A 144,179-nucleotide genomic window follows, 5' to 3' on the forward strand; every position below is an offset into this window, starting at 1 on the left:
TATGTTAAATGTTTTTTAATGACAACCAAGTTTATTCCTCTGGGACAATTTTCCAAATGACTGGCTTAAATACATTGTATTGTATACCAGATTCTGTCTATTAGAATTCTGTAATATACAAAAGAAACAGTAACCTTTCTTTCAATTATTTGGAGTATCTTTCAACTCTAAGAAGACATTTTTATTCATTTGATTAATGTCAGATTGAATAGTATGTTTCTGACTATCATTTGTTATGTGAGTAAATTTTAAAATGCAGATTGACTATATACATTTTTCTAGGTAAATGTTAAACTGTATTCTTTAAAGAACACAATTCACTTTGAATACTCAATTTGATTTTTGAACATTAAACTGAAGGCATGATCACGATGGGAAAATACAGACTAGAAGCTGAAATATCACCATCAACAACAATAACAACCATCATAAGCTAACTTGCATAGAAAGGTTGGAAGTCGATCTCTATCTGGAATTCACATAATGAACGGAACAGGCATGGGGAAGTCCAATATACAAACTTGGGAGAGCTAAGTGTTGTGTAAATGTCCAGTGAAGGGCATACATCTGTGGCCAATGCCTGGTTTCTTCCCTCAGCTGTCCCACCCACTGCCATTCTTGGTTGTATTTTCTATTTTAATAAACTGTCTATATTTCTAATCACATGTTTCTGGTGCAATCCTTTGTCTTGGGGCAAAAGGGGCTTGCCTGGACCTGTGGTAGTTTTTCTTTTTCTCTAATTTTGCCCTCCTGGATGCTCACCCAAAAGTCAGAGTGCTTTCCTTTGACACGTGTGGCTTTCTTTGTTTCTATGACTTTCTCCCATGCATGACTTTCTCCCTCCCCAACTCAATCTCCCACCTCCAGCGGCTATTCAGAACTATAGATTGCCCAACCCATTGCTTGTCTTTCAGACTCTACTAAAAATTGTTCTCAACCTTTCCCTTGAGTCTGTTTTTAATCTTTATATTGCTGTTGCTATCATTTTTGTTTATTAGGAGAGTAAGCAGTCAAATGGGAGCTCTTGACTATCTGGTAACAATGTATAGAGAACAACTCCAATTCAAGGTCACCTTGCTATGAGAGGGTGGGTGGGAGGGGGAGAGAGAGAGAGAGAGAGAGAGAGAGAGAGAGAGAGAGAGAGAGAGAGAGAGAGAGAGAACTGAATTAAACCTTTAATCTGATGCTAAAAATGGAGCTGAAGACAGGGGTCAGAACTTCTGGCCCTGATCATATTACATTTTTATAAAATGTCAACATTGACTTCCTCAAGATTATTCTGAGTGGATGCAGTGCGTAGACGTGGGTTTCGTGGTGTTTACTGTATCCTACTTACTTGACATGTCGGAGGCATTATTTTCCTTGCCTGCAATTGTTGAAAATCAGAATGCCCAGTTTCCTCACATTTCTCAAAACAAAGATGTCCCTAGCTATTTATACCAATATCATTGTTAATAAAGTTAAGTTTTCTTCATGTCATAGCATTGTTGTTTCAGGGAGGGAGAATTTGATTGGGTCACTGTTACTTTTCACAAGAAGTTCCAAAATAAAATTTTTAATGGGAAGGGTTTTATTATGTACAGAATCAGTTATTTTAAAAGTATCAAATTGTGTCTATGCCTCTGTGTTTGGATAACAACACTTTTCTAGAAGTTATCCTTCAGAGGTGTTCTCTTCTCAAGTGAGAACAACTTACACACTACACACTACACACTACACACTTACACACTACACACTACATTCAAAGATGGGACTCATCTGATGTAATTCCTATTCATTGGTTGCTTCCAGAAGCTTGGCAACTTATTATATATCACAGTGCTTTAAAAGACTTAGGATTTTGCAAGTCAGTATTTAGCCTCTCTGGTAAAACCTGTAAATCGACTTGACCAAGAAGAAGCCAATAAGTGAATCCCATTACTCACGTTATGGAATTTATTTGGGGGCCACTATGAAATATGTATTTAGATTTAAGTCCTCTTAAAATTATTCATTGCAACTTGTTTCTGTTGAGATAAAGTTTCAGTATTGAATTGACAAACATGTCAGAAACCCTGAAAAGCTCTCAATAATAAACTCTCAATAATAAACTCTCAATCCCTGTGTCACTAACACTAGATAGGCTACAGAGTGCGTTAGGAAACGAAGTGTGAGTGACGTGTCATTCACCAACATGTTAGGACACAACGCCATTGCGACCCAGAAGCACGGAGATTAGATTCTTAGTGATTCAATAAATTAACTGAAATCGACAGTCAGTGGTGAGGGCTACTGCCATTATTAAGAGACCCGAAGGTTCGATCGTATGGACTGCTCCTCGGATGAAGTAATAGTTCACAAGACTGCTTTTAACTAGTCTTTATTTTGACAAACTTCTCGGTAGATAATGTAGCAGGGTGTTACAAAACTCATGTGAACTTCTATGAATACAAATGTCGAATCAAATACAGGTTTTCTTTTGTTGTGTAAATTTTTACCCGCCAATAGTTAAAAAAAAGAAAAAAAAGAAAAACAAAAAACCTCAGTCCAACAAATGAGATACAGTAAAAAAAAAAAACAACCAAAAAACAACAAAATATTTATTCTTTTGGCTCAATAATGAAGTAGCTCACCATTCTTTTAGTAGTAGCAATTCCCTGCATGCAGTTTGTCAGTACACTACAGTAAATAGTTTTGTAAAAGGAATGAACTTTAAACTTTCAGTTTGTGAAAAAAACAAAAAGGAAAGAAGTAAAAGAAGAAAAGAATTGTATCATGTTAGGTAATTGCACAACTTTCCCACTTTGTTCCTGGTTAAAAAGGCCAGAGCCCATGTTATAGCCGTGATAACTTTAGTGCAGCAGGATTTAAAAAAATAAACCTAGTCTGCGTCTGCAAATGCTACAAAAGCTGAGTTAAAAAAAACCAAACTTCCATGAGTGAAGGATTCTCTGCAGGCAACCAGAGTTGGTAGAAAATGGTCAGGGTTTGAGATTTTTGACCAACGTATCTCTTATTAGAATGGTAGAAAATATATTATAACAAAGAAATCCATAAAACCCATTGTCTAACTTTTATTTTAGGAAATTATCTGCTGAAAAGTCTTTTTTTGGATGCAAAAGTTTGGAGTTTCGATTTAAAAATAAGAAGCAAAAGGATAAGGTAAAATAAAGTGCCATGTCATTAACCTGAAAATAATTTTCTTATGTACAAATGCTGACAAAGAAAAACGGATTATATTTTACATTATTTATATTTAAACAAATCTTGATCTTTTTTTGTTTTTGTTTTTTAGCAAACCATGATGTGTAGGATTTGGTAATAGGCCCTGTACAGTGTGTCTCCTTGAAATTAATAAAGACACATTGTGATACTCGAGTTAAACTAACGATGCAAAAAAAATTATTTTAAAGTAATATCGATGAGAATTTCTTGACATGGAGACAGAGAGCAGGTTGAATTCATTCTGCCACCAACATGTGACTCTTCTTACCGAAACGTGTGATAAATGGATTGGTTAAAATAGAGCAGCTTAGGCAATATTAGCATGCATTAGTGATAGCCTCCCCAACTATTTCTGTGTAATGAATGGTACAGGATACCTCCCTGTTGGAAGCTTGCAAAAGACACATACACTGTGGTACACATTCGATTTAATAGAATTTGTGTATTAGGCTATATATACGTTTATATATATATTTGCCCAAACATGCACCACAGGATAAAATAACTATTTACATAACAGAGGGTATTTAATTGATATAAATTGTCAGTTTTGCTGAGAGCAGAAGATGGCAAAGAAATACTCGACATGAAGTGGAACAACTATTCTAAAGTGATACTTTGGAGAGTTTTTTTTTTAAATAACAGAAATGTTAGATAAATTTTTTGGAGGGAGGATGCTTAACTAAAATCAAATATAGAACTCTGAAACAGAATAAAATTTGCACTTGCTGAAACAAAATATTTTGCATAAAAATAATCCTTTAAATATTAGAGGAGTCTTTACAGGCACATAACTGCTCAGATATAAACAAACATAATAGACCAAAATACTTGTAAGCTAACGCCATCCAGAAAGTGGAAGCATTTGAAACTGTTAACATTAGAATTTATTTTTTTTTTGTTTTGAGCAATAATTTCATCTCTCAGGCAAAATATTTTTTTATGATTACTGGAGAAACTTGTGGACTTAGCAACATGGGATTCTTATATATATATTTTCCCTTAACGTAAACTTCATTTACAAAAATAGTGACATAGTATTATGAACAGACTATGAAGTGGGGACCAGGAAGATACACTGGGACAGATTTTGTAAAAATATGGCAAATGTGAATGTTAAAAATAGATGACAGGAGCGTTGTACTAATGGAGTTTGGGGGCGTGATGACGGGTCACTTGCACAATGGAGTTCTCCTCAGCAGTGTCAGCTGGTAATGGAAGCAGCAACCTCTTGTCAATGTTGATACCCTGTCTCACAGAGTGGCAGTGACAGAGGTCACTGTCTGGTATAGGCACTGACCTTGAGTATTTGTTGAAACAGTCAGTTTGGCATGGACCTCTCCTTAGAGTCCAGTTGACACGGATACTTTACCTTCAGAGGCTGTAAACAATTGATTACAAAGACATTTCTTTGTCTCTTTTTACTTTTGATTCTCTCTGACCTCTTTCCCTTTGATTTCTTTTTCTGGTTTGTCTTTCTCAAACTTTTCCTTATCTGGTTTTGTTACACTGTCATAGGAAGGAGGAGAGGTTGTGGAGGAACTCCCATCCGTCTTTTCTGGGGTGGAATTCCCATTCAATTTGTCAATAACCATATCTCCTTTTATAGGCAAGTCAATCCTTCCCTTGATTGTCTCTTTGTCGTATTTACTCGATATGTTTTTTAACCGTTGCTTTAAAAGATAACATCTATAATTACGCTGAATGATAGCAGCAGACACCTCCTCTTGTTTCCGTTTCAGGGTGGTGGTAATGGGCTCATAAGAGACCTTGGAGGGGTTGGAAGCCATGAAGCGATCTTCCATCTGGATTCGAAGAGCGTCCATCTCTCCACTCTCGCCCAGGACCCGCTTTGTAAAAGCAAACAAGATGTCCAGGCAGTGGATGCGGTCTCCACTCACCATGGGCAGGTCCATGGCAATGAGCTGGACTTTGTTTGGCTTTGCGATGAGGAGGGGAGGATCCAGGGCAGCTGCAAAGTCAGAAAGCTTGCAGAACTCTATGAACTGAGTGGCGTCAGGGTCGAACTTCTCCCAGACCTCGTAGAACATCTCAAAGTCGTCCTCACTCAGAGGCTCTGCACTTTCTTCGGTGGCGACGCTGAAGTTCTCCAGGATGACAGCGATGTACATGTTCACCACCACCAGGAAGGATATGATGATGTAGCTGACAAAAAAGAAAATCCCCACGGATGGGTTCCCACAGTCCCCCTTCACCGAGCTTCCAGGGTGAATTGCATCGGGGTCACAGTCGGGAGGTGCGCTGTTGAGGATGGGGGCCAGCAGTCCGTCCCAGCCGGCAGAGGTGGTGATTTGGAACAAGCAGATCATGCTGTTGCCAAAAGTCTCAAAGTTGAACATGTCATCAATTCCAGCCTCTTTTTTAACGTAGGCAAAGTTGGACATCCCAAAGATGGCGTAGATGAACATGACCAGGAAAAGCAGGAGGCCGATGTTGAACAGCGCAGGAAGGGACATCATCAAAGCAAAGAGCAGAGTGCGGATCCCTTTGGCGCCTTTGATCAGGCGTAGGATTCGTCCAATCCTGGCCAGGCGGATGACTCGGAACAGGGTAGGGGACACGAAATACTTCTCTATCAGCTCTGCGAGAAACATTCCTATGGAAAATTATAGAAGCCAGATGGACAGTGAGTATATCGATGTTATAGGAGTGCCGTATGTCTATTCCTCCTTTTAAAAAATAAAATAACAAAAAACTGAACCTCACATTTGAATCTACTCTAATATTGAGATTTAAATGTTTAAGAGTTTTAATAAAATGATTCTATGACATGGTTTTATAAAGGAATGTGATTTTTTTTAAAATCCAAAGTAATCTAAAATATTACTGTGACAATTCAAGTTTACCCTTATATACTTCACCACTCTACATAAAATATGGCAATGAAAGTAAAGATTATTTCTGAAATAAGTTAATTCGTTGTTCTCAATGAGAGTGACGTTCTTTAGTTTGAGAAAGTGGACCACATCTGAACTAGTTTCTACATTTGGAGCTTTGTAATAGTCTCATTTTTCTTTTCCTCTTGTTAAAAACCCCATCCTTCTTACAAGACTCATGTCAAATGCCTTTGCTCTTTGTTATGAAAGACTGTTTAATGCTTTGTGCAGTGCTGGCTATCTCCTCTTGATTTTTCTCTTTCTTGTTCTGTGTCTGTGTCTGTGTCTGTATCTGTATCTGTGTCTGTGTCTGTGTGTGTGTCTGTCTGTCTGTCTCTCTCTCTCTGTGTCTCTCTCTGTCTCTCTCTGTCTCTGTCTCTCTCTGTCTCTGTCTCTCTCTGTCTCGCTGTCTCTCTCTGTCTCTCTCTCTGAGTTATATATAGAACTGTTTGAATGAGAATGGTTCTCATTGGCTCATAAGCTTGAATGCTTGGTCTCCTGTTAGTGGAACCGTTTTGGGAGGGTTAGGAGGTAGGGCCTTGTCGGAGTAGTGTTGCTTTGTTGGACATGTAGCTTTGTTGAGTGGGTGTGGCTTTGTTGGAGTGGGTGTGGCTTTTGGAGTAGATATAGCTTTTTTAGATTTAGTATGTTGCTGAGAGTAGGCTTTGAGGTTTCTTTTTTTTAAAAAAAGTAGATAATTTATTCTTCTCTCACATCTTACATGTCAATCACAGCTTCCCTTCCTCCCAGCTCCTTTCCCCTACCTACCCTGTCCCCCAGACTCAACTACTCCTCTGTTTCCCTTCAGAAAAGAGCAGGGATATCAACCTATCATTCCACAACAAGTTACAATAAAGCTACCTGCATACCCTCATGTCAAGGCAGGATGAGGATCTGTAGGAGGATACAGATCCTCAAAGCAGGCAAAGGAGTGAAAGACAGCCCCCTGTCACAGTGTTAGGAGTCCCACAAGAATACTACAAAACCATCACATATGTGTGTAGGACCTAGTTCAGACTCATGCATGCTCCCTGATTGTTGTTCCAGTCTCTTTGAGCCCCTATGTGCCCTGGTTAGTTAATTCTGAGGATAGTATTTTTGTGCTGTCCTTGAACCCTTGGGCTTCTATAATCCTTCCTCCTCCTCTTCCACAGGATCCCTAGTGCTCTGCACAATGTGTGACTGCGTGTCTCTATATCTGCTCCTATCAGTTGCTGGATAAAGTGTCTCTGATGGGAATGGTAGAGGTGGGTCAGCAGTTAAGAGCACTGACTGTTCTTCCAGAGGACCAGAGTTCAATTCCTAGCACCCACATGGCAGTTAACAATGGTCTCTAATTCCAAGATCTGACACCCTCATACATACAGACAGACATGGAGGCAAAGAAACAATGTACATAAAATAAAAATAAATAATTATTATTTTTTTTTGGTTCTTTTTTTCGGAGCTGGGGACCGAACCCAGGGCCTTGCGCTTCCTAGGTAAGCGCTCTACCACTGAGCTAAATCCCCAGCCCCTTAAATAATTATTTTTAAAAAGACTCTCTGATGATGATTGTGCTAGGGTTCCAGTCTAGACGTATAGTAGAATATTATCAGGAATCATTTAATTGACTGTTTTTGCCAGTCCTATCTAAGGCTTTGAGGTTTCTAAAAGCCCATACAAGGCCCAATATTGCACCCCTTTCCTGTTGCCTGTGGATCAGGATTTAAAGCCCTCAGCTGCTGTTCCAGTGCTGTGCCTCTCTTCTTCCCACCATGATGATCATGAGCTAACCCTCTAAAACTGTAAGCAAATCCCTAATTAAATGCTTTCTTTCTCTTATAAGCATAGGGTCTTCACAACAGTAAGACCATGACCAAGAAAAGTACTAACACCACTGTGTCATCATGATGTATTTTAAAAACATACACCTTGTCCCTAACCTGGCTCTGTTTACCACTAGCAGAATGTTGTGGCTTGAGTAGAAGCCATTCCCATGGGCTCTCTTGAAGAACATGTCTCTGTAACTGAACTGTTCTTACCTACAATCGAGAGAATCACCACCACAAAGTCAAAGATGTTCCACCCTATCGTGAAGTAGTAGTATCTGAGGGAGATGAGCTTCAGCAGAAACTCCCCAGTGAAGAGGACAATGAACACTAGGTTGATTCGGGACAAAACCAGGGTCATGTATTTGCTCTGGTCATCCGTTTCCACCATCATGGTCACCATGTTGAGGCAGATGAGGATCATGATGCTGATGTCAAACACTTGTCTGGTTACAAAATCAAAGACCATCCCTTGAAATTTGTTCTAGAAAGAGAAGAGATAGGGTTAGTGGACAACTAATAATCAGTGTTCTGGTTACATTGCAAATAAGATCTTTACACATGTGGCCCTGGGGTATGCGCCCTCCTTACCGTTCACTAAATAATATCTCAGCTCTATTTCACTTCCTTTTCTTTTTAAATGAGAGGTATCATACCACATGCCTATAACAAACATATTCTGTTTACCTGGGTCTCATAGGAAAAGAGAGCAAAATAATCCAGAAACTGGTGGCAACTAGTTGAAAATATTTAGAAGTTGTTTTGATTAATTATGATTATTTCTCTAAAAATGATCTCAATTAGTAGTGAAGATTCGAGAAAATGTAAATATAGACCTTTAGATGAATAATTTATTTCATTTATCATTATTTTAAGACTTTTCTGAAGTTCCTTACTTTACCCCTCAGCTTTCCAGATATCAGTGACCTTTGATGAAGCAGATTCATTCATTCCTTTCTATGTGAGGTGCCTTCCTATCCTTCCTCCCTATCTTACGTCTCCCAGTTTCAATTACTTTAAATATATGGTAAAGTGAACTTACTGATGGGATTCATGAACGTTTTAATTATGAATTTTGCTGATCATGGGCTTTGTGAACAGGGGTAGAGTTATGTTGTGGACTTCAGTTGCCTTACTTTTTTCCCTATCTGAGAAGGTAGGTGAGTTAGGGTGCAGTTCTGTGAACGTGACCCACCGTCATCATGCCAGTCTTAGGATGTCAAACAGTTGAGGGCAGGTACAGGATAGAACGAGGCCTGTCATTGGACTAGAAGGAAGGATGGGTGGGAGAAAAGTTTGAGGGAAGAGGAGGAGACTGGAACGGAAAGGACGGGAGATTGGAGGAGACAGCAGAGAAGCCACCGAGAACATGGAGGCTGACGTTAAGATTCCACTGTGTGTATTTACAGGTTGTTATGAATATTCTTAAGGGATGGATGTGTACAGGGCTTTGTATGTTGAGGTGGACAATTATATCTTATCAATTGGATCAGAGGTTATTGTGTTGTGTGTTCTTTCATGTGGCGATTTAAGATTAAGAGAGTGTGTGGCTGCTAGAGACGCTAAGCCGCCACAGAATTGGGTTGTGTGTTTCTGGCAAGGTATCTACCAGATATCTTGGGGCACTGCAGTGCTGAACCTAGCGGGGTAAAAGACAGCCATTTTTTATAATTTTACAATAACACCGGTCCATGTTAGGAAGCGTTACAGACTATGCATTTGCATGATCTTTATTCTGTTTCAGTGAAACAAAATTCTTGAGACAGTTTTCCTTTCCAAGCAAATTGGGAATATTTTCCAGCCTCAAGAATAAGAAAACCCAGAAAGTCAGATGGTTTTCTCATGTGTAGAACCTAAACTTAATATATATTAAGTTATAGATAATACAAAGAGAAAGAAGGTCATGAATCTAGATAGACAGTAGAACATGAAAATGGAAAGGGTGTAAGGGATTGTGGAGAGCGCTATGGAGTATATGTGATATGAGGTGAAGACAGGACGTTACTAGTTACAGGGAGGAAGGCACCTGGACTGAAGCATACGGAGAGCATAAGAGAGGGCAGAAGGAGATGGAGGTTATAACAGTCTAATGATACATATTTATTATGAAAATGCTATAAAATGTTGTTTACTTCGTATGATACCATAAAGGGTAATAAAAGAAGGAAAAGCTAAAATGAGCTTTATAACAGGGAAGGGCAGAAAGGAAAGGAAGAAGCCAGAAAGTGGAGGCAAGATATAGAGATGGAAAGGGTCATCTGGAAGCCTGCATCCACTTAAAAAGGACACATCAATATGGTCAGAAGGGCAGCAACCACACATGTTGGCAGCAGGAGGGTGACTCTTGACTTGGTGCCAGTTCTTTGGACTCTGAGTTGGAGGTCTCATCTCACCAACTCGCAAGAAGGTCCTAGTATTTTAGGAACTTGACACCTGCTACCTAGCATTGCAGCAGCTGCAGGGTCTGCTGCCCTATTAATATGGGATTCATGATTAGATTGGTGTGATAGATTAGTGACATCATGCAATATGCTCTGATCCAAACATTAAAACTGAAACATCGTCTTAGAGTTTTAATGAGTACAAGATAGCTTTCTTACTGCAGGCCGAGGGATGGGCTTCTGAGGTTTCTTTGAGCCGAGCTTCTTCATTGCATTGTAGTATTTCTTCTGTTCTTCTGTCATAAAGATGTCTTGACCTCCAAAGTAAATACACAGAGTAGCCTGGTTACAATCCCAACCTGTGTTACAATAGTATTTAAACTGAAGTATTACTAAGCCTTCCTTTAGTCTTGTCTCTAGTTTAAATGGATATTATCTTGCTAAATATAGATTTATTTTTCTGCTTCTCCCATTTATGTGAAATGCCGAAGACTTTAATATTATGCAAAGCCCATAAGCCCATAAAATTCTGATTAGTCCAGCACCCTAATTGGATTATATTATATTCGCAATGAATTTTAAAGTCCTTAAATATGTTTTCAGGGAGTCAAATATGTTTTCTTCCTCTCTTGCTGTTTAACGTTTTTCTGCTGTATTTAACCTTGGCATAAGAATTACATTGGTATATTGCATGGTATCATGTTCCTTCAGTGGGCCCATGGAAAAAAATGTTCAATGCTGTGCAAAATGGGGGTAGGTTAAAAAATAAAACAAAGATCAAGCGAATGAACAGGAGGAAGGAAGGAAAGTCATTGTAGACACAGCAAAAATCGAGAGAGCCAGACTTAAGCTTAAGGCTTTAATGTACAATATAGAGTTTGCTCGGCAACGCATCTCAGGAAGAGAAAATATCACTTCTAAAGCCACGGGCAAGCCATTGTGTGGCTGAGTTCAGAAAAGGTCAGGAAGACTTGTGTAGCTGCCGTGTAGCAAGTGCTGCTGGTGATGTGGGTGCCTGCGGGAATGAGCACATACAGGGGTAGAAGACGAAAATGAGGTGTGGGAGAAGATGAGACTGAGAAACTGGTAAGGGTCATTCCTGCAAGACCCCATGCACCATGCGAAGAACTGCATAATCGTTGATGTCCTGAAGTAATGGGGAATATTACTGAGTCAGAAAGGACAGCTGTAACCATGGATGAAAGGAGAGAGGCCACTAAGGACGGCCACGTAGTGAGACTGAAAAGCATGTAAACACCATCTAAGTTATGTCCTGACTGGTTGGCTGTACGGCGGACTGATGCCCTGAGTAGGGAAGGGTAGGGGATGAGAAATACTCATCTTCTTCTTCTGCTGGTTGAAGTTGTCTATGATGACACCGATGAATAGATTTAGAGTGAAGAACGAGCCGAAGATGATGAAGATGACAAAGTACAGGTACATGTACAGGTTTTCTTCATATATGGGCTGCAGTTTGACCTAAACAATCATGAAAATATGTAACATGATTAGCGAAGAGGACCCTTGGACTAAATAATGGAGTGAGTGCTGCTACGTAATAGGAACTCATCATGCCTTCACATATCATTTTATTATCATTCCAAAAATAGTTATTTTCTCAAACTAGCATGACATTTGAAACTTGGACTTTTGGAATCTAATATGTTTTTCCATCGTAGCCTGCCTGACAAGTATTCCTCAGGATACAAATTCAGCCAACAGTTTGGGCTTACTAATTTATTATCACCATCACCATTATTATTCCGGCATTTTTGGCAATATCTTCAATTTGTCTTTGGAAAAGCTTTAATAGAAGAAAAGCAACTAAGAGAAAAATTCAGGATAAGCTGACAGGTTTTAACCAGTTCTTCGTATCTCTGAGTTTGAGTTTCCTTGAAGTCTGCAGGCTTGTCTGTGCTCTGAGTTCCTAGAAGTTGCTGCATGGGACTTGATCATGCTCTCTAAGGAAACAGAAAAGCGAGTGACTCCAGCACACTGAGTTATCTTCCTACTCTGAACAGTTCTATTTGCAGGGCTAATCTGATGTCTTACACTCTGTGTAATTTGAGAATTTTGTTTTTACAGTAGACATGTTATCTATTACATATTATACCCACAGCAATCAAACTATTGTCCACACTGTGAGCACTCTGCCAATCATTTCTGCTCTTGGTAAATGCTTATGCCATGAAGATTCCAAGTCTCTCAGTTCAGCTCTCACCAGGGTTTACCATGGGCAATCTAGTAGCTGTGCATAGCATCCGAGAGCTACTTACGTCCCGCGAATCAACAGCTGCATACATGATGTCCATCCAGCCTTTGAATGTGGCCTGTGTTCAATACATATTAAAAATATTTATGAATATCTCATTCAAACTCCTTGCACTTACCAGACGTCAATACAAGGGCATTTTTATAAGTATCTCTTCACATAATACCATGACATTTTCTATGACATTCAAATGAGTTGAATGGGGTGACATCAAGTACCTTCCTACTACTAAGTAACAAAATTTATATTAGGAATTTAGGATTTCTTCACTTCTCTTGGGAGCTATTCTATGCTATTTTTTTCTGTAGTAAAACACAATGGAGACTTGATTAATGAAAATCCCATCTTAATCTTATCTTAAAACCTTCCACTAAGAAGATAAAGTCTGTGGATGAAAGCAATAGTTGTATTCAAGCACAACTCATTTCCACTAATAACTGATTAGCAAATAAGCTTTCGTGACATTAAAAACATTAACCATTACCTATTTTGAAAAGTATCCTTTGAGATTTGTATTTCTGCACACAATAGCATCCCATTATTTTAGACACTATGGAAAGTTTCTGGCTAAGAATTCATACATTTAAATCATCGATATAGTATATGCACTTTTTTTTTTTACAGAAAATTAAACACTGAAACAATGGCAACAATATAACAAGAAAGATATAGGAAGAAGAAAGAAATTCTGTGAAAATATTCAAAACTGCACTCCTAGGGAAACAAAATAACTGCAGTGTTTTCCTCAGAACCAAAGAACTAACTTGAGGTGTCATCAACTACCTACCTTCCTACTTTAAATAGGAATGATTCAGAGCATGCCGCAGAGGGGGGTCTTGGGTAGCATGGTTTGAACTGTTTTCAGGTTCAAACATACTCACCACTTGCAGCAATGCCAGGTAGCCAGCCCCAACGTTGTCAAAGTTGACTTTCACATTCTTCCACCGGGCTTGCTTGCCAAGAGCCTGACAGTCACTGAAATTGTTCACTTCTTTTATTTCAAACATGTTGCCTGTTGTCGTGTTAACACAGTGATAGAACTTTCCAGCAAACAGATTCACACCCATGATGCTAAAAATCAGCCAGAAGATGAGACACACCAATAACACATTCATGATGGAGGGAATTGCACCAACAAGAGCATTCACAACCACCTGTGGAGGACAGGAGAGCAATCGCTGGTTAAAGTGGAAGCCGTTGAAGATGCATTTGGCCCGAAGACACATTTAGATAGGGTTAAATGGGTATCTCCGTAGATTTCTAACCTTAGAATGTTTCTTTTAGTGTTTTATAGTACATATTAATGGGGACAGACAAACAACAGCACAGCTAAAGAGTTAAGCAAGAAAGGAAAGCAAAAAATACACGAAACATTGAAAAGAAACGAATAAAACCTGAAATAGTAAGATGAAGTTGGAAAGTGTACATGGTGGGGGGTGGAAGTGGTAAGGTTAAAACTCTGTATAAATATACACAGAAATAATTGCTTGCTATAACTCATATTAAGCTTTGTGAACATGTGTGAATTATTGATAATCTGAAAGAGGAATTATGCAGCCCCTTCACAAACAAAGCATGAAAATTGCAGCAAATTTGTATCCTCAGGTCAGGTATATTTATGACGATGAAGGTCAGGATTAAGGGTTTCCAAGTTCTTCGTTTCATATTGGAAAAAAAAAAACCTCAATCTTCTAGACATAGAATATATTACCATAAGATTTATCTTCAGGTGTATGAGTATCAAATATATCCCATTATTATTAGTTGGCAATCCTCCCGTTGTTCTCCTTGAGCCTATGCTATTTGTTTTTATAAGGCTGACCTGCTTAGTGGGGGAAAATCTCCATCACCTTTTGTTTCTTTCTGAATCCAGGAAAGATGAAGATGTGCTTTCAGATCTCAAGGACAGCAAAAGTAGCTTTTCCAGCACCACTATTCTAATCCACAGTGGACGGCATGGTTAAGGGCTTATAGTCAATGAAAACTATTGTTTTATTTAGAAATACAATAAATGTTCTTGTAGAAATAGACAAGAAAAAATATAAACCAGCATGAAAATGTGAAATCCAAAATTCTAGTGCTTTCCTATGTTAATTGAGTTTTCTTTCCTTTAGAAATTAAGTCACGTTTGTTACACTTGTTAGTTTCCTTTTTGGATTAAAATTACGTACGATGACCGTTTCCATACCTCTACCATTTTTTTTTAATTTTCAAATAGATGTTGGCCATGGGAGCCCTCAAACAATCCAGTCTATTACCAAGACTTTAGGTTGCTCTCAAACTCCTGCCAAGGTCTGATTGCCAAAGACAACACCTACACAACTCACTGAACATGGAGAAGTCAAGATGTTGCCTACAAAGAGCCTTTACAACCATGTGCTAGTATCATTGGTACAGGAGGGTGCTCTGCAGGATTCCAAAAATGAAACGTAAACCAACCTAGCTACAAACACGTTGAATGTACAATGGTGTTCTGCCTGCAAGTTATGAGGAAACTTTATGGGAGTATCAGACCAAAATCTGATGTGTCTTAAGGCCCACTTTACAAGATGGAACCCACACCTGATATTGCTTGTGTGACCTAGAACCTGTAACTTAGTCCAGGGTAAAACCAAATAGTATTGTTCTAAACTGACAAACAACAACAGAAAAACCAAACAAACAAAAACATAGCAATAAAACGACATTCTGCTGTACTCATAGATCAGTGTCTTGCTCAGTCATCGTCAGAGAAGCTGCTCCCTGAGGTAAATGGGGATAAAAACAGAGACCTACAGCTGCACATTATCCATGTAGTAAGACCTTGGAAAACATGCTCAGCTTTAAACGGGATGTCTCCATCAACTCGCTCCCCTCCCGGTTCAGGGAGCTTTGCAGAAGAGTAGGCAGAAAGAGGGTTTACACCAAGTCAACAAGGCCCTCGGAGTCAACAGGATCAATGTCCTTGTGAACTCACGGAGACCGGGGCAGCATGTGTGGGGTCTGCACAGGTCTGCAGGAGGTGCGATCTTAGAGATGAAATAAGTGGATGTGTTCCCTCATTTCTAGCCCCAAAACTATCTCCAATTGATAATTACTTGAAAATTAAAATGTTGTTAGATTCAAAGTGAGTTTCACTGGGGAAACGAATCATCTTAAGGGTAGACTGCCTGCCCAGAAGTCAATGGTCAACATAAAATAAAATCAGTATTGTCTTTGGAGACTCCTTGTCTCACAATGTCATGTCATGGACTTATTTTCTTTAAGCTTTATTTTTATTTTCATATACATTAGAATATATAACACGCCTAATGATATATATTCTTTCTCTTGTTTTTACTGTATGGGTCATTTGTATCTCTATCGTGGCTTCCTGTTTAGTGTCATTATGGTTTCCTGAGTATACCAATGAGTGGATCTCTGTATCTACATCTGTTCCTTGAGCTTTTTTCCCTATTGTTTGTTTTACCCTATTTCAGTATTTTAGGTTTTTTTTCCCCATCTTATATTATTATTGTCCCTTAGAAGCCTGTTTGTTTTCTAATGAGAGACAGAAAGGGAGGGTTGGCAGGGAGGAACTGGGAGGAGGAGAGAGAGGGGAAACTGTAATCAGGATATAGTATATGAGAAAAACAATCTCTCTTTGATAAAAAGTAAAATTAAATAAACAATTTCTATGAAGTCACGAAGCATAGCGTAGGCTCAGATGATGTCAGCACTGAAAGAAGATTGTTATTTCCAACAGTTTTTTTTTTATGAATTTGTTAACATAGGCAATCAGATAGAATTCACACTGGGCAAGCCAAGCGTGTCTCTCTGCTCAGTGCTGCAAGAGCAGCTGGAGGGTGGCTTCATTTTCCACGATGAGTAAATTCTGCAGTCAAGGCTGATGGGGTTTATTGCCCCAAACAAACCACCTCCTAATATAAAAACCCCGTGGCCTTGAAGAAATTCAATATCCGTGTGCATTTGCAAAGTAGATGAAACCAAGCTGGCCTCTGTGCAAAGCAGCTCTGAAGGCGTGGCAGTGTGCATTTCATATTGTGAGACAAGATACACTTGCTAAAGGAGAGAGCAGGGGAGGACAAGGCTGGGGCTGTGGAAAAAGCAAAGCTCACTGGGAACGGTGCTTAAAAGATCCATGAAGTGAAGTCAGGCTTGTGGGAAATAATGTAGCTAATTCTCCTAGCAACTCGATTTGGATGTGAGGGATGTGCTGGTTCTGCTGAATTCTATGATTTGCTTTAATTCAAGAAATAAAGCCTTCTGAAATCACTTTGCCTTTAAAATTAACCTGATAGCCTTTGAGGACCTCAAACTTAGCTACTGAAGGCCTTGGTAGGATGAGTGCTGTTATCAGTCATTCCTGAGTACCCAAACAATAAATAGAATAGCACGAGGAAGGTGTGTGTGTGTGTGTGTGTGTGTGTGTGTGTGTGTGTGTGTGTGTGTGTAGCTCTGTCTCAATTCCTGGGTGTGTATTTAAATAAACTGCCGTTTCCACAAGGCTTGCTGCTCTCTTTGACTTTAGCCCTGAATTATCTAATTTTGTGAGGAGACTACCACGGTTCTGAGTCACTAGCAGCATGTAACTGAGACTTGAGTTTTAGGAAGCATCATTGAATCTTCTTACCCTCATGCCTTCAAAGCGGGATAAGGCTCGGAGCGGCCTCAGAGCTCTCAGTGTCCGTAGGGATTTGATGGCACCAAGTTCTGAGTAACCAAGAGCATTGGCTACCAGGCTAACCAAAGAAACCTATAGATGGAAAATAAACCATTAATCCACTACAAAATAAACCTTTAGAAAGAGACCCAGCATGCACTGGCCACTCTTTTGTGAGAGCCAGTGACATATGAATATAACCCTTCCACATTTGTGTTCCTCACAGTTGCACCATCTGATGCTGCCTGCCTTGTTCTGCGCTGTCCCTTCCCTACCTTCAAATGTGATAGTTGATCATACGTACTAACAGCTATAGGTATACCAGGCCACAGAACTCTTTGCAAAGTATATGTATTTTTTTTTACCACAGGTAACTCATGGTTTAATTCAAAACCCTGATTCCCTCATTGACCTTTGCTTAACATTGCCAAATGAAATTTAGACTGCTCTCCTGAATTTCATGATATTAAGGTTATGAATCCTAGAGATATTTGCCAGGTAGCAGCAGATATCCTTCTGTATCATATAAGCGTTTTATTACCTGAGGTGAAACTCTGTTGTTAACATACCTATTATGGTCTGGTTAGATATACATAAGTGGTACCATTGTCTCCTCACTGAATCATTTAGCGTATCACTTACAAAATTCAGAACTACAATGCATTCGACTAATAAGAAGACATTATCCAAAAACATTGTATCTGCAGTGGACTTTTAATAAGAATACAGTGCTTCACAGTGATCATGATCACTCCTCTTTCTGATGCTTGTAATTATGTTGAATTTTAGTTAAACATACACGACATTAAATAACACATATCTTTTTGGGGGTTAGAGGAGCTACTTTGCATTGATTTTCCTTCAATACATTTCGATGCTACAGGCACAAGTCTGAAGACATCTGAACTGCTGTTGTCTCCTCTGCGTTGATGAGGAAACTGAGCATCACACCGAACACACAAAAGAGTCAGAAGTAAAATACAGGAAGAAAGAAAGGATGGAACAAAGAAGGGAAGGAGAAGAGAAAGAAAAGGGGGAAGGATGGGCTGGAGAGATGGCTCAGCAGTCCAGAGCGCTGGCTGTTCTTCCAAAGGACTGGGTTCAGTTCCCAGCACCCACGTTGAGTGTTGGAGTTCAGAACCCAGTTCCTCCTACTGTGGCAAGCAGCCCCCCCCCCAACTCTGCCCAAGCCAGTTCTTTCACCCCTTATGTCTATAATATGAAAGTTTCAGGGCAGATCATCAAAAGTTAGCTGACCTTGTGGGGAATCGATAATGAATTTGATTTACTTTGGAAAATAAATTTAAAATTGGGAGGGGTTGGTTGTAGGTTTGTTTCGTCAAGCAACTTAAAATTTAAAATAATTATTTTCGTGCAAGCGTCTCTAAGATTGTCACAATTTTAATTGAGCTTTACATTTGACAAATTAAAGCAGGTCCCCTGATAGGGCAGTGCTGCGACAATGTCCTAGAATGATGGCCCAAGCCCAACCAGGCCTGATTCTTAGTGGGCCGACAGGAGAACTGTTAGCAGGTAAACACAAACACACACACAGCATTCCTTGGAAACCTTAAATGACGGTTGCAAGACAGAAAGTAGAGCTCTTCCGCTGCCTCTGCACTGGCATCAGCTCCTGCCTCCAGCTTTCTGCCTTAAGCTCCTACCTTGGCCTCCCTCGTTAGCCAAACAATAACACATGCAGATTCTTTCTGAACTCAAATTTTAACCTATCTCTTTGAGTAAATATTTACTTCTGCTCCCCGTTTGAATGAGACTTGCTAAAGAAGAGGAAGGTAGAGGGATACAGAAAAAGGAACTGGAGAGAAAAATGAACAGATTAATTTTAGAACATGGAGGATCCTGGGAAGCCCAGAGATGATGGGTTTCTCTTTAAAGGAAAAGCGAGGGAGACCCACACATCTACAGGAGTGAGGAAGCAGCTTAACGAACATGCAAAAGGCCCTGGACCTGTAGCCACCAGACTGCTTGAAAACAGACTGGAACAACACAGAAAGTGATTGCTGGATGTCACGGTGCCTCCATCTGCTCTGTGGAGGCTACCTGTGGAGCTGTGGCTCAAGCTCCAGTCCAGACAGACATTAATTCCCTCTGGCAAACAATCTGGGATCAATATCTGAATCTTCATGTTAAAAATGTATGTATATATAGGGCTGGGGATTTAGCTCAGTGGTAGAGCACTTGCCTAGGAAGCCCAAGGCCCTGGGTTCGGTCCCCATCTCTGAAAAAAAAAGAACCAAAAAAAAATAAATGTATGTATATATATATATGCATTTATATATACATACATATATAAATATATACTCACATGCAATTATATATATTTATATTTTATTGTATACACCAAATTATATATTTTTATATTTTATAATATGTAGAAAACTATGCTTTATTGTTTATATGATATATAATATAGTTTTATATATATGACATACATATATATGATATATATTTGCCCATCTCATAAATTACTTTAGGGCCCACACTCCTTTTTTAATGTTAAAAAGTTTAATTTTTAATTCTTGTTTGTCCCTCTTTTCCCCATCCCAGAGTTTAAATGAGTTAATTGAAAATAAAAGTTTTTAATTTTTTTTAATGGAACTTTTCCCGTGTTACTTTGAGTAAAGAGGGAAACATGCCCAAATTTTATGTTTTGGTCAGAAAAATAGCAAATGTAGAAGGATAGTAAGCAGTCTGTGAACCTTGAGATCCAGATATATACCCTGGTCTAATTAGTGTCTCCAGTCTTGAAGAGGAGAGTGCTACAGTGATTTTGGAGGCCGCTGAGGGTGGGCAGCAGGGTCTTGTTGAAGCCCATTAAGTGCAGCGATTGGCACCCAGTCAAAGGAATGGACCATCACTCTGGTCCTGGTAGAGACCTATCACTATGCTCCAAAGACTAGAACATTGTGTGCTATTGTCTCTTCCCTTAAGAGTTAATCCAGCTAGGACTGTCAATCACCTGGCTGGGTGAATACCTCTCATGAAGACTGATTCACCTCAAACCATACCAAGGAGATGAGAAGAACAATTATTCTTGTAATGAGATAGTATATGTATCTCCCCCAGAAACCTTTGCCCCACTCTGCCACTTGAACTTCTGTCAGGCTATGTGGCTCCTCTGTCATGTGGCCTGTCTCCTTTATTGAGTCTCAATTTTAAAAAAAATATAGCTTTTTCTTCTCTTCTCTTCTCTTCTCTTCTCTTCTCTTCTCTTCTCTTCTCTTCTCTTCTCTTCTCTTCTCTTCTCTTCTTCCTTTTCCCTTTCTTAGATGCTGGTCAAAAATCAAGGCATGCTTTCCCTGGCATTCAGGGCAATCTCTTTGTTTTTGCAAAGTCTTCCCCATGTCCCTTATATCACATGGCTTCTTACAAATGGCATGGCGTTCTCTTGTCCTCTTCTTTTATCTCCTTGTCCTGAGAAGGTGGCAGGACTTAGAGTTAGTTGCCTGCCATATTCTATTATTCTGAGACAGCAAGAGATTTGTCCTTGAGCATTATTTTAAGTTTTTCTTTTAGTTTTTTATTATCATTAATGAGACTGAAAAAGGTTCCTCAGTTTATCCTGTGACAATTAGGATTAATAAAAATAACAATAATTTTCAAAAGCTAGCTGAGTTCTTACCAAAGATTGATGGAACTGTAGAATCTCAGAGCTGAATTAGAGCAAAAGAGCACAAGGCATTGAAGAAGGGATTGTGGGTTCCAGGGACCATCTAGAAGCCTGAAACCCCACTAACCTCACTGTTCTTTGTATCATTATAATAAATCCTTCATGTCATTAGCCTTGCAAAGCTATCTATTCTCTCCATTCATATTATGTTATCAGAAAACATGTAAGAGCAGAAATAGGATGTTGTGTGGTATGGTGCTTTCTCTTCTGGGTACAGCATGGCACTGTTGGACTCCAGCCCAGGTAACCATGGCGATAGTGGACAAGTCTAAGGAAATGGTAGTGACACTCCCCAGGAAGAAGAAAAAGTGAGGATCAGACTCTCACCTGAGATTCCAAATACTGTTTCTCTGTTTCTTCCCTCAGCTGGAAGGGATTTGGTGGTTATGGGAAAAGCAAAAGATTAATTTCAATTGGACTACGCCACACAATTTCCAAGATGTCACCACCCATGAAGGGTGGGACTTTGCTGTGGTGTCTGTGTGCCTACTTAAAGCCACTCACCTCCAATAAACTCAGTAGTACTAAGTTGGGCTTTCAGCCTTCAGGGCCCCAGAAGGAAGGTGAAATGTGTCTGTGTCTCCCTCAAAAAATTTAAGGCACAAAGGAGTAACATTTTTGTGGGAAATTCCCAACACATTCCTAGAATTCCATGTCTTCTCCTTGCTTTAACTGATACCTCTTTCCCATTACAGTTTGTCTAAAGGAGCTGTCCAAATCTGTGACTTCTCCCTCTGACTGAATGTGAGGCCTCATTGCTGAACGGTGCTGAGCTAATTTAGCTCAGCCCCAGTCTTGCTTTACCCACAATCCCTTCTTCAATGCCTTTCCATTCAATCCCTTCAAATACCCACAATCCCTTCTTCAATGCCTTTCCATTCAATCCCTTCAAATACCCACAATCCCTTCTTAAGTGTGCACTGTGTCCTATAGTAAATTGTCTTGCCATTCTTTGATTGTTTGCTCGTTTCATTACTGGTGGCTTGAACTGGGAAACACTGGGTGGAAGTCTCAGTTTGCTCTCTGAACTTGAGAGCATTCCTGAGTACACACATGTGTGCGCACGTGCAAACACACACACACACACACACACACACACACACACACACACACACCGCTCACCACCAGTAACAATGGGGATCTATAGTGCAGGACATTTGAAATTATTTGCTTCTTTACTCTTAGGCTTTTATAGCATATGTGTTGGTCTTGATTAGAAAAATCCCAAGGCTCTGAAGTTATGGAAACACAAGTATCCTGGTCATTGCAGTTTTGTTTTTGGTAGTGAGAAGATGACCTAAAAGCTCATCTCAGGGTAAAGGGTAAGTCCAGTGTGGTAGACACATCACTGGAGAGTACTATGTGATACTTACAAGTCATGGCTTACACAGATATTTTCCATAAACATTCTAAACACTATTTTTGTTTGTTTAAAAAAATGCATATTTTGAAACATGTGGTTCCTCCGTATTTACTTCTTTGATCCTTTAAGGTGATTACAACAAAATCACACTGCATGTTATTTATGCTAAAAAAACCAATCACAGTGTCTTTGTTAATGGATATATCATCTTTAATCAAGTGTGAGCCCGAATTTGAAGTGTTGATTTGACTGTGAAAATGATTACGTCTGTTTATGATGTCTATAATTACAAGTGATGAGGATCAGTTTGCTAATGGATGGTGCTATGCTTGTATTAAAAACTCACAAGGACCATACGGATTCTGGTTGTCTTCAAGAAATGTCAAGTCAATATTAATTAGGTTATGCGTTTAATCTACCAGCATTGGTAAAAAATGGTTTCTCTAGTTCTGGGAATATTACAGCATAGTATGCAATTTATGAGGATGATATGTTTTGATAATAAAAAGTTACGCAAAGGGAAAAGGTGATCTGTCTAGTACAATCTTGCTGTAGACAGAGACATAGAGAAGGATGGCCTTCTTGATTCTAAGTGGAAGCATCATGTTTGCGGGGACTTCTTCATCTCCATTCCTTACTCGTTCCTTTCATTCAGAGCTTTATCCCATCACCTCCATGTGATACCCACATCACCACTGACCTCTGCTCTCTGTACCCAAGTCTCTCTTTTGTGCTTACACTTCTAAATCCAACTGAAACCGTAGGGTGGAAAACGCCTTCTTTTGAAAAATCTCTATGCACGTTCTGTCTATTCTGGGATTTTGTTTATGTATTTGTCAGTGGTGTTTTCTTTTGCCCACCTTCTTAATGTTAAAGTCCAGACTTTCCTTCTGCAGACTTTACTTCTGGGCTCCTTCATTAATTTTTATTCTCCGCCTAGGAGTTAAAGCATGTTTGCAGGTTCAAAAAGCCCGATAACCCCTAAATTCACTCATGGAGTTCTGGCTTCTGTCTTGAGCACGAGACTTGTATAAAACTCACCATCTACTCCTGACGTCCGATACGTACACCTCCTTCTCTCCTTCACCCACTGTGGCAAACTTGTTTTCTCACAGCGCACATCACAGCTGTGGTTCTGCCTGATGCTCTTGTGTTCAAGGTAGAAGAAAACCCATGTGCTGGGTCCACTCTTTCTTCATTCCGTATGCACTGCTCATCAGGAAATCCTAGCCTTGGTCTGAGCCAAAATCTCCTTCACTGGATGACTAAAACAACTTCCTCATCCATCTCCCCACTTCCATGATTTACCTTCCTTCCTCCAAATGTCGTCACTTAAGCACGTTAGTTACACCTCGCATGGCTTGACTCCCCAAGTCTTCCTTTCATTCTGTATCACTTGCAGCATGTTCTGCATATATAATTACAGTGTCTGGTGATGTCTTGGCCCATTTCGGACTCCGTCTCCATCTTTCCCCCTGTGTTTCATCCTAGGCTAGCAGAGCAATTTTCTTCCTTGTTTATTGCATTTCTACTTCTCATCCTCATGTTAGAGCCAAGTGTGAGAGCCACAGGACTCTTTCTCTCTTCCCTCCATTCTCTCAATGGAGGCTGTGCACCTCTGAGCACCTCTTCAGGACACCTACTGGACAACAGCTGACAGTGACTTCCTGCCCCCAACCCAGAGTCACATCCTGTCCTATGACTCTTTGTTATTGCACAGCGGTGATCCTACATTTAGATTTAGTGGTTTTAATAATTGAAGCTGATTTGGCGACTTCTTCCCATCTGTTGGAGTATAGTCTCTGCAGGATGCTTGCCTATCCCCCACCCATCTCCTTGGTCTGTAGTAGTCTGAGTCTGAAAACAGTAAGGTTTCCAAATAGATTTGCTGAGTAAATGGATTCATTTTAGGAGGGTAAAAAGACCACCATGTTTACATTTTGTTGGATTTGAAGAAAAGCAACATTTTAAAAAACATAGCTACGTGCCTCACATATATGATTGCATTTTTCAAAGATAAATATTCCTTGTTGCAAGTCTGACCTTTCTGTGGCAGTTTGGGACAGGATCAGTGATGTGTTTATAAGAATATAAAGGGATGGGGGATATGTTCTATGGAGTTGTAGTCAGGTATTGGGGAATGGGGGTACCTCAGCAGGCACCCCTTCCCCCTGAGGGACCAGTCACTCGATGGTATAGTATAGAATAGAGTTTATTCAGGGCATGGGGAGGGGAGTCAAGAGGGTAGTAGAGGCAGAGGAAGGCTGGGAGAGATGGGGGGGGAGAGAGAGAAGAGGAGAGGAGAGATAGAGGAGTAGAGGCCAGCCAAGAGCACATGGAGTGGGTGAGGAAGGGAATGGGGAGAGAACAGGAACAGCAACCCCTTTTATAGTGAGTCAGGCACACCTGGCTGTTGCCAGGTAACTGTGGGACAGTGCATACCTGGCTGTTGGTGGGGCAGAGCTTAGACAAAATGCTAACAGTCAGCAATGTGCTTCTGAGGTATTTTATTTAGGTTGCGGAGAAATGGCTCAGAGGTTAAGAGCAGTGACTACTTTTCCAGAGGAGCTGGGTTTGATGCCCAGCACCCACATGGCAGCCTATAACCATCTCTAACTCTAGTTTCAGTGGATCTGATTTCTTTTTCTGGACTGTGTGGATACCTGGCACATATGTGGCACACAGACATAGATGCCACCAATGTACCCTCACACATAAAAATGAAAATAATGGGAAATAAGAGAATAACTTTTGTACTTTGAAAAATGATATTAATTTGGTATATATTGTAATTTAACTCAGTCAGTCCAGTTCTTTGAAGTTAAGCTGTTATCATCTGTTGACATGAATTTATATATTTCAGATCTTATTTGGAGTCAGAAGATAAAAATCTAATATAAAACAACTTGCCTAGAAGTAGAAGGGTTTCATTAATCAGTACAGCAATATTTTTACTCACTGAAAGACAAAATATTTTGGCATAATTGACTTGCTCCTTTAAAATTATTTGACAGAAGACATGAAAATATCTATATTATATAGTTTAAGTATAATATGCTGTATGAATTATAGTATGTAAAATAATATATATGTAAAACCCTGTAGATTACCTCATTAGTAAATTGTTAGCATACATAACAAAAACAAAACATCAACAGTTAAATATGAACAGTGTCAACTTTGTGATTAGTAGTTATTTCAGGAAAATTATTTAAACTTCAGCTTCCTAATGTCTAGATTACAGTGAAGGTCATCTTTAAAGACCCATTCCAGCTCATAGTCACGAACATTAAACCTTCCTTTATGAAGAGCTTTTTCAGGACAACCTAAGATTAATCATTATTATTCATGAAAGACCAGCCACAAAGATTGGAAGTCGTTTATGGTGTATTAAATGAAACTTAGCAGACTTCTGGTGAACTTAGAGGGCTGAACACATTTTGGCTGTAGAACAATGAGTGGGTGTACATGAGAAGGACAGTAGTAGTTGAACAGACCCAGGCTTACTTTAAAAAATGCTAAAATGAATGGACGTGTTTATTCAGCAGTCACTGTTTCATACTCAAATGTTATGGCTAGAAATAGAGTGATTTTGACTGCCTTGAAGGCAGGGCATGGAGAGCCTTGTTTCATTCAGGATACTGTGTGGCCTTTTACAGGGAGACACCTCAGACTCCAGGGCACCAGATGGCTGTTCTTTTCCTAGTGTGTCTTTATTATTTATATTAAAAAGCTAAAATAGCCCCAAAGCCAAACAGATTCCATGTTATGAGGCTCCTCTTGACACTCCCCTCAGGTCAGTCAAAACAGACCTTTTCCTTACTCTTTGCAAGGTAAATATCTCACTAGCTATGGGGATTCCTAACTACCTACTGTAAAATAGAGAAGTACTTTATTGTCTCTGCAGATACGTGACTGAAGGAATACAGAAAACAAGTCAATTTGTTATTAGTTAGTAACAAGTAATTTAGTTGGGCCTTAAAGTGAAAATCTCACAATTCCTGGCCCCCAATCAATCCCGACTGAGTCTCCTGAAGACTTTTAAATGATCCGTTAATAAGCTGAATGCTTAGATCTTATCCATCTGCAAATAGGCTTGCTTACTTTACGTGTGGCAAAACCTCAATACCTGCCTGTGGTACAGAGAGGCCTCTGTGTGTTTTCTCTTACCACTTCGACCTTTGGGGCACTTCCTCTCTTCTTACACGAGAGCTAGGTCTCACTGTGGAGTTGGCTGCAGGCTTTGTTGACGTTGTCCGTTTTTGTTTGTTTTGTTTTAATTTCCACAGTTACATTAGCACGAATGAACCAAGGTTCTCGGCGCTCAGGTCTCAATCACAGACGTACATGGAAACTCATTCTAAAGAAGTAATTCCTAGGTATCAGCTCTGATACTCACATCAACGATCAGGAAGTCCAACCAGCACCAGGCATTGGTGAAATAGGTTTGAAATCCATAGGCCACCCATTTGAGGAGCATCTCCAGGATGAAGATGTACGTGAAGACCTTGTCTGCATACTCCAGCATGGTCTTGATCGTCTTTCGTTGCTCAATGTATATATCCTCAAAGGCCTGTGAATCAAGGAAACTTTACTTACTTTAATGGCTTCCCAAAACATTTATGAATATTTCTAGTCTAAGAACCAACCTACTTAAATCACTCAAATATTTTCTATCAGGCTGAAGCTAAAGACCAAAGCTAGCTGAGGGAATATTGGCACAGGACTGTTGACATCTATATTGATTTTATATGTGCTGACATCTTTACGTCTCCCCGAAAAGTATCTACGTCAATCACTACCAAAAGGCATGCTTCCACTCATGGAAGATGAACTAAAGACATCCAGTTCATAAGAGCTAGAACCGGCTCCTTCCAACAGTATCTTCTGTGATTCCATCTCTTATTTTCAAAGAATAAGTTCACGGTATTTAAAGAAAGCAAGATCCACAGATAATCCGGAAACGCAATTATTAAGGTAGACCGGGTGACATTTGACAGGCATGCTAGCACAGCCAGAGGAATGTCTGCAGATGGCTTGTCAAGTGAGGAAAACACCTGGTGGGCAATCAGTCACCAGACGTGAAATTCAGCCTGTTCCTGACTTGCTTTGAACAAAAATTTGCAGAGTTCTCAGCTCTGCACGGCACAGATACACCTATTCTTTTGATTTCTAAACTGAGTGGGCACTCCTAGTGTCACCAGAGAGTTGGCTTCTTCGGCAGAACTTGGTTCATGCCAGGACACAATCACTTACCAAAGCGCCACTACTGAGGAGAATCATGAACACAATGAACGTTTCAAACCAGTTGTGCTCCACAATGCTGTAGCATGTCTTCCTAAGATTCCACCATATTTTTCCTTTACCTTCTTCTGTACTTACTTGACAGAAGGGGAATTTTTTAATGCACCCTAAAAGGCAATATTAATAAAATAAATTAGGAAAAATAGACTTTGAACAGTAATATGAAGAGAAATAACATTTTTCCTTCTTCCTTACCCTAACCCCAGTTCATGTCATAGTTAACTGGCTGCTTTACTGCCCAGTTTTGTTGCAATACTCTCCTATATAATGAGTCCCACTTAAACTTATAGATTTAGCATATAATGAGTCCCACTTAAACTTACAGATTTAGCATCGATGGAATTTCCATACATTTGCTTGAGTTAAAAAAATGGCTTATTTTTTTTCAATGCAAGTTAAAATCTCTCTGCCTTGAGGACACTAAGGAAAATAAAGTCCCTTTTCATCTCACTGGTTTGGGAGCAAAGACAGATATGTAAGTTGTTTACTCATCTTCCCATGTGACCCTGGGTACTCTCTCCCTTCTTTTCAAGCATAGAAAACCCCACTGTCTCCCTAGGTGTCAGCCACTGTCAGTTTTCTCAAGCTAATTTCTATTCAGCCTTGCTTCTTTTCTTAGTCACACCTATGACTCATTTTGCAGTCCCTGCCTCTTATTCTGCTCTCTTCCCCTCTGCCTCCTAGACGTCATATGACTTCCAATTTCTGTCTAATCTGTTGCTCTCTCCCAGCTACTACCTGTCACATCGAATCCAACCGCAATGAACCAATAAATCTTTATTGATTTCTGTGCAAGATGAGTTGGTCACTGGGAGAATCACATGGCGGCATGCCAACACTCTACAGCACAGCGCCATTTCCAAACAGCTCTGGCTAGAGCACACATTAGACAAAATTGCAACTGGGAAGAGTGGGTATAATTGCTATAGCTTATATAAGTCCAGTTATCTCACTCCTCATGCATTTTGAAGGAACTGCCACGTCCATGATGTGACAGTCCATTATGCTGTGCATCTCAAATGATACTACATTCTGGAGGATACGGACAACAAGAGCAAAAGGAAGAAACAGCAAAAAGAACGTGTGTGTTTAGCACACTTTCTCATTTGTCCAGACACAGCCTCGGCTGTAGTCTAATCTGGAAATTTTAAGATCTGAGGCTGGACGAAATGGGGAAAACAAAATAAACATGCCCTCCCCATTTTTTTTTTTTACATCTCTTTTAAACGAGGCTTATTCAGGTTCTGTAGGGATGGAGATTTCAATAAGTTAGAGTTTCTTTACCTTCAGTAAAACAAGCTTCTGGCTTAAGGTCCTCCTCAGGTTCAATTTCTGCTTGTTCACCTTCTCGGGGTGGAGCAACATCAACTGTGCTTCCTTCAGAAGAGCTGGTTGCATTTAATTTCTGGAAACAAAGCCCATGTCAAAGACGTGAATCTCTCCCCCTTTCCTCAAGTGACCGGGAAACACTCTGTCATGTGTGGGAAAACGTGGGAGAATGGCACTAAAAGTGACGCCTTTGATTCTAGAGAGGATGATATACTAGTAACACGGGCAAGGTCTACTCTTCAGCCAGAAAGGACAGTGGTTAGTGTGGATGCTTGGAAAGACAGACAAACGTGCTTTAGCATCTTCATTTGTACATGAATGCCATGTGCAAACAACTATGCCACATCAAAAAGGGTTGAGGAAAGTTCAGGATGCTCTCATCTAACTAATTATTATTTTAATTAAATGCATCAAATCAGATCATGACTTCCACCTCTTCAGATGGAATTTTTCCATAGGGCAAAGAACACCGTCAGTTGCTTCTAAGTGCTGTCCACGTTTCTGTAATTTTAGCAAGGCAGGGCTACAGGTTAACATCAATCACACTCATTATGTCTCAGCTTTGAGCTATATCTTTCTCTAGCTTACATAATTTTCTCCTTACTTTACTAGCAGAAAATGATGGATCACCTCCCCTCATTCCTTTTTGAACATCATAAATAAATTCAACACTTGCAAAGAATTCTAAATGAAATGGAAATTTCTCCATAAATGACATTGTCTGGAATCTTTATTAGGAGCTCATTCTGAATGCAGCGTATGATCAGGCTGCAAATCTTTCCTTTAAATAAATCATTGTGACACAGTATGCGGCAAGAATAGCCACCTTAATGTTGCCAGAATAAATATCTAATACAATTTCTGGCATCATGTGGGAAGACATCATGGGTGAGCAGTGTTTTATGGAAACCGAGGGAAAGACATGACATATAACAAGGCTTACTCTTTTATGATGCAAGAATAGCTCATGGACAAACCAATGGCTTCAGAGCTCCATTAATTTCAGCAGCCAAGTGTTTGGGTCACACTGTTCTAGCCGTTGTAAAGAGTAGATGCGCTATTCTAAAAAGACCTAAATGGTTCCCCAAACAGAAGTTCTATTGGGAGAAATATGGCTCATAATTGCTGACTTATCTTAAATCTCAATGCCGGTAGGGCTTTAATATTTTTGAAATGTGAACTAAAACTGAAGAGTAATTTTAGGATAGGGCTTGCTTCCTGCATTGTTATTTGAGTTAAGCCTGGCAAGCTAAGTATATAATAAAATAGTTATTTATTAATATATGTTTAATATTTCATCCCTCCTAGTGAGGAGAATGCTGGAGAGGGGAGCCATTTTATCATTTTGAGCTGATGCGTCTTAGGACGGTCATACAATATGAATTTAAACCTCAAATCCCTTTACTTTGGGAAATGTAGAAAAGCTGAGACAGAGTTTCTTCTCCCAAGCTTTTGGGTTCTTTCAGCCAGGATATTTTTATTCTTAAAAAAAAAAAAGCCTGGGAAAGCTGTGACTGAGTATAATTGTAGCAGCTTCTGTGGTAACCCAGGGCATACTGGGTAATTGCTACCAGCACTCAACTTCACCAGTGGCTGAGTCTATGGGTTTTGATGAGTGGACACTGCATAAATAGCACTGATAAGAAACAGAAGTATTCAGAGATTAGTCATAAAGAAAAAGGTTCATGTTCATCTTCATCTTCTTGGCCTGCTATGCTCAACTATGTCTTCTGGGCGTGGTCATGATCTACCTTCTCCATGAGTTCTGCTTCATATGATTGCCTCAGGTCCATTTAGCTCACTATACTTGTTGCTTTGGCCAAATATGCTCTTTATACACGTGCATGCATGTTTATGTATTGAAGAGTGAACACATACACATGTATGTGTATGCAAACATATGCTTACACATACATGCCAAGTGCACAGTACACGTACACATTATGTATTAAAACATCAACTATAAAATGAGATATGGAATAGACATTAGATCTTTATTGTTTTCATGAAGAGGGAATAGATGATTGTATTTTTATGTGACTCTTATAGAGAGAATTACATTTAGATCATTTCATCTCTACTTTTTGATAAATTATAAGAATGCATCAATTTGAATAAAATCTAGCAACATTAGAAAATGTTTTTAATGAATAATAAAGAATTTAATGTTAGAAGCATACAGTTCCAAATGTTTTCCTATAATACCAGACATTCCATATAGAAATTCGAGGGGAGAATGTTATTAGCATCATATAAAAATACGTGTATATATGCTTTCTCATATGAATATTTTTAGAAAATATACTTACCCTTTACTTCTCCTTAACCAAAGGTATTATGTTTAATTTTCAATCAAATTTATCTTTTAAATGCTTACTTGTGTCTTATACTTAAATATAAATACTTACTAATGCATCATGCTTCATAGTACAATTAATACTAGCTACTAACCTGGATGACTAATGCCCAGTGTGAACCACTGGATATAATTTTGCTATTGTGTTGCCTTATGATGATAAATGTAGGACTATAGGTAACAGGTTTGGGCAACATTATATCCATTTCTAATTGCCTCTGGAGATAATGCATATATACCTTAAATAAAGAGGAAACTGTTCTGTTTTCCCCTTTCTATCTGCCCAGGGCTCTGGCATTCAGCATGTCTTAGCAGTAGGTAGGGGAAAGACTTTGTCTTCTTCCTACTCCTGTCTAATGAGCAGAACCTGCTTATGTGGAGATCTACTTTGTAGCCATCCAAGAGGTTTCCTGGTTGTTAAGCATTTTAAGCTTCAGCCCTGGGAAGCTTCCCAAAGAATGTTCAGAGTCACTCTTATAAGTCCTTAGGACCTTCATGAACCAAAACTGAAAGATAGTATACTAGCTTCTGTCTCATAAGTGTTTTACAGGAGGCTTCTCCTCTCCAAGGGTTTAGAGCGAGCTTCCATAAGTCAGAGCTCTAGTCCTACTGAGGTCTCTTCGGTGAGCAAGGCCAGAACACTGTTTGAAACCCTCAGGTCATATTTTGGTTATAGGAAAGTGTGAATAATTTATTCTATGAAAATTTGAAAATCTTGTTAAACTATGGGAAGACATCAAAGGTAGCAATTTTACTTACATTAGTAAATGAAACCATGAGTTGAGCTCAGATTAAGTGACATTAACTGCCCAATATACTACCTGGTGTTCTTGAGTCACTGGATACATGAAGAGATTCATATCTGCATTTTAAAATCACTATTTTACTTTCTAGAAAAATAAGCACTTATACTCTAGACATTGGTATAAGAACAATTTATACTAATTCTATATGTTGTTATAATATAAATAACTACATGCTAAACATTAGAAAATCCATACTCTAGCAGAGGGTAAAATTCTTATCACTATGCCAAAATGATTACCAGATTGATCGAAAAGCATATGACTTATTTAAAAGCAGTGGCTGATGATAAATACAAAGGAAAAAAAACTTACTTTCATTTATATTGCCAGAGTTGTGATACTACAATGATATCAAAAGAGCAAAGAAACCAGAAATGAAATTTACCATATTAAATTACATAAATACACTAAGTTCCGAGAAAGTTAGAACAAACAAACATATCTGGGAATATAGGCATAACCGCTGAAGGCTTCCAGATAAGACCACATAGTACAAGTTCAGTCTTGGTCCCTTGTACTATTTTCTCCTTAACCTGTCCAATATTACATGGCCCTTAAAAGTTAGAGACTTCCATCCCTTGTAGAGACTGCTGAATCTACAGAAGGATGATGGCTTATGCTCTATGGATGCACGCCGGAAGCAGGATTTAAGATGCAACATTCTCCAGGCCGAACTCAGCCATAGAAAACATGCCTGGCTACAGCAGAAGCCTGGCGCAATGCTGTGGAAGCGCTTGCTGATCCAAGAACCATGCTCTCAAACATGGTACCTGATTACGATGCTTTCAAGGTCAACTACAACTACCACTCACTCAGAGGAATGGCTTATCACCACAGAGGAATGACAGAATTAGCAACCAAACAGGCCACGAGGACATTCCCCCCAGATCACGTGACCTTATAGAGAACGTCCTCTCTAGAGGAAGAGCGTGAAGAATAGCGCTCTTGGTATTTTGTCCAATTAAATAATAAAATTTAACTTTCAGAGGTAGAAGAGAATGTTAGCAACTGGCCTACTTCCACTGAAATGCGCTCACATTTCATTCATTATTTTTTTTTTCAATCAGCGCTCACATTTTTTTTTTTGACTCTTACAAACTGCTGTATGGTTCAAGAGACAAAGTAAAAGATTCAGCCATTACAGATTGCCTCAAAAATCGAGACATTACTCTCAAGGAATCCTCGATTTTATCATACAGGTAGACAAAGAAAGTCTTTTGAGGACCTCGGTCTGACAACTTGGATATGAAAATTCATATCCTGCTTTAAAACATTTTGGGTGAACAACAAGTAGCCATCTACTGGGGCCATTTGTTGCTTGTCCAAGGCAAAAAGACGTGACTAAAGCCAATAACGTTCTTTTCAACCACTTACTGAGTGGTTAAAAAATATAAACTGCCACCATCTGGCTCCTCCTTGACATATGTTAAATGTATAATACCCTGAGTGCTCCTTTTATGTAAAAATAGCCATGTTCATAAAAGCATGGTATGGAAAATGGAAGGTAATTATGTCGTAGTTGAAGAGTGAGGCAAAGGGCATTAGGAAAGCAGGAGAGAAAGGCCACTTATCTTGAGAAGGGAGACAAACATTTCCATCAAAACCAGACTTAATGGGGGTTTTCTCTGCAGAAGAACACCGAAACAGTTCTCTACAGGTTGAGATGGGTCAGAGTGGCTATTTACATACCATCTCTGCCTCCTGAAAAGTTATTTGAAAGACACAGTCGAGAAATCAAAAGCTAAAGTCACTTCCCCATCCTTCATCAGAGTCCGAAAAAAACACAGTCCTTTTTCTAGTCAGTTGTGGGCTTAAGAACTCAGTCAAACACCTACTGTTTAAAACTTCCACAAAAGCTCCAGAAACGAGTTCCCCTGAGAGGAACATGATGAGACCTACAACTATCCAACACTATTTCATTCTATTCAGCTAAATCAACAGCAAGAGTATTTTTTCCGCCTTTCACTAAAAAGTATTTTTGAGTTGGTTGAACTCAACAATTAAGTCTCAATGCTCCTACAGAAGAATGCATGTATCAATAAAACTCACAGACAAATCTAAATTAAAAGTAGATTTTAGTCCAGCAAATATCCAACATGTAGCAATGTTTGATTTCTGGTTAATTTCCCCCCTAAACCTTGCACTTTGAAATCAGTAAGTAATGACACCAACAGCAGACAATTAAGTCCATAGAGTCACAACTCAGCTAAGACAGACTACCACAGCACTTGCAGAAGATGACTCTACTCCTCATAAAACTATAGCCAACCGTCAGAACCAGAAAATGTTCCAAGTGCCATTTTTGCATACTCAGTCTGAGGTAGAACATTTAGGGGAGAAATTAATGCACAGAGGGAAATACCAAGTCAAATACTTAAAATCAAACGAAACTCCCAAACAAGTACTTTAGAGCAATGATTTGGTGACATGTGTGTCCCATGTCGCATGCTTACAGCATGGAGTCTCACTTTGGACTACTTTATGATGATCACTGTGTTTTTTCAGGCGCTTGACTGAAAATTTTCCAAACTCTTCAAAGTCCAAGACACCTAGTGCCCAAACGCATATTCAGACTAATACCTGGCTTCTTTAAGATCTCAAGATTCTCCTATTGTTTTTTACAGAGCCTTTCTGAATGCATGAAAGCATATATTTCCATATGGAGCACAGGAATTGGTTCAGTTGAAAGTGATATTCATTGATCTGAATATAATGACTTGAAAATGGCAGTACTTACAGACCTACAAACACATGCATGCACGCACACACACATGAACACATCCTCTCTCTCTTTGTCTCTGTCTGTCTGTCTGTCTGTCTGTCTGTCTGTCTCTCTCTCTCTCTCTCTCTCTCTCTCTCTCACACACACACACACACAGGTACACACACACAAACCCCTTGAGGCTTATTTTGGTGGCACAGTTTACATATAAGGGCTGAATCATCAATAACAACAAAAAAAAAGCTATGATCTTATTTTAATGAAATAAAAACAAATTAAAAATATGCATGCTCGCTTAAGTCTTTGATTATATCCAATTGTAAGCATTTCTAGTATGTTTAAAATTGATATTGTGGTAAATCTTATCGGGCATGCAATTTTTGAGACCTAAAAGACTAACGTGGAAAGCCCATCAGAAGAATCAAATATGGTGTTGGGACTGCCCGTCTCGCCTGACCATGCCGTGATGTATCACACACTTCAGCAGAGAGCAGCTGGGCCAGCCTCGCACTTCCTTGCCACGGCAGGGGAAGGAATATAGCTGCGGAACATGCAGGCCAGTCAAAATTCATCTAGGAAGTGACAACTTGCATGGGTAACCTGGGTAAAAGTGGTGGCTCGAGCCTCTGGCTGCTTAAAAAACACCAGAGCGGCTTTCTTGATGGCTCCAGCTTGGTCTCACCCCTGTGAGAAGTAAGAATGGTCACAAGTGAAGGTCATTGTAGGCTATTGCTAGACTGAATTTGGAAATCAGCTAAGAACATGGTCATTAAAAGCATTTATCCTAAATCTTCTCTTTTGGGAAGATAAGCCAGTAATCCTTTAAACACTAAATTAGAAAGATTTATAGTTATCATGATTATGTGAACATTAAAACCATAAAAAATAAAAAACCAGAACAGTGCATTAGAGATTGCTACACTATTTGCCGAATTTTGAGTTTTCTTAAATTAAAGAAAATAAGTATTTTGAAATTCATGCCTTCAATTTTTTTTCATACAAAGCTTTGAGTTCGTTTCCATATCAGCCTGTTTATATAAGTGGCATGTATATACACATGTAATTAACATATCTATAAGTACACATTGTATAATGCATAAAATACTAGAGTTTACACCTATACCCAGGGATTATCTCTGGCATAGTTATATTCAATTACAGAAATGGCAGAAATACTTGAGTAACTCAGGTTTTCAAATCATCCAAGCTGTTTGCTTCAGATGTTTAGAAATGGTTTTTAGTTTTAAGGATAAGTGTAATAAACTCTGTGTTACTTCTGTGTGCTCACTCTGTAAGCAAAACCAAAGGCTATCACATCCTCTCAAAAGTAGAACTCAATGTTTAGTTCAGTTGCGGTCAAGAAACTAGCAACAAAGACAAATCAAAATATCATGTGTGTGTGTGTGTGTGTGTGTGTGTGTGTGTGTGTGCGCGCGCGCGCATGCCTGTGCAGGGTGGTACATAGGTGAAGTATACTTAAGTGGGAGTTAGATAAACCAGTCCTGTACTGTTAGAGTATACCAATATACCAATATTCCCTATTATTTTTTTAAATTCTATGTTATGTGATGTCTCTGAGCATATATGAGAATTTTCCTATTGCTTTTATATAAGTTTTTGTGGTACCAACTTAAATATATCATCCACATAAAGTTTAATGTTGAATAAATGAAAAAAATGTATAAACAGAATGTATCAAGAAACTTACATAATAATGTTTTGATTGTTCTTTGAAAACTTAATGCTTTGAATTTTGATCCTATTCCTTCTCCTATCCCAGGTCCTCTCTCACCTCCCTACCACTAATCTTCATAACGATTTATATAGTGTTAAAATTTTCCTGGACTTACAGTGTGAACCATGCAATGCCTTTGGAATCAAGAGCACTGTCAGATCCCTTGTAACTGGAGTTACAGACAGATGATAACTATCATGTGGGTGGATGCTGGGAAACAAATGTAAGTTTTCTGCAAGAGCAGCAAGTGCTCTTAGTCTCTGAGGCATCTCATCAGAGTAAAGCATATTTAATATTGATTTTTTATGACCATTTCAAAAATTAATGAAGCATATATATGCTATGTATGTATATATTTATGTATATATGTATATGATATGTACATATGCTTATGTTTACTTTGGTGATGTTCCTACTAGCATTATATATTAAAAATGTAATTATCTTCTTTCTGTAACTGGATTTCATCTCTTCAAAATTAGGTTCAAAGGGTATAGAATTGTATAAATTACCCAATAATAAGTTTTTGTTGAGGAAACAAATGTTTTCCAGGAATTGATAATGAATGACAAATTACATCTTAATATTCCACGGTTATGATGGTTAAGCCATTAAAAAGAAATATCTGTGGAGCTTAGGGAGGCTTTAAAATATATTAAGAGCAATTGTTTTCAGCAGAAACCAATGGAGGTACTTCTTCATAGGCCACTGTCATCAGTCTCTGTTACTAATGCAATAGAAGTTCCTTTGTTTTGGCTTTTCTGACTTTTCTTGACCTTACACTAGTCAGGCAATTCTGCCCTTAGGTTTACCCTATTTTTGCCTTATAATTATTTTTTGACCTCTCCTATTTTCAGGGAACCAAATAATTTTAAGTCTTGCATCATTTAGTCTACTTTTAGCTCTGACCTCTGACTCTGACCAACACTGATACCTTCAACCCAACCATTCCTTGTTATCTACAAGGGATCAGTTCCAGGACTCTACAAGAATCCAAACCAACAGATGTACAAATTCTGTATATAAACTGGCCTTGTATTTGTAGTATATTCATTAACCTACACAATACTCTCATATCTAGATTACCTACAGTACAAGATACAATGTAAATAATTATTACCCTGCACTCTTTGAGGGAACAATGAGAGAACAGTATGTATCAGTAGACGTGTCTTCCTGTGATCTTTTTGATTAGAGTTTGACTGAACCCTGTTATTCAGATTCTAAGGGTGTGACGTGCAAAACTTAAATCCCGAGTCCAACTCTTCCCACACAAACCTGGGGACCTTTTGCAGAAGACCTTATCAGACAGCAGAATTGTCACTTTTCTCATCCCTCAGATTCTTGAGGTCTGTTAAATTGCCAATTCCTCTCAGTTCCTTCATTATTTTAGCCCAGAATTTCAACACCTTGCTGCTATAACAATGCATAAGATATTCTCTGTGGTCTCTCAGTCTAAGGTCCTTTGCTCTTTAATAACAAATGTTGCTAATTGTTTCTGTTCCGGAGCACTCCCTCCTGACCATGCAGCCAATTCCAACTCCAAGCTCTGACTGACTTTAAAAGGCTGCAGTCTGAAGTTCCCAGACACACCATCCTTTGCGCTGTCTCCTGCTCTCTGCTCTCCTTAGTAATAGGAGCTCATTATCAATCCCGGCTCTCTCTTTGTAGAACGATATCTTTCCACGTTTTACAATGTGAACCAAATAGGAGGCCCATTCCAATCTTCTCTCACTTAACCTCTCTTCCCATTCTTAAGCACCTAAGAATTTAACCGAGGCCTGTAAGACCAAACTTTTATAGAGTTTTAATGACTCTATGAGCTTGCTGGGAGTCACATGATAAAGACTGTCTTTGACCAAACTGGACGAAGTAATCAATGAAAGCCTGCTGGTCCTCTAGTGATGGGAAATAAAGCCAGAATTGAGTCTTAGTGACTAGGATGAGCAATGTAAATTAGCTGTGCTACACTCGATTCCTGTGTAAATAAACATTGCTCTGAAAATAAACATCGCTACCTCATTTTGATCATATTCTTTAAATTATAAAACATATTCTGAAGTATGAGAAGAATGGCGACATTGCAAGCTATAATGCCATAGACTTCCAATAAGGATTTTAGAGCAAATTATCTTGCTAAACTGGTTTTCAAAGGCTCCAAGAGAATTCACAAAATCCAACATCACTGGTCGGATTCCTAGGGTGTTGATGTTATCCCCTCCAGCTGAAGATCTCTTATAACACCATCTGTGCTAGATTAACTTCCAGCTGTTACCTCCAAAGGCTGTCAATAAATATTAATAAAATATTTTAATTGAGGTGATGTCACTAAGCTATTATCACTAGACCCAAGGAGCTCAAATCATCGCCTATGAAAATTTTCTTTTTTTCATTCTAACAACTACTCATATGAGAGTAAATTTCCCATCTGTAGACCCACTCTAATGCTCAAGTGTTATACCTCAGTATTTTCAAGGTAATATATAGACCACGTTGCTCATCTGTAACAGGAAAAAAAATCAGTAAGGCTTGGAACTTTCTAGTACTTTCACAGATAATTCACTCTCTTGTGGTAAATGAAATACTTAAGTGTGAAGAAAGACTACATACATTTTTTTCACAGTGATGGCATGCCACCATTAAAATATAGTTCCTTGTGTTTTCTAAAACAAATCACTAATGAGGGGAAAATAGTATCTCTTTTGTTTAGGGCTACATTTGAAATTAGGCTTTCAAGTTATTAAGAAAATGAACATTTTAATCGTTCAAATTGTGATAGCCTGTGGAAAGCTGTAATTAAATGAACCTACCTATTTTTCATGATGTTCCAACATGATCATCCGATATCACGTTGTTTTTGTGTGTAGTGTTGGATACTAAAGGACTTCATGCCTGTTAAGCATCCTACCCTTGAGCTACACACCCAACCCATTAGTTTCTGTTGATAAAGCGCCTACAGGCAAAAACAACACAGAGTAGCCACACTCTGTGGATGATGAAAAGCGCAGCCAGAACTGAAACGCACGCTTACCTCCTTACTTTCTTCCAATTCTGACTCACTGCTGAACTCTTCCGTATTTAAATTTTCAAAGTCAGACTCTCCCACAGCAATTGGCACAGTCACGGTGAGGCTGGGATTGTTTATGAATGACATGTAGTCATTTTCATCGATTACGTATTTTTCCACACTGCTTCCGGTTCCCACGCCGCTGGTGGTTCCATTACCGTCTTTAAGGTAGTTAAGCTCTTTGCTTATTTCGATGCCCGTGTTATTGGACATGCAGCTGTCTATTTTGTTGCCTTCTTGGATTTCTATCACTTTCGGCTTTCTGAAAAACGCTTTTCGGAAGCACTCCCGTATCTTATTTTTCACAAAATCAATTCCCTTTTGCATCCTTCCCACCGCGATCTGGAGGTTGTTCATTTCGTTATCATCGTCAGTAGCAGCAAGGTTATCTGAACTAAAGGAACTCAACAATAAGGCCAGAAAGAGGTTCAGAACCTGAAGAGGAGAGAGTAAAAGCTCTAAGTTAAAACTGACACACGGGCAACAATAGGAAGTGGACAAGGGGCTCAGATCTTTACTATAGTGGTTTCACTCAGTGCTTAGTGAATGATTAGTGTACATCAGGGTCCACGTTAAAACCACACATGATCATGTCTACCTGTGGTAAAGGGGAATGATAACTTAGAAGCCCCTCTCCACTGAGAATAGCAGGGAAAAAAAGAAACTATTAAAAGTCTCACCAGTGAAAAGACAAAAATCCCCCTTTCAATGGCGTTTGACACACACACTCACACACACACACACACACAATGGCATTTTCAGTTCCATTGTTTTATTTCCTCTTACCAGCTTGCCTATGGAGTGTCTAGCTTCATGTGTACAAATAACCAATTTATCTAATAACCTGCTAATTTGTATAAAGCCAGTACGTAGCAGAAACAGATTTCTTTGGTCCAGAGGCTACAAACTGTGATGGCAGAGATAGCGAATTACACAAGGGTTAATATATTTCCTGTCAAGCATACTTTAAAACATGGGTGTTCAAATCGTGTAGAAAACTGGAGAAAATTCCAGAACGTTCTAAGGTTCAGCCATACTCATATAATGTAAATCCCTTCTCTCCTTAGGTTTGTGGAGTGTCGCTGTGACTCACTGCAGTGGATACCTGGGGGTTTGTGGCTATTACAGGGATAACTCACAATGTCTGATGTAAAAGGATATTTAAGCACAGGGATCATTTTAGCCTAAAATGTAATTACTGAGTCTCTTTATATAGTAGGAGGACAAATGCAAACTAGGATCTCTGGGTTGTTTTCTATTTAAACATCATATTTTTATCTGAATCTAGGGCACTTTTCTATTTTAAGAAAATAATGTGTATGTCCCACTATCGTTCTTTTGAGTATTATTTGAAGTGTACCCCTTAAAAGGAAGACCTTATATGACTATGTAGGTACTTACTATATACATATATGATAGAGGAATTTAAGTATGAAAACACATGCCTTTATGTTAGGGCTTTTAAAATAGTTTCCATTTGTTCTTGGACAATTTCATCCACGAATACAAGATACACTGGCCATGCACTCCTCACCCCCACCCCTGCTACACCTATTCACAAGGCTCTCTTTTGCGTTCAAGTCGATTCCTTTTATTCGATGTGATCAACTGGAGCGCTGCTGTTAGCATGGCTTTTTTGAGGTAAGCAGGCTCAGCTGTGGGGAAGCAGCTCATGACAGTTTGTCCATCCTCTTCTAGAATCTAAGGAATGGCTGAAAGTATGTAAAATCTGATCTCTCTTGTGTCTATCTTCATTTCTGTCTCTGCCTCTCTCTGCCTCTCTGTCTCTGTCTCTGTCTCTGTCTCTGTCTCTGTCTCTGTCTCTGTCTCTGTGTGTGTGTGTGTGTGTGTGTGTGTGTTGTGTGTTTGTGTCTTTCTGTGTATGCTTGTATATACATACATACACGTTTGTATGTGTGGAATTATTCACCCTCCAATGTTATTTCTTTTAATAAAACAAATGCAGATAAGAACATATTTTGTACCCTACAGTAATTATAAACCACAACTGAAGTAAATTACTTTATATCTTTAACGTTTGACCTTAGAATTTGTGTCTAATCCACACCTTTAAATAAAACAGTGTGAATTATGGACATGTAAGAGGTAGTTGTATTTTTAGGGTTTAAAGAGATTATCATATCAAATAATGATATAGTGAGTCTAGATAAGGAAATACACTTTTTGACATGAAAAAAGTAAACTTAGTAGCTGTAACCCGCGAACATGCTTTTCATCCCCATATCCTCCATAGCAGACATTTTATTCCATGGTCACAGGGAGCTAGCTCTGACCTCAGAGAATTTAAATAATGTCATTCTGTAATTCCTGTAGGGGGTGTTGACACTGAAGTGCTGGCAGTAAAATTGGAGATATATTTACTGCTTAAGCCATTGTTTCCTACGGCCCAAACTCATTCTTTTTTTTTTTTTTTTTTTTTTTTTTGGTTCTTTTTTTCGGAGCTGGGGACCGAACCCAGGGCCTTGCGCTTCCTAGGCAAGCGCTCTACCACTGAGCTAAATCCCCAACCCCACTCATTCTTATTCACAAAGATCTGCAGTACATACGTACCACAAGGTTCCCAATCACCATGACCAACATGAACACAATAAGGCACATGGTCTGGCCCGCGACCTCCATGCAGTCCCACATGGTCTCTATCCACTCCCCACACAGCACTCGGAACACGATCAGGAAGGAGTGGAAGAAGTCGTTCATGTGCCAGCGCGGCAGCTTGCAGTCCACATTGATCTTGCAGACACACTCCTTGTAGCTCTTTCCAAACAGCTGCATGCCGACCACGGCAAAAATGAAGACGATGATGGCCAGCACCAGGGTCAGGTTGCCCAGTGCGCCCACCGAGTTGCCGATGATCTTAATGAGCATGTTCAGTGTGGGCCAGGACTTTGCCAACTTGAAGACTCGGAGCTGTAATGAAATGAAAGGAAATGTAGTACACTTGGAAGCCAGGCGATTATTTTATGAGTCGATCATAATGTAGATTCAAAACAAAAGGTCGATAATAATATTAGAGTTGTAAATCAAGTCAAATCATTTAAGTGCATTTCCCCTTTATAATTCTCCTTTAGACTTACTGAAAGATATAACTAAGAAAACATTACTTTAACTATAGACACTGTTAATACATCAATTGTCACTTTAGATTTTACTCTAGAAACTAAAAGGGAATGTTGAAAATGTGAATTACATTTTCCTTTTCTTAAAAAAGTTGTGAAATAAGCTAATTCAATTTTTAAAAGCTTTTGTTCAATTCGAAATACATATCTATCTGTATGTCTACATATATATACATACCTATATATATATATACATATATATATGAATTCTAAACAAAATGTAGGTACTTTCAACATTATTTTTGCTATAATTTAAAACATTTTGTGATATCGTTGTTTAAAATACCAAATGTGTCAAACATTTTTTTATGTGTTGATTTTGTTGTTTTGCTTTTGCTTTGGAGATACAGGCTCATGTAGCCCAGGCTAGCCTCTAATTTACGGTTTATCTAAGGATAAGTCTAAACTAGTTCTTCTGACTTCACCTCCCAAGTACTAGTGTTAGAGACATACACCACTGCTCCCAACTTCTACATGCTTTAAAGCAATTCCTCTAATAAGGTTGATTAAAATCCTAACATTAACTGGAGCTTAATAGTTTTATTTGCATTTCTTCTATTTCTTTTTTCTTTCTTCTCCTCAAAGCTATAAAATGAAAACAATTTCAGAGTAGAAAACCAATTTAGAAGGAATATATATATATTAATATATAATGTATTAATGTCTCCTACATATTGAATTGTGGAATATTTCAATCATTTTTTGTTATTTTTAGAAAATAGATTATACTTATCTTGAAAGGTCATGGTTGTACATTTCCTGGGGACATTGACTTATGTAATTAAAAATGCTATTGCACAAACTATGATAATTACATAAACATACATTTAAAAATAAATGCTATGCTTATGAGAGAGGAAACATGAAGAACAGAAGATACCAGTCTGAAGGACCGAAGCACAGACAGCCCCTCCACATTTGCCAGGCCTAGCTCCATTAAACTCAGGCTAACAATAATTCCATCGAAAATATTCCAGCCCTCTTGGAAATAATAATAGGGGTCCATGGCAATGATTTTAAGGACCATTTCGGCTGTGAAGATCCCAGTGAAGACCTGGAAGGAAACAGAGAGTGGCACTTGAGAAGCCCTAAGCTCAGAGGCTGCAGGACTTTACCAAGAACGTTAAACCATAGCAACTACAAACATCTGACTTTTAAACAAAACAGATCAATGTCAACTTTGTAACTTTTCCATAAGCCGGCATTGTGCTGAATAGATGTGTCTTTTTTAATGAACCAGCTGGGTTTCTAGGGAAGACAAACTTTAAGACCTTTCACTGTGCACATTTTCCACCTCTGTCTTGATAATAGCTGTGGCATAAGTGTCCTTCTGGTACACGTTGAGGCTACCAAGCAGCACATCTGCTTTTCTGTAGTGTTATAAAAATGTTGCGAAATACATTCTTGGAAATAAATCCACATATCATTGGGAGTCTAAAAAAATGCTTAAAATCAGTAAAAATATACATTTTTACTTGTACATTTTGTAGTTTTCTTTAATGGATTGCATTTTGTTCCCGTATTTTATAAACATTCTTGAAACAAAAGAGTGTCTGCCACAAATGTTTTGTAATCATGGTCTCTGGCTGCCTGCCTCAGAATTAAGGTTAATGGATTAATAGAGAAAGGAACTGCGTATTTAATTGGAACAAGCAAGAAAGTGTTCTCAGTATTACATATCCATAATTAAGATTAATATGGTGAGAATAGAAGAAATGTGTATTTGACAATAGAAACAAAACAGAACACATTAAACATTTATTTCAAATCTAAAACCACAGACAATAAAAACGGAAACAAATTATGGGCTGTGAAATTATTCCTGCCAAAGTGTTTTTAAATAGTCACCCTAAATCTCTATAGGGAAAGGGTCTATTTTATGATGGTAAAGTCAAAGTTAATAGAGTAAGTCAGCCTTTATCTTGAAGAAGCTCTGGCCAAATAAATTTACTAGAGTCATTTGGTATGTTAAAACATATTTCTTTTTAAAAATCCAGACCCACTCTTATTAAAGCACAAATATAGCCAATATGTCATTTTTAAATCTTACAAATATTTTAAAAGGAAGTGCCAATTTCTAAAATGTACATCAACTGCTCTTAGTCACGTGTCAGTCAGATGGACCTAAAATACACTGTAAGCAATGTGGAATACATTTTGAAAACATGATGTTTTCATTTTATATGATAGCTCACCATGGGACTTTTTAAATTATTATTATTATTTTACAAATAGTTTCCCTGGTGAACTTCAAATGAGCTCTCACTCAAATGAATTTGATTTCTGTAAAACTTTCAGAGGCAGATGTTATTTGAAATAAGCACCCTGGTGATAGAAATGCATTAAAACAAGCTAGGAACTCTTTAGCTAAAGGATCCTCAATATCCCTTCTTAGAGAAAATCAAAATCAATCTTTTTGGGTCTGCTGAGATGGCTAGCTCTCCTGCAGCTAGCAAATGCATAAACCAGAGTCAAGCTTCCCTCCAAAGAAATAACGCCACCATAAAACTTCTCCTTAAGAATATTTGAATGAACATTCTCATCTCAAAATCACAAGAATTTGCCTTAAAGCTTTCTAATGTAGGTCCTCAAAGCACTGGTAATGATGTTCTATTTTTCTGTAGTTTTAGTACTGTCAGGTAACTTGTCAAAGGAAAAGCTTCTCTAACATTATATGATGCATAGACTGGTTTATAGGATTCCTATACTAGGAGCTTGAATTTTAAAATGGCAGGATAAACAGACAAACAAACACCCCAAAACCAACATTCTGCAAAAATATGAAGTAGCAGAGAGAGACTCAATAGAGATTTTGAGGTCTCCAGATACTCAAACTGTGTCAACCCAATCATCCAGGAAGGGATGCAATGTTTATGTATTGTAGAAACAAACTACAAAAAGTCTACTCCTTAATCAAAGTCCAGTCAGAAGATTCCATAACCCTTTCCTAGTCTTTGGATCTTAATTCTGTCTACTCTCTCATGGTTTCCATCCATTAATCACTACATAGTTATTTGAGAAACAATAGGTTAGCCTGTTGAAACTATCATACGTTGGGAGCTTCAATAAACTCCCAACAAAGTATGACCACTTACTATGATGTACAATTTAGAACAAGTGAACTCTGTCATTAGGACTCAGACTTGAAGCTCTTTTGACTTCTGCTTTTCCACCTGATTATCCTATCGCCCAAATTATATCATCCCCACACTTACAGATACAACAGCTTCGACATTGGAAGACCATAAAAAAATCTATTTCCGTCCATAGTCTGGAAAGTTTTGAAAATATTCCTCATTTATTCAATTCCCCCAACATCCCAATATCCTGAGAAAAACATAAGGGCTCAGAGCAGGAATATTTTCCATTGACACTTCAATGAAAGGTTCATAAGGTTAATGCTGTGCATGTGGGAGGAAGGAAGCTGTTCGGTGAGAGCATGCTGGATGCTAGGCACACTGCTAGATTCTTCCAGCTCACCTCATTTGACCTGCACCGCAGCCTCAGAGATGGGCATCGTGACACCCATTTCAACAATAAAAGAACAAGGCGCAGAATGTTGTACATTTCCGGAGAGTATATTATTCATCTACAGTGAGAGTTATAATCTGGTCTGACTGGCTGTTGACTCTTAAGTGACTGTCATTTTTACAAAAACCTGGCTCGGGAAGCAGCCTCTTTGGGAGTAGAAGTAACCAGTCATTTGTTTATTGAGGAACTGCAATGTAGACACAGTGGGAGACACAAAACAAAAAGGGATGCAGGGTCTGCCACGGAGAAGTTCACAACAGATGGGAAAGCCACAGCTTCTGGTGTGAGAAAGTTCATTAGGGAATAAGCTGAAGTTGCTTAATGTGGGCTGAATACCATGGTAGAAAAGAAAAGAGGATGAAGAGGAACTTGGAAGAATGTGAATTGAGATTTGAGAACATTCTATATGTGGACTATTTAAACACATAAACTTTGGTGTGGTGTTTGTGTGGTGCTGTGACAAAGTTTTTCTGATGTGGCTTGTGGGGGGGGGTTGTTATAAAGGGAACAACAGACATTAATGCCAGAAATATTTTTTTAAAGTTTTTAAGAGTAAAAGACAAATACCCTGAAGGAAAAACATAATGGATTTTTCTATCAAGTAGACATGGGAAATAAAGAAAACGTTAACTCCACGTGGTTCTAACAATTCTAAGCTTTGTGGCTAGAAGGCTCTGTTAAACGTGACACAAAATTGAAGTGAGGATGATAGCGCTTCTCATAAATGGTGGGACGGATGGCTATTCAGCTGAGACTATACAGTGCTTAAAGCAATCCTAGGCCAATGATCTGTGTCAGCAGGGCACAAGGAATCAAGGAATCAAGCTCATGCTTTATAGTATTGTCCCTAAAGTTGCTGGGACGTGAACATATTGAGTGCAAAAGCATCATGAATGATGTAAGGAGTCAAAAAGCCGGTAACAGCAGTCACAGAGAGTATCAGGGAGGGAGTGATTGGCATGTTCAAGAAAATAATTGGGACAGATTGAGCATCACAGCATTATAGGTGTGAAAGTTGAAGAAAAGGGAGGGTGTTCTCCCGAGACCAACAGTACAGAGAGGATGAGGTGAGTTATAAATATGCATATTTATACCTCTGTCTCCCCAACACCCCTCTCCACCCTTCTGGTGGGACTAGTTTCTCCACCTGTGTGACCACTCGGGACGGCCATGTTTTCAAATGGCCACTCCAAGTCCTCCTTCTGAGGCTGGTTATACAAGAAGTGACTGTCTATGAAATATGCCCAACATAGTTCTATCTATCATGCTGGAATTCAAAAAGGAATTTATCCTTTTTTTTTTTTTTTCGGATTAAATGATATGAGATGTACCGCCTGTGAGCTTCGCTATCCCTGAGAGATGACGCAAGTGTTTGCACTGCCCCCAATACCAGTGCATCTTCACCCTTCACAAAGCTTGGCCCTTTGTCTTTTGTGCTTGAGGAGGCAACTCTATCCCCATCATTCAAGTACTCCTTGGATAGTAAAAGGAAGGTGTCAACTAATAAATATGTAAACTCAACTATTTAGTTGAAGCTCTAGGGAAGAGATAGTAGGAGTGAAGAAAAATCAGGCAGAAGAAATAAAAGCCTAATATTTGGGGGGAATTAGGTCTAGTTTATAACGAATTCACCTTTACACCCTTCAAACTGAAGAGACTCACGTGGCTCAAGGCTTAACTTCCAAAATACTTTCTATCTATCAAGGACCTTAGGACTTCTTTTCACCCATGTTCCCTCCCTGTTTTCTCCTCTCCATCTCTCTCCCGTTTCTTTTGGATCAGCATCTTACTATGTAGCCCATGCTGGCCCGGGAACCATGGTTCTTCCTGCCTCAGCCTCTCGAGCATTCGGATTTTCAGCGTGTGCCGCCATGCCTACTTCTGATCATCCTATTTTGAAGATACAGTTCTCGTTAGGGACTTTACATCCTAACGAATGGGGATTTCTAACGCAAACCTGATAGGAATAATGAGAAAACCTGTTTTGTAGAGTACATTCGTTGGTCACAACTGGAGATCCTTGCAGTAGAAAGCCCTGGCTAGAGCTCTTGGATCAGAATAATGTGATCAGCCTTAATGCCTTAACCAGCTGAGCAGCATTCACTTTCATTTATGACTCCACAAAGGAGAGTCGTATGCTCCAGTTAAAAAGTACTTCCCAGAAACTACAGTAAAGAATCATTTATCCCAAATAGTTTGTGGGAAACATTTCTGGACATTAGGCACTGAGGATTCAGAAGGAAAAGAGAACACTCATTATGATTCTCTTGCTGTCTTTCATATGGTATAAGTGTTCATTAGTACTATATTTGACACGTTCAATTATAAGGACAAATTTATGTCTAAATGCAAAAGGTTAAAATATTAAACAGTCATGTAGCACAGGGGTTACAGACAGCACAATTATTATGCATGTCCGTGTTTTATGGTCTAAGAGGAAAAAAGTCCATCTGTACAAAGGCACAAAGGCAAGTTCAGCTCATCTGAGTGAGAAGGAAGGATAAAGCATAAATGCACTCTTATTCAATTATGTGTTAGAATCGACACTTTTTGTTCTGATATTACAAAGTGCACTACAGGTGTGCTATGATGCTAACTAGCTCTTGGCAGGACAAGGACCCAGGGGGAGCAAAACATTCCATTCAGGTACTCCAGAGGGAATGTAAAACTGATTCTTGAATTTTTTTCTTTTTCTTTTTTTTTAAAGATTTATTTATTTTATGTATAAAGTACACTGAAGTTGTCTTCAGACACACCAGAAGAGGGCATCAGGTCCCATTACAGATGGTTGTGAGCCACCATGTGGTTGCTGGGAATTGAACTCAGGACCCCTGGAAGAGCAGTCAGTGCTCTTAACTGCTGAGCCATTTTGAAGGGCTTTGGAACATCCTGAGCTGGTCAGTGTTTCCTATACTATGTGCTTCAATGCTCAGAATGCCCCTAAAATGTGTTCACAATCATGATTTCTGGGTTCTACAAATGGCTCGGATATAAACATGGAAAAACCAGTACATAATATCATGCAGGTACAGACGATAAGTATTGTATCTTAGTGAACCAGAGAGCAAACCATTTTCCTGTAGATCAATGAAAAAGATATCCAATAGAAAAATAGCATCTTTAAATAGTCAAAGTCTCGCACAGTGCAGTTTTCCACATTTTGACTGCTACTGAATGTTTCAAAGAGCAAGCTAGCCAAAATCAAATAGATAAAAGTGTTCAAGTCTTTGGGTGGTTTTCTTCAGTGGACTTCTGTGGGCAACCAAAGGAAGGCCTGGGTATATGAAGGTTTGAACGAATATGTATTGTTGACGTGAGGCACCAAGTCAAGAATCTTAGCCTCAGAACCATGGGGGAAAATGAGCAAAGCCCTCATCCTGGAAGTGAGGATCAAAGGAAGAACAAAGCCTTCCTCTGGTGCACCTGCAGCCCATGATGTTGATAGTGTGTTCAGAAAGCGTCCAGCATAGTTTCTGCCTACCCCATATTTACACTCTGAGGACTGCACCTCAACAAAGACTGTTTTACTGAGATGGACTAAACCTGCCCACTTGATCCAGCTGTGTAGAATAACCCTGCCTCTTTGCTCACCTGCGTGTCTGAACACTACTTCCTTGGTCAACCATAGGCAACTACTCCATCTCTCTGTTCAACTCTATGTAATGAACACACTGAGCTTCCAGGCACTGCAGTTTCTCTACCAGAGAGCCCACCCACTGAGTCCCAGCTAATCTGTGTCTGTTTTCTTTTCTTTAGTCCTTCGCTGTCTCCATCAGGCCCATCCCTGGAGCCTTGCAAGGATACAACAACCTTCACAGAAAGACAAAGCATCCAGGTATTTGCTTACTGAAGATTAAATATCTATCAGTACTTTATAATTGGCAATGAACGCTATACTGAGTTATTTGTAAGTCACAGGCCTAGGGATGATGTTATGGATGTGTTATAGGCTGCTTAATTGGGTTTGAATACGACAAATCATCTTGAAACGTAATAGAGCATTTTAATGTTGTCGAAACCAAATTCTAGGCATATCTGGGAAAGAACAGGTTAACTGATGCCAGTTTTAAAGTCTGAAAGAAACGTGAGGGTTGTTTGTTTGCAAATACATCTTAGTATACTCTTCCTTATGGCCACTTACCTTCCCATACTGAAGGTCCTACCAATGCATTTTACCAATTATTTTCTCCATTGGTTGATTACCACTAAGGATACTTATTATTACCTTATTCACTTCTAAATTATTATGCCTTTTAAAAGTAAAGATTGATTCTTTGGCTATCCTTTCAATTGGGTGTGGGTTCTGTGACGACCCTGCAAATTCAAGTCTTGTGGCCCTCATGTTTCCTTTGAGCCTTCATTTCCAGTATGTAATCCTTTATAGCGTGAGGGGCTGCTAACCATTATGGTTAATCTGCAAAGATACTGTCCTGCGTGATCAGCATCAACACAGATGAAATTCAGACTCCATCTGAGGTGAGCTGTAACACTCCTTTAGATGTTTCTTCTTGTGAGGAAAGAAGATACAGTTTGGTACAGCATTGCCATCTCTTTTTCTTTGTTACATTGTTCCCTTCCCTATAGCACTTACCAGGTTTCCCACAGTCAGCACACTGCTGAACTGCTGGGTCATGGGATAGTGCTCCATGGCCATGAACAGTGTATTTAATACGATGCAAATTGTTATGGCAAGATCAACAAATGGATCCATCACAATTAAATTCACAAGATGCTTCACTTTTAACCATGCATCACAGCAGTCCCAGATCAAAAACACATTGGCGAATCTATACCAGCATGGTGGGCACTTCTGTCTAGATTCTTCAAGTTCTGGTGGGTAATAAAGAAGAAAAACATTCAATAACTGTATAAGTTAATTACTGTTCCTAGTAAATGACATATTGTTTGTAAAACATGCTTATTCACAGACATAGAAATTCACAGTACTGGGATTAATAGACTGTATAGAAAACAATCTTATGTATTTTACCTTATTACATATGGAAATCCACAAAATGCTCATTAAAATGCATGCTGATACTGACCCACTTTTAATATAAGCAAGTACTTTAAGTTTAATATTCAACCTCAAGGTAAGTAATAATGAAGCAAAAAAATGCAATATATCACTATCAAAAAAACTTGTAAAGGAAACTCTATGGGGATTTTTAAACAGTGAATAAAATTACCAAATGTTTGTGTCAGTTTTTCACAGTTGTGAATGCAGATGACAGAAAAGGCACATTTTGGGGACCCTCAATTGAGTGGAACACAGGCTTGGCTTTGTCCAACTCATTGCTGTCCCTCTCTAACCCTGACATCATTGACCTTTACACAACGAGGCTGAAAGAAAAGAAGGTGTACTCTGATGGGTAATATAACACTAGAAAAAGTCTTCAGTGATATGAACTCAAGGGGGAGAAATGCCACGCTACAGCAAAGTAAAAACTCAAGTAAAAGAGAATCAGATTAATGCTCTCTTTTATAAGCACTATGAAAGATGTACCATCTCATTCGTGTGTGTGTGTGTGTGTGTGTGTGTGTGTGTGTGTGTGTAATCTCACAATGTTAGACTTGAAAATCCATTAGACTGTGTGCGAAAAGAAGCTGTGTTGAGAGCAGACAGTCCATGGAAAGCGGACCCTCACAGTCTGCATCTTACCCTCCATGGTGTTGGTCAGGATACTGGCTATGCTCATGGCTCTTTGTCTTCCAGAGGAATCCTCCAGCATTTCCATCGAAATCTGGTAAGAACTTAGCCTTCTCTTCCTGACTTCCGTTTCAGTGGTGGTACCCTGCAAACCAAATACTGATGGCTCAAACCACCCTTCTCCATTGACAACACAAGAATATATAGCATCTCTCTGGAAAACCATGCTTCATGCAAGTTTTTTTTTTCAGGTAACAATCTCAAGTAATAATAAGACACTATTGGATAGATTATCACAGTCTATAAAGACTTTTTATTTTAAAGACCACAGATCCTTTGCCAAGAGTTCACTGGCTGGATGCAATCTTATAAGGCAACCATTTTACACACGCATTTTAAACACTATGGCAAAGTTTAGGGGAAATATTTTTATAAGCATGCTATAATTAGTTTTTCATTTAAATACAAATTATTCTTCAACTTATAGCAGTGAGGAATAGGTCAATCTTTCCACAAAACTAATTATTATTATATAGTCTCAAGGCTGGGTTATTTTCTTTGAGGCTATATTGACAAACTGACATATATGGGCCATTTTTTTCCATGCACAAACACAGATGTACAATGAAATGTGTGTGCTTTCCTGAGATTTCTTTATTTCCATATGGCATCTCATCAACACGTTTTATTTGGGAATATTTTTTTCAAATAGCACTGTAACATCGACAGTTGTATAAAACCGTCCATCGTTAATACATTGGTCATTACAATATTTAGTTGTACGAATACAAACATTTCAGAATATGGCCTGATGGATGATTGTATAATTTAAGGGACACATTAATAACAAAGATCTGATTGTGAAAGTGCTCATTATTTTGTATTTGCAATAAACCGGCTGAAGTTGTAGATTTATGCTTTATCTCAGATTCTAAATTTTGAATACTTTTAACCTAAAAAGGTTCCACACAAGTCAAGTTTGGGTTTTTTTGCTTTTTTTATTTTTGTTTTGTTTTATTTTGTTTTTCATTCAATTAATCATGTTATTTTAAAGCACTTTCATTTGGAGGAATTAGGATCACAGAACAGGCTCAACTGCCCAGGCCTGCATTTTTTTTTTTTTCAATTGAAGTGTCACTAGTAGCTGGTTTATGTATTATCACCTCTGGCGCGAGCCATCCAGTAGGTGACGTAAGAGCTGAGAGTCCACCCACCAAGGAAACCACACCATTGCAATCCACAGTGCTGTGCATCTTCCCATTTGCTGGAAGCCCTGGCACCATCCTGGATGACATACTGGCCTGACTAACGTTACTGTTGCGTCGCTCTCCAGGTCTGTGCGGCACAAACAGGGAGTCTCTCCTGCTCTCGCTGTCCTCGAAGGTGCTGTGCTCATCGTCTGCAAAGTCATTCTCAGACCCCACGTCCTTCGCCCGACCTCTGAAGCTGAAAATGCTCGTTTTGCTATTGCGTCTTGGGGAAAACAGGGAGCCACGGATACTCAAGAGAGACTGAGGAGAAAGCAGGAGGGAAGAGATCGGGGCAGGGTGGGACATAATTGTTTAATAAATCTTTGGATTGCAGAAACCGTTTGCTTTTGGGTCACTGTCAGATTTTTCTTAAAAACAGGTAAATGGAATTCATAGGGACATATAGGTGTCCTTTTTTAATATTGAAGACCGCAGTGCAAACGTCAGGATACATTTCATTATAAAGCCTGCCCCTCTGAGATTCCCTATTCACAACTGACTAAATCCCCAAACACTTCATCTAAACTTCACTCTTGCACTGTGAGGTGGACTGTGCCATCGCAATGGGAGTGGGGGAAGGTGTACACAAACAGAAGGTAGCTTTCACCGCTCAGGGCTGTGGTCTGAAGGGCATGCAACTTGGGGAAAAAGTGCCTTGAGGCTGTTAGTTCAGATACTAAATATTTATATCAAATTCCAAAAATACCTAAATTGTCACCTTGATAACTGTAGTATTGAAAAGGTTATCACTGTGTCTTTGCTCTCCTCTGGCTTCTACCAGAAAGGTCTCTAGACACATGGGAAGTGTGTGACAGAACTTATCTTCCAGATTTTCTAACCATTTCCAACAGGACTACCAGTGATTCACTTGATCTGAGGGTCTATGTGTCACAGCAAATGTAAGAGGATTTTAATACTATCTGTGGTACTCTGCCTACTAAAAGTGTAACACTAGCTCAAAGAACCAAAGTAAATAGCAGGACTACAACGAAGATGATTCCTGTGACTTCTTGTTTATTCCACTAATGAGAGCTAGGTAACTCGAAATAAAGACACCTTGGGCTTTCTCAATTTTCTCCTTTCCTGTGCTGGGTAATGTACCCCTGCCACACTCACTATTGGCTAGGCAAGCCCATACTACTGGGTTACATCCCAGCCTACAAACATGTTTATCAGATACATTTATAAATAAACCGATAAGCTGTTCTTTAATACCAGAAAATAAGATGCATCTTATATCCTTCTTTGACTCTTTGAATGGATTTTAAACTACATTGACTAACTCAGGCTTAATTTTACTTTGGTGATAGTTTCTAAAAGTACTCCTGGTCAGGGAATAAAATATTTGTTTTCTCTCCCCATCATTAATAATGGTATTTCTTTTATTGTCCTCTTATTCCCTGCCTCAACTCTCTTCATAACCACTATAATAATATAAACACTCGTGTGTGCGTACACAGACGTACACACACACACACACACACTTAAATGCACATGCATGCACCACATAGCGTTGTGTGATACATGGAGGGAGGCACATGCTTATTGTACTAGCTCTTGGGAGGCAGAAGTAGGAAGATTGAAAATTTTAGGTCAGTCAGTGTTCCATTGCAAGATTCTGTCTCAAAAACAAATCAACTCAAAACAGAAGAGACTAATATATTAACATATGTGTGTATATGGTGATAAGTTAATCACACACTGGCAGCCACTGGTTTGCGCTCCCATTTTCTCCACCAGTATAGAACCAAACAGAATCTTAGTGGAGAAAACACAGGAAAAACAGTTTCAGTTCGTTTTTGTTTTTGTTCTTGTTCTTATCTCTCTGCCTAGTTAGCCTAGATTGACTGCCTTGGGTCTCATTTTTAAGTCTATGATTATGATTTTCCCCACGACTGCCTTCGTCCTTTGGAACTTCTTAAAAGGAACTTTTCATTCTGAAATCTGTCTTTTGTTGAGTAAATTCTCTACAGGGTGCAGTAGCTGTAGGGAGTGCTGAAGCTGTCCTATGTCTCTACAGCACCCAGTTCAAACAAGAGTGTGGGGTCAGTGCCAGGCACGCATTCGACTGATTTCTTATCCAAGAACTTAAAGCTGTGTTCTTCACTTTAAGATGGGCTTAGTCCCACCCTTGACTGTGTAATAAGATACCTGCTACAGGAGACTGAGTGCTTTGAAACTTCCCATACAAATCACTTTGTACATTAAAAACTGTATTTACAGGGAATTAAATTTGGAATTCTGAGCACATTTGAATATATATATACCAAGAGTTCATTTGTTAGAAACATAATTCCACAATGGGGCAGCTTTTTACAGATAGAACCTTCATGAATAGATTAATGCTTTTCTGAGTTCCATCACAGAGTTTGTTTCCCTCTCATCTCTTCTGAATGAGGCCTTTTGTCCTTCCCCTCATAAGGCTCTCTCAGAAACCAGGATGAAGCCATCTTCATGTTCCAGCCCCTAGATTATATGTCAAAATACAGATCTGAATAAACCACCCACTGTCCGGTGTTTAGCTATACACACACACACACACACACACACACACACACACACACACACACACACACACACCATGGTGAAGACATAGTAGATGCGATTACCTAACTTGGATTTTCAACCCACCTTCCAGCCAATTCTAAACCCAGCCGGATCTCTATACACAGAGATATATAAGCTCATGTTTCTCTCTGGTACAGCTTACATTAATTTCTAGGAAGGTTAAGTATAATAATCTTATTCTACCTGTGTTCTAAAGCTGTCTCTGGAAGTCAGAATCTGCTTATGTTACAATCCTTGGGGGTATGTGGTATGGTTTTGTACCTATAGCATATCTGAGCATGCCTTAAACTGGCATGCTTTTATGTCTGGGTATTTTTCAGAGGCGGTCCAAATCTTTGAGTTTATTTGAACTTCTTTTCACTCTTTGGAAAGTATAATAATGGGTGTGGGCACAGCTTTCAAGGCAACAGAACCAGAAAAAGAAGACAACAAAAATAGTATTCAGAGAAAATAAACCAAAAATAACACCCTTGTAAGATGCGGCACAGTTAAGGGAATACCCACAGCTGTGGCAAGCTTTTTTCTAGAGAAAGCTTTTATGCTGAACTAAAGGACCATTTCTCCTTGCCTCATGCCTCTCAGAACATAAATTACAGGTGTCGGCTTCATTCTGTTTTCCTCCGTTCTAAAAAGATAAGTGCATGAACTTTTTCTTCAAATTTCAATAAGGAGAGGGAAAATGCAAGCACTGATTCTCTGTGACATAACCCTGTGTGTGAGGTCCAAGCCTAAAGTGGGTCGAGAACAATGAAGAAGATACAGGGAATTAACAGGTGTCTGAGTAGACTGGGTAGAATGAGTATTTGTTGGAAACACTCATCTGTGTCACATCTCAAATACACCAGCAACTATATGTGATCATAGCTATAAGCCCCTGGTTTAAAATACAAGTGTGTCCAAGCATCAGGGATAAAAGTCCTGAGGAAGAAGAATACCCTTGGCAGGGAATAGAGAGGCAAAGATTAAAACAGTCACAGAAGGAACACCCATTCAGAGCCTGCCCCACATGTGGCCCATACACATACAGCCATCCAATTAGACAAGATGGATGAAGCAAAGAAGTGCAGGCCGATAGGAGCCGGATGTAGATCGCTCCTGAGAGACACAGCCAGAATACAGAATACAGAATACAGACACACACACAATACATAGGCGAATGCCAGCAGCAAACCACTGAACTGAGAATAGGACCCCCGTTGAAGGAATCAGAGAAAGAACTGGAAGAGCTTGAAGGGGCTCGAGACCCCATATGTACAACAATGCCAAGCAACCAGAGCTTCCAGGGACTAAGCCACTACCTAAAGACTATACATGGACTGACCCTGGACTCTGACCTCATAGGTAGCAATGAATATCCTAGTAAGATCACCAGTGGAAGGGGAAGCCCTGGGTCCTGCTAAGACTGAACCCCCAGTGAACTAGATTGTTGGGGGGAGGGCGGCAATGGGGGGAGGATGGGGAGGGGAACACCCATAAAGAAGGGGAAGGGGAGGGATTAGGGGGATGTTTGCCCGGAAACCGGGAAAGGGAATAACACTGGAAATGTATATAAGAAATACTCAAGTTAATAAAAAAAAAAAGTCCTCAGGAAGAAGACTCTCCATTATATAGCCTTAACTAATTTCACGATGGACAGTGGCTATGTGTTATGCCTATAAAAGTAAATAAAGCAATAAATATAAAATAACATTCAAATTCACATCCGTGGAGGAAGACAGGGTGCCCATTACTTATGGTTTCTCTGCTTTGACATTCTCAGGAGATTTTTCTTCAGGAGATTCGTATTGTTTTGAAGAGTATGTCCAGTCAATTAGTGTTTGCTGTCCCCATTGCCTTTCCAGACTCTCTTTGATAGAAGAGAAAGCCTTTTGACACCTACAAAGCAGACACTCTAAAGAGTTTCTGGCATGGTTGGGCTTGAGAGTCCTGTATCAATGCCTTCCTGTTCAGTTAGATTTGAAGACTCAACACTCATCAGTATTTCCTTTATTTTTGAAGGTCTATCCACTTAGCTACCTTCTACTCAAATAACTCAGTATCAAGTATCTTTCATCCACCTATCTACAAATGCAAAAGGAATTGTTCAAATGTACGTACTGCTTTTGCTTTCAGTGTTCAAATATTAGCTACCAGCTACCTTCCTTCTGCTCTTTCCTCTCTCTGCCCCCCCCCCCAGCTACTCAAGCGTCATTGCTCTATGGGGAGTGCGAGCTTATTCTCACATAAGGATTTTGCTACGTCCCTTCCACTGGCCCCAGAAAGGAGTTCCATGGTCTATCTTATTCCCTTGACCTCTCCAAGATCTTAGAATGTCATTTCAAACTATCCAACTGAAAAAATTTTATCGTCAGTTACGTGGCCCCTGTTCCCACAGCACTTATCCAACGTAGTATGCAACATGTCTGACATGATTACTGTATCAACCTTTAGAATAAAGTTCCGTGATATCAGTGAAAGGAATCCAATTTTTCATTACGGAATTGTCAACATCTAGAGAGCTTTCTGTTACATTCATGGTAGTTTGACGATTAGTGTTAATTCTCAAATTAATAGATTCTTGAACTGCCTCGAGAATGGGTCTCTCTGAACATTTGTGTAGAGGATTATCTTAGTTGAGGTAATAGAGGTGAGATATCCAACCCTAAGTATGAGTGGCACCAAGCACGGGCTGAGACCTACACTGAAGGAAAAGAGAGAGGGATGGTGAGCGAAAGAATCGTGGCTCTGTTTCTTGACCTGCTGTCTCCAGCCCCTGTTTGACTTCCCTGCTATGATAGACTATAACCTGAATTCATAAGCCAGAATAAACCCATTCTCACTTACGGTACTTTTGTTCTCACAGCTACTGGAAAAGAAACCAAGACAGTGCTTAATAAAGATTTGCTGCTTGAAGAAAGTAATGTATAACTTTTTAGACGAAAAGGGAAATAATCCCACTTTCAAAAGACACACGATTGTCACGCAAACATCAACAATATGCATGTGCCTTCATAAATGACTGAAACCATTCAACACTTCTTTAGTTCCTTTCATTAGAAGTCATCAGTTTTAACTTTTCCTTAATAACATAGGATTCCTAGATAATTCTTGCATAACTCTTTAAAACAGTGAATTCAAGGCTAAAGCTGTGAGTTCAAGGATAGTCTGGGCCGTAGAGTGAGAGCCTGTCTAAAAGTAAACAAAATCAAAACAAGAAAATAGCCAAGTACTCTACTGCGGTAAAATTTGCGATTGCCACTCTCTTTTTGTCAAAGTTTATGATGGTCACTATTAATTTTCTTGAAGTACTGTTCCTTATTAAGAGGATGCTATACTCTGTGGGTGACTTACAGCTTCTTGTTTATTTGCTTTAAACTGGTTGCTTAATGTGCTCCTCAAGGCACTGATGATTGTGTATAGTTTTTAAGTAAATTAATATAATTTGAAGAGTTTGTAATTTATGGCACATAATGTACTAGTAGATAAAATAGGCCCCAAAATACAATGACATTTATTTCAGTTTTCAGTACTATTTACTGTTTGAATTTTGTAACCCTTATTTAAGTTTAAAAAAAAAAGTCAAAGTTACTTTGTTGTTTGTTGTCTCTGGCCTAAAAGATATGCTAACACTGGTACTGTGTATTAGATGGTTGGCCTTAATTCCCACCACTAATTTAATGTTCAAGAGCAGTTAGACTGTAATTCTTTCAGATGTAACATGTCATGACAATGGAGACTCCTAAGTTGAGTTTTCATCTTAAAGAAACAGGCAATTCTTAAGACATTCCTTTCCTGAACTCCTGTGTGTGTGTGTGTGTGTGTATGTGTGTTGTGTGTTGTGTGTGTGTTTTGTGTGTGTGTGTGTGGTGTGTTATGTGTTGTGTGTGTTGTGTGTGTGTTGTGTGTGTGTTGTGTGTTGTGTGTGTGTTGTGTGTTGTGTGTGTTATAATATTATCTCCTATAGTCAAAGCAGAAGGTTCATAAAGAAGCCAAGTTTATCAAAGTACTTAAAAGGGGAAAACTGAATAGAGGTTTCCTATATAATTCCAGTGAAGTATCTTGAGAGACAGGACATAGTTTTAAAAAATTCAGTGATACTCTCTCAAAACTGTAAAATGTTTAAAGTTAATTATCTTAAAGTTTTGCCTGAACGGATTTTTCAAAATCCCTTTCTAAGACAATGATAGATTTTTAAAAAAATAACTCGATGGCACCAGCAGCCTGTCACGCAAAGGACCCGTTATAGAGATCTATCAAAACCTGATGCTGTGATTTACAGATCATCAGACCTCGATACCTGGTGGGGAGAGCACAGCTTCTTGTCACCAGTCAGCGGGTTGCCATCCAGGGAGAGCAGGAAGCTTCTTCGTTTGACACTGTCTTCCGATTCCGACTTGGGAAACCTGTCTCCATCGGCTCTGTGGTTTCCCTCCAAGTGTTCCCTCTGTCTCCTCTTCTTCCTCCGGTTCCTCCACTCCTTAGCACTCTTGGAGCTCAACTTGGAAGCTTCTGAAGAACTCTCCAGAAGTTCTCCTAACCCTCCTATTCCACTGAAGTCTCTGGATGCCGCGGAGGCTGCAGCCACTGCCTGTTGAGAATCAAGTTAAGAAGCTTAGAGTAAGCACCCGGGAGCAGGAATGCAGGCCAGTGTGCTGCCACCAGTGATCAATAGGAGGGAGAATCCTGTGTTCTGGTTTACTTACCAAGAACCATTTCCTTTTTAAAGGGCATAGCGCAATGTGCGTTAAAGCAAGAACAGCCCAGTGTAGCGTCTGCTTTGGACTGGCTTTTAATACTAAATTCTCTATCCTCTGGAAGGTTAGTTCAGGAGACATTTGCTAACCTGAAAGGACTTGTCTACCTTAAAAGCACCTGTTTCCTCTCAGGGAGAATCTCTTTGACCGCTGTCCCTCTCCCCTCGGGGACTGTTCTTCTTCTGTGTGATCGTGAATAAGCTTGTGGTCCTGCTTCATTTGTTTGCTTTTCTGTGAATTTTGTGACATTCGAAGCTCAGGGTGTGGTGGCATATATTTGCAACCCTGGCATGCGGGAGGCAGAGGAAGGAGGACAGGGAATTTGAAGCCAGCCTGGGCTACATGGATCCCATCCCAAACTCAACCCCAACCTCCAGTCTGTGGCTCTTTTACCTTAGGTGGAATGGCAGCCGTGGTCTGGCCAATTCCTTTTCTTCTTTGGCTCCGGTTACGCCTAGTCCTATAGTTCACACCACGAGGGTGTGAACTAAAGGGTGTGAACTAAGGCCAGACAGGGCGGCATAGCACTTTTGGTTGTAAAATTTTAAACGTTTACCAATTTCATGCTATTGTTATAAGTGATATGCCTATTAATAAACAATTCACTAAACATCTTTCTCAAGAGTATGAGAACATCTCATGCATTTTCTTTGTGTATCTCAGCATCATGCATTTTTACAAATTTTTAATTTCTGGATTTATTGATGAAGCAAAACAGGCTCTGTGGTTAAAAAAAAAAACATGGCGAATGTTTTGCATTTTTGCTGTAGGAATATTTTTAGGCTGGAAATGATTTAACCACAACTGAGCAAGGATATGAAACAACACAACATACTTCGAGCCAAGTGCCCATTAAATTTGTTCCTGTTTTTAAACATAAGCTTAGAGTAGAAAAGGTTAAATTGGGAAAATATTGGTCACAGTTTTTTTTACATGCGTCATTATCAGGTATAAACAATTGTAATGTATCTACTATTTTTTTCCCTATCTTCCTCTTGGAAGTCCCACAGGCATTTTACTCTATCCTTTACAGTGGCTGATGTTCCCCCTGACTTAGAAAGTCCTCAGCGAAAGTTGGGTGACCAAAGATTTAAAAGACCTCTTACTATCAACTGTCTGACAATGGTGTAAGGTGGAGGGACAACTTAGCCTTGGTTTTCAAGACCTCATGGATGGCTGTGTGGGAACGGTGTGTCAGGGCACTATGTTTTAAAAAGGGATCTAGGCAAAACCCATTTAACCAATTTTTGTCAGCACTGCAAGCTTTGTCTTTCTCTGAGAAGAGGGAAGCCCTCTCTAGTAATTTTGTTTTTCAGCTTTACTTCAACTAAAATAAAAAGCCTTAAATGAAAACACACCACGTTGCAGCTTCTTTGGACTCAGCAGGATCTCAGTTGGAGACTAAGTCCCATCTTGAATTTGAAATGTTCCTAATAAGCACTGGACCCATGAAGGGTCCCAGATGTAAGCACTGATACGGTACAAGGCCTGCATAGAGTAACTGAAATCTGTCTGCAGCCTTTAGCTGTTTATAACAGGTATGATAGGAAGACAGTCAATATTTATTCAGATGCTTGGTTGTCCTTCATTTGTTAAATTATGCAGACAGATGAGGAATAGTGTAGTGCACTAAAGCAAGTCAAGAAGTGCTTGCTGGTAGCAAGTCACAGCACAGAGTGTGTCACACATGAGAGGTAGGTAACATGCATTGCTGAAGGAATGAATACACATGCTTCTTTGCTCTATCCAAATAAAGTCCTGGTTTTCCTCTCCTCCTTGTAGAGGCACTGACACAGAACTGCCAGGGCTGATCATTTATCGACTTGTTTGTCCCTGGAAACACAGGAAGTAGTGCTCATACCCCCTGACCACGGTCCTGAAATTATCAATCATTGAAATCACTTCTGGAGTTTGTTTTGCCCATGACACAATTTCCCTGCCTATTCTGAGTAACAGTTCAAACAATTCAAAGCCAAAGCATGTTTTCTTAAGGCAACAAAAGCAACCTGTGACACCACACATTTCCCGTGTCATTCATCACCTCAAATCTGTCACCACTTCGACTCTCAGAGCTTGGCCGACTCCCTCAAGGGCAGGTGTTTCCTGTCATCTCTTATGTGTGTGCACCTGTCCATGCCCAGCCCTGTGATGCTGCCAACTTCCTGCTTGCTTGCACGAATAGCCGACTGTTCACAACTAACATCCCAAAGTCCTCTTACGACCAGTAACAACCTAGTGTTTAATGTCTGAGTGGGTGGTGACATTTCCCTAGGTCAATTCTTCATGACTCAAGCTGTATAACTTATACTGTATCTATAAGTTCTAAAAGAAAAAAATAGTCATGTGACTAATCCTTCATTCATTCATTTTAAACATGGAATCAAGTTAAAAACCCCAAAGTCACAAGACGTTAACTACACATGGTTCGATTCAATTTTGTAGTTGATCTATTAAATGGCATGACTTCAAACTGCGTCCTATAGCTTTCGCTAGTATTTTCCCAGAGGACCTAATGAGCCTGGAATAGGCTAAACTGGATAATTTGGAAGTTTAAACGTCACTAATTAAATACAGAGTATAATTATAGGGATGGAGGGAGGAGATTTTTGGTCTAATGTTAGCTTTTTCATTTTTAAAAACTCGAGTTTGATTTTGTGAATCCACTGAGCTGTGTGCATTTAATGTCTATAAAATGAGTAAGCCTACAAGACCCCTAACAAGTGTTAAATACAAATGAAACATATTTCATGAGGTCATTGGCTGGAGGGCATGTTCTAAAGGGGCCTACGTAATAGAAAGGCCTGGGCTTCACTGAGGTACACACAGCTTCAAGGAGCACCAAGGAAACTCCTCTCCCCATCACTCACTAATAATCATCAGTCATTATTAACCATATTATTAATAAAAACTAAAATGGACTCTGAGTTCCAATGTCCCCTCCCCTGAGCTATGTTTTCAATGATCTAAAGCTAACATTATGTCCTATCACGTTGATTTGGCCACTGCAATCCAATAATTGACAATTTAGTGGAAAATAGCCCATTTTTGGATGATTTGAACATGAGGTAGAAAACCAGCTCCTTTAGACTCTTATTATATATAGTCTAAACCTAGCTTCATATTTAATTTCTCAAGTTTAAAAGACTGTACATTTTAAATTTATATCATATTTTACCACAAAGTGGCTGTATGTCAGGGGAAGCTGGCTCTTTTACTGAGGTATCTATGGAGCAGCTACAAGTAACTCAGAATTGTTGAAAAATTAAATTTTGGTTCTATAAATCCCAATTATACACTGTAGTTCAAATGATAATGAAAAGATCTATGTCTATTCATCTGAGAAAAACAAACAAATAAACAAGCTATAAAAAGGTGGACTTCTATTTCTGGTCCACCTGGAATAGCGGGAGCTAGATTTGCCCCCTCCTGAAATAATAAATACAATGAGAAGGTAGGTAAAGTCATGGCTCTGAAGATCCTAATGCTCTCCTCAAGGTGTTGGAAAACATTGGAAAACGGTACAGCACAAAAGCTGCATTAGTGTTGAAAGTTACAAAATCCTGGACTCGTAGATGGAAATACAATGGAAGGGTATCTCTGAACACCTCCTGAGTGTGTGTGTGTGTGTGTGTGTGTGTGTGTGTGTGTGTGCGCATGCAGAGCTAAGAATGCAACCTAACCAAGGTGGTTATGGTACACAGAACAAGCACATAAGGAAAGGGCTAAAAGAAGAAAGAATTGTGGGGCTTTTCTGAAACTACTCAGCGCTCCCCCCCCCCCTCTCTCTCTCTGTGTGTGTGTGTGTGTGTGTTCCTGAGCATTTCATTTTAAAGAACATTGAGTGGAGTATTGAGGAAGGGTTGTCATGCAGCCGTGGGTGACTAATAATCTATACTTTAAATGCTACTCTGGTCCTATCTGCCAAATCTTCAGGTCTTGGAAGACGTGAAGCGTCAAATTGCTAATTCACATTGGAACTATCTCACCACAAAGACCAAGGATATTTACAGGAATACAGAAACATCCAGCAATTCCCAAATGAACTTTCTGGAATTCAATTCGGGATTTTCAGAACTTTAAAAAGAAAAAAAATGAAACACATGTTAAACACAAAAAAAAAATTAATCAAAGCATACCAAAAGCAGAAACAGACAAGAGACAGAGACATTAAAGCAGTGTTACGACTGTGCTATACATGTTTTAGTTATAATCAGAGACAGCCCCAATGTCTGATACGAAAAGTACACTAGATAAAATTAACAGCAAACTAAGAAATATAGAAAAAGATGATCAATTTGAAGGTACTAAGAAAGAAACAATCTAATTTGAAGTAGAGAAGGTTATTTTAAAACTCATTTGGAATTACAAAGAATTAAAATATCTTTGAAAGGAAAACCAAAGACATAGTCACAGACAAAGTCAGAGTCACAGACAAAGATAAAGCACAGTCATCTATAAAGCTTACTATAAGCGTACAACAGGTCAGAGAGTATAGTGCTGGTGTAAGAGACACTATAACTAATCCATTGGCTAGCCAGATTAGAGTATACAATCAGATTCACACAAGGGCACTGGCTTTTGACAAAAATGCCAAGTCAATTTAGCAGAGAAATGATATTGTAGTCCCCAAATGGCTTTGAAATAATAATCTTCCTATATATACAATACAGAATACATACAACTAACATTTAAATAATTTCTTAAAAGATTTATTTATTTAATGTATGTGAGTTCACTGTGGCTGTCTTCAGACTCACCAGAAAAGGACATCGGATCTCATTACAGATGGTTGTGAGCCACCATGTGGTTGCTGGGAATTGAACTCAGGACCTCTGGAAGAGCAGTCAGTGCTTTTACCTGTTGAGTCATCTCTCCAGCCCTACAACTAACATTTTAACGTTCACTTAGAATGTGAACTGAGCACAAGGTAATGCAGGACGTTGTATAATTTTGGGAGACGAGATAGGAGCGAATTTGAGGCACTTATTTAAAAACATTTTAGAGGTCATGCCCATCGCATTAAATCTAAAAAATAAAAATAAAATAAACAAATAAATGTAATAAACTCTGCTTAATGAAAAGAAAACCATTTGCTTTAGACCTATTATCAGATGAATGGCCAGCACCAGCACCAGCACACGTATGTCGGTCTTGTGCTTATAGTGTGTAATGACCACGTCAGACTCAGCGAGAAAAATGAACGAACTTAAAAATGAAAACACAGCCAAACAAAAGGAAAGGAAAGAGGATGAAGTGTCTGAAGGCTTCAGCCTTTCAGAAAACAAAGGCATGGAAGACAAAAAAGAAAAAAAGAAAAACATGGAGAGTTGATCTGCTTCATTAGTTGTTAGAAAAGTGCAAATTGTAACCGTAAAGAAATACTTATAATCAAGGCCCACAGAAAGACAAGCCTTGCCCAACATTATTAGGGATGGGAGGGACAGAGAGAGGAACGGTCACAGTGACAGACATTGGTCAATCTCCTGCTACAACCGCCCACAGCCTTCATCCGCAGTAACTAGAGTGCACATCCACTCTTTCTTATCCAAGCCCTTGTTCCCACCTCTTCAAAGCATGGCTGTCTCAGTCACTATGTCTCTAGCCTAAATAAACTTCATTACTGTAAAAAAAATTGTTACTTCATTTCAGATGCCTTTTGTATTGAACAGCAATACAAAATATAGAAACTCCAACGAAGTCTTTAAAAGAAGCAGCCATTCACGGGGGACTCTTGAAAACTTTTAAGATGAACTAACTTCAAAGGCTGCTGCTGGGATGGTACATTAGCAGTTGGAAGTCTCAACTGTGTTTCTTAAATTCCACCTTCAGTGTCCATGAGGATATTTCATAATAAGCTTCATTGTCCGATGAATACCAGCCTGGTAGCTAATTACTTTATGATGTCTAAACAGTGCATTTGACTCCAGTTTGATGAAGAATTTTAAGTGTGAGTAGATTGGAGTCTTCTAACGTCAATAGCTACATACAATACAAAATGGCAGGTCCAGCTCAGTGACAACAGGTTACTGTTAAGAAACTAAAAGAGCGTCATTTCCCTAATTTTTTTCTCAGCCTGTTTATCCTTTGAGTAGAGGAAAGCTACTGATTTGAGTTAATTTTATACCCTGACACTTTGCTGAAGTTGTTTATCAGGTTAAGTAGTTCTCTGGTGGAACTTTTGGGGTCACTTAAGTACACTATCATATCATCTGCAAATAGTGATATTTTGATTTCTTCCCTTCCAATTTGTATCCTTTTGACCTCCTTTCGCTGTCTGATTGCTCTGGCCAGGACTTCGAGTACTATATTGAATAAGTAGGGAGAGAGTGGGCAGCCTTGTCTAGTCCCTGATTTTAGTGGGATTGCTTCAAGTTTCTCTCCATTTAGTTTGATGTTAGCTACTGGTTTGCTGTATATGGCTTTTACTATATTTAGATACACTTCACACCAGTTAGAATGTCTAAGATAAAAAAACTCAGGTGACAGCAGATGCTGGCGAGGATGTGGAGAAAGAGGAACACTCCTCCATTGTTGGTGGGATTGCAAATTGGTACAACCATTCTGGAAATCAGTCTGGAGGTTCCTCAGAAAATTGGACATTGCACTACCTGAGTACCCAGATATACCTCTCCTGGGCATATACCCAAAAGATGTTCCAACATATAACAAAGACATGTGCCCCACTATGTTCATAGCTGCCTTATTTATAATAGCCAGAAGCTGGAAAGAACCCAGATGCCCTTCAACAGAGGAATGGATACAGAAAATGTGGTACATCTACACAATGCAGTGCTATTCAGCTATCAAAAACAATGACTTCATGAAATTCATAGGCAAATGGAATGAACTAGAAAATATCATCCTGAGTGAGGTAACCCAATCACAGAAAAACACACTTGGTATGCACTCATTGATAAGTGGATATTAGCCAAAAAGCTGGAATTACTCAAGATGCAATCAACAGACCACAGGAAGCTCAAGAAGAAGGATGACCAAAATGCAGATGTTCCCACTCCTTCTTAAAAGGGGAAAAATATCCATAGGAGGGGATATGGAAACAAAGTTTAGAGCAGCGACTCAAGGAATGGCCATTCAGAGCCTGCCCAACATGTGGCCCATATATATACAACCACCAAAACTAGATAAGATTGATGAAGCTAAAAAAAAAAAATGTATGCTGAAAGGGACTGGATATAGATGTCTCCTGAGAGACACACCCAGGGCATGTCGAATACAGAGGTCAATGCTAGCAGCAAACCAGTGAACTGAGAACAGGACCTCCTTGGGCGGAATTAGAGGAAATATTGAAAGAGTTGAAGGAGCTTGCAACCCCATAAAAACCACAATGCCAAGCAACCAGAGCTTCCAGGGACTAAACCACTACCCAGAGACTATACATGGGCTGACCAGGGCTCCAACTGCATAGGTAGCAGAGAATAGCCTTGTTGGGGCACCTTGGTCCTGTCAAGGTTGGACCCCCAGTGCAGGGGAATATGGGAGGGCAATAAGGGGGATGTATAGGGAGAACACTCGTATGGAGGAGGGGGAGAGGAGGAGATAGGTGCTTATGGACAGGAAACCAGGAAGGGGAATAACCTATGAAATGAAAGTAAAGAAATATATCTAATAAAAAAATTTTAAAAAAAGAAACTAAAAGAGCAATAAAGAGCCAACTGTCACTCCGTACCTGAGCCTCCTCCTGCTGCTTCTTCAGTTGCTCCAGCATCTGCTGAAACTCTGCCTCCTTCTGTTCAGCCTCCTCCAGTGTGGCCTGGTTCTGCTCCTCATAGGCCATGGCCACCACAGCCAGGATCAAGTTCACCAAATAAAACGAGCCCAAGAAAATTACCAGGACGAAAAATATCATGTAGGTTTTCCCAGCTGCACGCAATGTCTAGTGTAGAAAAGGGATAATTTCGTTAATCTTTTACTATAGTATCCCCCAATAAAAATCAGACTACAATAGCTAGAAATCAAGAGATTGGTGGTTTTTAATATCCAAATATTTTGACCAAATTGTTTTTGGTGTTGAAGTGAACAAGTATGCTCACACTAACATAGCAATCGATTTTATCAACAGTATGACTGTCCTGTCATGTGACATAAATGCATTGCAAAATAGTACTTGTTTAATCCATATTAAAGTATCATTATTAGAGTTCCAAAAGCAGGACAACACAACAGATGCCATGCCAGTCTAGAAATTTAGTTAAATGGCCTTTACATAAGAAATTCTCTATACATGCACAATGCATTTGTACAATATATGCTTGTGTGTATATATATGAATATGTATACTTCATATAAGAAAATCTTCATATTTTTCTGTATGTATTTTTAAATATCTGTACTTCCAGAAGGAAGCCCATAGGCAGAGTGTCTTTTATTTATGAAACTTACTATATTATGTGTATCTGTGAGTTTGTATATGAGTTATAGGGGGCAAAGGAGAGGCAACAGGGGAGGGGAGAAAAGGTGAGTGTGGAGGACTCTAGGGCCATTCCCTCTAGTATTGTGACCTCCTTAGTGTCCCTGTGTGTTGTAAATTAGTACTTAGCATTTTGTATGAGATCATCAACACAAATCCTTGTGCAAATTTAGTCCATACCAACTGGTAAAGATTCTCCCAGTAGTCCTGAGTCATGAGTCGAAACAGGGACAAGAAGGCCCAGCTGAAGGTGTCAAAGCTTGTGTAGCCGTAGTTGGGGTTTCGTCCAGCCTTCACACAGATGTACCCTTCTGGACATTGTCTGGGAAAGAAAGAAGCAATGGTGGGGATGGCAGAGAAAGTGCAGCTATTTCGCCCAATCACCCTTTATTTATGGGGATTGTCAAAAGCCAGAGTCATCATCTGGGACGAGGCTTTCATTTCCAGAACACTTGAGCTGATTGCTCACAGGTGAAATCTGTTAGAGACACCAGCCAAAAATGGAAGAACAAGAGAGTCAGATTTATGGCCATTTAGAAAAGCAAGGGGGAAGCAGCCAGACATCCCTGCTCTGATGTCATCGTTATTCACTCTCTACAAAGTGCTAAGATTCGATCATTTCAAATTAAGAAGGAGAAACCATCAACAGATGAGAAATAAGTCACCGAGATCACCTGTGAGCCAGTTCAGTTCAGTCAGTTGTCTAAAATGACCTCACATTTCAGAAGGTGTGATCTAACAAGAAATGATGAAGACGGTATTTCGTGTATCAAGATGCTCAGGTTTTAATGACAGTACATCCTCGTTAAGTACAGCCTTTGCGCAGGTCCTCGGTTTTAACATAGCCCCCTTCTGTCCCAGATAGGTTTCTCCACTCTTGAGCTTACATTTTCCTCCATTTCTAGACTCTGCTCTTGGAATAGAGAATGTGCCATGCCATTCACATGTGTCATGCCATTCACATGTGTCATGCCATTCACATGTGTCATGCCATTCACATGTGTCATGCCATTAACAGCTTAGAAGTGGAGATCTCTCTAAAGGCACGGTATGTCCAAAATCAACCTGGGACTTTACTGTATGGGATGTTTGTCTGCAATCTCTTAAGTTTTCACATTGGTATATAGTCATGGGTATTTATTTTACATTTTGTGTGATATTTTATTTCTTGCTAAAAAGTGCCATCTTTGACCTCTGGGAACGGTATGAATTGGTGCTTGTCACAGACAACTCCCTCGTTTTTGTTTTTATCCACTGGCACATTTTAATCTTCTCGTTAGATTTCAAACTAATCTCTATTTCCTGAGGCAATGCTAGACTCACACACTCCTTTGCTAGCCTTAGTTCTTCTTACGGAGAATAGTATCAGAAACCAGTCTTGGTGGCAGCTGGCCTTTATCGCTCATAAGCTCTTGGTACCTCTTGGCCCCTCCCTCAGCTGATGGAACAAGAAGCTGCATGTGTGCATCTTGACTTGTGATGTGCACACACACAAACACATAAATATTTCTACATGTATTCATTTATGTTTATGCTGAGCTGCACTTGAAGTACCTCTTTTACCTCAAACGAACTGTAATCCAGGATCGTTCTAGACCTTTCCAGTTGCTTCTTTGTAACTTTCACTCTCACAGTGAGCAGTCTGGCTCCCAGCATTCTCTCTCCACTCCCTTGTCTGTTCAGCACTAGTGTATACCAGGGGTTTCAGGATTGGCCATCCACAGTGCGGTGGGAAACACTTCATTGCTAGGCAACAGCACCTTTCTCCTAGTGTCATGTGCTTTGCTCACCTCCTAAGGTACATTTAGGAAATTTTACCTCACTGCTCTCTCTACCTCACATGTCAGAGGTTAGTAATGCTATTTTTAAATTCTTTTGTCACATACATTTTTTTAATTTCATCATGGGATCTCCAAACCTACCTCCCAAAGCTTGACCAATTATTTTTTTAATCTGTCTTCCATGACTTGACAACAGTTTGATGTATGATCGCAGGATCAGACAGAGCACTTTTCCCTACCTGAAATATACTGTGCTTCTCCCAGTTCTCTCCCCATCATGGGTCCCTTTAAACCCTCATCTTTTGTTCATCTCTGTTGTTTTGTCCTTTTCAGATATCACATGGTTAGAATCTTGTAGCTTTTTCAGGTTGAATTTTCTTTTTATTATCTTTCTCACAAATGGATATGAGTTTCGGATTCATTCATCATTTAAGAATGTTTCGTCATAATGTGCATACAACAGTTTATGTGTTTCTTTGCAGATGCAAAGACATCTCGGCTGTTTCCAGTTTGGTCTGATTTATGTGTACAGCTGAGGATAATGTTAGCATGCAGATTCCTGGGTAAATGTGTTTTCAAACTAGCTGGCCCTCTATCTGGCAGTGTGGTGGGACTATGTTTAACTCTAAGAAATTGCCAGACTCTCTTACCATTGCTCCCCTATGGTTCAGAGACTGGGCTTCCTAGAGAGACAGTCGTTCTTTATTATTTACACATATGGCATTTCTCCCACCTCTTCTACATTATTAGCATTTATTATTAACTATTTACTATCTTCTTCTTACCCTGCATCGGAGCCATTTCCACAGAGTAAAGGATCTTTTTGTCCATCCAAGACATAAAAGTGACCTGTTAATATAGAAAATAACCAATTTGGTTCCATAATAATTCTATTTACTTTAACGACAGAGCTGAGTTTGTGGTGAGATGACTCACTGGGTAATGGTGCTTGCTTTTTGACCTTGGTGACCTGAATTTGATCCCCAGGATTCACATGATTAGAAGGAGGGAAGTGACTCCCAGAAGCCCTCTGACCTTTTCATGTGTGCAGTTGTGCACGGGTGCATCCACCCCCCCCCCAATAACTTTTAAAGAATTCAACAGAGTTTGATTACATTAGTCATTTCCCAATGGTTCATCAATGAAGTCTATCTAGGAAGTGGCTGACACACAGTCTGCATTGTGTCTAGTTGAAAACTCACTCGGCAACCCTAAGGTTAACATAGAGTGGCAACCAGTCTTACTGTCATCTGCGATATAATCCTTCCAGTTGAAAGTGCTCATTGTTACATTAACAAATGTCCCATTTGAATCCATTGTGCCATTGAAGTAGGAAGTAGTGTTGGTTTCAAAAGCCGAATCGCTCGGGGGCCACTGCAAGCATTTATTCCTCAGGTTGCCCATGAAGAGCTGCAGCCCGATTAGAGCAAAGACACTGAGACAGAACACGGTGAGGATCATGACGTCGGACAGCTTCTTCACGGACTGGATCAGGGCCCCCACGATGGTCTTTAAACCTTGGAAGAGAGAACTATATGTCACCTTAGAAGAGCAATATATGAACAGAGTTCTTCTTAATAAATGCACACATTCTACACCCTCCATGAATGGCTGCTTGGCTACATGGACACAAAAGCTTTTTGTACAGTCTCATGACTTGCAAACAGATGGAAAGCCGATCGCTTCTATGTGAACACCATGCTGCCAGAGGGTTCTGAACCAATGTTCACAAATCTTTAGGTTCTGTGATACCAAGTGATATCAAGTATTGCCCCAAACATGTGGAATACTAAATTGCTTCTTCTTTCAATTTTTGCGTTTCATGAAGCTGTTTCTCTCAACCCATTCTTTCTGCCGGCCTGCAAGTAGCAGTGAATTACAAGGCAAAAAGAATTTTAAGGCCATAAGGATCCCATGCCACACACATGCTGCCCTATAGCCTTTTCTCCTTTATGAAAAAATGATCTATTTTTGAAATAGATCTGGAGCAAATGGTAAAATACAGGACAGTCAGTTAAGGGCATGACAGCAAAGCTTTGTCAGAATGCAGGAGAGAAGACATACATCTTAAATGCAGGAGAGGGATTACAGAAACATTTGTCGATGATATGTGCATATCTCATGCAACTTTCTGTTAAACTCAGAGGCTGGCTTTATGAAGAAAGTTGAAATTATCAACATGTTAAAGGAACTGACCCAACATTGAAACACTGTCTGGAATTCTTGAATGTGACAGACTTGAGCAAAAGGCCCCATGGCCAATGAACGGAGGGGTTGCAATTCCAATATTATGTGGTACGGTTAAAGTCAGCCTCTGTGTTTAACCTAGCTCTCACCTGGAATGACTGATATTGTTTTCAATGCTCGGAGAACTCTGAACGTTCTCAGCGCTGAGACATTGCCCAGGTCCACAAACTCTGTCACATATCTGTAATAGGGAGTTCACACACAAACACAATAACACACAAGAAAAGTTGGAGATATAAGGGCCTACCACCTTACACCGTTTTCTTCTTACCTGGAATTACAGAAATAGTTTTCAGAGCTCGCAAGACTCTGAAAGTTCGAAGGGCTGAAACATTGCCTAGGCTTACAAATTCTGTTACATACCTGTAGGATTAAATCAGAGTTACTGATAGTTTTGGCAAAGTTCATTTTAAGTGACTAATTCTGGGTTGGCATCTAAAGCCCCTTGAGAGACTCAAACAGAATTGGTCAAAAGCTCAGGATGCCAAAAGCTGAAAGCTGCCTTTAAGGGAAAAAAATATAGCTGTGTTTCAATGTAATTTTCATTACACGATTACGATTGTTTGCGGAATTTATCATGGCACCGTAGTTTCTATTAAATTGTAGTTAATAAGTAACTTGATTTTGATGAAGAAAAATATGATGGGATAGAAAGTAACTCCATTTATCACTCAAAGACTAAGGGACAATAAAGTAATTCCATATGTTGCTGATTTGCTAGACTTACATATCTTTTAATAGTGTAACTCATATCGTCATACTGTATAAGGCATAGAGTTGATCTAACTTAACAAGAAAGCTCTGTATTCAAAACATGTCTTAAATTGACTTATACAGCACATCTTTTCATTCCTTTGAATTGGCCAGACTTAAAAAAAAAAAAATTACTCACGCCATCACGATGACACTGAAATCCAGCCAGTTCCATGGGTCACGGAGGAAAGTGAAATCTTCTAAGCAAAACCCTCTTGCCAAGATCTTTATAAGTGACTCAAAGGTATAGATCCCAGTGAACGTATACCTAGGAAAGGTACCCAAGCCAAGTTAACAACCAGAAACAAGACGTTAAAGAGATGGTTTTGTGAGCATGGCAAATGCTAGCTCTGTTTTTTTGGTTTTTGTTTTTGTTTTTGTTTTTTTGTTTTTGTCTTTAGTTTTATAGCATGTAGTTTCTTATTTGTACTTACCTAAGAATCTTAATTTAATTATTCTTATTAGACTGAATGAAGTACTAAACTGAAGAGAAAATATACATTTGTCGTAAATGTGTCCTTCAAAACTGTTGTCAAACTGCTTACATTTTAGAACCACAGATTCTTGGAGGAGTTGGGGAGAGCGAATGTGATCAAAATACACTGTGTGAAATTCTCAAAGAATTGATGAAGATGTTCTTAAAAAGAGGAATAGTTTCCCGCATTCTGTGCCCATAAGGGCAGGGTTCTAACTGCTAGTGCCCAATAGAAAAGAACTAGCCAGGTTTTAACTTTCAAGAACCACACAGTTGGTATCTTCTTGGAGAGGCCACAAAGTGTGCATTCAATTATTTGTATTTCTATCCAAGTTTTCAAGGACTGAGCTCATGTAAGGCTATTGCAGTGGACTGGAAGTAGATTTTATATCTTATTCTTAAGAGTCAGGCAGAGAATGATAAAACTGCCCCCATCTGTCTCTGTGTCCCCTTCACGCATGTTTATGATCACATAAAATGTATCAGTTGTTAAGGATCTCACCTCCATGTTTGCCTAAAGTCCTCAGATCACAGATATACTAAATTCTTCAATCTATTTTTATTTAAATTGGCTTGAAATCCAAATTAGGGGGGGTGAACGACAAACAGACTTTGAGTTTGTGGTCCACCTTTGTGCGTTCCAACCCATTTCTCTGAGTGACAACAGAGTTATTTCTTAAGTTATTTCTGTTTCTTCCAAAAATAGTGGAGAGTACTTGTTTTTAAATTCTATGTCTTTTATAAGCACAATTTGAGTGTTTTTTCAGAGTATGTCATAGACACATTTGACTGTCTTGCGGCAACTCATTGTGTTTTACTGTCTAGAATTGTGTTCTATGTGTGAAGTGTTAGAATTGGTGTTTGTGCGATGCTTCTGTGTGAGACATTCCCTCATAAGGAGGAACAAAGAAATAGTTGCAGAAGTCATTATATTTAGTTTCCAAAGCACATTCTCGCCATCCCTCACCCCTACCCAGCCCATAGTTACAGGGGAAGAAAGTATAATTGGTACTTATGAAGTAGGTAAATGTTAAGAAGCATTTTTATCACGTGTTGCTTTTATTTCAGTTTGGATGTCTATGACCTATGTGAAGTAACCAGTTTTCATCTCAGAGCTGGGTAATCTTACTGTCTTCTCTTTTCCTTAGATTCCATGGTGACTCGTTTCTGTCTGGCTTCACTCGTTAAATTGTATTTATTTATTTGCAGTGACAACACAATTGTGCTTGTCTCCTGCTACAATGCAAAAAAAAAAAAAAAGCAAAAACAAAAACAAAAACAAACTCCACCAGTTGTTATTGATTAGAAAAGTTGTACAGTCAACTAATTGAAATGTCCAAGCCAAAAAGTCTTATAACACTCAAGCTGTTTGACTAGTATGCACATCTCAAAGATACTACTTTTCACTTTAAAAAAAAAAAGATATTCAGGGCTACACAGATGGCTGGTCTCTCAAAGGACACAGATTGCATTCTGAACTCCAGTTTAGGGAATTTAACACGCTCTTTTGTTCTCTTTGGGCACTACATGCACACGTTATATAGACATACAGGTAGGCAAAACATACATACACACACACACACACACACACACACAAATGAATAAATAGGATTCATATCCAAATATCTCCTTTACTTAGGTTTTCATATTATATTATTAAAATTAAATGAAATTTATAGGTGTCTAAATGCCTCATTTAGTCTCATTGGAAAAAGTTTACACAGACTCAAACTTCATTAAAGTTTATTGGTGTTTCCATTTTGTTAACCATAAGTCATAAATGGTACCTGGTCTTTCAGTGAGAAAGCTGCCTCAACCTAAGAGCAGGATCCTCTATGACAATAACGTCGAGCAGATAGTATTTTCGAATATTCTAAGTGCTGTTTTGCTAAGATATAAATTGTTGACAAATGGTGGCTTACAATGGGACGGGAAATCTTTATGGTAATCTCGGAAAGTGCTGAAAATAAAAATTGATGTCATTTTCTTGGATGTCATTCTCAAAACTATAGAACAAAGACAGAAGTGTTTAGCATGACTTCAAAAGGCAGAAGCTACAAGTCAGACCATTACCACAAAGAGATTGCCAGAGAATCTGAGCGTGTGTGTGTGTGTGTGTGTGTGTGTGTGTGTGTGTGTGTGTGTGTGTGTTTCATTCTAAGAACATATTACTACTTACTCTACATTCTTTGTCCAGTCGGGAGGATTACTCAACGTCATAAATACACAGTTGGTCAAAATAGTGCACATGATAAGCATGCTGAACAAAGTAAATTGTAGTTAAGGAATAAATGCCAATTCATTATAGACACCAAAGTTCTATCCAACACAAAAGATTCAAAAGCACAATTTTACTGTGAAATCAATCTTACTTAGCTGGGTTAAGACCATGGTTAATAAGAAAAGTCAAAGCCTTCCTTATGACCTAATATTATCTCTAAAAGATTAGGAACTGATTAGGAATTCTTATGAAGCAGCCTCGTAGTGATGTAACCCATTTCTTTATAGTTTACAGCATGCTATGGGGTGTGTTTTGTGCTAATAAGGCAGTATCATGATCTTATTAGGTAATTGGTAGGAACACTGTTCAATATAGATTTCACTACACAGAAATTCATGTGACAAATCATTTTGTTTTAAAATATAAACACCTTCCAGTATCAAGCTTGAGAGTGAGAGAATTCATGTGGGTTTTCAAAAGGTTTTCTCCTGTTTCCTGTGTCCATATGATAATATATTTCTATAAGCCTGTTTGAAGTCTATAGAACATGCCCACTACTGAACACCATTTTAAACGTATTTTGTCATTACTTCAGGATCTATTGTAATCTATACCTATTCTTCCCATAACATGAATTTTTTTTTACTATTATAATTTGCACCTGTATATGCCATACTGGGAATCAAATTTGAGCCCCTGAACATGCTGGGCTAGTTTTGTATCACTGAAGTCACATCGCAGACCCATAAAGAATTTAAGGTTGGTGGCTTTTTAACGTATTTTTGTCCACGTACATAGACACACAGCAGTTTCTTGAACATTTATTTACAGAAAGAAGAGAACAAGAAAGAAATGGAGGACGTGGGGGGTGGTAGGAGAGGAAGGGAGGAGAAGGAAAAGGGGGTAAAATTTGCTGGGGATGGATAGCCAAATAAGGTATGAGTGTCGGAGCATTTGGTAATATATAGAGAGACACTAACTATATATACTGTATGGTATAACACACTATGATAACTGTAATAGGCTAGGCTTCTTCAGCAAAAATCAATGATTTAATTGAGGATGAGAAAGGGAAAAAGGATTTGCTCTCATTTGTGCCATACAGCATGGTTAGTTCACTGACAAACTTGCTAGCATGCTTCATATTTGCTTCTAGACCCACGATAATAATTTTATGATAAACTTTATATACTTTATGAACAACTGACGGCCAATGGAAATCAACCCCTTAAACTAACAGTGTTACCATTTGCTGCAAAGAAATTTTATAAATATAGAAAGCATAGAAGGGCATCTCATTGAAAAACAACTGTTAGAAATGGCATTTTTGCATGAAAAGGATATGAGTGTACCAAAATCTTAATGGCAATTTTCCTAACAGGGTTTAGCGGAGTTAAAATATACAGGGCGGAGGTGGCGCTGAATCGAAAAATCGCCTTCCCTTTATTCAACACTACAAAAGTCTGAAAAAGAAAATACAAGAGAGATTAGACATGCAGGTTTATTTGAGGCATTTACAACACAACTCAAGAACTTTTTACCTGATTTTTTTTTTGTACAAACGTGTTCATTTAGACCAGTTGGAACATAACCAGTATCTTGTTTACTAGACCCAGCATAAGTGTTTCTCCCCTACAGAAATAGTCACACAAAGGCCCAGTGGACTACTATCTTACCTGTCTCTAAGCCTCCAAACTTGTCGATCCAAACTGATAGCCTTACACATGACTAGAAATCAAATTAAAGAACTTTACAAGGTTCATTTCTACTTGAGGCTTGCCATATGCCTCCAGCTTTGGTGACTTTTCAGATCATTTGGTATATATAAGTGTCAAAATAATCTTTTATGAGTATCATTAGTTAATTATTGAATTCATTGAAATTAATAACTCCAAACCTTCTAACCCTATTTTTGTGGTGGCCTCCCATCATTTCTGTAGCAGCTGCCTTGATCTACGACATTTAAATAAGTTACAGAACCTGATTTTTGCGTGCTGACAAGGATCCACTTGGATCTTGAGGAAAGACAGCTGCATTGAAAATTAATTTTAAATACATGACTTCAAAGGCCAAGCCATGGTTAAAAGTCTAGGATCTGAAGCACACATCCTCATAGCATTTAAGCTATGCAGACCCAGGGCTACCTTTCAAGACTCCCAGGATGGGTCATCCTTTATTTTTTACTACTACAGTCATCTCTGTTCCAGCCATTTAAGCCACTTGTCAGTCCCACACAGAACCTGTCAATCTCTCCCTCCAGCTGTGATGGGCGTGGCCATAGACTCAGTGAAGACAGCTATCTATACCTGTAGAAAGGTCTCACTATTCAAGTTTATCGTGCCTATCATGACCCTCGTGCTAGGAAGTTCTAGAAGTTTTTCAGAATTGTCAATATTTAAGTTTTTGGGGTATAGGCAGATATTACTTGTTTTCAACTTTCTGCTTAGGTAAATTATAATATGCAGGCAGCCTTACTATCCAATCTCTTTTTCCATTCTCAGAACCCAAATCACCACCCCCTCCTTTCCATTTTCCCATATAAATCACACTGCCTTCTGATCATTCCTTAGCTGTTTCTCCTGCCACTAACTCTTAGCATATTGCTTTGCACTGGCTCTCTCACGTGTTTGCTGGTAATCACCACCAAGTAGCAATTCCCACGTAGGATTCATTTGTGGGAGAACCTGGTTAGTTGCTTTTATAAATGACTGAGGACAAAGAACCTGCTTTCCCCCACAGTTTTAATAGCGTGCTTTGCCAATAAACACTTATTCTAATTAAATATGCCTTTAAGGCACTGTTCACCTTCATGACATCTGCCGTATGTACTGATTTACTTAATAATATGTTTGCACCCTTTTACTAAAGGCTATATCCCATACATTCACAGCAGCTCTCGACAGGTCTGTTTGAAGAGGCAGGCAGGAATGTTTACACTGTGAGCAGAAAGGGCAGGGCCAACAAGCAACCCTTTCACCGCCCTTCTGGGTTGCAGACCACTGAGCCAACGGTTACTTAACTAACCATTTTCAATGAGCTGAGCTCTATAAATTCTAGTAAGAGGGCAAGTAACCTGTCCCTTGCTAGCGTCAGGGTTACGGGCAAGTGACAATGAGCCTCACGAAGACTGCCCCTGAACTACGGAAGCATTAGTGGGCTGTCACGAATTCACAGTGCGGCAATCAAGTTCCATTTAGGCATCAGAGGCAGCAATAGTGTGTAAACGTTCCCAATGATTCAAAGTGCATTAACTCATGCTCTTTGAAACAATTTCCCTGAAAGAGCAATTTCTACTTGCAACATTAGAAAGGGGGGGGGGCGTATTTCGAAATATCTCCCAAAATAGACTACGCAAGAATGAACTGTCCTTTCAAACACGAAGCCCTCTGCTTCTCCTGCAAGGTTAGCCTGTGGGTGCGAGTGGCTCCTGGACTGGTGAGTGTGGCGCTCCTACTCTGAATGTGTAACGATGCATACCTCAGGGGCTGAGAAGCAAGGAGTAAAATTCTAATGATCTGGAAAGTGAAAGAAATTACAAAGAGATGTTTGAAGTCTGGGACTCTGATGTACCTACTCCAAAAACTTATGAGAGTATAAGACATGTCTGGAAGGAACACCGACTTTAAAGTCTGGTTTTCCGCGGTGCCTCACCGCGGAAAGATTTCGGTACTCATCCCCAGTATTGCTGTAAGCCCTGTGACTGAAGTTTGTCCCAACAGTTATCATCTGGAGTGCTAACTCCTTTTCCCCCTGGATAAATACTAATACGTTCACTGAAATTCTTAGTTTTTTGGAAGCAGCAGCAGATTTATACCTCAATGGAATATATCAAGCACGGAGTTTTAAAAGATGGTACAGCCCAGGGCAACAACAGGATATCCGAAAGGAGTCCCTATGAGGATCCAGCATTGACAATGAGCAGAGGCCTTGAACCAGAGCAATGACTCACAGCAATGAACATTTACAACTAGGGCTGTTTGGGAGGAAAAAGTATCCGTGTGATCACCAGGACACACTGCAGTTTCCATGGCCAGGTATTTTTTGCTTGGTTGGTTGGTTTGGTTTTTATATACAGGGTGGGGAGTGCTACAAGGGCAAAAGGTATGTACTAAGGGACAGGGAGATGCTCGGGACTGGGTTGCATCACGCAGAATTCACAAAGAATCAGCAAAACGTGTTTAAAAAATGGCGCAACCAACGCTTGACCATCTTATTTTACATTTGTTGTTACTGCAGTTACCAGTGGTCCAGATGCGGGTCCAATCCGTGATCTATCACTGATGGAGCATGACTTTGGTAAGTGAAAGTATTGGCCTTGGCTTTCCTTTCCCTTCTGGAAACTGAGACTAACAGTAGCAACTGCTTCACTGGCTCGTTGGTATGAGATGAACTGGAGTGTTCAAGTGGTTCCTCGCATAGGGTGAGCCCGGCAAATGTTAGCTATTATTATCATACCACTATTTTTAAGCTGTTAACCTGGCCAACTTAAATGCTATTAAAATATACTGTGGTCTTACTCATCTAGTTATATTAGGCACTGAGACACATCGCTAATCAGTGACAGCAAATCATTACACGAAGCCCTCAAGCTCTATGCTGTCTTCCACACAAGTTGTCATGTAGTAGCATGGCTTTCTACTAGGGTGGGATTCTATGAGTTCACACACTGTCTTCTCCCTTTAGCGTTTGTGAGTCACCAATCATGTTTCTGCAAGCAGCACCTGCATCCTCACGCTCAGAGGTACTTCATAAACGAAGGCAGGGCTTCTCCCTTGATAGTTCAGAGTCACTGTCAATGAATTATGATCCAAGTCGGGTTTCCAGTGTGCAGTGAGCAATGCCTGTCCTTTCCCGTGCACGGAGAACAATTTTTGTTTTCCAGTAGCAAACTAGAACGTTAGCCAAACTTGAAAACCTGGCCTGTAAAATCAGATGCCAATCAATTGACATGAAAATGGGTATGTTATATTCTCACGGAGAGAAAGAATTATAGTGGTGCTTTTCCCTCAGGAAATCTATGGGAAAACAAATCAGACAGGAGAGTCCTTGTTGAACATGGGATCCAAACCGCTTACTTAATCAAATGGTAGGTGTAGCCCAGGGTAGCCCTGTCATACAGAGATGATATTGTCACTGGAAGTGAAATGCTTCTAATGAAAGAAATTATAGCTCTCCTTCCATTGGGTAATATCTCCATTTTTTCCTTTCTACCCTGGTAAGTCTATCAAACCGATTGACTCCTTTGATTTTTGTTTGTTTGTTTGTTTGTTTTTAAAGGAATAATACCAATTTTATATCAAGGTAAAACAAACTCCTGTGTCTTGAAAATAATTTGTAAAACATATACTTTAGGCTCTGTCTTCCAAGTACTGGACTTACAAATAGGACACAACACACTTGGCTGCAAATGTGTATGTTAAGACTTTTTTTTTTCCCCTCAAATGAGGTCTAGTTTTCTAGTCTCTGGGAGAAGTATCTTATTGCTAAACATCCTTTACAACATTGGAGTTCCTAAATTTCAAATAGTTCTTGATCATCTCTGTAGTATATCACAGTTTATTTGAGAAGCATATGAATGCATAGTGAATGCCTTCCTTTCTTAAACTTAGTAAAAAAAGACTTACAATGTTTGTTAGTCTTTGTTTTATTTTTATCTAGGTGTATGTCTTTGTGTACACACACACACACACACACACACACACACACACACACGAGTGTGTGAGAGTACTCACAGAGAGAGGGTCAGATCTGCTGGATTTGTCGTTACAGCCTTGAGTCACCTGACATGGGTGCTGTGAACCAAACCTCAGTCCTCTGTAGGAACAGGGAGTGCTCTGAACAACTGAGCCATCTCCTATCCCCGGGACTTAAAAGTCCATATCGTACATTACTTACAGAAGGCAGTGTCTTCAACTATTGCTTTTGTAAAGTTCTACTTTGACAAGCAAAGTTGTTCTGTTTACTTGTCAATCCAAAAATCATCAACTTGAAATAGTGTTAATTTGTCTTTACAATAAATTGTTTTCTCATTGTGAAGGTAAGCTATAAAGTGTGATTAAAAGGTACCAAAGTATTCGTTTAGGTAAAAAGAATAAAATATTATTCTTTATTTAGATTCTCTATGGGTCCCACAAGGCTGGTTTAACTATTGAAACCAATGCTGGCAGAACAGTGTAGTCGTTTTAAACATCAGAAAAACATAGTCATAGCTGTTCCTTTAAATTACATGGAGATTCTTGCTATTATTATAATCACCATGTTTTCTCTTCTAATCTCGGTATTTCGTTCCTTGTGGTAATGATTTAACTATTTGCAGATGGTCTAGAATTTCTCCTATACAATCTCAATAAAGCCTATAGAAGTTCCTAATCATATGCCAAGTTGGAGGAAAACAATCAAAAATGCATATCTCAGGAAACAAGCTTCTCCATGAATTACCTGTCTATAGGAATAGATAAGGAGATTTCTGCTTTATAGAACACGGATGATTGTCAGAAACATCAAGCCAAGTCTGAACTAAAAAATAAATATAGCATCCACCTTATAACTATGATTTGTCTATCAAACTGTTAAATGGATTAGCAATAGCAGACACTTATCTTTGCCATCAGATTTAAGTTTTCCCATTCACCTCGATACTGTGAATTGGTAGAAATTGTTTATGCTTATTTCCCTGTGGCAGAGATTTTATTTCTTATCAATGTTTCTGTTCCTCAAGATGTATAGCAGTAAAGAGTGCCGTGAACGATTTAACAGATAGCAATTGCAATGTTCTTGTGCACATAAACCCCTAGTGCACATCTAATTGAGAATGTATTGACCACACAAAGTAAGCACTCACTTTCTTACTGACATAGTAGGGGTCCAGGTCCTCCAGGGGCTCCGACACCATCTCTGGAGGAATGTCTCCATAGATAAATGGAAGGTTCTTCCCAGCTTCCAAGTCGCTGTTTGGCTTTGGTTTGTTCTCATCGTCAATGTCTTGCTCTTTCTTGGGTTTCTTGGCTTTCTCTTCTGCAGCACGCTTTTCGATAGCAGCAAGAGATTCTCGAGTGAAAAGGCGGAAGCTCTCAGGTCCCGGGGGTACCAGCAGTGCCTGGGCCATCTTTTCATCCTGCACATTTAATTACGTTTAGCTTCTTGCATAAGAATTGCCTAAGTGGATGGAAAACATGCACAATTGTCAGGAAAGCCGTAGACAGAGGAGGAAAGAAAACGCTGCAGTCATGGGCTTTGGGGGGGAAAATATTGTCCTGCTTTGGTGATTAACTACAAATTTTTACTGTGAAATAACATCCAATATGATTTTTATTTTATTTCAATGTTTCGGTAATTTTAAATGATAAATTTCATAAACAGAGCAGAAGCCTGTTTTGAACATTTATTAGACTAATTTAGCCATTTGCAATGTATGCGTGTTTCAAATTATACCCAATACATAGGGTATATTGGTTGAATAGAAAAAAAAAATAAAGCATTTAAAAATAGTCTTTTCCGAAACCCTGAGACCAAATGTACTAGAGTGCACATTTTTTAAAACAGTAATGGCAAAATAATGCTTGTCGAGTTGTTTAACAGACTATTTTTCACCACACTTCCTGCATCACAATATATTAACTCCTCAAATAAAGAAGTATTGATAAAAATATAGTTATTGTGATACATGCCTAATTCATTGCATTGTAAGACAGGAAGAAATTTTGACTACCCCAACCATGTTCTAGTTGCCAGCATCATCAACTTAGTCACCAAAAAACACCTCAGCAACAGCCAGTGCTTCCAGAAAAAAAGAGACTCATCTTTTTAAAATACATCTATGTCTTCTGTTATTTATATTAGTGCATATCTATGTCTGTTCATGTATGTGCAGGTGTACATGCATGTGTGGATACATATGAACACACAGATGTACACACACTCATATGCCTGAGTGGGGGAGGGGGTGCTAGAGGATAACCTAGGTGTCCTGCTCAGGAACGCCCTTCGCCTTTGAGGCAGTCTCTCATTGGCTGGGTACTGAATAGGATATAGCCTGGTCAGCCACTGAGCCCCAGGGAACCTCCAGTATCTGCCTCTGCATCCCTGATACTGCAATTGTGTGCCCCTGTGCGGGATATTTTTATGCAGGTTCTGAGAACTGAACACAGATCCTCATGTTTACAGGGCTAGCACTTTTAACAATTGAGGTACTGCCCCCTCCCCCCAACACCCAAGTCCTATTTCCTTTATCTAATTAAGCTAATTTTTTTTGCCTTTTAGTTTTTGTTTTTAGTTTTGGTTTTTTTTTTTTTTTTTTTTAGGATTCCTTGGACCCTTTGGAGGCATTTTCTGAGCAGGTCAAATTCTTTTTAGTTCCCCTTTGGGTTTACTGCCTTTCAAGTACTTGAGACAACTTTGATGTTGTACTAGACTTTGCAGGTAGAGGAAGGCTCTGAAGAATGGATCCTGAGACAACCTTCCCTGGGTTATGCACTACGACTCTGTTGCTTATGGGTGGTATGATATTGGATACTGTGTCCCCTTATTGCCTCTGTCCTCATCTACAAAAAAGTGAATAATAGAAAACTTGAACTTCTAGTATTTCTGGAAATAAATGAGTCAATTTATATTGTTTCTAAAAATAGTTCCTTAGAGTAAAAAAAAACCCACTTCGTTAAAGTTACATATCATCAGCTCTGCCAACCATTTTCTTTGCTGTGTTAACAGGACTCTTCACAAGTCAGCCATTTTCCTTTAAACCAGCTCTTGATGTGCTGGGGCCACTACTGACCCGGGCTCCAGAAGAGCAGAGAGTGTTACAGAATCCAGGGACACGAGACTCACTGGGCCAGAGATGGGTGGACAGAAGGCAAAGGGATGGAGGAGCCTGGCTCAACTCCTCAAGGAAGGTAAACTAATTACTTCTGCAGGAAATGTGAAAAATTGTCAAAGCTACAAGAATGTTAAAACAGAAGTAGCAGTTCCTTCACTCCTGTCCTCCACAAAAGTCCCACCTGTAAACTCCAGAGAGAAAAGTAGAAATTATGACTCTAAGGAAACATGATGTATCTATCAGACATCTCCCAGAAGGATCTGCACCTGTGCGGCAGAACTAATCATCAAAGACATTTTGACATTTCCTTCTCTTCCTGCCCCCACCAGCTCCCACATTCTGTCTAGTCTTGGAGCAGTTTACTCCTAAACCACCCTCTGATGCTTGGCAAGTTGTTGTGTGGAAATACTGAGCGGGCAGACAATGAGAAAATCTGGACTGTTTAGTAAAGAGAACAGATCATGTTGCTTTGTTTTTATTGAATTTGTACTGAAATTACTAGTCCCCTGATGCCTTCCAGTCATCGCCTCGCCCCCAGTCAAAAAAAAAAACAAAAACAAAAAAAAAAAAAAAGTTTTCAATCCAAGATGTCTTTAGGTTAGCATTGTAACAACCCACCACCATCCTGAGTCCCATCAAAACGTTATTCTTTCACTAATTTTGTAAAAAGAGATCCTGTTTTATGACGCTGGGTGTTTTGCTTACTTTGTTTTACTTTTCTAGATCAAGTAGCACATGGGTCAGAAAGGGAGATAACAGCTCTGATTTACTTAGACGTGAACTAGCCATTTCCTTTGTGCTCTTTACTGATCGCGGACTGTAAAAACTGAACTCAGGCTTCCAGTCATCTCTGGTCCATTTTGAATCCTCTCTTGGTCGTGTGTTTCTAAATATAGAAGAAGTCAGTGCTTCCTGCTAGTTTCTAATTCTCAGAGTCAAAATATACCAGTTCCATATCTCTGGTCATGAGCTTGGGGCCTACAGGTCATCCCAGTCCCTAAAATGGGAAGGCAGCACAGGGGCAAAAGTGCTTTCCTCGTGAGATAAAGTTGATTTTATATTTGACCATCATGTTGAACTGATGTTACCTTCCTTGCTGGCACTGAGAGAAAATAATGTTGAATATGGGGTAGGCATTCAGGGATCCCGTGGAGTCAGTCTCAGAGATCCCGTGTGTGTCATTTAGCCTTGCCAAAGCCATAGCAGTATGGAAGAAACTCAAGAGGCCTCAGTGGAGAAGGGTTCCTGTGGCAGAGCCTCATAACCTGGACTCTACTCCCAGAATGCACATGGTGGAGGGAGAGGACAACTATCATAAGTCTGTTTTCCACATGTGTACAGTGTTATGGGTGCCTCCACACACATTGAATAAATGTAAAACTATTTTTTAAGAGAACCTCATTGTTTGGGTGCCAATACTTTGTCACAGAAAAAAATGGCTGGTTATACACTGATTTTATTGAGAGCTTCTAAGTCTCAGTTTTCAAAATAAAATGAAAAATAAAAAATAAAATTAAAAAATAAAATTAAAAAATAAAACTAAAAAAAAGTCACGTGTGAAAAGCTCTCAAAATTCGCCACAGTTCATTCTGAATTCTATAAAATAATATAGAGCGAGGCTGGGGACTTAGCTCAGTGGCAGAGCGCTTGCCTAGCAAGCGCAAGGCCCTGGGTTCGGTCCCCAGCTCCGAAAAAGAGAAAAAAAAATATGGAACAAGACACTGTGACAAAAATCATAAATACTTACTTCCAAAGAAATAAAAATTCACCTTATTTGCTTACAAGGATACATAGTGAAGAATTTGGTTTCTGGGCAAAATAAAGTATAAATGTGTGTGAAATTCTTAGATATCTATTCCCTGAGCAGACCAGTGCCTTCTTCTCAGCTTTTCCATGACTAGGGGAATTAGAGAATGGCCAATATTTGGACAGGTTTCCATATTCAGTGAGCCCAGGAGCTGCTAACTTCTCTCACCACTTTTTCTGCACAGTAAAACCCCATCAGCTTTCAGGGGATCTCTTTAAAATTTTTCCCCACTTCATTCTAGCTCATCATGAGCTTATGACAGAACTCTTACATAAGTTCATATCCATATTAGAACAGATACTTAAATTTTAATTCTTGTTGAAACCTTGATGTGGAACATATATTATTAATGAGTATATATGCACTGTAATTTATTAAAAATCATTCATTTAATATACCATGTTGTCTCCAGAGCTTTTTTTTTTTCAGGACAGAAAAGATAAAAGAAATCCAAAGAGTTGATCCTCTTGATGAAAAGCAAAGTACCTGTGTGTGGGTACCTATGAGCAAAGCAAGCATAGCCCTTTGCGGGCTAATGGGAAAATTGCCATTTACTGTTTCCTATTGTGAAGCTGAATCATAGAATTTGATACCCAGAAGGAACCCTTGGGCTATTTATTCAGGGAATATTCATCACAGAAATAATACATACCAGAAACTTTCCGTGGACTATCGAAGATATCAGAACATTCACCAGCCTTTTTCCTTGAGAAGATTGAGAATCAACGCAAGATACAGATGCTAACAGATGCTAATACAGATATCTAAAATACAGTGCATACACAACTGGCTCTCTGAAGTTCACAAATTGGATCAATTTATTCTGACTAGGAAAGGGAGGGAGAGGTATGGTTCATAAAATGTTCCAGAAGGAGTGGTAGGCTTTATAGACTAAACAGGATTTGACAGGTGATGGTAATGGTGGCAGCAGTCTGGGAAGGGTTGGCCAGAACATACGTCACAAGAGACACTGAGCAAGTGTGTGTGTGTGTGTGTGTGTGTGTGTGAGAGAGAGAGAGACAGACAGAGAGAGAGACAGAGAGAGAGAGAGACAGAGAGAGAGAGAGACAGAGAGAGAGAGAGAGAGAGAGAGAGAGAGAGAGAGAACATGAAGAGCTTGGTAGGAAGTCTCAGTAGTTCATTAAGGTTGACACCAACTTGCATAAAAGATTGGTGTGAGGTAAACCCTGAAGGTTAGGCAAGCTCTAGAGCACTAAGGGTCTTGAGCAACATGCTCAGGTCAGCATTGAGACTGAGGGATGCAATCAACTGGAGGACTAGCAAGTCAGAGGTACTATGAAGTGTATGCCATATTGTCTCCAAAGCTATCTTTTCAAAACAAAAACAATAAAAGAGGGATCCAAAGGGATGAGCCTCTTGATTAAAAAGCAAAGAGCTTGCATGTAGATACCTGTGAGCAAAGCAAACATAGTCATCTGCTGGTTAATGGGAAGGTTGCCGTTTGATGTTTCCTATTGTGGATCTGGATCACAGAATTTGATACCCCAAATTTGATGCTCAGAAGGAACAGAGATCTCAGAGCAATGCTTTCCGGATGATTGAGTTTCTGGAACCTTTACTATCCCTTCACTGGTTTATCCGCAACCAGACAATTGCCTTTCTGAGGAACTGAGAATATTTTTCTCTGCTATCAAATCAAGGGTCTACAAATGATAAGTCATTACATTGATTTCTTTGTGAAATTGGAAACAGCATCCACAAACTTTTGATCAAATCTAGTCTTCTGAATATATCTTTTGTACAATTATGCATGTGTTTATACCATCATAAATGATTCATTTGGAAGATATCAACACATTGTTATGCAAATCTTTCAAATTTTGATGGATTTCATTATATGACATTTGTAAAGCAACATTCCTTAATGTTGCCAAAGAGTGCATGAGAAAAGTCACCAGAGACTGTATGAGAAAAGTCTCAGTGTATTGAAGGTTGTCAGGCTCCGAATGGCAGGTGAGAGCTTTCCAAACTTCCAACTGCTCTTGAGAGCTCCAGTTTTAACACTGACAACAAATGCTGTCATTCCCTTTTTCTGAGCGACAGGCTTTCCTTTTGTTCATTTTTTGAATATATGAAACAAATACCCAAGTGTGAATATCACTGTTTGTCAGTGATCTTTTCAAGTGAAAATGGTGTTCCGTGAAACACACACACACACACACACACACACACACATTCATATATACACATTCACATACATACTTATACACTCTCATACACATACTCACACACAATACACTCACACAAACACACTAATATACACATATACACACACTCACACACACATACACACCCACACACAAACATTCACATACATCCAATACTCTCTCTCATTCTCTCTCTCTCATTCTCTCTCTCTCTCTCTCACACACACACACACACACACACACACACACACACACGAGAGAGAGAGAGAGAGAGAGAGAGAGAGACAAAGACAGAGACAGAGACAGAGAGACAGAAAGAGAAAAGAACCAACTTGCTTGGCTTCTCACTCCAATAATTCCCCTAAGCTCTTTCTAGAGACAATCTAGTGGCTTTAGTACACAGAAAAAATACTTGGGTATTTCTTCTGTTTAATTATATAGAGCATTAAAATGTGGGTTCTTTAGGCTTGAGATTGAATGCTTCATCAGAAGTTTCTTTTGTGATCTGACTTTTATTTATTGTTTTCTCACTGACACTCAACCTCTACAACTACTGAATGACCAATGTCAAAAGCTAACTCAAAAGAGAGGGCAAATGGGATCTTGATGTGATTATGAAAACAGAGTAGCTTCAGTCTTCCCCATAAAGGATTCTTAAGACCTCCATTGTGTCCTTGACAACAGTTCTCCAGAAGGAAGCAGTTATCAAAAGGGGAGGAGAAGGTATGGCCACAGCCTGTATGAACAGGCATGGGTTCGGCGATTACAAATGGACTCTGGCCACTCGGCTGCGTTAGACCAGGGTTTTAGTCTTTGTATGCTACACATGCCCTCACTCTGTAATAGAAAGAATTACAGCAAGGGTGGCACACACTTCCCAGACTGAATGTGGCATTTACATATTAAAATCCACCCAAAGGATGAGCACAGGGGCCCATAGAGAGAGGAGGCAGTCCGCTGGGAAACAAAAAGAAAAATCATGGCCAACGTGTCTACTCAAGACACGATTATAGGACACAGAGAGTCAGTGAGCTTTCATGGCTGACTTGATGTGAGCTGCACCTCAGTCCCAGGTCTCTGGAGTAAGCCACACTGACAATAACCCAGGAGAGCAGAGGAGGAGGTTCATAAAGCATGATAATAAATTCTCTTCAGCACTTACTGAGTGGTAGGTGCCTGGGGGACTGCTGGTACATAATTAAAATATGTGTCTGAGATGCAGAAAAGCTGTTGGACGGAGCTGAATAAATGTTGATTAAGAGACCCCGTATGACATCATTTAAGAGCAATGGGTGAAGATGAAAAGAGCAAACATGACTGTGGGTCTTGAAGGAGAGGGACATGGAGGGTGTCAGGCGGTCAAGTCAGAGTGATTACCTACATATCAGAATGGAAAGCTCAAAGAAGTCAATTAGAGGCCGTGTATTGGATCCAGCAATTAGCTGAAGTCTTCCTCTTAAGAAAAATAAGAAACAGACCCAGAAAAAATAAACACTATCTCCTGAAGTGGCTGTGGCCAAACATGTATGTTTCTTTGAGGCCAAAGTTGTCTACATAGTCCATTTTTGTTGAATTAGATTTTTCCAGTTGTCATGTTGCATTGAATCCAGCTATTTTACAATCGGAGTTTAAAGATCTAAGTTGTGCATAAAGACAATGGAAAAATTAATCTGGGCTGCTCAGCTTTATTTTCCGTATCGATGTGCGAGGATTCGATCATAAGCTCAGGAATGTTTGTGAAACCAGCCAATACCATGGTTATACACTCCACTAGTTGTTAGTGGATCAGAGTGTGTGAAAAATGACACAGTAAACCTTAGGGACATGCTGTGGACCTATCGAGGCAAAGCACGCATCGTTGCTAGCCATGTGGTCCCTGACTTCTCATGAAAATTTTCAGAGCAGACATTTAGAAAATTTCATTGCTAGATACACGACCGGTTAATAGTATCACTCCTCCCTCCACGTAAGTCAGTCTCTCTCTCTCTCTCTCTCTCTCTCTCTCTCTCTCTCTCTCTCTCTCTCTCTCTCTCAATGCGTACTGGAGACAAAATCGATTAGTTCTGGTCTGTTAAGTCAGAAGTCTATAAATTTACCATCTTCGAAGATGAAAAGTTGCTCTATGCCCAGAACTTGAAATACCACAAAAACTTCACAATGTATTTTCATGATGATGAATGAGATAACAGGAAAACTTGGGCCCATTGCCCAAGAAAATATGTGCTGTGTCCTTGGTATCAACAAGAGATTTTTATAGGAAAGGCAGAGTCTAAAAGATAAGATGAACTAATTAAATATCCACTGCTAAGGAAACTTTTGTTGTTGTTGTGCTGAGGTGTCCTTGGGCATCCTTGGCAACACTCCACCACTAAGTTAGATCCTCCTCAACCTGAAAAAGAAGTTTCACTTCTTCCTTTGAGTGTGTGTGAGGGGAGGAGGGGGAGGGGCAGGACAAGCACCCACATTTGCATGCCTGCTGGGGATTGAATCTGGGCTCACTGCTGGAAAGAACTTTCAGTGTTTGGCCACTGAGTAACACCTACACCTGTCTTTTCCAACAGAACCCTCATTTAGAACTGCTAGCCGCCTTATAATTATTATTGATTCTGTTAGTATCATGAAAACACCATGATGTTCTTTACTGAACATATACATTGAGCATTTGGCACACTGATTCAATAGCTACTAGATATCCACAAGTAGAGTGACATACTACTTTCAATATTTCAAAAGAGCTTTGAAATAATTTCTGGCTGGTTTAATTTCCTAGCCAGATGGCCTTGAGATTCCATAATAATAACAGAACTCTGTTAAATCATTTGTATGTCTCTGACACACCCAAGTAATTGATGTCTATAAACTTAGTCCCATAGCAAATTTGTCATGTTGATTACAATGTTGCTCTACTGATACTAGTTTTCTTCTTATATTACAGATCAATAAACATAGGTTCATATCAACTATATAACTTGTCTAAATTTCGAAGTCAGCAAGCTGAGAAACCAATATTCAAATCTGGATAGTTCAGACAAGAAGCCACATTTCTAAGACTGTGAAACGACCAGAATCTTAAATCATATTTACTGACGTGGAGTTAGGAGGTTAGGCATCTTACTACGGGTTTGGTATGTGTAGAATCTGTATTTTCAATAGAGAGGTCTCAGGTAGAAAATATCGAAAACAGAAAAGCATTGATAATAAACATAGACACATTCGTAAAGGGATACACGATAAAAAATACTAGCCACATACGTGACTAATACATGTTCGCGTATACGCAGAGGACTTCTGAGTTGTATAAAGTCAAGCGAAAGCCCTAGGATTGTTCTTCTAGGTCATGTATCTCTCAGTGTTTAATCAAAGACTTTGGCACCTCTATTAGAATGACTAAACCCATTAAGAAGTAAGTCTGTGGCCAGAGGGCCATGCCATTGTCAAAGTCAAATGCAATTCTTTCTTTTGCTCATGTTCCCTCACAATCTAATGACGAGGGATTGTCAACACATGAGCACTATTTACTAATTTCCTGTTGAATGAGTGTATTTGTCATTGTCTTTTGTTTCCATTGGCTCATATCATGTGGGGTAGGGGGTTCCAAGGAAAGAAAGCCCGAGTTCAACCTGTCTTTGGAACAATCATCTAGGAACTAATAATTAGCTTACAGAGGCTGATGTTCTCTGTGACTTTGTCCTTATCAGATCACTTATAAGCCGAGGAGACAAGAGCCAACTAATGACAACAATTAAGCCAACCTTGTTATACAGGAATCAGCCTTACTGGCTTTAATAGCCCTTGACATTTCTTGCTGAATGTTTGCAAATTGAAGCAGGTTTTGTGTGAGCCCCAGTGTGCTCTCCACCCTGGATACCTCCTCCAAGCTCTACTGCAATCAGTGCTTATGGAAATGATATGTAGCCCCATTCCGGCCAATGAACTTCTTCGAGGCCGGTTTGTCAAGGGGCAGGCTGGAGGAGCTAGAAATGGAATGAGGGGAAGGCATCCTCTCTCTGTCTTGCACCTTTCTGCATCCCAGTCCCATCCGTAGCATTGTCTCAGCCAGCTTCCAAGCAGAGCGGATGCCACTTTGAGGGCAGAGCTGACACAGTGAGTGTGGCCGATCACGGAGACATGTTTACCCCTGGGCTCTTGATGGACGGCTCAGCTCTTGGACCCAAACAACCTCTGCACTGCCTGTTATGTCCAATAAACATCCTTCCTGATGACAATCCGTTCCGACAGTTTTCCTAGTTAGTTGCTGCTGATATACCAAACAAACAAGTACTTACTGGTCAGTTCAACACTTAGCCAGTGCAGAAGCCAGCGCAAATCAAACACTAGTCACCCATTTGGATGTCCTTGACCCAGTAGAGACAGGTGAGTTATGGCTCCAATTACCAAATAAATATAATAAGTTCGAAAGTAAACACAATTTTAGGCAATCTATAAGATGTACAGAACAAATGTCCCTCTTAAAGGAAAAAGAAATAGAGCTGGGTTCATTTCTCTTTCTGGCTTTTGGTGTCATTGAGGCCACACCCACCCTGAGGCCACGCCTGGCACACCTCATCCATTTCTTTGGCAGAACACACTGGATAGGGGGTGGGGAGAAACAACACTTTACTGCCTTCTTTTTGTTTGGGTAGAGCTGTCCTCGTTAGCAATAAAAATTTCAGTTTGCTTTCCACAAACCCAAATTTTACTCTAAGTAGTAGGTGAGGTACTTTGAGAGTCACGGTTCCTGTTTGGAAAAGCCCCAGGCCCCTTCTGGGGATGATCTCATTTATTCTTACAACACCCCCAGAAGAGATTCTGTATTTTTCCCCCCAGCAAGTCATTCTGCCACGACTCCTTGACAGATATGTCATTGCTGACTCACTCGGGTGTGCTTGACTTCAGCTCGCTTGCTTCATCATAATCTGTGTGAAAAGAGAACACAGCGAAGTTAGCCAGGTAGGCTGGCTGCTGGCAGGGTGTTGGTGCTCTGGCTCTGGGTCCTGGGTTGGAGACTTGGTTTACCTGGGGCTTTTGATCAGAAAAGCAGACTTGATGCAAAGTGGTCCATTTGATCCTTGTAGCCCTGGCATGCTATAGTAAGCAGGGGCCAGGAACTACTGCTAGGACCCTAGGGTGCGGGTGGACCCTCTCCTCCAGGTGCTCGATTCACTCAGTCTTTCTAGAGACAAGTGGCAGGTGGAGGGATCTGCCCTGCCTCCTGCTTCCTCTGCTCCTCTCTACTTTTACTCCCTCCACTTTCGCCTCTTTTTCTCCAATATCTCAAAGAGCACAGAGGGAGCCAAGACATTCCCGGGATTCTCTAGCTCCTCTCACTTTTCATCTCCATCAGGAAATCGGTTTCATTGACTCATTAAGGTAAGACAAAGCATATTCAGTGGCTCCTAAAGGTAACTCTTAGACAAACACATGAAACCAGAACACTATACTAACTTAAAATAACCATCTGATCTCTTTCTATTAGCGATGGCTTATCATAGGCTAACTCAGTAAACACAACTAGTCTACAATCAAGGTAACTAGTCTATACTCGGACGTTGATATTTAAAATATTGCCTGCCTTAATTCACTTACACAACATCCACAATGCCTACTAAGAAATTCCCATTTTCTACTTTCTGGCAAAAATTTAAATCCTTGTTTTAAAATTTTCATAAGATCTATTAAAATTTCTGTCTCTAGATGAATGCTCTCCAAAGCTACCAATCTTCTATTCTATCCTGTCACCAGACACAGAATATTATTAAATCCTGTCAGCGTCTCTCAGTGACTTAGAACCACTTTAGCCAAAACTGGATATGCCTTTGTGACCCGACCTGGACATTCCTTTCCAGCCTTTTACTTTGTGGTAACAACAGTGTTGCCTGTTCTCTGGGTGTATGGCGTCATGTATCACCTCACCAATCTAGGTGTTAGTTTCAAATATGTAAATGAGGATTGTATTTAGAAACTTTGTTTTTTCGAATGGGGTTAAATTTTATATATATATATATATATGTATATATATATTTTTTATAAAATATATATAATTACATTATATATAATGTGTGTGTTCATACATATATACACACACATATGTGAATTTATATAAATTGGGTTTTCCATAAAAACTGGGAGTTTTTAGTAGCATTGGTTGAATTAATAGTATCACAGATATTATTTTTCTCATGTGATAGAAACTAGATATGGAGTATCCATCAAAGGCCCACTGATGGAAAACTTGGTCCCTAGTCCATGGGGTCATGGATAGGTGTACCAGGAAGAGCTTTGGCTAGTGGAGTCATAGCTTTGAAGGAGATATTGGGAGCCTGCTCCTCCCCTTCCTGTCTCTATTTCTGACCATTACGAGGTGAACAAGCCTTTACTCCAGAATTTGGACATGCTGAACTCTGCCACCAGAGGCCCAATGCCACTGACAGGGTTATACCAACATGGACTCCAGAAATGAGCTCAAATTAAACCTATTATCTTTTAAATCGATTTCCTCAGGTATCATGTCCAAGTGTCAGAAATGTAACATATTCTACCAGACAGCGGCATGCATTCCCAGACTTGAGCTTTACACTGAAATTACAGCCACCCCATAATTGCTAATGTTTCTCCTTCCCAGACACTCTGTTGCTGAACACTGCTTCCCTTGACTTCACGACTCACAGGTAATTAGATTTTAAATACTCTGGCCTCTAGCTTGAAATATAATGAGAATGACTTTAAATAACCAAACCATCAGCTTAGTCATATTTCACAAGTCTTTGAAAGGTCTTCACTGGGGACATAGAGGAGGTGGGGTGTGAGCAGAGAAGAGGCGAGTCTCCGTGCACCCCCAAACCCCAGCCCAGAAGACTCTGGCTCACCTCTGGTCTCTCTCTCCCCCTTTCTTAGGAAGCTGTATTTACAAACTGGAGGAAATGTATCTGCTGGCTTAGGCTTCAAGTGGGAGGACAATTTTTCTAATCTCAAGTACCCACCAGAAAGAGCAGCGATTGTTACATGTGGCCTCCCACTCTGATAGGCATTGCATCTTTTTCCCCCTTAATTTTAAGACAGGGTCTCCTCTAACCCCGTTTCAAACTCCCTGTGTAGCTGAATCAGACTCAGCACTCCAGATAGGCTGTCTCCGCTCCTAATATTCTGTGATAATATGCATGTGTGGCCACGCCCATCTCTGTTTTACTTTTGGAAACAAAGTATCACTCAATGACCAGATCAGATTGTCTTGAAGGTCACTGTTAGCTCAGGCTAGCCTTATACTCGTTATTTGGTCTCAGCCTCCCGGATTTCAGTTCTGTCACACTAAACCTGGCTACATTGTATCCTAATGTGACTTCTATCTCAGTTATTTTCAAAAGTGAGCCATGGTTTACAGACGGGGATATAAAATTAGACACCCGAACTTCAGGATGGAAGTCAATTAGGCCGATTTTTATTTTCAAAAACATTTTAGTTAGCGTGTGCACATGTGCATATCATGCTAGCCCCCATGTGGAAGTGAGGGCAACATGGCACTCTCCTTCCAGCATGTGGATATTGGCTTGTACTCAGGCAGGCTCTGTGGCTTTTACCTGATCACCCATATCAGATGCACTAGGACTAGAGTTACTGCCAGTTATGAGTTTTCATGTGGGTTCTGGGGATTGAATCTGGGTCCTTTTGAAAAGTGGTCAGTGCTCTTTATCACTGATTTCTAGCACCTAGGCTACTTAAAAAATATATAAGTTCTTTCTTATTCATAAGATTTTCATACAACATATTTTGATCATATTCATACCCCTCCCCCACCTCCTTCCTGATCCTCTCCATCTCCCTGCCTACCCAACTTCATTGGGTTGGTTGGGGTCAGACAGGATCCAGGTATCTGCAATTGTATACAAATTTCCAAAAATCCTGCACAAAGAGACAAATTTAGTCTAAGAACTAAGCTGGAGAAATGACAGTTTTCTTCGCACTTACCCTAAGAAACAATGGGCAGGGTACTCAGTAGGCATCCAAAGTTAATTTAGCAGAGGCCTAATTGTAAGTCTGCTGTTGGGTAACACTAGTTCAGAACAGTGAATTTCATTGAGAACGGGATACAGTGGTTCATATACATGGCTCTCATGTGAATGAAGCTGAATGTGGAACAGAGAGAGCCTCCTTAAATGGGGAGCCTACCTTTGAGCCGATCTTACCAGAATTTCAGCACTCTAGAAACTCCCCTGAGAAACTTCACTGCATAATTGAGGAAGTGGTAACTCAAAGGGCATGTTGGGAATTTTTTCCTGAAACTGGTCAATGATACCAGCTGTAGAGCCTGAAGCATTTTTTAATCCAAATTCTTCTTTTTTATTTGATATCACTAGCATCAAGAATTAAATTTTCTAATTAAAGTTGAGGTTTTTATAGTCAACTATAGTAACTTGCATTTGTCCTGACAGCTTATTAAGCTTTTAATATGTTCTGATTCCCCGAGTTCTGTGGTTGGGAAGCGTGAATTTGTGTTCTTATTCCCATCGTGTCCGTGCAGAGGGAGAATATGTGTGGTTTGACATAGGCATGGCCATGTCAAGTACCCCAGTGCTCCAATCCATGGGAACTGACAAGTCTTCCCTCGGGAAGGGTCAGTGAGTCAGGAAAGCTTTCTTCTGGTCCATATGCAAATGTTGGCCATGTGTGCAAAAACAAGTCCACCTTAGCTTTCTCCCCTGAGATCTTTACCTCCTGAAGACTGTTTCCCTACAGATTGCTCCTTCGAAGATCAGATAAACCTTCCCCCTTGCTGAAGAGTATATAGCAACCCTGCTTCCCTGTTTATCAGTATATAACAAGCCCCTCCCCTTTTTGTTCAGCTGTAGGCAGTAACCACACCTCCCAGTTCAACTGTATGAAATAGATACACTAAGCTTCTGGGATGGGATGCTGCAGCTTCTCCACGACAGCCCATCCTACCTGACCCAGGTTTTGGTGTGTCCACTTGTTTGTCATTTCTTCATTTTATCACCTTCATTCTATCACTTAGGTCAATCCCTGGAGTCATTCAGAGTGCAGCAGTTCACTATCTAATTATTAAAGAGCAGATCTCCTAGTGAGCCAAGGGCTCAAAACTAATTGGCTGTACCGGCTGCTCACCTCGTTCCAGAATTCACCTTTCTCTCTTCCTACCATCAAGTCTCCAACACGAGTTAACATGCAAGCCTTGCTAAGCCCAGCTTCTTATATGGGAACTGGAGATTCAAATTCCTGTTCCTTTGCTTGCAGAACGAACACTTTACCCACTAAGCTGTCATCCCAGATCCCCTCCTAGGGTTTTAATATTTCTATTTCGCTAGCACTGCATTGATTTGACCATCCTTCTGCGATACATTATATCTTCCTCTGTGTTTATAACATAGGGCTGCTTCAAACTTTCCAGTTCAAAACCATCCTGGAGCTCACTGGCCTGGAAAATCTTACTTCCTCACTGCTTGGTTCAGACACTGAGGCAGCTCAAGGCAGCTCAGAAAAGGACCCACAGGCAGTGTTGGCATGAGAAAGGGACAATCCTCTTCCACTTCCGTAGCTAGGTAACAGCCCCACCTACACCTGCTTCTTTGATTTTGAGACTTGCGGTCTTTATCATGAAGGTGGCTTTATATGCCCAAATGTCTCAGGTGGGAAATACCAAGCAGTGCCTAGGAAACCAACCACACATCCAGCCCTCATTGTACCTGCCATTCTCCTTGCAGCAAACTGAAGCATGGTAGTCCATGTTTACTTAAAATAAATTTTTTCCTTAGGTAAAATCCCCTGGATGGCTTTACTCTCAACAGGTTGGACTCAGGAGATTCACAACTAAATGCCCATTCTAAAAGGACAGCTAATTAAGCCACGAGTCCTAACTGTGCTGTATCATGTATGCATTTAAAATAGTTTCCCTGTCTTGAACTTTCTGCTGAACATGATCCCGGTTAAAACCCAAACTAAAACCAAATGAAGAAACAAACCTCCATCAAAGCAACATTAACAACCACAAAATAACCCACCCACCATTATAGCACTTATCAAAGAAGCGGAGATATGATAATTAAAAACGCACACTGATTTAGGTATTTACTTTAAAAGTTTCATTTATTCTTGCTGGGGGTAGGGTGGGGTGGTACAGCCCTCAGGAGACTGAAAAAGGCAGAGCTCTGAGTTCAAGGCCAGTCTAATCAACAGAATGAATGAGTTTCAGGACTGCCAGGGCTACCCAGAGAAACCCTGTCTTGATAAACGAAAACAATACCGTACAGTTGGATAGGCATGCAACTTTCCTTTTTTTTTTTTCTTTTTTCTTTTTTTCGGAGCTAAGGACCGAACCCACCCAGGGCCTTGCGCTTGCTAGGCAAGTGCCCTACCACTGAGCTAAATCCTCAACCCCAAGCATGCAACTTTCATAAATAAAATAAACTCTCCTCATCTATTGTTAAAAAAAGAAAAACAAAAAATAATAAAGTTTACTCGGTCTTAAGCATTGATCTACACTTGTGAATAACTGTTTTTTTTTTCTATAGAGATATCCTTAATTTGATACCAAAAATAAGCATTGAATATTGAACTAATCAATAAAACAACTTCAGATTGGAAATGATCTTTCAAGCCATCTGGCTCCTCTAATCTAGTTTATAACAGGGCTCATGAAGCACAGCCTCAGAATTACCTAGAGGGCTTATGGTTACAGCAAAGCTTTCCCAACTCCTCCCCAAAGTGCAGCAACAGCTGGGCTGGGTAAGGTTTGTTCTGCATTTCTAACTCGCACACAACTGGTGCTGACACGCTTGGTTAGAAGCCACAAGCACCACGGTCGTGCCTAGTTCATAGAATCAGTATTAAAAAGGGAGACAAAGCAAAGAAAGGGGAACCGTGGTGGGTGGAGCAGAGCGAAGAGAGTAGTGAGGATGCCGCTATTTAATTTATGATTAATATGCACAGAAAAGAAAGCCCAATGTGGGCAGAGCTATGCATTCGTTGGGTTGAGAAACGATCTCATATAGCCTGGGCTGGTTTCTTGCACAGCTAAGTATGGCTTTGAACACTTGATCCTCCTGCCTCTCCTCTTCCCAAGTATTGGAGTTACAGACGTGCACCAACACAGTCGGCAATATTTTGTTTTTCTTGTTTAAAGTTAGAAACACACACACACACACACACACACACACACACACACACACACACACACACACAATGTCCCGGGTATATATGTAATACACCTCTCATTTAATGACTTCTCAGAAATGACAAACATAGCTTCCCCTGTCTCATTTATCCACTCAATGTCATGCAGTGTGACTTCACCGAATCTTGAGCCTTGAAGTGATTGATGGCAGTGCTTCTACAGAAGCCACCAATGGCTTTCTGTCTCCCTGCCTCCAGCCTGATTGCCACATAGCCTATTTTAATCCCACCAGCCAGAGTGATCTTGGGAGAACAGAAATTCAATCATGTCATTCTGCACAGAACCCTCCAGCAGCTGCACAGAGAAAAAAAAAAAAAAGTTGCCCGATTCATGTTGCCTGCAAACTAGCTTCTGGTTCTCCTTTAGGCCTGGAAGCCTAAAGACTGCATTTTCCTGAAATGCTTCTCCTTTAGGGAGCTGGAGAACTCCGGACTCGCCTTCAAATACTGACCAAAATGGCCATAGTAAAGAGACCTGTTTACCTCATCAATTCTCAACCCTGCTTAGCCCTGAGTCCCCTTAGCATATGCTGCATACCTTAGTTGTAACGTTGATTAGTCGTTTGCTGCCTCTTGGGGTGGCGCATGCCTCCCAGAAGCTGGTCTATGGTGTGGTGTTTGCCCTCTTGTGGGGATCATTCTGTTTACCACCCATCCCACGTTCCTGGAGCACAGCGCTTGCTAAGGGCTCAATGGATTTTATTTGGATCACTCAAGATTCAAGTCTTTTTTTCCCACCAAACATTTCACGGCTTTGCATTTAGAGTTAGTAAAAGGAAATTGACTGCCCCACCACCACATACACACGCGCGTGCACACACACGCACTTTTCAAAGTCCCATTTCCTATGCATGCAGACATTTTATGAAAGCGGAAGTGTGCAGTGATGTAGAGTCGGTTAAGTAAATAAGGTAGCTTGTTCACCCATTAGGATGAAAAAAACAGGAAAAGGATTCATAGCGACAACAAAGCCACATTCCCTCTAGGTACAACATGTTCCTATTGTGTCGTCCTATTCAGTACGGATCAAACATGCATTATAATACTGTGTACCCCAAAGACAGACCTATATAACTCTGCCGTTTACTGGATTCTCTTTGCAGGAAAGCCACCTGAGGACTGAATGTTTCATTCCAAGTAACTCACGCCAAAATGCCTTAGAGAAACAATAATGATGGCAGAGAGAGCAATGCTTAAGCACTTACTGTATGCCAGGCGCTAATGAGTTCAAAACAACCAGACAGGATACATGTGGACTAGTGGCCTCATATTTAAGTTATACCAACAATCTTGAGCAAGGTGGGGCAGTAACTGGCCACAGGCCACAAAGGCCAATGGCCTTTTCTTGGGAAAAGTGACCAACTTCTCTGTAAACACTTAACCCATCGACTTCACAGGTAAAGTGACCTACTTTCCACTCCCCACAAAGCCCCTGGATTCTGGCGTGAGGTTCAAATGGGCTCCTTCTGCTTGGTTTGAGTCATACTTTGAGGTTCCACAGCACAGAGCACAGCAGTTCTCAATCAGAAGTCACCTTTGCCTTCCTCAGGCCTCTCAAAGTACACTTGTGTTTGAATTCATACAGTAATTAAACTCTGTGTTCTGTTTCCTTGCAAAGATTCGTTTCTGCCTCTCTGTCTGCTAGCAAATTCATTCAGGCTAAAAGGACTCTGACTACTTACAGTAGTTAGAAAACTGTTCAATAAAGAAGTAGTGCTGAATACCATTGCCTAATTTGAATTCTGAAAATGTCTGTCTAATATATATCCGCTAATCACACATAAAGACTCAGCACTGGAATTGTGGTGCCAAATTTTGAAATAACACTGCTATATTGGATATGCTATCTTTAATAAAACATAGCATCCATAAAAATTATTTTGAATTTTCTTCCTCTTTCAATTTTGGTGTCACCATCTAGAAAATTCAAAGGCACACATGCGGGCCTTGTTATTTTCCATGGGATAGTGGCTTCTTCGTAAAGAGGGCTCCCTCACACCATCACCCTCCTGCATGCAGCCATCCATCCCATAGTCCTGAAACAGTGCCTGGAACAAGCTAAGCGCTCTCGAGAATGTATTACTTCAGGAAGGGCTATTCCATGTTCTGAGAAGTCCTAACAGAGAGGGTCTTTGTCTCTGGATTGACAGTTTTCTATTTCCTTTAATCAGACTGATGTCCTCAGGGCATGAGATTTTTGTGTGAAGAAATACTCCAGTGAATAAACTGGCTTTGCCCGAAGCGAGCATTCTCGGTGTGAGTGCAGTGGAGCAAACCTTACATTTCCATCTGAGCACAACAGAATTATGGGATGCTTTCTGTTTCGAAATAAATTGTTAACACTGCGAATAGAAAGCAGACAACACACTCAGACAAATGGCCAGTCCTCGATCCCTACACCCACTGTAACATCAGCCATATTGACAGCCCTGTGACTTGCCCTTAGCAGCGTTTCTGCTACTGCTCGCTGGTACCGTGTGCTTTAGGCAGTTTCTTTCCAGGCAAACACAGACTGTTTACTGACTGAATCAAAATGACAGCACACTGTTTTCCCCATGGAGCTCTGAGAGTCGATTGCCTTTTCTGCTTGGCAACCTGAGGAAACTTTAGATCTGGGATCTTGAGGGACGACCTGCTTGTATCACTTCAAGATGGCCATGTTGGCTTCCCTACAGGTATTCAGCCACCCCTCCCACTTGAGGTTTAAAATAGAGGAGCTGGAGGTTTTTCTTCTCCCAACCAGGGAGGCTTGGATCACTTCCTTCAGACCAGTGCAAGGGGCAAACCCCGGTGAGGGATGGGATGATTTGAGAAGTTCTGAATTGTGTGCTGGGTGATTCTTCATTAACCCAAGGCCAAGCACATGGTGAGGCCTTCTCTGACAAGAATGTCGTGAGAGGAGTTGGCTCCTACACCAGAGGCCTAACTTACCTAGTGGTGGTACACAGGGACAGTGCGACATCATAGAGTATGTGCTGCTGACTCCTGCCTTTCAGAAACAAGATTTAAGAAAGTGATCAGTGTGTGTGTGTGTGTGTGTGTGTGTGTGTGTGTGAGAGAGAGAGAGAGAGAGAGAGAGAGAGAGAGAGACAGACAGACAGACAGACAGACAGACAGAGACAGAGAGAGAAAGAGAGACAGAGACAGAGACAGAGACAGAGGGGGGCAGAAAAAAGTAAGAGGTAGCACCCAAGATCACCCAGAGAAAGAGAAGAGAAGGAAAAAAGAAAGAGAAAATAATGCCTTTTTTTTTAAATCTGGGAAAGTCTAGGTCTGTGCTTGGACTTTGGGACTATGCATAGTATACTCAAATGTTCATTTCTTCTGAGATTAGGGTTGGAGAGTTTGACAGTACTTGGTGTTCTCAACAAGGGTCATTGAACCCTGCTTTAAAAATGTTTCCAACACAAGAGTGTTATAGCCAGTAGAGTGTGCACTGATTTGGAGAAGATTTTAGTGAACTGAGCACTGGGCCAAGGTTCTCTTTATCTCTACTTAAATCTGCTTTTTGGTGACTAGATACTGTGAAAGCCTTTCAGAAATATAGACTTGAATCCTTTAGATCTAGACACTGAATGTCTGACTATGGATATTCAATACTATATATGAAATTATCTTATCAAATCCTTCTCAGAGGGTCTCTACACAAATGAGAGGGTTTTTGTTTTTGCTTTAAAAAAATCTACGAAATATTGTCCACTCTTTTAGCGAAATATTAATAATTACTTGGTTAAGGCTCCTTAAAGGGTCAACTTTTATAGTAAAGAAAATGTAAAAATGGCATATCTTCACAAGGATCTGCCATTCTCTTCAGGACCAAGAGAGTCTGCATTTTCCCCTTCTCTCTTTTTTTTTTTTAAAGATTTATTTATTTATTATAGATGAGTACACTGTAGCTATCTTCAGACACACCAGAAGAGGGCATCAGATTCTATTACAGATGGTTGTGAGCCACCATGTGGTTGCTGGGATTTGAACTCAGGACCTCTGGAAGAGCAGTCAGTGCTCTTAACCTCTGAGCCATCTCTCCAGCCCAGCATTTTCCCCTTCTCACTGAGCAGAGAGCAGTGGCACTAAAACAGAGCAAAGAGACTGTGCCCTGGCCTGATTCAGATGTGGATGATGCCACATCCTGCAGTGGGGAAGGCAGAGAGGAAGGGCTCCGCATGGAAAGACAGGAGGGATACTGGTCACTGAACTACACTTTTGCAGACAAAGAAGAGTCATTATACCACGGCTAAGTGAGATTTTTGTCTTAGATAGGAATTGCAGTGGCAAGGTGCTCAGAAGAGCCAAGGACAATACCATGGTCTCTCTGTCCTCCCTCTTCTGAAGACAAAGAATCCAGTAAGCAAGAAGCAGGCTGGAGCAGGCAGGAAGCATAAGGGGAAACCTCAAAAGGGCAGAAGGGAAGGGAGATATTTTACGCACACCAGGTATCTCATCGAGGATGTGGGTGATCCAGAATTCTGATTCTGAATGGGACTGTGTAGTCCCTTGTTCAAGTGACCACCCCTACTCCACATTTTAAAAATTCATAGGCTCTTTATTAGAACTATTTCAGGTTTGTAGAAACTTGATGGGAAAGTACAGAAAGTTCCCACATCAAGCGGCCCTTCCTGAGTCTTAAATATTTAGTGTACAGGGTTCTTAATCAGAAGAAATTGAGGAAAAACAATCATTAATTTCTTCCTGCATAAAACTTCCTGGATGGCTTTCTTGTGTGGTGTTGACTATTCAAAAGTATTTTTTCTCTTTCTTATTAGCTTGATTCCCATATTGTCTGACACCAGCACTAATACTGTGCATGTAAAGAAATGGCATATTACAATGTTACAACTTTGAGGTATGAAGTCAAAATGTATCTTATAGTTACATAAGAAGGAGCCCTTGTTATTCTGGTGATATATCTTGATTTTTCTATGTTAATTTGCAAGTTTCAACATCATGAATTTGCATATGCTCTTCCACTTTTCCTTTGACTCCTGAACATTACCCTTTCTTTTCAAAATGCGCAAATGATATTGAATAGAAAGTTGAAATGTTTCCTCCCACCCAAATTCATCCTTGTAGCTGTTGTCATGTTGGTAGAGGGGAATAGATAGATCAACAATAAATTTATTTTCTACACTGTCAAGTTTAAGGGAACTCTTCTTTGATGTTTCATTAATATTAATACTTTGCTGACTTACTATTCACATTTCCATAGTGGATAACCCCAACTATTTTGTGTGTATTAGAAAGATAAACCTTTTAAAATAAGGAATTAATCCCAGTGTATGAGTCTAAGCACTGGCTCACAAACCTTCAACATAAATCTGACTTTGAACCCAGTAATACATTCTTTGTACTTCTAGAAGCACCAACTACCTGCTTCAAAATATAGATGCTCTCAACATAAGATTCAGCAGACCTTCTTGATATACTGAACACTTTGCTGACTTGATCAATAGAATGTTAGAAGCTAGACATGTAGTCCAGTTAAGTAGTAGTGTTGAATGATGAGGACTTCACAGGGGAAAGACTAGGATATAAACTGCTGTAAAGGGCAGAGAGTGCTCTTTACCTCAGAGAAGACTGGCAAACCAACACAGAAAAGCACCTAAGGTGTTAACCAGGAAGTGTCTCTTTAAGGAGCTAAAAAGCTGACTCACCTGAAGAATGGAATGTCTTTTTTAAAATGCATTTAATTATTAACCTATTTAACGATTAGGTTAAAACACTTCCTTCAGAAAACCACCACTCTCTGAAAATACATTTAACAAAGAGTTTTGGCTTTGATTGTTGTTGTTCTGCGGAACCTGTTTCTTTCTAAAGCTTCCAAGAATTAACAGTTTCAAAATATTGGAAATCAAAGGTTCTCCTTTTGAGCTGGATGACCTGGTTATTCAAAACATGGTGAATAAACACACTCCTTTTTGATTATTTAAGACTTCATTCTCAAGACAGCGTTTCATGAAGAACAGAATAATGAGGTTGGGGAATCTGTGGCCAAGTGAGTTGAGGTTTACTGACGCTTACTACCCAGTGAGTACAACTGTCTAGGTGATGACTTCACGAAGTATTCAATAACCACCACTTAGGTGAGGTCAACCCTCAGAGGTAAGGATAAGAAGTTGCCTATCTGGAATCAATGTCAGCTCATTTATCCTCATTGTTTCCTCTGTAGAAGTGGATATAAGGGCAGTTTGCTATCTCTACTGCCTTTATGTAACACACCAAGTCATTAGCATCTTAAAATGGTTTTGAAAGTCATGGCTTTCAACTCTCTAACTTCTCTCAAGTCGAAGTTCCTTAGCTTTGCATAATTTTCTCTGCCGTTTTTAGGTTAACTGATGCTAATCTGGCTGCATATTTCAACTATGCTTTTAAACATACTTTGAAACCTACACTCAATCCCAGAAAATCCAGTGAAATTGGCCAGAGGAGAAGCCAGCCATTGTTCTTGTAGCTCTCCATCAGGTATAGTCAGGTATGGGCCAGGATGAGTGAGCCCTGGCCCCCAGCCTGCTTCTGTCCCTTTTTCTTCACTGTATTTTCTGTACTCATCACTGTTGTTGATGTTGTTGTTGGCATTTCAATTAGTAAGGTTTCACAACTCCATACTTTTTTTTTTATTTTTTTGCTTAATGGCTAGGCTCTCATTCTAAACACATGAACTGTAATCTGGTATTACCTGGGCTGTGTAATACGCAGAATGATTATAAATCTTACTTTGCATTTTCCTCCAATATTGATATAATTTATATCAATTTTGGTACAAATATGTAAAGATTGATGGTAGAACCTAGTGCAACTGTTGGAAACTGTTGTTACAGAAGGATAGAAGGATATCCTGGGCTAGCATGGAGCTAAGTGGTAATGCACATGCCTAGCATGTGGGAGGTACTAGATTCAAGCTATAGTAATAAACACACTTGCAGGCAAATATGCACATGCACACACATACACACATATACACACACACATACATAAACATACACACATGCATACATACATATGCATGCATATACAAACATATATACACATGCACACATATGCATACACACATACACACACATACACACAAACATATACACACATACGAACACATACATGCACACACAAACATACACACACACATATGAACACATACATATACACACAAACATGCACACATATATACACACATGTACACATATATATACATACATACACACATATACACATGTATATACATGTACACACACACATGAGGGATTTATGGCACATTAATTAACTAAATAAAGACTAACAAGATACATTTAAGACATTGAGAATATATAGAATTCAGGACATATAAAGAAACTATCAGTAACATTGTAAAATTCACAGCAAAAAAGAAGGTCTGTGCGGTCTCTGTATGTAAAGCTATAAATGATATATCTCACTAGCTTTAGCGCAAAGTAGAAATGGGTTCATTACATAGCACCAACTAGTGTACCAGGAGCAAGATGTCAACAGCAAAGGAACCATTAACGCAACCAAAGGGAAACGGGGTGGCCATGAGTCTCATTGAAGTGCTATGTTGGTGTAAGCATCAGTCAAAGAAGCACAAACCCGTGGGACAGAAGGGAGCAGTAGACCGAGGCTGGAGCTGCCCATAAGAAGCCAACATGGCAGTGCTTCCACATACGATCAAGTTGTCTCTTCTCTGCCTGGTTTGTTTGGTCTCTGGCATAACACTGGTTGGGTTGGAGAGAGGGACAGGAAATGACAAGATTCTTCCTACCAAATGGGTCTCTTAGTATAAGTAAGTTGAAGATGACACCAGATATTAAGAGAGGAATTAGTCTGACACAGAGGCAGGCGGATCTTTGTGAGTTCAAGGCCAAGCTGATCTACTGAGTGAGTTTCAGGATGCAGAGGGCTACACAGAGAATCCTTGTCTTGAAAAACCAAAACCAAAGGAAGGGAAAGGGAAGAAGGGAGGGAGGGAAAGTAGAGGGAAGAGGAGGAGGAAGAAGAGGAGGAGGAAGAGAAGGAGACAGAAAGATAATAGAGAGGGATTTTATTAAAACTCTGGAATTTTCAGCTTTTCAGAAAAATCACTTGGTCGAGCAGTTTCCTAGCCAGGACAACATGGGGCTCTCTTGTCTTCAAATGGCTTGGAATGAACTTCCTGCCTCCTTGGCCTTAGCATGAACAGTTTCACTCATTCCTCAAACTTGCATTGTCTGTACAGAAGGTTGGGTTCCTTTCCTTTGGCCTCGATTTTTAAGGTCATTCCCACCACAGTTCCAATATAAAAAAGATTCCTAGGATACTTTGGAACAGCCTAAGTTGCAGAGGAAAAAAAAAACTTCATAAAAGTAATGTTACACACGGACATGTAGAAGGCAGGACAGACAACTGACAAACAAGTGGCCAGTTCTCAAACGGAGGCTTAAGCCCACAGCCTGTGTACTGTTAAACCGTATGCAAGGTCATATCAGTCACAATGCCCTAAGTAATGAGAATTGTGATTTAATTAATTACTCCAACTCCTGGGAAAGCACAAGTACAAAATGTTCTGCACAACTCAAGAATAAAGTATATTCTGACTACTGGGAAAATTAAAATTCCCCAAAGAGAACTTCTTGGCAGAAAATGGCCAAAGTTATTTAAAGAGTGACTTTTCATCTTTGAAGTCACCCACTGACTAAAACAATATTAAATCACTCTTTAATAATGTAGGCACCATCATTTCTCTTACATTGCTCCCGAAGGGAGCTCGATCACATGGAGGACTTCCTGTATGCAATCTCAAAAAGGATGAAACTCTAATTCAGTTATTACAGAAATAACAGAGACATTCAAAGGAATTTTTGAACATTGGTAATCCTTCATAATGCCCATATAAATGACATCCGTGTTTATCTGTACTCATTTTAATATTCTCTTTGTAACTGATTTTCATTTATATATTTTGGGCAAAAATTTCCTTCTATAAGCTTCTTACATTTCAAATCCAGAATTTCAAATAACAGACATGGGGACCTAAGAAAACAATATATCAATAGTTGTCACATTGAAACTTATATGCCCAGTTGAACAGGTAAAGTTAAATTAAATTACATTTTTAGGTTAAATGTGGAAAATTTTTACTGAGGCTAATTATATATATTCAGATAAAATTTAAACTTCAGGGACCCAGAGAGCCAGAGTAGTTGTGGCAGATCATAGAACAAAGCATTCCTTTGCTTTGCAAGTGAGAGAACTTTTATTATTGCCTCACAGTTACCAAAGTGAAAATCAGTATTATTTTGCCCTGAATTTAGTGGCTACCATTTGTTGTTACATCACATTAAAGGACAAACAAAGAATGTGATAACTTCACACCAAAGCAAAATATATGTCAGGTAAAGGTGAGTGGTGAAAGTTGCCTCCAGATCAAATAGAGGTGCAAGATTCAGTAACAGCAGGTCTGACTCATTTCCTTTCCAAAATTTCTGGACACCAAATATATAGGAATCCAGATGCTGTGTTGTACACCAGCTGGCTGTGAAAATTGTTCATGGGGCAATATTCAAATGAAGGTTAAAAAAACCAATCGATTTGAAGTTACAACCACAGAACCTAAAAGTTCCTAAATTAATAGTTTCTGGTTTTAATTATATTTCAAGAGCAGGTGAGCAACGGATCCTCATTACTCTGTAAAGTGAATAAAGCAACCAATTGTATAAGCACAGAAATAAACAATCCACTTCTGAGGACAAGTGAGACACTGTCACAAAGTAAGTTCACGAAGTTTCCGAGCAGGAGAGATAACAAGAAATAGTGACATGGACAGCCACTCAAGGCAAGAAATGTCACTATCTCATTCCATGCTCAATTTTTCGTTGGAAAAAAAAAATACATCATTACTTACTTGCACTTACAGATGGTTTCTGATAAACTTCACCCTGCAATTAACGACTCACAGGAGCTTGGAGGAAACTGGAGCCAAGAGAAATGACTAGCAACAGATTCCAAGCTCAGTGCCTGTCCTGCTGAGAAACGTTACTCTCCAGTAGCTAAGCTTTTCCTGCTCTCTCAGCCGTCCGTCCGCTCTATGCTATCCTGAGTCCATTAAGTCATCCTGGCTGCCGTGAGGATGAACCTGACAGCGCAGTTACTGGAGTCAGTTTAAAGAGGCCCAGGGTGGTTGAAGGAAAGGATTAGGAGGCCTGGGGTGCTGAAAGGTCACCCCAGCTCTGGCTTGCAGAGATCCCTGTAGCACACAGCTGTCAGAAGCACCAAGCTGCACTTAGAGAGTCTTTAGGGAGAAGCGGGGGCCTTCGGAGCATGTCAACAATTTCATCAGGCGCATTTTGCCTTCCTACATTTAACTGTGACCTTAACAGGATTGAAGCCCAAAGAGTTTGTGACTCAGTCAGAGCTAAGACATGTCTTAGGTTTGGGGGCTGTGATCTGATTATCATATAGTATTATAGAAGTAACTTTTAAAAAAAATGTGATTTCCCCAAAACACAGATCGCCTCTGTGGGTCTTCCCAGAAGCCTTTTGTCTGAAAGGCAAGTCCTCTTAAGGTAAGATGAAGGAAGGATAAAAGCTCTTGGCTTTGATTTTGCTAAAAAGAAAAATGAAACAGACAAACAAGCACAGTGCAGTTCATAATGACACCATTGGGCAGGAAGAACCATCTTCTAGAAGTTCCACAAACTCTCCAGAAAGGGCCTTCAAGGTCTCCACTAACTGACGTTGTCACCGGTAACACCATTGGTCTGTCGAATATTCAGCCAAAGCCCCCTTCCAAGATGGCAGTTACCCACAGCTAAAATCCGGTGTTGGCTTCATCCCCTCCACCCTTCCCTGTTGAGGTGGAAGGTACTTCATCACTGGCACTAATAATAGCAGTGATCCCTGTATCTTTCTGTGGGCGCTGGGGTGGCAGAGGAGAGAGGAAGTCAGTAGTCACCAAGCCCTGGATAGAAAATATTTCCTTTCCACAGTTGTCTAAGAAGGCACATCGCCGTGTTATGGGCACTGTGCTAGAGGCTACAAATTTTTACTTATTAGTTAGGAAACAGTGAACCTGCTTCTGTCTGCCAAGCTCTTTACCAGTTTCCCATCCACTGCTTGGTGTTTCTACCAAAGAAGGAACTGGCCAAAGACTGCCAAAACTTCTCCACTTCTCTAGCCCTATGCCTAAGGAACCATTCATGGTCATACTGAAGTCAGGAGAGCCAGGGATCTGCCCCATGAAGTTGAGCTCAGAAATCAACAGGAGGAAGTTGAAGGAATCAGAATCTGGCTTTGACTCGACTTCTCAACTCTCACAGGGAAGGAGAAGACACTTCTGTAGTAGGTGCTGTCCCTATGGAGCCTACGAAACTCTTAAGTGGCTGAACTTAAACCATATCCCCATTTCCAGCTCAGAGCTGAACCCTACTGAAGGAAAGAGTAATGTGCGTCCGGATCCTACCAATGAAATCTCCATCACGTTTTTTCCTAAAGAGTGAAATACTCTCATGTGTTTTAGATGGCATGGAATCAGGACACTTCATCTCTGAAGAGTTCAAAGGGCATGGTTTGCAAGGTGGAGACGTGAGTGCCCATTGGCTTTTCAGGTTATGACCACAATGTGTAGAAAAGTAAGCAGGGCAAGCAACCAAGAGAAGTGAGCATCTGAGCCATATGAAGAGCTAAGGAGGCATTGCAACTTTAAAAACAAAACCAAAGAAGTAACATTCAGAGTCCAAGTATAAACATCCATTCATAAATGCAAACTAGCCCACCCAACCAGCTCTGCCATTTACAAAGGGGAAAGCTACTCACTTTCCAGTCACCTGCAGGCATGGCGTGCACTGTACAATACAGCTGAGCCAATTAGCATTTATTTCTGAAATCCCTTTCCAAGAAAACACTTTTCTTTACATCCTATAGTCGGAGTTCTTCTGAAACACACGAGACAGGGCTTTCCTCTGCGGCAGACACTATTTTGAAATGTTTTAATGGGGCCCAGTGTAATTTTACCGAGTGAGATTGCTTGGTTTGTTCGCCACACGATGAAAAAAACAATATACTTCGGGTACCCCAAGGTTTGTTTTCTTAGGCCCTTTGTTTAGTGCTGACCAAAGCCTGGGTTGAAACCACAGGTCTTTTCTTTCTCATAGGACACACTGCTCAGACTAGATTAGATGTAATATTTCCATGCAGATTCTCACAAACCTAATGATGAAGATCTTTGTCCTCGAAAGAGACATTGTAATACCTATTGTGTGTACACACCACACACACACACACACACACACACAGAGACACACACAAACACACACAGACAGACACACACACACACCACACACACACACAGACAGACACACACACACACAAACACACACAGACACACACAGACAAACAGACACACACAAACACACACACAGACACACAGACACACACACACAAACACAGACACACACAGACACACACACACACACACACACACATACACACAGAGCTTTATAATCTTAAAAACTTGTCTTTCAACTAGTGCCTATAGGTCTTCTGCTAATGTGGTAGTGGTGCGATTGCTAACTGAATAAAGCATGAGAGTGGTGTAAAATATTTTAGTGACAAGCACAGACTCTACACAATGTAAATTATTCTCATTTGGCCTCAAGTGAGTTTTTCTGGTGATTGGTAGTAATAGGACTAATAATAAAAACCAAACCACGAAATGTTCCAGGAAGAAAAGAAACCTACCCAGCTATCGAGCTTATGTGCATTAAAAGGCAACAGAAAAGGAGGCTATGGAACATATAAGAATCCTTGGGCCATTTCATTTTTAACAAATCAAATGTGTTCTAATGTTACTCTTGGTGATCTCTTTCCCCCTATGCAGATAAATTTCGAAGAGAAATGAGAATGTCTAAATAGCCAAACACCTTCATATTGATATCACCGTCTGGCTCTATGACCTCTCCAGAGCTGCTGAATAAATAAAATAAAATAAAAAATTAAAACAAAAAAGAAAACCCTAAAGCATGGAAAAGATAGTTCCAATTTCACTGAGCATTTATGATGTAAAGACACCGAATAGGCGGTGTCGTCGTGAAACCTAGAGGTTGACATTAACTCTAACAAAACAGATGTTCTCTCCATACAATGAACCCCAAACATCTGCTTGTTTCACAGACACACACACACCACACTCCTTAATTCCTGGTCTGTATCGTAAATCACCATTTCCAGACCGAAGCTGTTTCCTTTGAAAGATAAAGGAATAGTAAGCAGTTTACAAATCAAAAGATGCCTTGAGTTCTTATCATTTACATTTAAGCATTAGGCATTTTTTAAAAATGGCAGCACGGAGGAGAGGATTTTAAAAGGAGAAGATGAGCTGCCGGCTAGATTCGACAGTCCAAATAATTAAATGTCTTGTCAGCTTACCTGATGGAGAGCCTTAGGAATCACAGCTCAACAAAGGACAGCATCCAAGATGGTTAGAATGGACGGTGCCACCCCCTGTAGTTCTTCAGATTTGGGCCACAGGGATTTGCAAATTACATTCAATTTTTCCCCCTTGCTTTCTCTGTGGACATGAAAACAAAGAGACCTTTCCAGAATCCTCTCTGCTTATGCCTCCGCTTCCTGTTCTGAGATTCACTCTATGGTACCCAACATATATCAGAAAACGGCCCTGGAAGGGAAAAAAAAAAAAAAAGAAAGAAAAAAGAAAAGGTTGGCGGCACTCAACGTGTCACTGCCATCTACTGGCAGACACACGCCATTGCGCAAACGACAAAACACTGCTGCTATTCCCCATCTCTTTGGAAGGCAGGAGGTAAACCTGTGTGGAAACATTATGAATCATGTAATGGCCCCACGGTGACAGCAGAGAGATGATGGGAGCAGGGGTAACCTAGCTACCACACGAGTGTGCACAGTTAACCTTTCACGCCTCTTTTTTTTTTAATTTTCTATTGTTTGATATAGAAATCGTTTGTTTTCAGAAAATCTTCTCTAACTCTGCTCTTCTGAGATGAGTTATTTTCCCACCAAGGTGGAAAATCTGGCTTCTTAGAAAACAGTATAACATATAGGCAGATGTAATCTTTTCATATTTTTTTTATTTCTCTGTTTTGTTTTGGCTTTATTTTGGTAAAATACAAAAAGTTAATATGTGAGTCTAGAAGGATTCTGTATCTCGATGAAGCTAGGTAAGTTTGACCATTGGATTGTTTGCGGGCATTGAGGACAGCCGTCTCAGAAGCTGAGCTGGAGGTAGACCGCGGAAGACCCCTAAGGTCAACCCCCACATACCCTATCCCTTCATGAACACATGCACACCCCCTAAATGAGCACATATATATGCCACACACACATAAAAAATAAATAAAAATAAGGGAGATATATTCAGATCAGAGGTTGTCTTTAAAACACGTAGAGAAGCAAATGTCTTGTCTTTGTTTTTGGCATTGTCTTGGGTGGTGAGGAATTTTTTAAACTTTTTTATTGATTCTTTGTGAATTTTACATCATGCACCCCAATCCCACTCATCTCCCTATCCCTTTGTATCAGCCCCTCTGCCTTCGAGACCCCTCCTCCCAAAACAAAATCTCACCTTGGAAGCCGCGGTGTGTCACAGTGTCCGGCAGTAAATCTTTTGTCCTCGCTGCTTTACTGGCAAACACTCATTGCAATGAGTCATTGGTCTGGTTCGAGACCTCTGGCTTCTGCTACACTATCAATACTGGATCCCCGCACCACACCGGGACTCCTCTCAGATATCCTGTTGTTGCCCTGTGTCAGGGAGATCCTGCAGCTTGGATCTATAGGACCACTCACAGTCACACGGTCCAGCCGTTTATAGATAGGGTAGATGCTGGAGTGGGCCAATTCAAAGCATTGGATCAGGGCCTGGGTGGTAGCTGGGGTGGTCAGCCTACCAGCTCTCCTGCGTCCAGACCATTAAAGCTCACCGCTCTCCCACCCTCGGGGCCAGCTCTCCAATGCTGCCTAGGAGAGGGCTGAGGCCAGGAGCTGGGGATTTTAAAGGAGGTTCTCATGCTTCTAGGACAGATAATTTACCAACTAGCTACTTCTGACAGCCTTAGCTTACCTTCTTCAAGATGGATTTCAGCTATTCCTGGTGTCATGCATAGACTCCAGAAGAACCTTGTGGTTAAAATAAGCTTGCTTCTTTGAGAGTACATATTGATGCAACAAATGTACATTTACATGGAACCATGTGGACAATATACCAGCCTTGAAGACAAGGCTAGACCATGATTTTCTGTCAGGAAGCAGTTTACTCCTAGCAAACACGAGAAAAATACACTGGACACCACATTTTTAGCCATGTGTTCAAGAAATAAAAAATGTCTACTTTATTTTTAAATTATTGTCCCCGTTTTGCCTGATGATAGAAAAGGGATGTTCTCAAGCCAATCAACATTTGTCTCTGGGAACGATTTCCTTATGTCCTATAGTCAGAGTTCTGTAGTTCACAAGACCAGGACTCTCCTCTGAGGCAGATGCTATTCTGAGATGTTTTAAGGGGGAGATTAGATCCAGATAAAGAGAGTCACCCAAGGCTCTTCTGTTCCATTTCAAGTTTATGTTAAATCGGTGTATTGTTTCCTGAGTTACTTCCCCATCTCATAGAGGGGTAAGCTCCAGGAAACACGCATGTAGAAAAAGCACGAAATGGTCCCTGGCTATTCCTTCCTTGTGTAAGTAGACTGCTAGACCTGTCTGCTGATGTCTAGAATCTTCCCCGACTCGAAGATGTCACCTGTCCACACTTAGCCATGGGCCCAATCACCTGTGTCATGCTTATCAAGAGGGCAGCTGGGGTTTATGTGCTGATGGCCATTGTTTACCCAGTGTGTTTTCAGCTCTGCTGACCAGGTCACACGTCTGTGTGACTTGTTTTCCTGCCCTTGGGAAAGAAGGCAAGACATGAGTGAACTCTCTACCCCAAGTATTTACCCATTGCCCGTTGTTTTCAGCACCCCTGAGGTCAAGCACTGTGTGGTCATTTGCCCAGTGAGGCACAACATCTGGTACCTTAGAATGTTCAGATAATCCTACTTGGATCTCTCATTCTATGCCACAGTAACCTGGATCTACATGTTGTCCTCTCAAATCGCTCCGTCTTACATCTAAGTGATTGGTTGCCCGGAACACTATACCAAAGCTTTGCGCTGGATGACTCAGACCCACCTGTGGATACTGCAACTGACCACTGGGCTTGTTAAAAACCTGTCAGTTGTAACAGGTTTATCAGTACACTGTGACAAAACACAAAATTGAACCCACTATATATCAGACTCCAGGAGTTTCCCCTGACCTCACATCCTGAAACTCACCGCAGTCATGGTCCTGAGTACCCAGCATACACACCGCCCATGCCATCATTCGGCAGTGGTGAAGAATGCTGCCTGAGTCACCTCCCCTCTGGAGTGAGATTAATCGATCTGTGCTATGAAGTGCAGTGATTTCACTGAATCTACAAAGTGTTCCGCTCCTATAGAAGCACAATAGCCTAATTATCGAAAACAAAGACTTTAATATTTTCCTACTGTCCTTCTTCAGCAGGTACCAATTTAGTAACCTGTGGATTGTGTCGTATTCAAATGTTTAGTATTTAAAGTCACTCCATGCAGTCGATTCGAGGTTCATAAAAATCATTAGGTGGGTAGTATCTGGAATTAGGACAGAATTTCCAACAATTTCTGTAACATCCATAAAAGCCTATCTGCCATTTTGATTACAAAGGCATATACTTGACAATCCCAGCATCGATACCTGTAATGTCAAATCATAGACCAACCCCACAAAACTGTGAAGATTCATGGTGCCTCATAGTATAAATCTTCAGCCAATCTCTCACACTTTTAGTTGACTCCAGATCCAGAAAAGTATACTACTAAGGTCAACCATCACGCTTGGTAAGTGCATCCTGAATGAATCAGAGGGGTAGACTCCCAGCTTCCAGCTCCCTCCCTGGGATTCAGCTCCTCATCCTTAGGTTTCTGCATCCTTGAGGTTTGCAAGAACAATGTGTAAGAGCCTTAATTTTGGTTGACTCTGATTTTTAAGTGCTGCACAACCATAGAATATTTTGTTTTAGTGCCTACGGACTCTGAAAGGATTCCAGGATTTTAACCCCATTTCATATGTTCTAGAGCATGACGTCCCCCAAGCAGTGTTATGAAGGAGACCACTATTGGGCCAAACCATTATATCCTGTTACTTATACAATGGAATGGCTAAAATTTACAATGCTGATTGATTTATTTATAAGGTTTTTAGAGGTGCTCGTGCAAATAGAAATTAGTGCAACCATTTTTTTTTCAGACAGTGTGGAGTTAGCTCGAACTGAACACAAGCGTACCTTCAGAGCAAGTGACGGTACTTGCCAGTATGTAGTGAAAATATGTGTGTGGACAAGAGTGCTCATGACTGCATGACTACAGTCTAAACGAATGGGAAGCCACCCAAGCATTCCCCAGCAGGAGGATGGGTGAAAGAATGGTGGGCTGCCCTTGATCTGGCATAGCAACATAGATGAAGGACAGGAATTCAGGTGCCAAGATGTCTCTCACGAATTCACAGCTGAAGAGAAAGAAGGCTGGCACATACAAAATGTCATTATTAAATTTAAAAGAGGGCTACATGAATCACAATGGCGGAAGTAAAGAACAGTGGTTTGTCTCACCCTAAGACAGGCAAGAATGGACGAGAAAGGTCATGATGAGGACTGTGCTTCCAATTGCCTATACACACAGACAATTTGATTGTTGTCACCTCTAGAGAGGAAAAGGTGAATGAAGGAGAGATGAATGGGACCCTCAGGATTTCCCGCTTATGTTTCTCCTTTACTTAAAGCCCCACATTACAGTTTTATTCATGTGAGGATTTCTAGAGCTCCATGTTGCTGTGGTATCCAGACTGGACTTCATTATCCTTTTGCTTTAGTCTTCCAAGGCACATAATAACACAGCTCACTCACATCAATGCCATTTAAACAAAAAATGCAACATGCCAAATACATTAACGATGCACCTTCATGTCCATTATACTTCTTTGTCCTTTGGCCATTCCCTCTTTCTGTTGCATGCTGGATGATGCCTTCGGGTATGGTGAGTGTGTCCTGGAATTCTTCTTCATTCAGAATGGACAAGACCTCTGTCTTGTTACCTTGAAGACAAAGTTGCTTCCCATGTGTTTTCATTTGTGGAAAAAGCAAGGCTAACACCTCTTGGTGCTCATGGCTTTGCAACACTGGAATCAACTTCACATTGTAGGATGTACATGTGTACATATGAGAGTAGCTTAGCTAGCTCAGTGCCTAATATATAATAATGTAATGATGAAAAGAACAAGTGGTCCTCTTCTGGAAAGACAATAAAATACTTTCTTGGTTATAATACCCGCGTGCTATGAAGTGTCTTTAAAAACTAGGGAGTATAGATGAGTTTCACGCCTTTCTGTTAGAAAACCAGATGCAGAGAACAAATATTACATGGTGGTAGAATTAGGTTAGAAATCTTGACAATTGTCAGTGTAAAATCTACTTACTAGAGGGACTGAGGAGATGGTTCATACAGTGAAGTGCCTGCAAACAAATGTGGGGTCTGGAGTTCATATCCTCAGAACCCACATAAGAAGCCAGGCATGAGGTACTGAACTGAAACCTAACTCTGTAGATGTGGATGCCTGAAACTCATTAGCTGGTCAGCCAGCCTAGTTGTATTGATGAGTTTTGAGTTCAAGAAGAGATTCTATCTCAAAAAATGAAAATGTAGGTCAGGGAAAAACACCCCAACATAGATCTCTGGCCTCTACATACATGTGCAAACATATTTGTCGGTGCTTGGGTACACATATGCACTCATCAATGCTAAGTAAGTGTACGACACCCACACAGTGCCCCACAAATACAAAACAAGTAAATAAAATATACCTACTCCATGGAATGATTATCATGGACTCAAATAGTCTAGACATAGTTACTAATTGGGTATGATGTATTAATTAGGTATGCTTCAATTCAGCAAGATTAACGTATTTTAACTTTTATTATAAAATAGGAGTACAGTAAAACATATTCAATTTCCATGTGGTCTCTAGTGCAGCTCGCCTTCTGCACTATGGATGTAGAGCTTCTTATCACAGTGTTATCTTGAATGACTTCGCCTGTGCAGCTCTGTTCTATCTAAAATTACTTTCCTTTACTGCCGTTATTATCCCAATTTCCAGCTAACACCTGGGCAACTGCTAATTACCCCAGAATACTCGGCGAGGGTAATGAACTTGATATCCTGTTGCACTTCCCATAAATGACTTAGAAAACCTTTTCTCTATACCCTAGAGACTACTTTCTTTCCACCTGTCATCATCAACACTTCACAAGACTATGGCTTCCTTGAGAACAAACACTGCAGCCTATTTCCTTTTTAAATTGCTTCATACAGTTTCCCAGAACATGACAGGCATGCACCATGCTAGGATAGCACCATGATGCCACCTACATGTTATTGTGTTATAGGACTCTCCCATTTGGAGAAACAGCCACAAAGCTGTGCAGTCCAAGGAAGAGGTACAACAAGGGTGTTCTTGTTTTGTTTTGTTTTGTTTTGTTTTGTTTTTGAGTTAGAGAAGATTGCTCTGCCACCAGTAATGCATGGCAACCTGTCCTTCACTGCAAGACATCAACCTGACTGCTGCATTTCACAGATCTGCATACATTAGATGTGGAAATGCATCATCCATTCAAATGACTAAATATTCTCAGGTGCCTGCAAGTGCCCATGAGTTGTAGTGGGGATTTCATTAGGGAGCGACAGATGTGACAAGGGCAGGTACCAGGAGCTGTACACTTCTGCTGCTCTCTGGAAGGGCTGCCAGATCATCTGTTTACCCATATGCACACACTCTCCACTCTAGGGCTTTGTGGCTAAGCAACAGGCCTTTTCGTTTTTCCTACACACACTGTCAGATTGTCAGATCATCCAAGCTAAGGGGAAAAAAAATCACTGCTGTTTTTTCCACAAGGCTTTAGCATCCATTACTAATAATAACAAGAAAGTGCATGGCATGATGCAGGTAGACAATATTTCATTCCAACATCTAATACATAGCATATGTAAGCAGCCATGTCCAATCTGTATATGATCAAGTGACTAGCAGTGAGATTTTAATTCTGTAAGCTCTATGTTTTATTCTTGAAAATGTTGACTTGCCTCATTTTCCAGCTTCCTTTATGTTTTTACTGTTTGTTTTATATTCGTTAGTTCTAAAGGAGACTGTAACCAGTACATGTTTGCATAATGTTCCTGACTTGATGCCCAGGCATAAAAATTAGTCTAAAACCAGAAAGATAGGAAACAAGGCTCAGATCACAGGTCTTCTTAGCCCAGAAGACAGACTGTGTTCTAAAACTTTATTCTATGAAAGATGTATTCTTATTTACCTTTTTTATTTTCAAAGATAAATTTAACAACTACAATACCAGGACCGTCTTCAGAGTTGCTAAGCTCACAACATAGTGAGAAGTGTAATTTGAAAACAGAGAGGTGGGTGCTGGTCGTCTAACCCAGATCTGGGGAGTTGCATTTGCTATGAGTGACACATATTTTTTCTAGTTTAACACCCTCTGTTTTGCACTTATCTTCTTTTGGTTAATGAGTTGTCTGGACCAGGTAGTTTTCTTTAAGATATGAAGCAAGCAATACAGTTTAACATAAGGACTTCCTTTCCTTTGTGGCCAGAAGATGCCATCCAGAACCTGGAGAGTGTGCTGTCTTGGCATTAATCTTGACTATGGACACGAACCTAAGGTTCATGCTACAACTTACCCATGTGAGAAATAAACATTAATTTTTGTTATACAAATTTGTTTTGTTTGAATTCTGATGTCCTATCCTCATCAAGTAGCAAAACACACAAAATATTATTTTCAGGGCTTATCTCCCCTCTTTTACTGCCAAAAGTATAAATAACTAATTTATCATTCCCCGCCCCCCCCCCCACCAAGCTACCGCTTCCACCCAACTCTTTCATCAACAGTGAAATCTCAGTAGACACTAGCATCTTATCCAGATTTGGCTTGTGTGTGATCAGGAACAAGTTGTTTGACTTCTTGAAGATGTAGTTCTAGTATCATTAAAATAAAGATAATACTAGCACCTAGCTCATATGCTTGGGGTGGTTAAATAAAAACAAATGTATGTAATCTACTTAACGTGGTGCAGTCATTGCCCCCAATAAAAACTAGGATTTTATTTTTAGTTACATATGATTATTTTAATTATGACAGTTTAGTTGTGCAGCAGACATCTTTGTGTCCTTGTTTCCTTGATTCTGATCAATTTCTCATCACAGAAACCTTCCGGTCCTCAGCTCACCATTGTTTCCACATCACTGTTATCCTCACAGCCCTTCCTTACAGATTCAGGAAGAAATCATTTTATGGTTGATGGTCCAGCCCAGATGAAGCCTGCTATTGCCAAGGATGCTAGCTGGAATACCATTATCACCATGCTACTTTGTTCACCAAAATCTTTAATCAGCTTTCACCACCTGCTTTAACCAGTCATCAACCTTAAACCCATGAATCAAGTATCTATGACTGGCAGCCCCTTCTCAAGTTTAATCAACCAAATATGAAAAGCTGTTTTCAAAGGGGGGAAAAAAAAGAAAATTTTAAGATGGGTACTGTCTTAGTTAAGGTTTTACTGTTATGAACAGACACCGTGACTAAAACAACTCTTATAAGGTCAACATTAATTGGGGCTAGCTTACAGGTTCAGAGGTTCAGTCCATTATCATCAGGACGGGAACAGGGCGGCATCCAGGTAAGCATGGTGCAGGAGGAGCTGAGAGTTCTATATCTTCACCTGAAGGCTGCTAGCAGAATACTTGCTCCCAGGCAGCTAGGACAAGGGTATTAAAGCCCACACCTACTCCAACAAGGCCAGACTGTAAGCAAAGGGTGTCCGAGGGTACCTGGAAGAGAATGGGCAACAAGAGTCTCGAAGAAGGACACCAAGACAAGAGTCTGATCAAGGCAACAATTTTATTTTTTTCTAAGGCTGAATTTATACCATAACAGGGGTAACAGAGGGAGGGGGGAAGTAAGAAACATTTACACAGGCCAAGGACACAATATTCGTGTGGTCAGGGAGTCGGCTGATGTTGACAGGTTGTTAGAAAAGTCACAGGTTTGTCATATCTATTAGTCAGCAGGAGAATTTTATCATATTTTTTTTTGACCACCAGATTTGTATTAGTCTTCTGCTGCTGGCTGGGGTCATACTTAATTCTAACCATAATAATAACATCAACAATGGAGGGCTTCAAGGGCCTCCCAACACCAGACCTCCCAACAGTGCCACTTCCTGGGCCAAGCATATACAAACCATTACATTCTACTCCCTGGACCCCATAGGTTTGTTCAAACACACGAATCTATGGGGGTCATATCTAGTCATAGCATAACTTAAAAAGTACATTTAGTCTGACTACTAAAGTCCCTATAACAGTATCAACAATATCAAAAGTCCAAAGTCTCTTCTGAGATCCATCCAATCACTTAACTGTAATCCCTGAAGCCCTAAATAGGAAACCAGCTCTGCAAACTGGAAACTCTGCATCTCCTTGTCTGATATTAAAGCACTTTCCAGATCTCCAAATCCTTTTCATCTTTGTGAATGGCAACAAACCTTTTTTCTGGGCTGGTTCTACTCCCTGTCAGCAGCACTCCTCAGCAGATATCCTAGGGCTCTGGCATCTCGAAAATCGTGAGATCTCCAAGGCAACTTCAATGTTACAGCTTCTTGCTTCAAAGTCTGGGATCCACACATGATCTTCTGGGCTCCTCCAAAGGGCTGGAGTCACTTCTCCAGCTCTGCCCTCTGTAACACTCTAAGCTCAGGTTGATCCACTCCACTGCCACTGCTGTTCTTAGTGATCATCTTATAGTACTGGCATCTGCAATACACTAGGGTCTTCTGCTGCAATTAGGCTTCACCAATAGCTTCTTATAGACTTTCTTCATGGCATCAAGCCTCAAATCCTTTGCATTACCCCTTTAGTCTTGGGCCATCAACAGCTGAGGCTACACTTTCACCAATGACCTTCCATGGCCTTCCACAGTGCCAAGCCTCAACTGTTCTTCATGACCCTTTCATGCCTTCAAAACCTGTACCACATGGGTGACTCTTGCACATTACTTAGTACAGTTGCAACATGAGGTACTGCCTTGTCTATCTCTGGAACACAGTTTCTTTGTGCTCTCAGAAAACACTTACCAGAAGATTTTACCTCAGTGATGTTGGTCTCTTCTTAATTACTACTATTTTCTTAGCTCCAGTTAACCAGCGTCAATTATGCCAGTAGTCCCTTCTATTTTTCACTCTAAAACCAGAGCCACATGGCTGAAGCTGCCGTGTTCTACTGCTTGTTGGGGCTGGAGCATGTCCCTCCACCCCTTCTATTACCAGATGTCTGTTTTCCAACTTCTGCACTGCCTAAGCATGGCTTTCCTGGAACTTGCTCTGTAGACTGACCTTGAACTCAGAGATGTGCAAGCCTGTGTCTCCTGTAATTCTGGGATTAAAGGCATGTACCACCATGCCTAGATTTAAGTTTTTCTTCACCTAGAACCTCCTTTGTCCCAGACTGGCTTTGCACTCAGAGATCTGTTTGGCTTCTTTGAGACTTTCTTTGTCAATGCAATGAATATAAGTCTTTTTACCTTAGACTTAGGTAGGCTTTTCAGACAAGGGCAAAAAGTAGCCACATTCTTCATCAAAGTACTACAAAAACAGCCTCTAGGCCACGTATTGATTTTCTCCACCGAAACCTTTTGAGCCAGGTCACACAATTCACATCACTCTCAGTAACAAAGTCTTCCATATTCATACCAGGACAGCCCAAAAAGCCCAACTTAAAGCATTCCACTGTTTTCCAAAGTCCCAAAATCCATATTCCTCCAACCAAAGCGTGGTTAGGCCTATCACAGCAATACCCCACTCGTGGTACTCACTTTTGTCTTAGGGTTTTATTGCTATGAACAGATACCATGACCAAGACAAATCCTATAAAGAAAAAATTAATTGGGGCTAGCTTACAGGTTCAGAGGTTCAGTCCTTTATCATCAAGGTGGAAACATGGTAGTATCCAGGTAAGCATGGTGCAGAAGGAACTGAGAGTTCTACATTTTCTCCTGAAGGCTGCTAGCAGAATCCTTGCTCCCAGGCAGGTAGGACAGGTATTAAGGCCCACACCCACGGGGTCACACCTACTCCAACAAGGCCACACCTCCCAACAGTGCCACGCCCTGGGCCAAGCATAAACAAACCGTCATAGGCACATTTTTAAGTAAATGCAAGATACTTTATTTTATTCTGAGTAATTATAAATTTGGGTTTTATGAAAAAAACCCAGCATGTTTGAAATGTACATTCTCACTGAAATAACAGGGAAATAACATTATAAAATTGGAAATTTGTTCTAAAATGACAGAAATAAAAAGACTGATTAAACAACTTTGATAAAAATCTTTGCAGTGATTGTATGTGATGATAAATGCACTAGACTTCTTTGTTCTTGAGTTTAATTTGTATAATTAGGCAATAAAAGCTAATGAATTAGAAAACCCGGGGTTGGGGATTTGGCTCAGTGGTAGAGCGCTTGCCTAGCAAGCGCAAGGCCCTGGGTTCGGTCCCCAGCTCCAAAAAAAAAAAAAAAAAAAAAAAGAAAACCCATCGCCTATACTACATTTGACGTTCTATTAAGAACACACTTCCCTTCCATCATTTATTGTGCGTAGCCATGATTATTAAATATGCTAAACCATTTGATAGCTTGTAAACATATGAAAGTTTAAGACTCTTAGTGATTATTGTAATCACCGAGTTTTCTGAGTGGTCACTTGTTACACAGTACATGGTAATGAATTTTGGAAGATCATAGTGATCCAATGAAAACAATGGCAATCACCCACGAGAGGACTGTTTCTTTCCTTCCTATAGCAGGAATGATCACTGTAACCAAGCCCTGGTTAAGAAAACTTGTGTTGTTCTAATTCAAGGAAGCCTTAATGGCTGTGTACAGAGACACATACTTTCGGAATGGAGAATAGTTTACCAACAATGGTTTTCACAGCTTGCCCCAGTGAAAGGGCAGCAGTCACATAGCCACTGGGAGAGAAAGAACCAGTGGTAAAGTAGCAAATGTGTTTTAAGGGTTGAGGACAGAAAGAACTTAGAGGTAATTGTACACATACAAAAATCTGGCTCTCTGGAAAATAACTACCAATTTACAACAGATCTTATCCACTTGGATAGGTCAAAATTAATTCTTTCTCTCTTGGTAATTGGTATCAAACAGTTTAAAAATATTTTACAACACAATGGCATATTTTTGGTAGTACATGGTATCTAGTAACAACACAAGTTATTTGTTTTTAAATATCTATTGAGCTCCCAAGTCATATCTTGGAGACCTAGGTTGAAGTACAAGGTATCTTCAGCAATAGGGAGGGGCTACCCTCAAATTCTGGGAGGCAATGAAGGGCATTGCCAATAGCCTATGGGGTTGTTTTGTTTTGTTTGTTTGTTTGTTTGTTTGTGGCAGGGGTTTGTCTCTTGGTTTCCCTGATCAAAACTTCAAATGGTGCAAATTCCTTATGCCTGAAACTGGGATTTTGATAAAAGTCCATGACTCTTGGATAGTTTTGTCAATCCATGAGATATACCTCTGTGTGTGTGTGTGTGTGTGTGTGTGTGTGTGTGTGTGTGTGTGTGTAGGGTGTATATACATAATGTAATTTTAGCTTAATGATATTTTTCTATGACTTTTTCAAACATCCTTAGTGTCATTATCTGTACTCTTTTCCTCTATATTTGTCCTTTCTCCTCCATTCCCTCCTAGCCTCACCTTCTCCAGTTCCCTTTTTATAGTACCTGTATTTGTATCATAACGTCCTCTCTCTAGAGCCTCTCTCATTTCCTTTCACTATTTTAATTTCTGTGGTTACTGTTATATGTATATACATATACACATACATATGTATTTATGTTCACATATATATTAAACATTCATTCACACATACACACAGAATTTGGAGCTAAGAACTGCAGATGAAAAAGGACGTGTGGTGCATTTGTCTTTCTGGATCTGGGTTACCTCAAGGACTAGATCCATTCATTCACCTGAAAGGGTCATGATTTTATTTCCTTACAGCTGAGTAGACCCCCACTGTGTATATAGCACATTCTAATTATATATCCATCACTTGAAGGACACTAGGTTGTTTCCATTTCCTGGTTATTGTGAGCAGATCAGCAATGAACCTGACTGAGCAAGCATCTGAAGTGTAGTGTGCCAAGACATTTTGTCTCATGCCAAGGAGTGGTATTAAAGGTAGGTCTCTTTTTAGCCTTCTGAATCTCCACACTGATCTCCAGATACTTTGCTCCATCTGGCCACTCCACCAACAGTGAATAGGGCCTACCTTTTTGACGGCGCCTGCGCTCCCAGTGTGTGACAATCAGGTGTAGGTCTGCAGGATAGAAAGAAAACACATACACGGGTCACCCATTTCCAGAGTGCCACCAAGACTTTATTGAGATCTCCTTATTTACCCAAGGCAAAAGCCATGGAAAAACAACAAGGCAGGTGAAAATCCCCAACCAGGAAAACAGGAAAAGTCTGTGTGGTGGAAAGTCCTGGGCCCAATCAGAGGCATAAACAACTTCTTAACAACAACAAGCTGGAAGGCTAGGTGGGGGAGAAGGGTGCCATGGAAAGTCCTGGCCCCAAATCAGGGACCAAGAGCAGCTGCCAAGGGTGTAAACAACTTCTTGCTATAGCAGGCTAAAAGGCTCAGTGAGGGGGAAAGGATGCACCCCAAGGTAGGGCCCAACACCTTTTCACAGATCCTCACAGCATGTATTGTGAGTTGTTTTCTTATCTTAACACATGCTGATCAAGTGTGGCTTAAGTGCAGTTTACAAAGCTGTGGTCCATAGCCCATTTTTAATGAGGTCATTTGTACCTTGCAGATTTCTTAACTCTTCATTTTTTGAGTTCTTTACATATTCTAGATATTGATTCTCTTTCAGTGTATAGATGGTGAAGATTCTCTGATATCTCTCTGAAGACTAGTACCTCATATTACTGTGGTATTCAAACTTCCAAGATAGAAAAGCAAGAATTCTTCCCAGCTGTGATGCCTATGAATTACAACAATGACCATAAATGCAAGATATCTCCAGTGCTTACAGCAGAGAGCACTTATATCTTTGAGATAATGGACCATATAATTGAATTTAAGTCCTACTTGATAGGAGGAAATTTGTGCTAAAAACCTCACCGACTATAAGTGGCTAGGAAGGCTAGGGAACCTAAAGGAAAATCCACTACTGTCAATTATCCTAAACCAGTACAATTTCTAACTTAATTTTGTATATGTATCCTTATACCCACAAGTAAGTATAGATCTCATTCTTCATCTAAGAAGCTCCATTTTGCGGCGGAGAGATCCACATCTGGTGAAAACTTAGAAAACAGTTCACCCCAGATTGTCCAACCCAATTGATATATCTACAATATAATATCTATACCCCAGGCTCAGGGACCATCCAGGAAGGAAGACAGAGCAGAAAACTTCCAAGATCCAGAAGACCAAGACATCTACTGCAAGGTTGTATCTTCTATACGCTACATGAAATCTGTAACAATGAAACCTTAACAGTATAATTGCCTAAACAAGATCTGAACAATGATAACACCATTTGACATGCCAATGTGGATGAGGGAAATCTCATTTCACAAGGCCCAATCCTAGATGGAGCACTATATGCAATTATTGACTGTATTGATCCCCTAATTAGGTATTCAGTACCAAGTGGTCAGCCTTGTGAGGGCAGCACTTAACAAAGCCAGCAGGCCCTGTGTGTGTGTGTGTGTGTGTGTGTGTGTGTGTGTGTGTGTGTGTGTGTTGGTCCATGTCCCACCACTTGGTAGGTAAAACTTGGGGAGTGCTTGTTGACCCAGCACAGCTGCCACCACTGCTTTGGGGAAGCATCTACACTGCTCACAAAGTCTAAGATGGGGAAGCCAAAGTTAGCGTTCCCTTACTCCTGGGTGCTGGGCTGCAGCACAGAGGAGTAGGAAACAAAGAATCAGGGGTCCACAGGCCCACAAAGAGGCCGGAAGCATTAAAAGACCATTGCTGAGGGTGAAGACAACTGGGCTGGGGAAATGGGGGCAGACTCCAGCTTAGCTCATCAGCGAAGGTAGTAGAGGTTGTCTGGAAGCACAGAGGAGCCTTCTATGGGAGACTTAGCTGTGCCTCTGTAGGTGAAGGCCTTCTCCAGGCTCCCCATGGTGGTTTCAATGGAAGAGACAGTACATGTTTATCCGTACTGTTTGTTCGACTGTTCATTGTGGGGAATGAATGCCACCAGAGATTAAATACCATTTGCAGGGCATGATGTCTGGGAAGGGGAGCTCATTGGTAAAACCCTCAGGACCTCTAGCATGGAGAACTCTGTTTTGGGGCTATGTGATCATAAGTCACATTTCCTTATGTGGGAAGTGTGGCATCCTGTTCAAAGTCAGGAATCCACCTACCGTCTTATGGTACCTGAATGCCAGGGACTCTGAATCCACTCAACCGTACCAAGTTTCCTGACATGGTCCACTATCCCACATGTACATTCACATATTTAACGATAATTAAGAAAAGGGGGCGATCACTAAAATCAGGGACTAGACAAGGCTGCCCACTCTCTCCCTACTTATTCAATATAGTTCTTGAAGTTCTAGCCAGAGCAATCGGACAACAAAAGGAGATCAAGGGGATACAGATCGGAAAAGAAGAGGTCAAAATATCACTATTTGCAGACGACATGATAGTATATTTAAGTGATCCCAAAAGTTCCACCAGAGAACTACTAAAGCTGATAAACAACTTCAGCAAAGTGGCTGGGTATAAAATTAACTCAAATAAATCAGTTGCCTTCCTCTATACAAAAGAGAAACAAGCCGAGAAAGAAATTAGGGAAACGACACCCTTCATAATAGACCCAAATAATATAAAGTACCTCGGTGTGACTTTAACCAAGCAAGTAAAAGATCTGTACAATAAGAACTTCAAGACACTGAGGAAAGAAATTGAAGAAGACCTCAGAAGATGGAAAGATCTCCCATGCTCATGGATTGGCAGGATTAATATAGTAAAAATGGCCATTTTACCAAAAGCAATCTACAGATTCAATGCAATCCCCATCAAAATACCAATCCAATTCTTCAAAGAGTTAGACAGAACAATTTGCAAATTCATCTGGAATAACAAAAAACCCAGGATAGCTAAAGCTATCCTCAACAATAAAAGGACTTCAGGGGGAATCACTATCCCTGAACTCAAGCAGCATTACAGAGCAATAGTGATAAAAACTGCATGGTATTGGTACAGAGACAGACAGATAGACCAATGGAATAGAATTGAAGACCCAGAAATGAACCCACACACCTATGGTCACTTGATTTTTGACAAAGGAGCCAAAACCATCCAATGGAAAAAAGATAGCATTTTCAGCAAATGGTGCTGGTTCAACTGGAGGGCAACATGTAGAAGAATGCAGATCGATCCATCCTTATCACCCTGTACAAAGCTTAAGTTCAAGTGGATCAAGGACCTCCACATCAAACCAGACACATTCAAACTAATAGAAGAAAAACTAGGGAAGCATCTGGAACACATGGGCACTGGAAAAAATTTCCTGAACAAAACACCAATGGCTTATGCTCTAAGATCAAGAATCGACAAATGGGATCTCATAAAACTACAAAGCTTCTGTAAGGCAAAGGACACTGTGGTTAGGACAAAACGGCAACCAACAGATTGGGAAAAGATCTTTACCAATCCTACAACAGATAGAGGCCTTATATCCAAAATATACAAAGAACTCAAGAAGTTAGACCGCAGGGAAACAAATAACCCTATTAAAAAATGGGGTTCAGAGCTAAACAAAGAATTCACAGCTGAGGAATGCCGAATGGCTGAGAAACACCTAAAGAAATGTTCAACATCTTTAGTCATAAGGGAAATGCAAATCAAAACAACCCTGAGATTTCACCTCACACCAGTGAGAATGGCCAAGATCAAAATCTCAGGTGACAGCAGATGCTGGCGAGGATGTGGAGAAAGAGGAACACTCCTCCATTGTTGGTGGGATTGCAGACTGGTAAAACCATTCTGGAAATCAGTCTGGAGGTTCCTCAGAAAATTGGACATTGAACTGCCTGAGGATCCAGCTATACCTCTCTTGGGCATATACCCAAAAGATGCCTCAACATATAAAAGAGACATGTGCTCCACTATGTTCATCGCAGCCTTATTTATAATAGCCAGAAACTGGAAAGAACCCAGATGCCCTTCAATAGAGGAATGGATACAGAAAATGTGGTACATCTACACAATGGAATATTACTCAGCTATCAAAAACAACGAGTCTATGAAATTCATAGGCAAATGGTTGGAACTGGAAAATATCATCCTGAGTGAGCTAACCCAATCACAGAAAGACATACATGGTATGCACTCATTGATAAGTGGCTATTAGCCCAAATGCTTGAATTACCCTAGATCCCTAGAACAAACGAAACTCAAGACGGATGATCAAAATGTGAATGCTTCACTCCTTCTTTAAATGAGGAAAAAGAATACCCTTGGCAGGGAAGGGAGAGGCAAAGATTAAAACAGAGACTGAAGGAACACCCATTCAGAGCCTGCCCCACATGTGGCCCATACATATACAGCCACCCAATTAGACAAGATGGATGAAGCAAAGAAGTGCAGACCGACAGGAGCTGGATGTAGATCTCTCCTGAGAGACACAGCCAGAATACAGCAAATACAGAGGCGAATGCCAGCAGCAAACCACTGAACTGAGAATAGGTCCCCCGTTGAAGGAATCAGAGAAAGAACTGGAAGAGCTTGAAGGGGCTCGAGACCCCATATGAACAACAATGCCAAGCAACCAGAGCTTCCAGGGACTAAGCCACTACCTAAAGACTATACATGGAATGACCCTGGACTCTGACCTCATAGGTAGCAATGAATAGCCTAGTAAGAGCACCAGTGGAAGGGGAAGCCCTGGGTCCTGCTAAGACTGAACCCCCAGTGAACTAGACTATGGGGGGAGGGCGGCAATGGGGGGAGGGTTGGGAGGGGAACGCCCATGAGGAAGGGGAGGGGGGAGGGGGATGTTTGCCCGGAAACCGGAAAAGGGAATAACACTTGAAATGTATATAAGAAATACTCAAGTTAATAAAAAAAAAAAAGAAAGAAAAGGGGGCAATGAACATGAGAGGACAGGTAGGATTCAGGACACTGGCACTGGACTAGTTGGAGGGAGGACACAGGGGATGGAAACAATGTAAACACAATATTCACATAAGAAAGTCTCAAAAACAAATTATTAAATCTATTTGGAGAAAGAAAAAAAGAAAAACAAACAAACAAACAAAAACAAAATAACAAGCAATGCCTTTACCTTTCCTTAAAGCATTTCCCAAGCTACAAACAGAATTCAGGTCAAATTAGCAATGTTTAGCCTTCTAGAAAGGTCTTTTCCTCCATCACCTAAGAAGACAGCTGACCTGGCTTTGGTCCTTGTTGGCCTGTGACTCAGCACACCTGGCCTCAATTGTTCAGGCTCAGGTGGAGTGGGGTGGATGAGACGGAGCTGTCATGAAGAAAATAAATAGACTCAACCCTGGTGTTGGCTCCTGCCCCAGGCAGTCTGATGGAGTGGAGGGGCGGGCAAGGACCAAGGGAGGCTCAGGGGGGAGCCAAACAGAAGCTCAGAGCATGCAAACACAGACTTTTGACTCTAGAATAATTCCTGGAATTAAGACCCAGTAGTTAAATGCTAGTTAGGACCAAGGCAGGTGCTCCGTCTCGGCTGGACAATGGTAAGCACTTGGATAAACATTGGCTGTTGATTTAGTCTTACTGTTTTTAAAGCGTCAGCTTCCAGCCTTCATGTAGAGTTCACTAATTTACTCTGACCAGCCCCTTATTTATTTATTTATTTATTTATTTATTTATTTATTTATCTATCTGCAAGATTGAGGCTAAGAACATAGCAGCCAAGATTAGAGGAAGATTTTTGCTTCACGTCGTGTGTATGTTTGGAAACACCAGTAAATAGGCTGGTCTGATCAGCGCGATACTTTAGGTATGGAAAATGGAAAGAATTGGCATTCGTTTCTGAGGTTTGAGTATTGGGATAAATTTTTTAAAAAAAGGTACTTTCAGTTTGTTTTGTGTGTAAACATAATCATATATATGATTTATATATATATGATATATATATATGATTTATATATATATGATATATATGATATATATGATTTATATATATATGATTTATATATGTATATATACATATATATACACACACATATATACAATATATACATATATATACATATATATACACACATATATATACAATATATATACATATATATACATATATATACTATATATATATATATATATATACACACAATCACTGAGAAAGGATGCACCAAGTCAAGACAATTCTTCCAAAAATGTCAGGGAATGATTTCGACGCATCGAAAATAATTGTGAGGTGTTCATTTACTCAAAAAAAAAATTATCGAGTAAGTTGCTGCGGTCATTGTGCAAGGTGGTGGCTTGTGAATAAGAGTGGATGGCTCCCTGGTCACAGGGAGCTTGTAGCACATGGAAGAGGGTTGTTAACACAGCCAGCCAGGCTTTTAACATGCTGTGTGTGGGAAGGCGACAGTATGCACAGGTGTTTGGGGGCCCCAGATTGGGACTGCTCCTATTCATGCACTACAGAAACAGCCTGGAAAAAAAATGGATAGCAGACTTAGAAAATGTAAATGTCCTAAAGTCAGAGACACAGAACAGAACAGTGTCTGTAAATCAGAATAATGTGCACTTTGAGAAAAACAGTTTAAAGAAGACTCAGATACCTATTTTAGTATTAGTTGTGTTTGGCTTTGTGAGCTGTAACCGGTTGAACCTGGATCTCAATGAACTAAAGATGAAGAGATTATAAAGGTCTTGTGGAATTAAATGGGTAGGAACTAGTGCACATCCGTGTCTAAGTCCTCAGCAAGAGTTCACAGTGGTACATGCCTTTAATCCCAAGTCATGGAAGGCACAAGTGGATCTTTATTTATAAGATCAAGGCTAGCCTGGTCTACTAGGCTACAAAATGAGTTCCAGACTCTGTTACAAAAATAAATATCCATTTCTCTTTATGTCTGGCTCCTGTGCTTCCTTATCTAGATAGGCTCTCTGTCATGGACTACTCTAAGATCATGGCTGACATCCAGCAATATTGAAAAGTCAGAAGGCATGCACCTTACTCTATGTGCTAACTTAAATCTCAGGAAGCACTCCAACTGAGTCAGGCCCAGAGACTGGGATAATGTGAGACTGGCTTTAGATGGCCACACTTGGGTGATATGGCCATTTCAGAGAAGGGAACCAAATCTGATCATTTACCCAGGTTACGTGCATGCAGGTAGACAGTTGGTTAACCATAGGAACTGGGGCATTCTTCTTATGTGAGAATACTTGTCGGATAGTGCCTTGTGCCCTTATCTTATGTGAGATTATCATATACCCATATGACTATTTACAATGTCAAGTCTTTTTCTATTATTAAAAAAAAAAAAAAACCAACGTACCCAGCTTCTTCAGCCACTCTTAGAAACTATAGTGATTTGCTAGGAGAGATTTCCAATGAATATTTGAAATCAGCATCTCTGTGTGAGAACACAGAGAGAGTTTGTACTCATCTAGGGTCTCTAGAGAAACAGAAACTACAGTGTGTACAGACAGACAGCAAGGAAGACTGATAGATATAGAGATAGACATAGAAGAAAAAAGATCAAAATGTAAAAAATTAGACAGACGGAAGACCATATGATATACTTACTATCAGGAGATGGCTTGAGCAATTCTGGAGGCTGAGGCTCCAAGGAGACAGAATTCAACAATATGGGGACTCAGGAAGCCCATTAATTCTAGTCCAGAAACAGGAGAGCCATCCCCTTATTCAGGGATGAGATATTCAGGCAGAGATAAAATCTTCCTTACTCAGTTTCTCTGTCCTTAATGAACAGAAGGATGCTCACTCCCATCCCAGTTCAAACGTTAATGTCATCCACAAACACACACACACACACACACACACACACACACACACACACACACACAGAGGCTCATAAATAATGTTCCACACACCTGGGTATCTTGTGGCCCAATCATGTGGACATGAGTACTCAGCCTCATAGAGCCCACGTTCAATAATCCTAGGGTTGTTATTAGATCTCAAATGCAAAGAAAAACGCAGGATGCAGAGTGTAGACTCCTGCCGTGTCTCTTTAACACATTAAGGGCATTGCAACTGGGTTCCACACTACTCCTGCAGGACGCTTTGATGCCTTTGTAAATATGCAAAACAATCACAAATAGGCTGGAAGACATTTTCCTAAAAGCCCAGTTCATCTGCTGGGAGGTGGAAGCAAAGCCCTGTGTGGATGGAAAACAAAAATAAAATAAAACATGATTAATACCTTTTATTTGTAATTAAAAAGAATCTCAAGGGCTAAGATTAAAAGTGCTTCTGACTGTTATCACTTATCCACTGCTGTTTTCCCTGAGCACTTGGCAAATAAAAGGTTTCCTCTCTCTCTCTCTCTCTCTCTCTCTCTCTCTCTCTCTCTCTCTCTCTCTCTCTCTGTGTGTCTCTCCTCCCTCTTTCTCCCTCTCCCTTCCCTGCCCCGTTTGTGTGTGTGTGTGTGTGTGTGTGTGTGTGTGTGTGTGTGTGTGTAAACATCAACATCATTTGGGAAAAAAAAGTCATTTGTTCAGCCAACCTCAACTTACGATTTATAAAGCTTTACATGGAACTTTAACTGCTCACCAAAAAGACTGCCCAGTCTTTTTCCAATTGCCAAGAAGTATACATTTCAGGAAGAATGATGTAGAACTAATTGGAATGGCATCTAGATCTTTGGCTCCTGCCATTTGGAAGCCAAGGCTCATACTCTCTGTTCTCTTTCCTTTCTTTACTCACAATTGATAGTACTTCTAGGCATGCTCTCCCCTGTCATTCCAGGTGGCCTCCGGAAGCTCCATATTAAAGTCATTATAGTCCTAGTATGGGTGTAAGGAAAGCATATCTCCTTTGGGTTGTGCCAAGGATCTGCTTTTCCCAACTTTTCTCTTGGATTGGGATTTATGTACAGTCTTGAATCAGTCTTGGTGACAACAGAAAATAAGTTCTGACCAAGTGTAAGTTACACATTAGTTGTCTGAAACTAAATGCAATGTGGGCGTCCCTCATGCTGTAGGAACTGAGAACCTGGCAAAATGTATTTCAAAAAGTACTACTGGGTGGATGTTAGAAAGTAAGGAGATAAACACAGGGTGTCAAGGTTACCAAATGCCACTAGACACTCCCAGAAAGGGACAGTGGTGAAGGCAGGGTGTCCAAAGCCAAACTTGGAGGAAATGGGTTCTATAATCCTGCCCCTGTGTTGCTCTATTTTAATGGTTTCTATGAACGTGAAGAAGTGGGTAATACTTATAGCAGCACATTTCTTTCCTTGAAGTTCTCAAGTCATGAGGAAAATCTGCGTGCAGTAGCTACTTTGTTGATGGCACTTAGATGTGACTCCCTGGACCATCTACCTAAATGATCTGCCTCACGTGAAACTCCAAATGCTATCAGGAAGAAAACTTAATGCTTTTTAAATATTGTCAATGCAGTCTTAGACGGACAGGTTCGAACACTTCCAAAGATTTGTGAGACGCCTCAGCATGAAAAGCATTGCTACCAAATTCAACAGACTCAGTTAGATCCCCAGAAACCATGGAAAGCCAAAAGGAAAAGCCAGTTCTACAGAACTGACCTCTCTGATCTCGACACATAAGGTGACAGGAATGGACACATACACGTAATACACATGCAAAAATAATAAAAAGTTGGAAAACTTTCCAAGGCTCTTATGTTTCCTTCAAAACCTTTAAGCAACTCTTGTTGACTTCTTCTATAAAATGTAAAAATTAACTAAAGAATTAACTCTTCCTATGTTCATAATCTACCAGTAAGCTATAGTAACCTGGACAGTATAACAGTTGGCACAAGGAATGATGAATATGTCAATAGAATAGAATTTGGAGCTCAGAAATACATCCACATATTTGAGGTCATTTGACTATTTTTAACACTACAATTTTTTTCTCTTTATTTCAAGTTAAAAAAGAGTGAACAGTAACTTTGGGTTGTTTGATGGTTGCTGATGGCAAATCAGCAGGTCCATTTCCCATTGCAAGTATACATAGTTAAGACCCACAAAATTTATGTGTTTTCCTTACCAGAATTTGTTATTTATTCAGTATAATAAGACTCTTAGAGATAATGTTAAAATTGTAAAACATGGGCCCATTTTAGAGCCAGCATTGAAAGTCATCCCACTTGAAAATGGCGAATAGGAACTTGGAACTAACACTGTAAGAGGAGCCTTTCAATTCCTGTAACTCGAGCACCACATTGTAGAAGAGGTTACTATTATTAAACTTAGGTAAGATGGAAAAAAGATTAAATGTTGTTCAGATCTGCAGGCGTGTTCAACCTGCCCCACAAGGGTTACATGGACTCCAAGATAGCTAAACGTGTGGCCCAACACAAAAATCAACTTTTAAAAGAACATTATGAGAAGTTTTTGCATTGCTTTGTGTAATTTTGAATGCATCTGGAACCTTTGTATACATAACAAGGTCATACCACAATGTCAAAATGTCAGACCAGTCAGACGGGTTGTCCTTTGCCTGTGTTCATGCTTAGATACATTGTCAGAGAAAGCTAAGCAGGAGTCATAGATACATCTCTTGCTCTACCCTTGATGATTACAATGTAATTTCATCTCCTCTAGTCTCCAGAAACCATTTTCCCTCAGGTTACCAATATACTACAATTACCAAGCACAAGGTCATATTTTTCTGTTTATGTCACATGGTATTTCTCCATCATTTTGTACCCTTGACTCACCTTTTTATGTAATTTACTCCCTGATGGATTCAGTGACTCCATTTAAATGACCATGCTGGCTAGTTTTATGTCAATTTGACACAAGGTAGAATTATCTGATAGGAGAAAAATCTCAATTAAGAAAACGCTTCCATAAGACTGGGCTGTAGGCAAAGCTGTAGGGCATTTTCTTAATTCGTAATTGGTGTGGGAAAGCCCAGCCCGCGTAGGTGGTGCTGCCTCTGGGCTAGTGGTCTTGCTTGCTCTAAGAGCGCAGGCTGAGCTAGCCATGAAGAGCAAGCCTGTGGGCAGCACCCTCCATTTCTTCTGCCTCTGCCCCCGATTCCCGGTACATCCCTGGGATCCTGCCACGCCTTCCTTCAGTGATGGAGACTTGTGGCAGCAGGGAGAGATGGTGATGAGAGCTCGAAGCAGAAGCTGAAGTTCACATCTGGAACCATCAACATGAAGCAGAGAGGTCAAGCTATGGTGTCAGCGAGCTTTACAGCCACAATGCACTCTCGATGACACTTCCTTTAGCAAGGTCACACTGCCTAAGCCTCCCCGAACAGCATCACTAACTAGGGCCCAAGTCTTCAAATGCCCTTGAATAAAGGGCCACCACTCCAACCCCACACACACATCTAGTGATTGATATTGTACTCTTTTTTTCATTTAATGGGCACTTCATATTTTCTTTGAAGAAATGTCTATTGAAACACTTTATCCATTTTATGTGATTAGGTTATTTTTAAACCATAGATATGTAGAAATTCTATGTAGTCTATGCACAAATCTCTCATTATTTCTTCAACTTATGAAGGACCCTTTGGGGGTCTTATTTTTTGTTTCTTTGTGATTAAATTTGAAAGACAAAGGGTTTCCATTCTTACGATTGTTTTGTTTTGCTTTGTATCACTGTGACTTTGTTGTTCCTTCTAGAAACAAATGATGAAGTGGTCTGTGCCTTCCTCTCACATTTTCCACTTTAGTTCTTCCCCAGATCTGTGCCCCGGCTTCCATCAGTTTACCTACCAGCAGGGTGTCAGAAACTGTCCTGACTTTGTTCCTTTAAGTGGGTGCCTCAGATACACAGCAACCTTTGTTGAAAAGAATTCTGAAGTTTTCTGGAACCATTCTCTCCAAATGGTGCTTAAATGAAGTGCATTGCAACAATACCAGCGCTATTGTGTACATAACAGGAAATCGTTCCTGACACCTGAACACTGGCAGTCCAAGATCAAGGGCTGGGGGAATCTATCTAGTGAGGGTCTGCTTTCTGACTCACAGATGGCCCTCTTCTTGTCTGACTTTACATGGCAGAAGTGGTGTGTCAGCCCTCTGGGTTCTCTTTCATAAGAGTGTCAATGAGTGTTCTGTCTTCAAAGATCTCAGGTTCAGAATTAGAATTTCACAATATAAACTGAGGCAGATGGATAGGAAGTTCAAAATATTTTAGTGTGTGTGTGTATGTGTGTGTGTGTGTGTGTGTGTGTGTGTGTGTGTGTAGTTTCCTCTATGTGTTTCCAGTGTGCCACACAAAACTTCTTTTTATGGAAGTTTCCTTTCTCCATAGATATTTAGAAGTTTAAAGGTAATTCATTGCTTCCCCATAAACTAAAGAACTAAATTTCCAGAAACTGTCAACTTGATCTATTCTTTGGGAAAGAAAGGCTGAGGAGAGGCCAGAATGACTGAAGTGTGGAAAGCTGGCAAGTGTGGAGGTGCATGGCTAAATCCCAGCACTGGGAGGCAGAGGCTGGAAGAGCAGGAGGTCTCAATTGATGTGCATTACGTGGCATCTTGTCTCAAAAGCCAAAGACACTTAAATAAATATAAATTGTGCTAGAGAGGTGATTGAGGACACAGGCTGCTCTTCCAGAGGATCGGGTTTGACTCCCAGCACTCACATGGCAGTTCATAGATATTTGTAACTCAAGATCCATTGGATGCAATATTCTTTTGTGAGCTCCACGGGCATTGCACACCCATGGTAAACAGAAAAATGTGCAGTCAAAACACTCATGCATGGCTGGAGAGATGGCTCAGTGGTTAAGAGCACTGACTGCTCTTCCAGAGGTCCTGAGTTCAAATCCCAGCAACCACATGGCGGCTCACAACTATCTATAATGGGATCCAATGCTCTCTTCTGGTGTGTCTGAAGACAGCTGCAGTGTACTTATAAATAAACAAATAAATAAATCTTTAGAAAAATAGCTAAGAAAAAAACACTTAGGCAAATAAAAATAAGTATTTTTAATTTGAGATAAGTATATATAAATAAAATAAAAAAATTTTTTAAGTGAAAACAGATCCTATAACGTATGGGAAAGACTAAGCCATAGAAGATGTTATATGCTACAAAAACTAAGAATACAGCAAATTTTGATTTGGAGGAATTTAAACATTAGTTTTTTAAGAGACAAAAGCATGAATCTGTTAGCATTCCAGAAGAGGCTTTTAAGGTTATATGATGAGATATTTAAAATAAATAGATTCTGAACCCCATTTATTTCTAAACATGTGTTTCATTCTTTGGCCAAAAAACAAACAAACAAAAAATACCAAGTGGGAATGCAAGCTTTTCATAGTCTAGGGTATCATTTGTAGACACCCCACGCTACACATAATCACTCTCTCTGCTCTAGGCACTCTACTACATCCTTTACTTGCCTGTCACAACTGAGAATTATCATGTATCCCTGAAATGTCCCCTGACATGAAGACTATTAATCAAAGCTTCTAGGGTCAAAGAACCAGTAAATACTTGGGCCAAGGTTTCACCTGTTCCGATTCCACACTCTCTTTGTTTACACCCCTCAGATAACTAATCTATTATGTGTATGTGTCAGAATCAAGGCAAAAAAAAGTGTACTGTTTAATTACAAAAATAACCACTATGTAGCAACGTGCTCGAGAATAAGTAAGACCAGAAAGAGAAGAGTTAAGCGGGAAAGTGGGGGTGTCTTACCACAAAGACTAATGTGGTATAAGGAAGTAATCTCTAAGAATATTCAGCTGGGCCTAAAAAGAAATTGCCTTTTGCTTCATTTCTTTGGGACAAATGTTCCTGCCTGATTTGATAGAAATGGTATTTTCTCTGAATATACCTCTGAGCCATAGTCTGAGATGAAGGGATATTACTTGCTGGAACCAGCTCGGTCAGTATGCTTGAATAAGCAGAATTATTCCTCTAAGCTATCTGAAACGGAGCTGACTTCCCAATAAGCAAATCATAACGCAGAAGAATGGAGAAGACAAACATTCATTCCCTCCAACTAGTGCTTACATTAATCTGATTAATTAAAGCATGAATGAAAACTATTTACTTGTGCCTGTTGTAAAAGAGCAGCATTAAATTACTTCTTCACCCTGGGAGACACACTGTGATTCTTGGCTCCCTTTCTGTTTTTAGCCTCATTGCTTTCTCATGTTTCCCACTGGTTGAAGCTGGGCCAGTGCGTCCCCACTGAAGAGGGTTGTGCAGTTTTGTGGATGGCTGAGTTTAAAGAACATAAGAGGTTTTATGTCAAAAGCCAAACAGAATACTTTCTCCAGACAAGATTATGAGGGTGCCCACCCAAAGACTATCCCAGATGAAGCAAGAAGGTGAGAGTCATTTTAACCTTTCTAAGAACTTTTCCAGGTCTTTGTTCCCCATACAGTTTTCTCTTATCTAGTTAAGGTTTCTATAAAAATTGTTTACAAGCAGCAGATTTATTGCAATGCTTTATTTGTTCCTTCTCTATGAGTTGATGGTTTGGCTATGCTTGGCCCAGGGAGTGGCACTATTAGGAGGTGTAGCCTTGTTAGAGTAATGTGACACTACTTGGCATGGGCTTTAATACCCTTCTCCTAGTCCCTTCTCCTAGTTGCCTGGGATCCAGTCTTCCACTAGCAGCCTTCAGATGAAGATGTAGAACTCTCAGCTCCTCCTGCACCATGCCTGCCTGGATGCTGCCATGCTCCTGCCTTGATGATACTAGACTGAAAGACTGAACTTCTGAACTTGTAAGCCAGCCTCAGTTAAATGTTGTCCTTACGAGAGTTGTCTTGGTCATGGTGTCCACTCACAGCAGAAAAACCGTATCTCAGACAATGAAGCTTGCTAATCTGCTACAGGAGATAAACCATTTCTATTTAATCTGTTTCAAAAAAAATGGATGCTTCAGTGGCCAGTTGTGGTATCACATGCTTAAAACCCAAGCAATGGAGAGGACAGGTTTGCTATACAACAAGATCTTGCCTCATATGAAGGAAAAAGAAAGAGAAAGAAAAGAAGAAATAGAGAGAACAGAGGAGATGGGAGTTACTAAAGAGTCTTTGAAACAGAAGACACTTACGAAACATGGCCAAAATTGTTCAATCTTTCTTTTACCAAGATTTCATGCTGTCTTCAGAATCTACCTGCAACCTGCAATGTGTGTCCATAGTAGCAATATTAAATATGGGAATGAGACTTAAAAGTCATCTCTTGTCTTCATTTAAAAAGAAATCTTTATTTTTTAAAAGACCATAGAGTTACTAGGGTTTTTTTCTTAACACAGAAATGAAAAATAATTGCATAGGAAGCAAATTACAATTAGAATAAATTTAACTCATAATTAATTATGCATGACACTGAATGCCATAGAACGGAAGCCACTAGATTGTCAAATTCTTGGCAAGAAAGCAATATGCAAAGTCATGCTTAAATACAATGTCAGAGTTTATTTGCTTGAACATTAAGCTTTTTTAAAACAAAAAAACAAATTAGACAAGGGCTTGGGGGATGGTTCAGCCATCAAAGGCTCACAACCAAACCATCTAGATTTAGACAAGGTAGAAAGCAAGAAAGGAAAGGGAAATGTTTATGTAGTAACCTAGAATGTGTTGTTGCATTTCCCCCCAATTACAAGTTATTTAGTCAAGTGGCAGATTTGTCAAACATATGTGGAGAAGGAATTTACAGCATAAGAAGTTTGCACTGGATGTTTCTAGGGGTTCTTGTTTTTCTTTTTAGGGAAGCTCTGGTCTCTTTCTTGCTGGTGGCCCTGGAAGTTTACTAGTTATGTCATTCGTCATCCATGCTCATGTTGAGATGTAAGTCCTATTTAGCTATTCAGTCCTGTTGTCTTCTCATCTACTCCAAGGTGTCTTGCTTCCCTTCTGGGAGCATGCATGGAGCAAATTAATGTGGATAAGCTCAGGCAGTTGATGAGACGGGAACAGTTAGGAAGGGCTTGCTCCCATGTCTTCAGGTTCACACAACCAATTTACCAGAGGGGCAAAGTCAGAACTGGAGAGCCTGGGAGCTATTTCTAGGGTGAAAGTGTCGCTCTGATCCTTTGCTTCTGCCCACAGTGTTAATAATACTTTGTTCGGCACCCACACTCGCGCTCTCATGCCAGCTGGGGACTCTTCAGATTTGCAATTTGCCTTTTGCTTTCACAGAGATTGAGTAAATGGAGGAGGTGCTGCAATGGCGGAATTAACTCAACAGTGATAACTCAGTGTGACAGAGACTTATATCCATGCCATGGGGAGAAAAGAAAAGCCAGGATAGTTCTGTGGGCATTTCTACCAGCTCTTGCTGGCAATAGTTTGAACACAGTCTCATAGTAGTGGATGGTTTCAGAAACATCGCAAGTATACTTCATGGGATGGATCCTCATAGTAACCATGGGCATTTAGGTGAGAGAGAGGATCAATAATACTGTGTGCTTTGGGACTTAGCTTTTAGGGTTAGGGGAAATCTTTAGAGCCTCAGCGTTCAACATCAGCGGCTTGGAAGATGGATGCTGTTGGAAGATAGAAAATAAGAGAAAAGAAGCTTCTAATTGGCATAGTCTTTGAAGGAGAAAGGGGTGTGCGTGGAAATCCACATTGTAACAGGGTATTCACCAATCTTTAAGCTAAAGGAACATCGTGGAGATGAGGTAAAGGTCTCTCGGCAAAGAACAAAGCAAACAAAACCAAACCAAACTCCAACAACAAGAAAAACAAACAAACAAACGAACAATAACAACCGCCCCCCTCACCCCAAGAATCTTATGACAAAGTACATTCTAAGCCTGCATCCTTGGACAGAAATGAAGTACAGGCTGATTTTTTAGAAAGGACAGCTATGGTTGCTTTTTTTTTTTTTTGGCTTAGAAAAAAATTATTTTGAGTAATGGGGAGATGGCTGCTCTTCCAAGGACCCAGGTTCAATTCCCAGTACCCAGACCCAGGGAATCTGCTACTATCTTCTGACCTCCATGGGCACCAGGGAAGCACATGGTGCACAGGTATCCATGCAAACAAGACACTCACTAAGATAAGGTAACATAAAATAAGGTAAGATGTTATGAGTACAGATGCTAGTGACTGACACACAAAATGAGTGGCTCCCGATTGAGAACCCATCCCATACCCTACCCAAAGTGCCGTTTCAAACCTGCCAATCGTAAATATTTTCCTCTCTCAAAAAAAAAAAAAAAAAGGCCAACTCTGGAGGAAAATGAGTGGGATTTGTGCTAGTATAGAAGAAATCTTTAGAATGTGCTTTAAGCTATATTTAAAGAGTGTGCATAACTATTAGCCCATTAGATAGGAATGTCCAAATTCAGTGCTGGCCTGAATTAAACATGATGCTCTTTACACTTAAGAGGCCGTGATCAGATGGAAATTATAGGAAGAGGAGAGGAGAGAAGCTGTCAGAGCAGAGGAGCAGGAGGTCTGGGCACATGGAGGGAAACCTGAGTTCTGTTGCTCTCAGCTCAACTGCCGTTCTGTTTGTCCCAACAGCAGAACTCCCACTCATGTA

The 144,179-nt window shown here is 40.0% G+C and overlaps 1 protein-coding gene across 5 annotated transcripts; it reads right to left on the minus strand.

The window, feature by feature from the left end:
* Window positions 1–2,343: 2,343 nt before the first annotated feature.
* Window positions 2,344–114,073, minus strand: Scn3a (sodium voltage-gated channel alpha subunit 3). Of its 5 annotated transcripts, none has more exons than XM_087653743.1 (27): window positions 113,712–113,919; window positions 83,196–83,509; window positions 77,699–77,817; window positions 76,313–76,402; window positions 73,798–73,926; window positions 72,995–73,086; window positions 71,903–72,175; window positions 71,444–71,507; window positions 69,058–69,199; window positions 68,137–68,343; window positions 59,993–60,283; window positions 53,113–53,409; window positions 51,911–52,043; window positions 50,840–51,078; window positions 43,598–43,771; window positions 42,152–42,508; window positions 39,545–40,015; window positions 28,850–28,970; window positions 27,518–27,672; window positions 26,661–26,834; window positions 17,178–17,300; window positions 13,447–13,719; window positions 12,570–12,623; window positions 11,635–11,772; window positions 10,513–10,617; window positions 8,126–8,396; window positions 2,344–5,821 (listed from the first exon to the last, which is right to left on the minus strand). In XM_087653743.1, exons 2-27 carry the CDS (start codon window positions 83,457–83,459, stop codon window positions 4,626–4,628), a joined length of 5,952 nt encoding a protein of 1,983 aa, XP_087509869.1. In that variant the 5' UTR covers window positions 83,460–83,509; window positions 113,712–113,919; the 3' UTR covers window positions 2,344–4,625.
* Between the last annotated feature and the right edge of the window lie 30,106 nt (window positions 114,074–144,179).

Source organism: Rattus norvegicus, chromosome 3 (genome assembly GCF_021556685.1).
Source record: "Rattus norvegicus strain SHRSP/BbbUtx chromosome 3, alternate assembly SHRSP_T2T, whole genome shotgun sequence".
Taxonomy (NCBI): Eukaryota; Metazoa; Chordata; class Mammalia; order Rodentia; family Muridae; genus Rattus; species Rattus norvegicus.

Excerpts from the sequence above, each read along its gene's own strand:
- Scn3a (XM_087653743.1), bottom strand. The coding sequence starts at position 83,459 with ATGGCCCAGGCACTGCTGGTACCCCCGGGACCTGAGAGCTTCCGCCTT. Across the intron at positions 72,176-72,994 it reads AACAATATCAGTCATTCCAG|GTTTAAAGACCATCGTGGGG; the intron begins GTGAGAGCTAGG and ends CTCTCTTCCAAG. Across the intron at positions 13,720-17,177 it reads CCCGCTTTGAAGGCATGAGG|GTGGTTGTGAATGCTCTTGT; the intron begins GTAAGAAGATTC and ends TGTCCTCCACAG.